Source organism: Dryas octopetala, chromosome 4 (genome assembly GCF_963921425.1).
Source record: "Dryas octopetala chromosome 4, drDryOcto1.1, whole genome shotgun sequence".
Taxonomy (NCBI): Eukaryota; Viridiplantae; Streptophyta; class Magnoliopsida; order Rosales; family Rosaceae; genus Dryas; species Dryas octopetala.
The window spans coordinates 7,195,220-7,339,398 of record NC_141369.1 but is presented as its reverse complement, the minus strand read 5'-3'; the positions used below and the strand labels follow the sequence as shown (position 1 = coordinate 7,339,398).

Here is a 144,179-nt window from a genome sequence, read left to right as displayed (position 1 = left end):
TTGTTCGGTTGACCATAATCCTATCCAATGCTTCTTGAACTACCCTCTCAGATTCTGCATCAAGTGCACTTGTAGCTTCATCTAGAAGTAAAATTCGTGGGTCTTTTAAAATTGCTCTTGCTATAGCAATTCTCTGCTTCTGCCCACCAGACAGCTGAGTTCCATGCTCACCAACCATGGTGTCAACCCCCTGAACACAAAAAATGAACTTCCAAAGTGAACTAATATTCTTATGGTTGCCCAGATAATTACAAAAGTGCAATCAAAATGAGCTAGAAATTAATTAAAACCTGAGGCAATTTATCAATAAATTTAGATGCATTTGCACGTTCAGCTGCTGCTTTTATCTCTTCAATGGTAGCACCATCCTTTCCGTAGCCAATATTGTCCTTAATGCTGGATGCAAACAGTACAGGTTCCTGGCTGACAAGACCAATTTTACTCCGAATCCATTTTAGCTGAAATTCCTTTAGGTTTATGCCATCTATCAAAACTTCACCAGCTCGTGGATCGTAAAATCTCTCTATCAGACTGATGACTGTTGATTTCCCACTTCCACTTTGTCCTACCAATGCTGCAGTTGTGCCACTAGGGATATAAAGAGAGAACCCATCAAATATTTGCTCTTCTGGTCTGGCTGGATAACTGAAATAAACATCTCTCAACTCTATATCTCCACGAATGTCATCCAATATCTTTCCTTTTTCATCATAAGCATCAATCTCGGGCTTTCTACTGATAGTCTCAAACATCTTAAAAGCTGCAGCTTGACCAGCAGCAAATGCACTCATGCATGGTGATGCCTGCCCTAGAGACCTAATTCATCCATATAGTTCCAAAAAGCAAGAAATAAGTTAAAAATAACCAAAAAGAGGCACGTTCATCTATATGTATTTACATATGTTCATGGGTACTTAAATTCAAACATAGGTACTATAATAACTTAAGAGTGCAGCTTACATGGATCCAGTCAACACAGCGACAATCACATTCAGAACTTCACCTCCAGTATATCCTTTTTCCCTTATCATCCTTGAACCAAACCATACAGCCAAGGCATAAGTGCCGAACACAACTAACATAACCAGGCCAAGACCTATTCCGGCAGCTGAACCTTCATGAACACCTGATTTGTAAGCATCTACAAGATATTTGTTGTAACTTTTTATAGCTTGCTTCTCGCCAGTAAACGATGCAACCTAAATAGGAACCAAATGATGGACATCATACTCTTGGTCAAATAAACAGCAATTATTCCAATAATTCCAAGGAAAATGTGCACATACAGTTCTAATGGAGCCAATCGACTGTTCAACTACATTTGCTGCTTTTGCATAAGCAGATTGTCCACGGGTCGCCATCTTGGCTATGATGATGGACATAGCTGCACCAGATGCCACAAGCAGAGGAATAGAGGATAACATGACAAGAGTAAGAAGCCACCCTTTGATGAATGCTATTATAAACCCTCCAATGAATGTTGAAATCAGCTGTGTAAACTTTCCAACCTGCACGAACAAGCATACGAATATAACTCCATGATCAGATTAAAATAAAAAATTTCAAGGTGAATATTCTTCCTGGTGTGATTTTGATGTAATTGTGGTGCCAGCATAGTACCTTCTCACCCATGGCATCTTGTATGAGAACAGTGTCGCCAGACATTCTCCCAACAACCTCTCCAGTGTTTGTTTCCATATCAAAGAAAGAAACATCTTGTCTCAAAATTGTTTTCAAATACAAACCTCTTATCCTTGCAGCTTGTCTTTCCCCTGTGACCATCCAGCAAGAGACCTCTGATGAACAAGAAACACTGGTTATCAGTTCAAATGCCTGAAATATAGAATAATTCCTCTGCGCATTAAAGTTTTTTGTAATTATGGATATGAGATGTACTTACGGAGAAATGCTGCCACAGCTGCCCCCACAGCCAAATAGACAAATTTTAGACAAACCTAAAATTTTGCAAAGTTAAGTGATTACCAACATCTCCACATAAACAATTTAGCAAATCAATAGAAGAAGAACATGTTATCAATTATCTAATGAATTCCCTAAAATAATAAAACGTTAAAATGGAAAAAAAAAAAAAAAAAAAAAAAAACACTTGAGCTCCTGCAATCAATGGGATTTTCTAGGATTTAAAGGAGCTGAATGTTCAACTAGACTTTTTCCAAGTGATAAAAATTAAAAGTCAGCTTGTGCAGAGTAACTATACCTTGGAGACAACAGCAACTACGTCTCTGTTGTTTTGATTACGTCCAAAAGAATCGACCAGCTCCCCAAAGAATATTGTCATAAGGGGCATACATGCACCATTCCCAATGGCACCAATTGTTCCGATGAGCATCAAAACAAGATCAGTCTTATCTGCAAATGAGAATAGCTTGAAAAATGGAACTTTTTCATTTGCCTCGTCTGGATTGCTCTTCTCTGCGCCTTGTTGATCCCCATTTGTGCCAGAGCTTTTCTCTTCTTCTACTTGGTTTTTTGATGTGGAAGCCTCATGCTCCTCCATATGACCATTCACACCATTCTCCTCTGCCATTTTACCAACTCCAAGAATTTGCCTCAATATTTAGCTGCTCTATTTTGGAGTAATTGTATCTTAGTTTGCACCTGCAGAAGCACAAGTCAGTTAATGGGAAAAATCAGCTGCTTATATGCAAAGCCGGCTAAGTTGCTTGAGGAGTATAAATGAACTAGCTAAACATCAGAGACCAACAAAAAGATTATTTTAAAAGAGAGTTTAATCAGGATATGACTAATTCCACATCTACAAGCAGAACATTGACCCGGCATCTCCATCTTGAAATGGATTGACAGAATTATTCATTAGACAACAAAACAAACAAAAACTATAACTACAAAGATTCAACTTATATATTTATCTTTATCCACAGCTCTCCAAAAACAGAGAAGTTATAAAATATGTAAATTTCCTGGGAAGTCGGACACAAGCAGACAAGACAAGTATAAGAAGAGCAGATCACCCAAGGCTAGAATGTCCATAAAGGCCCTTGTTTAGATCCCACAGAGAGAATTACAGAAAGTCCATAGCAATCACAGTAAGCTCAATCTACAAATACAATCAGAAAAATCTAGCCATTGAATTACACATTTTTTCCTTTTAAAAAAATAGAAACCTTACAACTACAACCAAACAAACGAATGAAACGATCCTACAAAAAAAAGGGGTATTTATTGTTTTCCTTGTAAAGTTAAAACTAGAAGAAGATTCATAAAGGGTGTTTATGAGTCATTCTAAAAGGACTGAAACTTTGTTCTGCTACTGACAGAATTAATCAAATCTCTGCCAGCCCAAATCACCGTGGCCATCATTAACAACTCAGTAACCATCACGAAACCCAAATTTTTTATTTTTGTTTTTCCAAAAAACAATGAACATTTATAGCAGCAGCAGCAGGAATAGAAAGTAGCACCACCCATGACCCATATACCAAAAACAGAAAACAGAAGAAGGAAACGAAAAAGGGGTACTTTAGAAAGCACGAATAATTTACCAAAGGCAGGCCAAAATGGTATCTTGAAGCCAACAACAGTTTCTGGGATTGTGATGAGAGGTGCTTGACTAATTGCAGCTTAGTGGGACGCACCGTGTGTTGAGCTGTTTGGGGAGACCAGCACTTTTATAATTAAGCGTTTGGTTTTTGCTTCATGCGCAAGCATCATTATTCGTGATGCCAAAGGCTCCCAAGTGTTCTTATAGTAGAAATGAAGCCAAAACTCAAAAGCTGTACGTTTGGTCAAAGCCGCCCCCACCCAACTTTAATTAATTTTGTCAACCAAATCCAAGTTGTTGTTTTTTAGTGTGTGATGAATGTAAATTATGTAACCGTCGCCTTTTCTTTTCTTTTTATTTTTCTTTTGTTAATGTTTATTTATTTATTTATTTATTTTTTTGTGTTTACACATCTTAACTTTGCTTTCGAAGTTTCCATGAAGCTAAATTTATACATTTCTTATCGGAAGAAGCAATGAAGCATTTTCCTCTCTTGATATAAAATGTTTACTTGTTTGGAAATTGGAATATATTTTCGACACTCCACGACAAGTCTCCAACAACCCCCACTTACCAAAAAGTGAAAATAAACGTTCAAGAAGATAAAATTTTAACATTTACAGTTACAGTCTCAGCTGTAGTGGATTTGTTACCATTATGTAAAGGTCAAATTTTACTTTTGGTATTTCTAGTTTGAGTTAAATTTTACTTTAGTACTTTTAATTTTAATTACTTTGATTTTTATCATATACTTAATAAATTGTTGCAATTCAATAACAATTTGCATTTCATTCATTAAATCGTAAATTTATTGTACCTTTGATCATATTTTTACAAACCATTGAAATTTTAGTCGTGTACCAAATTATTAGCAATTTAATAACAAATTTAACAAATTAATTGACGAAAATGCTAACGCGTTCTTAAATTGCAATGACTTATAAAGTATAAGATTAAAAACAATTAAAACTATATGAGTCAAGTTCTACTTGGCCCAAACTATAAGGACTTAAAATAAAATTAAGCCTAATTTCAATTTTCTTTAAAAAATAAGAGAAAAAATTTAGTATAAAGGTAAAAGGGTTTACGACTATACCGCACTAAGAAAACCTTAAAAAGCTACTGTTAATGTTATCCCTAATTAGCCAAAAAAAATTATCAATACTTAAAAAAACCAACATTATTAGCCAGGTTACTTTGTTTCTAGATTATCTGAAATGGGTAATGCTAGGAATACCATGTCATTATATCACATTTGTATCACATGATGTGGCTTCCTAGCCACCCTTGAGAGAGAGAGAGAGAGAGAGAGAGAGAGAGAGAGAGAGAGAGAGAGAGAGAGAGAGAGCAAAAGTACATGGCTAGGAAGCCACATCATGTGGTACAATGACATGGTCCGCTAGCATTACCCATCTGAAATCGATTATGGCTGGTTTACCAACTTCAAGACAAAGAAGGTTGAGATGAGATGCGAGATATTTAATTAAAAGATTAAATACAAAAAATGGTCTACCAACTTTACACTGATTCTCAATTTGGTCCACTAACTATAAAAAATGTCAATTTTGTCCATGAATTTTCTAAGTTGTACCAAAACAGTATAAACGTTAACTTTCATCCGAAAATTAACGGAATTGGTCACATGAAAATGTGATGATCGAACTGAAATGTCTTTGAAAATGTGATCACTTGATGTGTACATGACCAGTTTCCATTAAATTTTTTGATGAAAATTAACGTTTGTACTGCTTTAGTACAACTTGAAAAATTCGTGGACCAAATTGACACTTTTTATAATTAGTGGACTAAATTGAGAATTAGTATAAAGTTTATGGACCATTTTTGTATTTAACCCTTAATTAAAATATAAATGTGCAGGCTAAGGTTGGATTTTACATAGAGTATATATATGTAGGCTTTGCATAAAGCGTTTAATAATATATCAAGCAAGTGTGAATATTATAAGAGTATTACACGTTCAAACTTCCTCATTATCACCAACTTTGCCTCTCCGAAATGACCAATCAAAAGCTCACTTTGACTTTACAATGTTGGTTGGTAGATTGTAGAACCTGGCAAACATATGCTAGGTGCTTATCTCTTTGTTAATAAATTTTATAATATAAGAGAAGCTAAGAAATAAAGAGGGCTAACTCTCGGAATAGTTATATTTCATTTAATGCTCATTTAAAAAAAATAATTCAATTGAAAATCATTTAATTATATAAATTTTTTTTAGTAAATTGAATAACGCTAAATATTCTAAATTTATATTTCAAATTTAAATTCTAAATGATGTGATGATATATGTGTCAGTATTTTATGTTAAATAAATAAACCTAGAATGAGCCTCAATATAAATTTATGAGATCGATACTGCCACATATATTTGGATACAATATTGAAATATTTAGTTATTATTTATCTATTTGTTTTTGTAATCAACATTATCTACTTAATTATACCAGCAACTATCCATATATTTCACAAATGAAAAAAAAATTGCAAAAAAAAAAAAAAAACTCTTAACTAGCATGCACGTGCCAAAAGTCTTTACTCAATATTCTTAAAAACAAAAGAAGAAAAGTCTAGTACTCAATCATGTATGGAATTTCAACGATGCATCATGCATGTATTATGCAGTAGTTGCTAGAATCTTTTCTCATGACCATTGGTGGCGAGAACATTTTCTAAAGTTTGAACCAAAGAAAGAGAAGTTAAAAGAGAAGTTGAAAAACTTTATTGTTCGATTGCGTCACAATGCGTTGGGAACTTATGAGTTGTACGTGTTGATCAAAACATGCACAAGACAACGATTTATGCATTTAAAATGTGATAACGTTCCAACTTCAAATTCACTAGAACGACGTGAAATGTGATTGATATTTGATAAAGTAGTTTTTAGGATAGCAATTGCATCGAGAGATAATTAGGCTTATTGTAACGATTTGACTCAAACTTTAGTAGAAATTTAAATTTTTTTATTTATTCGTAATGGTCATTTAGAAGCGTAATAGGAGATTAAATTGTGAGACTTCGTATTTTTTTTTAATGAATTATTTTAAATATTTTGAGAATTTATTTGAGAAATAAAAGGTTTTGGATTTAATTTTTAATTTTTGTTTTAATTTGGGCTTGACCCAAAAGTTGACTTTTAAAATTAGTGGGTTTCGTCTTTGACTTTGGGCATATTGAATAGGTCTCAAGTCCACGAGTTCGTAGACAAGTAGCACGCGTCGATTCGAGTTACAGTTTGAGAGATACGGGCATTTGAGGTGAGGGGCAATTTTATAAATTTACAGAAATGGATTTTAAAAACCCAAAATCAGCCTCTCTCTCTCTCTCCTCATTTTCTCTTCCCCCCGACTTCACTCTCTCTCTCTCTCTAGAATCTTCCTCCCCGCGCACATACCCCCCTCCCAGCCACCATCGCCGGCCAGCCACCGCCGACCTCGACCTCCGGCGAGCACCCCCTGACGCCGACCACCCTCCCCCGAGTTCTCTCTCTCTCTCTCTCGCACCTTCCTTTGTACACACACACTCGACTGCGACCACCGCCACCTTCGGCCGTTCTCCGACCAAACCAGCCACCCACGCGACCCCCCTTGCCGGCGCCAACACCCACTGAGTTCACTGGCAACTCAGCCCCGCGCGCACAGAGAAACCCAGAAAACCCCAACTACCACTCTCCTCTGTCTCGCCAAAAATTCCAGCCAATCTTCACCACGTTTTCTTCAATGTTTTAGTGGGTTTTTCCCTTTGAGGTATGGGCTTCCATTTCCTTTGAATTTAGTTTGTTTATTTTGAGGTTTGTGAAAATGGAAAATTTGGGGATTTAGCACCCATTTCGAGTTCCTCTTGTAATTGGGAAAATTGATGATGTTGTATGAAATTTGTACAAATTCCACCCCTTGGAACCTTTAATTATTGAGTAGAATTGGAAATGTAGAGAAACTTGAGAATTTATGATTTTTGGTGTTGAAACTGCCACCTTAAGCGACGACAGCGGTGGTTCGGACCACCCAACCGTTAATTCCTTTGAATAACATGAATTTGAGATTCAAATTTGGTTGAATTTGGTTAGTCGGAAGTTATTTGAGTTGACGAAATTTCAATTTAGACGTAAATTGGACACTTTTTCGGAACCAAAACGATACTTGGACGAACCCCGTTCGAGATATACTATACATAAGGTTTATTTGAGTTGAATTGTCGAATTAAAAAGTGTTGTTGAATTTTGAGTCGGGAAGGATTTATTTTGGATTTGAGTTTATGTGATCTATGAAAATTTAGAAATTTACCTTTGGGAATAGAAAGGTTGAACGAATTGTCTAGATTCACACACGCACGTTGAATTTATGGCGGAGCGATCCTAATTTCATGTGTTATCATTTCTCCTCTAGCCGATAAACCCAAGAACAGTGACGGTCCAGCGGAGGATCAAAGCTAGGCATCCTCAATTGTGGGTGGACTTTTATTTTAGAAATGTTTATACGTTTTATAATTTAATTCTTTTCTGACTATCTTGAGTTTTGTTTGAGAGATAAAAAGTTTTGAGTTGGATGTTTGATTTGGACTAAGTTTGTGAAAAGACACCTTTTTGATGAGTTGGATTGTTAAGGAAAATTTTGAAAAGAGTATTTAAAAACTGCTGTGTAAATGCATGTATTGATCGGACGAGCCTGCTCGTGCGGAGTGACCTCTCCGTAATAGATTGTGGCCGGGATACGAGCCTGCTCGTGCGGAGTGACCTCTCCGTACGAGATTGTGGCCGGGATACGAGCCTGCTCGTGCGGAGTGACCTCTCCATACGAGATTGTGACTAGGATATGAGCCTACTCGTACAAAGTAACTTCTATGTACGAGATTGTAGCCAAGATTTGAGCCTGCCCGAGCGCGGGAGTGTGGCCAGGACATTATCTATAGTACGGGTTCTAGTATGACGTGACTTTATAAAATTTCTCGAGATTTTCCTTTGTTTGGGTTTTAAGTTGTGAAATCTGATTATTTGACCCATCAGTGTTTTTATATGATATTTCAATTAATATTTTTATCTAACATATCTTGTGGAAGAAATTCTGAAATCTCTTGTATACTCGGGTTATTCAAATCTTTACGTTTGATGGCTTTGTGACGTTTTTCGAAAGGTATTAGCGATTGTTGAGGTCGGGTTGTACCACGTCGAGGCAGCAAGTTCCCCAATTGCAGTTTATCAGTATCCTTGAGCTTAATGGTTTCTTCCTTTAGTTAGTGTACTTGAGCTGTAAAGTTAATTTAGTATGTTCTGATAATCCCGAGTTGGGTGAATAACATTATTGGATGTGGATCGGTTATTGGGTCGGAGATCCTTTTGGTTGTGGTAGAGGTGGCTGATGTTTTTAGAAGTGTTTTTACAGGTTCATAAATCTTGGGTTAGTCCATTGTCAGAGAAGGTTCTGCGTAATTTTCGGTAGGATTTTCCTTGATTTTGGATCCCACAGGACTTCTTCGAGTTTCAGGGTGGAATCCGGAGGCGGTCCTGTCACTTAGGTTCTTTAGAAAAACAGTTTTTAGATAGAGACCGGGGGTGTTTTAAAATTTATAAGAAAAATCCTTTTAATTCATAATAAAGTCCTTCCTCGATTTGAAGGGTATTTCCTCCTATTTGAAGGGTATTTCCCTTCTTAGAGTGTAAAATGGCCTTTGTAGAGGCTGCATGTTAGGTTTTAACTCCGAGATTTTGGGCGGAGCCTAAAATTTTGGAGTTAAAACCTAATATAAAGCCGTTAAAGAAGAAAAATAAAAGAACTTAATTAAAAACCCTAAATCACTACTGGTCTTAGTCTAAGAAATATGCATAAAATGGACTGGACTCTAAGTCTCCCTTGCATTAATGACTCTCTTTGGGGATTTTTATTTTGTCATCTCCATTCATTATGCATATGTGACCCCACGAGACCAAATCTTCCATGGGGATTAATTTTGGATTGAGGTTTGGGTTGGTTGATGAATTAGAAGTGATCTTTAGATGTCTTACATGTGCGGATTGTTCAAATTACAAGGGAGATGCTGCCGACACCCCTTTAGTGTTGGACCCCACATAAGTGAGTTTTCTTTCCATGTCTTATTCGTTTTCTTTTTCTTTTTTTTAAAAACCCTTGCAATTTATAGACAATAGCTTCAAAAATACTGCAAAAAATTAATCATGTAGTCCAAGATGAGCTGTTTTTCAATAATAAGAGGGTCCATACCTCTACATTAAGGAGGGTGTTTTCATATGAATTCCAAGGTCAAGTAGGCTGTTGTGCGCATTCAAAAGTTTGGTATCTTAGCAAGGACCATATATTATAGCATCTCTGTCTTAAGCTAACAATAACCCTCAAAAGCAAAGTTTTGCACAGGCCCAGAGGGTGACCTCGGATGAAAAAGAGGAGCCTAATGTTTTTTAGATTTTTGAGTGTGTAATCACAAAAATGTGTATGTAAATCATGGTGATGACCATTTTGAGGAATAAAAAGGGAAAAAATAGGGGGGGGGGGGGGGGGGGGGTCACATAATCTAGCAAAACTTAGCCTTTGTATTGACAATGTTTCTTCTTAGTTTTGTTTGAATGCAAGTGATTTCCAATTAGAAAAATATGTGATTTTCCAAGTCTAGCAGCAATCTTGAACAATAAGGTTGCATCCTACCATTATATTTGAATTTAGCGGTTGGTAAGAAAATAGTGTCAATGCCACTAATTTTAACAACAATGGTAGGTTTAGCAACGGGAAATTAGTGGGTTGGCACACCCTAGCCTAGCTCCAACACACTAGTACTGTTTTGGGTTGCGCATTGTTCTTTGATCTTGTTAACTTTATTTATATGTATTAAATATTTGCAGTATTATTTTCAAACCTAACTAGAGATCTCCTGAGCTGGAAAGCAGAGACAGAGCCATTGGTTAGCTAGCCTGGGCTGTAGCCCGGGCAAGCCCAACTGATTTTCCACTTTGACTATATAATTTTGGGCCTGAATTTTTTTTAGCCCACCCACATATATATTATACAGCCCATCCATCTTCAACCCATTATTTTATTTTTCTCCTTTCTATTACACACATGTCAGATTAGACCCAGGATAGAGGATGACTTTCTTGCAGATTGTATGATATTCACATTGAGAAAGAATTTATTTATAGTATTGATTTAGAAACAATTATTGATGAGTTATACGCTTTGAAAAAGCGTAAAAGCGTAGGTCACAATTTAAATATGTTGTGTTCTGTATTTGCATTGCATCTTTATTTATTGTTTTGTTGTTGTTATTGTTGTTTTATATATATATATATATTTTTTTTATGTATGGATTTGCACTTTGAGGAGTAGGATCATTACGTCCCCCCTATTAGGTGTATCTTTTCTTTTTAATTAATGAAATTCACTTGTACCATCGAGTTTTTATTTATGAATAAATGAGATAGGAAAGTTCAACCCACCTAAATTTTAAATCCTGCCTCCATCCCTGTGGGAAAGCTATGAATATATGTGATGTTTACCCCCTACTGTACTATTTATGTGAGTGTAGATAATCCGATGGTTGACGATCTGGACAGAGATCGAGAGGGCTCAACACTTGCATCTTGTCAGCTACAACACTTGGCTATTTGGTTTAGATCATTTTTTTAGCTAGTGGTGGTGTTTCTTATGTCTTCCCGTAGGTGATCTTGTTTAGTAGTTGCCCATGTATTCATTTTGTTGCACTACTTTGTTAATGGCTGAATCACTATGGCATAGGTACATTGGTTATCTCTGTTTTGTATTAATAACCATCATCTTTTGTATGTTCGTTTCTCCGCTTGTGTAGATTCTTCCCCCAACAAAAGAAGAGATCTTGGTGAATTGCCACATATGAAATTGACCACAATTTTGCATAGCCCACTTGTTTCTCGAGAAGATATATATGGGTTATATGTATTGAACTTATAACCCTAACGGATTGGTTTATTTTATTGTATAAAATATTTGATGTTTATCCAAATTGAAAAGTGCAAGAAAAGTAAAATACAATAAATTAAAGTGTAGGAAAATTAAATTGCAAGAAATTAAATGGTGATAAATTAAAGTGAAGAAAATTAAAGGTGCAAAAAAACTAAATCTATGACTGTGCATAGCCTGTAAGCCACTTTTTTTTTTTTTTTGAGAATAAAGCATATCATTGTATTAAAACAGCCAAAAAGGCAGAGAGAATACAAAATATGAGCCCAAAGGCTTACAAGAAAACAAAAACCCACAAAAGTGGAGCAGAAAATCCCACAGAAATTCGAAGATCTCATAACATCGGCATCGAGCAGATACTATAGTCATCAAACAGAGCCAGAGAGGCACCGTAGGAATTAGCGAACTAGTCGCGTTTGGATTCACGATCCTACCAACATCTCTAAGTCGAGGCTGACAATAGCGCAAAGTGGTGGATGTGGCAATAGTAACTGGTGGAAATATGACCGGTACCGGCGAAAATAATGACTCCCTAACACCTTGTGATGAGCGCCAGAGAAAACCTGAAAGCATCAAAACACAAAACAAACCAAAACAAACAAAATCTGAAAAACTCTCACAAAGAGAGGTGGAGAACTCTCACAACGAGAGATGAAAACGCTCTCACTTATTGGGATGAGAGTATCCCAAAGGACAAAAATAAAAACACAGAAAAAGGAAAAGAAAAACAAAGGAGAGAAGGGCGAGGGGAGGAGCAGTCTGTGAGAACACAAGGGCCGCCCCTCCCCCATGGAGAGGTTGAGGGGAGGAGAGAGTTTTTTCTTTTGGGATGAGCCTGTAAGCCACTTGAAACACCTATTAAACAGAATCACAAACTATTTGAAGGTTATGCTTCTGCTGCTACCAATAAAGGATGATATCAGAGACTGGTAGGGAGACTAATCTATATATATCATACTCGTCCTGATATTGCCTATGCTATCAATGTGGCAAGCCAATTTATGCATGATCCAAAGAAGTTACATATAGATGGAGTAGAGCGCATTTTGAGATATTTGAAGTATGCTTCTAGTAAAGGATATTATTTGCAAAACATGCTCACCAGAATGTTAGTGGTTATACAAACGCCGATTGGGCTGATTCATTAGATAATAGAAGATCTACTGCTGGGTACTTTATTTTTGTTGGTGGTAATCTTGTCACTTGGAGAAGTAAGAAACAGAAAGTGGTGTCAAGATCCAGTGCAGAGGCCGAATACAAAGGTATGACTAATGGAATATGTGAACTCTTGTGGTTGAGAAACTTGTTGTCTGACTTGGGATATAAACCTAAGGTTGCTATGAATTTATTATGTGATAACAAGTCAACAATTGAAATTGCCCACAATCCAGTTCAACATGATAGAATAAAACATGTTGAAATTGATCGACATTTCATCACAGAGAAATTAGAAGCTGGAATTGTTGATTTTCCATTCGTGAAGTCTGAAGACCAGTTAGTTAATATTCTTACTAAAACAGTGTTTGGAAGACTCTTTACTAGTGCTCTTAGCAAGTTGGGCATGTGTGGTGTCTATGCACCAACTTGAGGAGGAGTGTTATGATTCCTAGTGATTATGGGTTTAATTGTAATATTAGCAAATATACATGACTCTGTAATTACCCCTTATGTAACTAGGAGATTGTGTAAATGGCCAAAAAAAAATAGGAGATTGTGTATACTTGTATAAATATCCCATTAAGGGATAAATAAAATTAATTTAGAATTTTCACCCTAACACGTTTCTTAGCAAGTTCAACTTCTTAAGAAGGTTTGGAATTTGAATTTGCCCCCTAAGGTAAAAATGTTTGAGTAATTCTGTTATGGGGGTGGGTGGGGTGAAGCTGGGTTGTTTTTTTTTTTTTTTTTTTTTTTTAACTATTTAGTTTAAGGGTATAATTGGAAGTTTTGGAAAAAAATTTTAAAGGGTGGTCAAGAATGTAGTTTAAGGTGGTCAAAATAGAAGCAATCAAAATGTTTTTTTGACTCCTCGTATGTGGCAGGTTACGTAGAAGGCTGAGGATCCAAAGATTTATTCCTTGTGTGGATCATGTGTAATCTGCCAATGTGATGAGGAATCTAAAGACCATTTATTCTTTCATTGTCCTTTTGCTAGGCTTTGTGAAATTTCCTAACAGATTCTCCTTCTCCAATTGGTTTTAATGGCCAATTATAAGATTGGTTAATGTCCTATTGAAAATGGATTTCTAATGAAGCAGCTTTGAACATGGCCCTTAGTCAAGTTTTTTGGGAAATATTATGGCAAATATGGGATTCAAAAAATAATTTAATTTTTCGTCAAGTTATTGGCAAGCTAACTCTACTTCTCATCATTATAGCTTTGAGAACTGTGGAGAATAGTAAATGAAAGCCACATGATTTTCATTTGATGGCTCGGTGAGCAATGGCTTAGATGCAGCTTCTTGTTTTGTTTTTGGACCTCTGATGGTGCTCCTCTTATGGCAAGTGCTCAAAGGTTGGTTTTTGTTAATGTCTTAATTGTTGAAGGACAAACACTAAAGGATGGTCTTCGCAATGCCATTATTGCAAGCTATTCTATAGTTTCAGGACTCCAAATTACTGATTGACTGCATTCCTTGGAATATTCGTACTATCATCAAAGACATCCATCATTTGGCCTCTCATTTTGACAATATTCAATTTCACCACAACCTTGGTGAACCGAATTTTGTTGCTCATATCTTGCTACTCTAGGCCATTCACAAACTTCTAATAGAATTTGGACTCACTCTCTGCCTTAGGGCTGTTATCTCGATTTAGGCCGTTTTAATACATAATAGAAGAAACTAAACAAAAATAACCATTACGCATGCATTTCTTTACTATTTGTAAGCAAAATAGAAAATTACAAGAAGCTCATGCAGTTGAAGCACTCATGTGAAGAGAAACTAAGGATGCATAAAATCCATCTGTGATATTAATCAAAGTCTCATGCCTGCCTTTCTCTACGATAACTCCATTCTTAACCACTGCGATAACATCAGCATTCTTGATTGTGGATAGTCGATGAGCCACTACCACTGTGGTCCGGTTTACCATCACTCTGTCTAATGCATCTTGAACCACTCTCTCTGATTCAGCATCAAGTGCACTCGTCGCTTCATCCAACAGAAGTATCTTGGGGCTCTTGATTATAGCACGCGCAATGGCTACACGTTGTTTCTGCCCCCCGGACAATTGGATTCCTCGTTCTCCTACTATGGTATCATACCCCTGCATTTGGATTCATGTTGCAACAATATGTTATGTTTCACCAAATAAATAAGATGAGCTCAGTAGACTTATACGAAAATGTTCTGTTGCCCGACAGCGTGACATGTTATGTTACTAGACTTAATATGAACTGTTGATACATTAGTTGGATTCTCAGTTTGACAACGTAGCAAGCTAAATATCTGATAAGAGAACATTACCCTTTACTTGTATTATTTACAAAATTATATGGAATTGTTCTAACCTGATGTAAGCTACTAATGAACTTGTGGGCATTGGCCAACTCTGACGCAGCTATGATCTCTGCCTCAGTTGCATTCCCGTCCTTTCCGTATGCAATGTTTGCACGAATGGTGTCATTAAATAAAACAGGTTCTTGGCTAACAAGGCCCATCTGCAACCTCAACCATTTCAATTGGTACTTGTCAAGTTCTACTCCATCAAGTGTGATATGACCTGAATCCGGATCATAAAATCTCTGCAACAATGCAACCACAGTGGATTTTCCACTGCCACTTTCTCCAACCAGGGCAACCGTCTGCGAAAAGATATTCACAACACAACCAAGATATTAAACTGATTTAAACTCTATCATCATGCCATCAAACTGAAAAAAAAAAATGAAGCAAAACCCCATTTAATCAATGATACGATATTTACCTTTCCAGAATGAATAGTTAAATTGAGGTCTCGGAAAATCTGTGTATCTGGCCTAGATGGATACTTAAAGCTTACATGGCGAAGCTCAATCTCTCCCTTCACACTATCCAGTTTCACACCAGACTCGTCACTTGGGTCTATCTTTGACTTCCGGTCTATTATTGCAAATATGGAAGCAGCAGCAGACTTGGCTTTACTAGAATCAGGACCAAAGGAGCTTGATTGAGAAATCCCCGTAGCTGCCATGCTCAAAGCAAAGAAAACCTGCAAGCCAAATACACATATGAAAATCAGCTACTCATATACTTTTGTGTGAATATATATATATATATATATATATATTACTTAGATTTCTTCTGTATGCTTTCAAAACTTGTTTGATTAACAATGATAGATATGGAGGGAATAATTACTTGGAAAACGTCTGCAAATGTTGTTTGGCCATCCTCAACGAGTTTAGCTCCTGCATAGAAACTGGTTGCGTAGACACAAAACAGAAAGAAGAAAGATATCCCAAATCCTATTCCACTGATCAAGCCTTGTCTTATCCCTGTCTCCATAGGGCCTTCACATTTCTTTCTGTATAGTTCCATTACCTTATCTTCAGCACAGAAAGAAGCAACTGTTCTTATGCTCCCAACTGCATCATTAGCTACTTGGCTTGCTTCCTCATACATCATCTGCAGTCATTTAATTAGATATATAGATGAAAAATTAGAAGAAATAAAGAAAGAATTTGAATTTACAAGTTATGAAATGTTCTACTAATTCTCAATCGCCACTTGAAAAATAAATATAGATAAATCTCTGGCTGTTTTTAAATGGGAAAGCTCAATTTCAAGGAGCGATAGATCATACCTTTGCATCTGCGCTGAATCCCTTCATGAACTTTATTTGAACATATCCATTAACTCCAATCAGAGGAATCAATGCGAGGATAATAAACGCCAGCTGCCAACATGCAACAAAAGCAATGACCAAACCTGCAACTGCAGCCGCAATGTTTTGAACCATCTGAGCTAGTGCGTCTCCAACTAGAGCCCGAACTGATGCTGCATCTGCTGAGAGCCTCGCGCCAATTGCACCACTCGAGTTCTCAGGCTCATCAAACCACCCAACTTCCATATGAACCGCTTTCTCAAAACACATCAATCTGATACGTTGAATTAACTTACTCCCAGCAACAGAAAAGAAGTAGCTTCGTGCTGGGATCACCAAAAATGATACCAGACCAAGGACCGTAAAAATTATTGCCCAAAACTCTGAATCTTTCTTTTGTTCAGGAGGTGGCTCAGAGAAAGTCTTTATCACCCTGGAAATCAGCACACCAAAAATTGGAAGTATAACACCATTGATAGCTGCAGCTATAGTTCCAATAATAAGCACTGGAATCTCGGGCTTGTTGAGGGCAGCAAGGCGGCGGAGTGAGACCTTTGGAGGTGGCTGTGGTGCTATTGCAGAGCCTTCTGCTTCTGCCAACGTAGTATCATGGACACCAAGTCCTGTGGGTAAACCAAATGAGATGGAAATTGAGTGGCGACTGCTATTTCCTCCAGAAGAATTCCGACTTAAGGATTTTACTAAAGACAATCTTTGACTCGACTGTCTAAAAGAGTCCGTAGATATGTCAGATTTGTTTTTATCTACTGCTGTTTGTTGTGATTCATTGTTTACTTCTTGCAAGCGTATAAGCTGAGAGTAAGCTCCTTCAGGATCCTTGAGTAAATCCAAGTGTGAACCTGATCAATTGACAACATATTGTTAGCTAATATGCCTATCTATATCTGTGACAACATGGCAGGGACCTGGGGTCTAACAATCAGTTGCACCCAAGAGTACTCCAAATTTCTGGACTTAAGCAAGAAGTACAATAATTAAGGCTGGAAATTTTTTTAAGTAGATTTCAAAGGCAAAACAATGCATGATAGTAGAAGAAAGCAATCCATATGTGTCTGTTCGGCAGAACTAATCAGAGTTTATGTGCAGAAATTATGAGAAAATGTGCACTAAATGTCAGTAATTAGGCTGCAACATCTCTAACCAATGGGTGGGCACACACATGCTTTCTATAGCTCCATGTGCAAGAATAAAAAGCATGTGCTATGGCTTTATTAAGTAGAATACCTTTTTCAATCATCTTTCCTTTATGAATGACAGCAATCATGTCTGCATTCCTCACTGTGCTCAAACGATGAGCAACAATAACAGTTGTTCGGTTGACCATAATCCTATCCAATGCTTCTTGAACTACCCTCTCAGATTCTGCATCAAGTGCACTTGTAGCTTCATCTAGAAGTAAAATTCGTGGGTCTTTTAAAATTGCTCTTGCTATAGCAATTCTCTGCTTCTGCCCACCAGACAGCTGAGTTCCATGCTCACCAACCATGGTGTCAACCCCCTGAACACAAAAAATGAACTTCCAAAGTGAACTAATATTCTTATGGTTGCCCAGATAATTAAAAAAGTGCAATCAAAATGAGCTAGAAATTAATTAAAACCTGAGGCAATTTATCAATAAATTTAGATGCATTTGCACGTTCAGCTGCTGCTTTTATCTCTTCAATGGTAGCACCATCCTTTCCGTAGCCAATATTGTCCTTAATGCTGGATGCAAACAGTACAGGTTCCTGGCTGACAAGACCAATTTTACTCCGAATCCATTTTAGCTGAAATTCCTTTAGGTTTATGCCATCTATCAAAACTTCACCAGCTCGTGGATCGTAAAATCTCTCTATCAGACTGATGACTGTTGATTTCCCACTTCCACTTTGTCCTACCAATGCTGCAGTTGTGCCACTAGGGATATAAAGAGAGAACCCATCAAATATTTGCTCTTCTGGTCTGGCTGGATAACTGAAATAAACATCTCTCAACTCTATATCTCCTCGAATGTCATCCAATATCTTTCCTTTTTCATCATAAGCATCAATCTCGGGCTTTCTACTGATAGTCTCAAACATCTTAAAAGCTGCAGCTTGACCAGCAGCAAATGCACTCATGCATGGTGATGCCTGCCCTAGAGACCTAATTCATCCATATAGTTCCAAAAAGCAAGAAATAAGTTAAAAATAACCAAAAAGAGGCACGTTCATCTATATGTTTTTACATATGTTCATGGGTACTTAAATTCAAACATAGGTACTATAATAACTTAAGAGTGCAGCTTACATGGATCCAGTCAACACAGCGACAATCACATTCAGAACTTCACCTCCAGTATATCCTTTTTCCCTTATCATCCTTGAACCAAACCATACAGCCAAGGCATAAGTGCCGAACACAACTAACATAACCAGGCCAAGACCTATTCCGGCAGCTGAACCTTCATGAACACCTGATTTGTAAGCATCTACAAGATATTTGTTGTAACTTTTTATAGCTTGCTTCTCGCCAGTAAACGATGCAACCTAAATAGGAACCAAATGATGGACATCATACTCTTGGTCAAATAAACAGCAATTATTCCAATAATTCCAAGGAAAATGTGCACATACAGTTCTAATGGAGCCAATCGACTGTTCAACTACATTTGCTGCTTTTGCATAAGCAGATTGTCCACGGGTCGCCATCTTGGCTATGATGATGGACATAGCTGCACCAGATGCCACAAGCAGAGGAATAGAGGATAACATGACAAGAGTAAGAAGCCACCCTTCGATGAATGCTATTATAAACCCTCCAATGAATGTTGAAATCAGCTGTGTAAACTTTCCAACCTGCACGAACAAGCATACGAATATAACTCCATGATCAGATTAAAATAAAAAATTTCAAGGTGAATATTCTTCCTGGTGTGATTTTGATGTAATTGTGGTGCCAGCATAGTACCTTCTCACCCATGGCATCTTGTATGAGAACAGTGTCGCCAGACATTCTCCCAACAACCTCTCCAGTGTTTGTTTCCATATCAAAGAAAGAAACATCTTGTCTCAAAATTGTTTTCAAATACAAACCTCTTATCCTTGCAGCTTGTCTTTCCCCTGTGACCATCCAGCAAGAGACCTCTGATGAACAAGAAACACTGGTTATCAGTTCAAATGCCTGAAATATAGAATAATTCCTCTGCGCATTAAAGTTTTTTGTAATTATGGATATGAGATGTACTTACGGAGAAATGCTGCCACAGCTGCCCCCACAGCCAAATAGACAAATTTTAGACAAACCTAAAATTTTGCAAAGTTAAGTGATTACCAACATCTCCACATAAACAATTTAGCAAATCAATAGAAGAAGAACATGTTATCAATTATCTAATGAATTCCCTAAAATAATAAAACGTTAAAAAGGAAAAAAAAAAAAAAAAACACATGAGCTCCTGCAATCAATGGGATTTTCTAGGATTTAAAGGAGCTGAATGTTCAACTAGACTTTTTCCAAGTGATAAAAATTAAAAGTCAGCTTGTGCAGAGTAACTATACCTTGGAGACAACAGCAACTACGTCTCTGTTGTTTTGATTACCTCCAAAAGAATCGACCACCTCCCCAAAGAATATTGTCATAAGGGGCATACATGCGCCATTCCCAATGGCACCAATTGTTCCGATGAGCATCAAAACAAGATCAGTCTTATCTGCAAATGAGAATAGCTTGAAAAATGGAACTTTTTCATTTGCCTCGTCTGGATTGCTCTTCTCTGCGCCTTGTTGATCCCCATTTGTGCCAGAGCTTTTCTCTTCTTCTACTTGGTTTTTTGATGTGGAAGCCTCATGCTCCTCCATATGACCATTCACACCATTCTCCTCTACCATTTTACCAACTCCAAGAATTTGCCTCAATATTTAGCTGCTCTATTTTGGAGTAATTGTATCTTAGTTTGCACCTGCAGAAGCACAAGTCAGTTAATGGGAAAAATCAGCTGCTTATATGCAAAGCCGGCTAAGTTGCTTGAGGAGTATAAATGAACTAGCTAAACATCAGAGACCAACAAAAAGATTATTTTAAAAGAGAGTTTAATCAGGATATGACTAATTCCACATCTACAAGCAGAACATTGACCCGGCATCTCCATCTTGAAATGGATTGACTGAATTATTCATTAGACAACAAAACAAACAAAAACTATAACTACAAAGATTCAACTTATATATTTTTCTTTATCCACAGCTCTCCAAAAACAGAGAAGTTACAAAATATGTAAATTTCCTGGGAAGTCGGACACAAGCAGACAAGACAAGTATAAGAAGAGCAGATCGCCCAAGGCTAGAATGTCCATAAAGGCCCTTGTTTAGATCCCACAGAGAGAATTACAGAACGTCCATAGCAATCACAGTAAGCTCAATCTACAAATACAATCAGAAAAATCTAGCCATTGAATTACACATTTTTTCCTTATAAAAAAAAAATAGAAACCTTACAACTACAACCAAACAAACGAATGAAACGATCCTACAAAAAAAAGGGGTATTTATTGTTTTCCTTGTAAAGTTAAAACTAGAAGAAGATTCATAAAGGGTGTTTATGAGCCATTCTAAAAGGACTGAAACTTTGTTCTGCTACTGACAGAATTAATCAAATCTCTGCCAGCCCAAATCACCGTGGCCATCATTAACAACTCAGTAACCATCACGAAACCCAAATTTTTTTTTTTTTTTCCAAAAAACAATGAACATTTATAGCAGCAGCAGCAGCAGGAATAGAAAGTAGCACCACCCATGACCCATATACCAAAAACAGAAAACAGAAGAAGGAAACGAAAAAGGGGTACTTTAGAAAGCACGAATAATTTACCAAAGGCAGGCCAAAATGGTATCTTGAAGCAAACAACAGCTTCTGGGATTGTGATGAGAGGTGCTTGACTAATTGCAGCTTAGTGGGACGCACCGTGTGTTGAGCTGTTTGGGGAGACCAGCACTTTTATAATTATGCGTTTGGTTTTTGCTTCATGCGCAAGCATCATTATTCGTGATACCATAGGCTCCCAGGTGTTTTTATAGTAGAAATGAAGCCAAAACTCAAAAGCTGTACTTTGGTCAAAAGCCCCCGCCACCCAACTTTAATTAATTTTGTCAACCAAATCCAAGTTGGTGTTTTTTAGTGTGTGATGCGTTTAACCGTCGCCTTTTCTTTTCTTTTTATTTTTCTTTTGTTAATGTTTATTTATGGGCAAATTACACAAAAGTACCTCAACTAACCACCCTATATTACTTGAGTACCCCAATTACAAAAAGTTGCTCGTAGGTACCTCAATTACTGATTTTGCACATCCAAGTACCTCCGTCAACTTTTCCGTCAGACCTGCCGTTATTTGTCCACGTGGCACACTAGAAACATGCCACGTGGATAACAAAAAAAAAATAATAAAAAAATTTTAAAAAAATGAACTAATTATTTAAAAAAAATTAAAAAATTAAAAACTCAAAAAAATAAAAAATAAAAACAATAGAAATGGAGCAGCACCCCTCCCTCCGCCCTCCGCCTCCCACCCCTCCCCCGAGACCCACCCAACCCCAGCCACCCACCCCTCCGACCCCAGCCACCTTGCCGGCGACCCCAGCCACCACGCCGGCGACCCACCAGACGACCCACCCGACCCCTCTCATCTCTCTCTAACTCTCTCTCTCTCTCCCCGAAACCCCAGCCCCGAGCCCTCCTCCTTCCTCCTCCCCCGCGTCGGCCACCCAACTCAATGACCCACCCACCTCCCTCCCTTCTCCGGCCACGAGCTCCTCTCTGTTCTGAGAAAGCAAGTTCAGTCATACTAACCACGCCCAGCAACCCAAAATAAAATGGAAAAACCCCATGATCTAGATCTTGAATAAAATGAAGAACACTGCATCGGTAACCAAGATCAACCCCAAAACCATTCTCTTATCATTTTTGCCCATTTATGTCTTTTTCTTCATTTTTTGTGGGGTTTCTTCAATTTAATGTAATTTTTTTATCTTTTATCAAAAATTGTTATTTTTGTTGGATGAATTTTGATGGGTTTGAATTGTTTGGGTGTACTGCCAATTTGGAAGCTTGGAAGCACGGAGGGGGAGGGGCTGGGTTGTGGGTAGGGGATGGGTTGCAGGGGAGGGGTTGGGTTGCTGATGAGTGTTCATTTTACATTATTTTATGATACTAACTCCCTAACCTAGAGTGTTAGAACTCGATACTTTTGTGTCTGTTGTCTTGTTTTTGTGTTTTTAGGTTAAATGAAGCAATGATGGAGAAAGAAGCTAAATGAGGCTATTTTGAGCTAAAAATGAAAGAAATGGGAAAAAGAATCTTGAGAGAATCTGCTAGAAGGATCTGGAATCTTTGGAGAATCTCAGACAAAATCTTTTGGGGAATCTTTTTTGTCAAGGTTGACTTTTGGTCAAAGTCAAAAGTCAAAGGTCAAAGTCAATGGTCAACCGTGCCACATCATCACATGACATGGACCACACATGCAGCCCATGCACTATGGGCCATGCGCCTAAACCTAGCAGCCCAAGTCCATCACACCATGCAAGGTGGTAGCCCATGCACTAAAACCCTAGGGCCTATGTGCATCCCATTCAGCCCAAGTCATGCAGTCATGCGCAAGCTAGAAGGGAGGAAGCCCATCACGTCACTTGCAGCAGCCCATCCCATACAGCCATGCGCAAGCCATGCAGCCCAAGTCCATCACGCCATGCAAAGAGAAAGCCCAAGGAATCCTAGCTGAAAAAGAAGTCAAAACCCTGAAATCTGAACATCAAATTTCGACAGCAATTCTGTACTTCTCCAGAACGAATCAGGTAGCATGCCATATATGGTTGGAAAGATACGGATGTTAGCTTCGCAGGGAATTTTACGGATTTCAATTCCGAGTTTTCTAGCTCAAGATATGGCCATTTTAGTGGAGGTAGCGCAGCAGTTCCGCGAGCTGAAAATAAGTTACGCCCAAAAAGAGCCCAAATCAGCCCAAGGCCCACTTTTGGCCGAAAATTAGAAGTCTTAAGGAGCAAGAAATTCACTTAAGCCCATGTTCTTTTAATGAAACCCTAGCCACACCTTGTCTTCTCCTTGCCTCCAAAGGAATCCTCACCTCACCTCTATAAATATATCATATTCTCTCATTGTTTAGGGTTCCCATATTTTTATATTTTCAGAATTCAAAGAGAGAGGGGGAGGCCGAATTTCAGAGGGAGAGAGTGAGAGGGTGGCGCCACTTGAGGGAGAATGAGAGACCATGTGCCGCAGCCCTAGCTCACCTTTGCCGTGAGCCTCCTTGCTGCTATGTCTCTCCTCTTCTTCTCTCTTGTGCCGCTGCCACCCTCTTGTGATGTTCTTTGTTTTTCTTTTGATTCTCTTCTTTTTCTTTAGTTAATTAGTTTGTTCTTGCTTTCATTGTGGATTTAATTATTATAATGGAAGTTAGATATTTTATTTTCTTTATTATTATGTTTTGAGTTTTTTATTGCTTTGCTAAGTTGGATGATGAAACTTTAATTGTGAGTTATGCAATGGTGACACTTGTGATTTAATTTCATGCATGTAGTAAATCCTTGATCTCTATTTAAATTGACTCTATTTGTTTTGCATCTTTGACTGATCACCTTAGGTTGCATGCATCTAGATTTATGTTGTGAAACTAAACAAGCTCGAAAGGATGATAGTTTCAGTAGGCAACAAGTGGGTATCCTAAGATAATATTCATGAGAAAAGGGATCATAGATGACATACAGTACATTAATTTGGAGCCATGCGCTATGTGTTTGTCACTCTCACAGATTGTAACGACTCTTGCATGGGTAACAGCTGCCTTAGCTTAGAACTAGGGAATATGCAAGTTAACTGGCTAAGGAAGGCCCAAGAAGCTCTTAGTTTATGCACAGTAAGGGGAGTAATTGTTAAAAGTGACTAGCCAAACCTTTTAGTAGACGAACTTTATTATATGCATTATCTTGAATTGCTTGGTTGTATTTCCATCAATTGGTGTGGATTCTGAATTCTTAGCATTGCAATTGTGTGTGTGTGTGTGTGTGTATGTGGTGTGTGTGAGTTTAACAATCTACAAACCCCCCCTGCCGTGTGTGTGTGTTTGGTGATTCTAATTGGTAAGTTGAATTGGTTTGATGTGTATTTACCTATTCCTCGTGGGATCGACCTCGTACTTATACGCTATGCTTACATGAGCGATTCGTATACTTGCGAGCTACAACTTGGTATTCGTTTCTAAATTCCAAGTAAAACAAGTTGTACAAAAAGGAGCAAAAAGTTTTTGGCGCCGTTGCCGGGGAATGGTGCTAAATATCATATAATTGGTTTTACTTATCATTAGAATTAGTTTAGGTTATTTATTTTCTTTCTTGTTTTTTTTCTTAGGTTTTAATAATGCTATTTTCTACTTTAATTCTTATTCTAACCAATTATTGTTTTTGAGAGTTTTTGGAAGGTTCAAAGAGTCCATGAAGGATGGCGAGCTTTCCAAGGCCGAGAGCAAGAAAGGGAAGAAGAGAACATTTGAGTAGACGATTGGCAACGTCTGGCTGAAGACGTACAAACTTAGCGCTGTTTGGGAGGCAACCCAAAGCTTTTGAAGAAATCAAGGGAGTGAGTCGAGAAGACCAAGGAGGCCGCGCCTACGCTTTGAGGATCATGGTGGCTGTGCATTCATTGGGCCATGCTTGCAATCCAAGTACACAATTTCTTTCATCCTTGCTTCATTGAACCAATTTTTTGTTTTGTTGGATAATTGTTTTGATTCCTTTACTTTAACTGATCATGCATGTTTGTTATTTCTTCCACATTGAGGACAATGTGTCATTTAAGTTTGGGGGGAAAGACAATTTCTTTGTTTTTAGGTTTCTAGGTTTTTCTACAAAAAAAAAAAAAAAAAAAAAAAAAAATTTATTTCTGTTTGTTTTCAATTAGGGTGTTAAAACCCACAACAAAATGCAATTCTCTAAGATTCATTCCACTCTAATGATGGAGTTGAATCCTTAGAACCGTGTTGCGACATTGTTTTAAATAAAAACAAAGTTTTGAGTTTTTTTGTTTTTAATTGTGTTTTTAGAGTCCCCAACAAGTTGATTGATTGTTTATGGTCTTTGAGAAGCATGTTTAGCATTGTTGTATATGATATGTGTTCTTCTTTTTCTAATATTGTTCCATAACCTATATTATGATTCTATGTGATTAGATCTTGTTTTCATAAGCTTGAGTTATGATTTGCATGATTTAGTGATTCATATACATTTTAGAGTAGACTTATATGACCTAAGTGAGCTTTTGAGCCTTGTCCTTCATTTTTCGAGTGTTAGACACCACTCTATTCCTTTCTTGTCATTTAAGTCGTTGTGTGATCTCATTATTCATTCTTTTGATCAAATGCTTGAAATACACATGATTCGAATCAATGAGCTAGAACTTCTCTCTTATTCTATGCAAAGCATGTTTATAACTACATGGAACCTAGGAAATGATTTTAGGCCCTGTTTGTTGTATTTTTAACCTTTAGTTAACCCTTTACTTTCTAACCCTAGTTTAACCTTAAGTTTGGGGGAGTTGCATCCCTTGACCTAATTTTTCTTTTATCTATGGTGTTGCATTGATTTGTGACTTTTGGAGGTTGAAGAAAAGTGTTCATGCATAGCTTGAAACAAAAAAAAAAAAAAAAAAAAAGTGCTACAAAAGTGTGTATGCCGTACCCAAAAAAAAAAAAAAGTGAAGTGTATGGGACGGTTCCAAAAGAAAAAAAAAAAAAAAATTTGAAATAGTCAAGCTATGTAGTGCAATTGTGGAAGGTATGCCTCTAAGAGTTGTGTTGGTTGCAATTCCATAGATTTAGCCCTTTGTTGTATACCCTTTTCATTGTTTTTATCACACCTAACCCAAGCTAACCCTTTTGAAAGTCCTAATTGATCTTAGGAGAAATGTGGTTCTTGATGTGGAGTGTAGATGAGAGAGGAGCATATGGTTTTTGATTTTATTTCAAGTATTTTGATATTCCTTTCATGAGATCATGCTTCCTTTCAAATGTGCCCTTGTTTCATGCTAATATGTGAGCTATTTGTCTTTGATTACATAACCTCTCTCACATATACTTATGAGTGCACGAATCAACCTAATTCTTGAGTGCTTTATTGTTGAGAGTATACCTTGGTGAGGATTGGAATTGAATCTATTTTGTATATGTGATCTATTCGTGGCGTGTCTAACTCTTGGGTTATGAAGAGAATGACCTATATGCACAATGGAGGAGTAAGGTATATTATTTGAAGCATTATTAGAATTTGAAGAATGAATATTATATATGCTTTGCTCTACTATGTTATTGTTGGTCATACTCATGATATCATTTGTTGGGAAAGTAAGTAGTTTGTTTTTGAGTCTTTGAGTCTTTTCTTTATTTTCTTTGCTCGAGGACTAGCAAAGTCTAAGTTTGGGGGTGTGATGAGTGTTCATTTTACATTATTTTATGATACTAACTCCCTAACCTAGAGTGTTAGAACTCGATACTTTTGTGTCTGTTGTCTTGTTTTTGTGTTTTTAGGTTAAATGAAGCAATGATGGAGAAAGAAGCTAAATGAGGCTATTTTGAGCTAAAAATGAAAGAAATGGGAAAAAGAATCTTGAGAGAATCTGCTAGAAGGATCTGAAATCTGAAAGGAATCTTTGGAGAATCTTAGACAAAATCTTTTGGGGAATCTTTTTTGTCAAGGTTGACTTTTGGTCAAAGTCAAAAGTCAAAAGTCAAAGGTCAAAGTCAATGGTCAACCGTGCCACATCATCACATGACATGGACCACACATGCAGCCCATGCACTATGGGCCATGCGCCTAAACCTAGCAGCCCAAGTCCATCACACCATGCAAGGTGGTAGCCCATGCACTAAAACCCTAGGGCCTATGTGCATCCCATTCAGCCCAAGTCATGCAGTCATGCGCAAGCTAGAAGGGAGGAAGCCCATCACGTCACTTGCAGCAGCCCATCCCATACAGCCATGCGCAAGCCATGCAGCCCAAGTCCATCACGCCATGCAAAGAGAAAGCCCAAGGAATCCTAGCTGAAAAAGAAGTCAAAACCCTGAAATCTGAACATCAAATTTCGACAGCAATTCTGTACTTCTCCAGAACGAATCAGGTAGCATGCCATATATGGTTGGAAAGATACGGATGTTAGCTTCGCAGGGAATTTTACGGATTTCAATTCCGAGTTTTCTAGCTCAAGATATGGCCATTTTAGTGGAGGTAGCGCAGCAGTTCCGCGAGCTGAAAATAAGTTACGCCCAAAAAGAGCCCAAATCAGCCCAAGGCCCACTTTTGGCCGAAAATTAGAAGTCTTAAGGAGCAAGAAATTCACTTAAGCCCATGTTCTTTTAATGAAACCCTAGCCACACCTTGTCTTCTCCTTGCCTCCAAAGGAATCCTCACCTCACCTCTATAAATATATCCTATTCTCTCATTGTTTAGGGTTCCCATATTTTTATATTTTCAGAATTCAAAGAGAGAGGGGGAGGCCGAATTTCAGAGGGAGAGAGTGAGAGGGTGGCGCCACTTGAGGGAGAATGAGAGACCATGTGCCGCAGCCCTAGCTCACCTTTGCCGTGAGCCTCCTTGCTGCTATGTCTCTTCTCTTCTTCTCTCTTGTGCCGCTGCCACCCTCTTGTGATGTTCTTTGTTTTTCTTTTGATTCTCTTCTTTTTCTTTAGTTAATTAGTTTGTTCTTGCTTTCATTGTGGATTTAATTATTATAATGGAAGTTAGATATTTTATTTTCTTTATTATTATGTTTTGAGTTTTTTATTGCTTTGCTAAGTTGGATGATGAAACTTTAATTGTGAGTTATGCAATGGTGACACTTGTGATTTAATTTCATGCATGTAGTAAATCCTTGATCTCTATTTAAATTGACTCTATTTGTTTTGCATCTTTGACTGATCACCTTAGGTTGCATGCATCTAGATTTATGTTGTGAAACTAAACAAGCTCGAAAGGATGATAGTTTCAGTAGGCAACAAGTGGGTATCCTAAGATAATATTCATGAGAAAAGGGATCATAGATGACATACAGTACATTAATTTGGAGCCATGCGCTATGTGTTTGTCACTCTCACAGATCGTAACGACTCTTGCATGGGTAACAGCTGCCTTAGCTTAGAACTAGGGAACATGCAAGTTAACTGGCTAAGGAAGGCCCAAGAAGCTCTTAGTTTATGCACAGTAAGGGGAGTAATTGCTAAAAGTGACTAGCCAAACCTTTTAGTAGACGAACTTTATTATATGCATTATCTTGAATTGCTTGGTTGTATTTCCATCAATTGGTGTGGATTCTGAATTCTTAGCATTGCAATTGTGTGTGTGTGTGTGTGTGTGTATGTGGTGTGTGTGAGTTTAACAATCTACAAACCCCCCCTGCCGTGTGTGTGTGTTTGGTGATTCTAATTGGTAAGTTGAATTGGTTTGATGTGTATTTACCTATTCCTCGTGGGATCGACCTCGTACTTATACGCTATGCTTACATGAGCGATTCGTATACTTGCGAGCTACAACTTGGTATTCGTTTCTAAATTCCAAGTAAAACAAGTTGTACAAAAAGGAGCAACAGTTGCGGGGAGGGGAGGGGATGGGTTGCAAGGAGGGGGAGGGCCCGTGTTGCATGGAAGGGCTGGGTTGCATGGAAGGGCCGGAGAAGGGAGGGAGGTGGGTGGGTCATTGAGTTGGGTGGCCGACGCGGGGGAGGAGGAAGGAGGAGGGCTCGGGGCTGGGGTTTCGGGGAGAGAGAGAGAGAGTTAGAGAGAGATGAAAGGGGTCGGGTGGGTCGTCTGGTGGGTCGCCGGCGTGGTGGCTGGGGTCGCCGGCAAGGTGGCTGGGGTCGGAGGGGTGGGTGGCTGGGGTTGGGTGGGTCTCGGGGGAGGGGTGGGAGGCGGAGGGCGGAGGGAGGGGTGCTGCTCCATTTTTATTGTTTTTATTTTTTATTTTTTTTTAGTTTTTAATTTTTTATTTTTTTTAAATAATTAGTTCATTTTTTAAAATTTTTTTATTATTTGTTTTTTGTTATCCACGTGGCATGTTTCTAGTGTGCCACGTGGACAAATAACGGTAGGCCTGACGGAAAAGTTGACGGAGGTACCTGGATGTGCAAAATCAGTAATTGAGGTACCTACGAGCAACTTTTTGTAATTGGGGTACTCAAGTGATATAGGGTGGTTAGTTGAGGTACTTTTGTGTAATTTGCCCTTTATTTATTTATTTATTTATTTTTTTTGTGTTTACACATCTTAACTTTGCCTTCGAAGTTTCCATGAAGCTAAATTTATACATTTCTTATCGGAAGAAGCAATGACGCATTCTCCTCTCTTGATATAAAATGTTTACTTGTTTGGAAATTGGAATATATTTTCGACACTCCAAACAAATCTCCAACAACCCCCACTTACCAAAAAGTGAAAATAAACGTTCAGTAGATAAAATTTTAATATTTACAGTTACAGTCTCAGCTGTAGTGGATTTCATACTATTATGTAAAGGTTAAATTTTACTTTTGGTCCTTCTAGTTTTGGGTTAAATTTCACTTTAATCCTTTTAATTTTAATTACTTTGATTTTTATCATGTACTTAATAAATTGTTGCAATTCAATATATAACAATTTGCATATCGTTCATTAAATCGTAAATTTATTGTACATTTGATCATATTTTTTACAAACCATTGAAATTTTAGTCGTGTACCAAATTATTATCAATTTAATAACAAATTTAACAAATTAATTGACGAAAATGCTAACGCGTTATTAAATTGCAATGACTTATAAAGTATAAGATTAAGAACAATTCAAACTATATGAGTCAAGTTCAACTTGGCCCAAACTATAAAGACTTAAAATAAAATTAAGCCTAATTTCAATTTTCTTTAAAAAATAAGAGAAAAAATTTAGTATAAAGGTAAAAGGGTATACGACTATACGAGGGGTGTGCTAAGCACTAAGAAAACCTTAAAAAGCTACTGTTAATCTTATCCCTAATTAGCCAAAGAAAATTATCAATACTCAAAAAAACCAACATTATTAGCCAGGCTACTTTGTTTCTAGATTATCTGAAATGGGTAATACTAGAGGGACCATGTCATTATATCACATTTGTGGTACCACATGATGTGGCTTCCTAGCCACCCTTGAGAGAGAGAGAGAGAGAGAGAGAGAGAGAGAGAGAGAGAGAGAGAGAGAGAGAGAGAGAGAGAGAGAGAGATATCAAGGGTGGCTAGCAAGCCACATTATGTGATACCACAAATGTGGTACAATGACATGGTCCGCTAGCATTACCCATCTGAAATTGATCATGGCTGGTCTACCAACTTCAAGACAAAGAAGGTTGAGATGAGATGCGAGATATTTAATTAAAATATAAATGTGCAGGCTAAGGTTGGATTTTACATAGGGGTCGGCAATGGGCCGGGCCGGGCTAGGCCGGCCCAAATTTTTTGGGTTCGGGCCGGGCTCGGGCTTGAATTATAGAAGCCCAATAGGATTTTCGGGCCGGGCCGGGCCGGGCTTGGGCTTTAATACACAAGCCCAAGGCCCGCCCATCGGGCTTTGGCTTGCGGGCTTGGAGGGCCGGGCCGGGCTAGGCCCGAACGGGCGGCCCAAAATGGGCCCAAAGCCTATTTAGACACATATATATCTTCAAAAAAAAAAAAAAAAAAGGATTTTGGCTATATTGTGATTTGAACATGAGACCTCACATAACAAGCTTCAACTCTCAACCAACTGAGCTGACTAGTTTATTTGTCAAGTTTGTGAATCATAACATATTTAATAGCTCTTTCGTTTATTTACTTCAATAAATTATTAATATGCTTATTAAGTTATTATATAATACTATTATGTTAGTAATAGTGTAATACCATAAATAATAAACTTTTAAAATTATATACAACATTACAACTATAATAAAACATAAATGTACATATGTATTATTATATATTTTATTACATATTTTTATAAACAAACGATGCAATTGTGTTGTCAACGATCCAAACCGTTCAAATTTTAGTTCCTCACTCAAAGATAATTTGTGCAAAAAATTAGCTCAATCGGAGATGTAAAAGTGACATAATAGTGATCAAATTAATGAACGATCGTGGTTTTTCTAATGATCATCGAATGGGTAGATGAATTTCGATTTAGCCGATTTTTTGTACGGATGATCTTTGACTATGAACATAGAAAATGAACAGGTCAGATTGTTGAAATCACGTTGTGGTCTTCATAATTATGGAAACAATAAGGTTTCAATGGGAAAGTTATTAGAATTATACTCTTCAAGTGTATTTATATGTAGAAGCTCACATATCGATCTTGTTTTCAACGATCCGAACCGTTCAAGTTTTAGTTCTCCACTCAAAGAGAATTCTTGCAAAAAATTAGCTTAATCGAAGATGTAAAAGTGATTTTTCTAAATGTAACGGTGGTCGAATTAATGAACGATCGTGGTTTTTCTAATGATAATCGAATGGGTAGATGAATTCCGATTTAGCCGATTTTTTGTAAGGATGATCTTTGACTATGAAAATAGAAAATGAACGGTTCAGATCGTTGAATTAATGAAATGACGATTGTGGTTTAATAACTTTAATTATACTTGTATTATAAAAATTGTATATACACATATACATTTATATTTTATTATACTTGTAATGTTGTATATAATTTTAAAAGTTTATTACTTTATTATTTATGGTATTATATAGTTTACACTATTACTATTTACTAACATTATAATATTATATAATAACTTAATAAGTATATTAATAATTTATTATAGTAAACAAACAAAAAACCTATTAAATATGTTATGATTTCCAAATTGGGCTTTGGGTCGGGCTTTGGGCGGGCCTAAACGGGCCGGGCTTCGGGCGGCCCATGGGCTTCAAGGGGATGGCCCAAGCCCAACCCAAGAGACTTTCGGGCCGGGCCGGGCCGGCCCAATTTTCGGGCCAAATCGGGCTTCGGACCTAATGGGCCGGGCGGGCTTCGGGCCTTGGGCTTTTTGGTGAGGCCTAATTTTACATATAGAGTATATATATGTAGGCTATGCGTGGAATTTGCATAAAGAGTTTAATAATATATCAAGCTCAAGTGTCAATATTATAAGAGCATTACACGTTCAAACTTCCTCATTTTATGACCAACCAACTTTGCCTCTCCGAAATGACCAATCAAAAGCTCACTTTGACTTTACAATTTTTTTTTTCTTTTCTTTTCCTTTGAAAATAAAATTGACTTTACAATGTTTGTTGGTAGATTGTAGAACCTGGCTAACATATGCTAGGTGCTTATCTCTTTGCTAATAACTTTTATAATATAAGAGAAGCTAAGAAATAAAGAGGGCCAACTATCAGAATAGTTATATTTCATTTAATGATCATTTAAAAAAAATAATTCAATTAAAAATTGTTTGGTTATATAAATTTTTTTTAGTAAATTGAAAAATGCTAGGTATTCTAAATTTATATTTCAAATTTAAATTCTAAATGATATGATGATATATGTGTCAGTTGTTTTATGTTAAATAAATAAACCTAAAATGAGCCTTAATATAAATTTATGAGATCGATACTGCCACATATATTTGGATACAATATTGAAATATTTAGTTATTATTTATCTATTTGTTTTGTAATCAAAATTATCTAGTTAATTATACCAGCAACTATCCATGTATTTCACAATGAAAAAAAAAAAAAATTGCAAAAAAAAAAAAAAAAAGACTCTTAATTAGCATGCACGTGCCAAAATTCTTGACTCAATATTCTAAAAAACAAAAGAAGAAAAGTCTAGTACTCAATCATATATGGAATTTCAACGATGCATCATGCATGTATTATGCCGTAGTTGCTATAATCTTTGCTCATGACGATTGGTGAGAACATTTTCTAAAGTTTGAACCAAAAAAAAAGAAAAGTTAAAAGAGAAGTTGAAAAACTTTGAGTTAATTACATTTACACCCCCAAGATTTATCGTTTTTTCACATATACCCCCTGAAGTTTCAATAATTACACATACACCCCCTGAGGTTTCAAAACTGTTACATATAACCCCCTATATGAGATGAAAAATTATGAGAAATTATGCAAAAAAACATGCTAAGGCGTGAAATGACCTAATAAAATTACTCAAGGTGTAAGGTCTAACCTCAAAACAAATATTTTCTTTTTTGTTTATTTATTTTTTTTCTCTTGTAGGGGGTTATATGCAACAGTTTTAAAACCTCAGGGGGTGTATGTGTAATTTTTGAAACTCCAGGAAGTATATGTGAAAAAACGATAAACCTCAGGTGATGTAAGTGTAATTAACTCGAAAAACTTTGTTGTTCGATTGCGTCACAATGCGTTGGGAACTTATGAGTTGTACATGTTGACCAAAACATGCACAAGACAACGATTTATGCATTTAAAATGTGATAACGTTCCAACTTCCAACTCACTAGAAGTACGTGAAATGTCGTTGGTATTTGATAAGTAAGCTTTTAGGATAGCAATTGCATTAATGACTCTCTTTGGGGATTTTTATTTTGTCATCTCCATTCATTATACATATGTGACCCCACGAGACTAAATCTTCCATGAGGCATCTCTCTCACATGAGGTGGGTCCCACAATCATGTAGATCGCACCTTATGTGAGAGATGCCCTATGAAAGAGTCTCTTGACCCTACGACGAATGTTTAACTATTTTAATCTTTACTCAGTATTGGTATGTGTGACTAAAAAAAAAGGATTTAAGACATTAATTGAATTGACCTATCAAGCATTTCTCAATTCAATATTTCAATTGTGACAAATAATTTCTTTTAATTTTTAGTTTCAATTTTCAATCTTCTCAAATGATTTTAACACTTTTAAAATAACTTTTTAGTAATACTTAATGCGGGTCTGAGATTAATTTTGGATTGAGGTTTGGGTTGGTTGATGAATTAGAAGTGATCTTTAGATGTCTTACATGTGCGGATTGTTCAAATTACAAGGGAGATGCTGCCGACACCCCTTTAGTGTTGGACCCCACATAAGTGAGTTTTCTTTCCATGTCTTATTCGTTTTCTTTTTCTTTTTTTTTTAAAAACCCTTGCAATTTATAGACAATAGCTTCAAAAATACTGCAAAAAATTAATCATGTAGTCCAAGATGAGCTGTTTTTCAATAATAAGAGGGTCCATACCTCTACATTAAGGAGGGTGTTTTCATATGAATTCCAAGGTCAAGTAGGCTGTTGTGCGCATTCAAAAGTTTGGTATCTTAGCAAGGACCATATATTATAGCATCTCTGTCTTAAGCTAACAATAACCCTCAAAAGCGAAGTTTTGCACAGGCCCAGAGGGTGACCTCGGATGAAAAAGAGGAGCCTAATGTTTTTTAGATTTTTGAGTGTGTAATCACAAAAATGTGTATGTAAATCATGGTGATGACCATTTTGAGGAATAAAAAGGGAAAAAATAGGGGGGGGGGGGGGGGAGGGGGTCACATAATCTAGCAAAACTTAGCCTTTGTATTGACAATGTTTCTTCTTAGTTTTGTTTGAATGCAAGTGATTTTCCAATTAGAAAAATATGTGATTTTCCAAGTCTAGCAGCAATCTTGAACAATAAGGTTGCATCCTACCATTATATTTGAATTTAGCGGTTGGTAAGAAAATAGTGTCAATGCCACTAATTTTAACAACAATGGTAGGTTTAGCAACGGGAAATTAGTGGGTTGGCACACCCTAGCCTAGCTCCAACACACTAGTACTGTTTTGGGTTGCGCATTGTTCTTTGATCTTGTTAACTTTATTTATATGTATTAAATATTTGCAGTATTATTTTCAAACCTAACTAGAGATCTCCTGAGCTGGAAAGCAGAGACAGAGCCATTGGTTAGCTAGCCTGGGCTGTAGCCCGGGCAAGCCCAACTGATTTTCCACTTTGACTATATAATTTTGGACCTGAATTTTTTTTAGCCCACCCACATATATATTATACAGCCCATCCATCTTCAACCCATTATTTTATTTTTCTCCTTTCTATTACACACATGTCAGATTAGACCCAGGATAGAGGATGACTTTCTTGCAGATTGTATGATATTCACATTGAGAAAGAATTTATTTATCAGTAGTGCTAGATATACCACATTTTTATACCATAATTTCATACCACCTTATGTGGCAACTTACATGGCATTCATACATTGGATACTAAAAAATAAAAAGAAAAACCCAAAAAGAAAAAGAAAAATTATGTCCAATAAAGTAATGACACGTGAGATGGTATAAGAATGTGGTATAAGAAATGTGGTAAGTATAGCATTATTCTTTATTTATAGTATTGATTTAGAGACAATTATTGATGAGTTATACGCTTTGAAAAAGCGTAAAAGCGTAGGTCACAATTTAAATATGTTGTGTTCTGTATTTGCATTGCATCTTTATTTATTGTTTTGTTGTTGTTATTGTTGTTTTTTATATATATATATATTTTATTTTTTTTTATGTATGGATTTGCACTTTGAGGAGTAGGATCATTACGTCCCCCCTATTAAGTGTATCTTTTCTTTTTAATTAATGAAATTCACTTGTACCATCGAGTTTTTATTTATGAATAAATGAGATAGGAAAGTTCAACCCACCTAAATTTTAAATCCTGCCTTCATCCCTATGGGAAAGCTATGAACATATGTGATGTTTACCCCCTACTGTACTATTTATGTGAGTGTAGATAATTCGATGGTTGACGATCTGGACAGAGATCGAGAGGGCTCAACACTTGCATCTTGTCAGCTACAACACTTGGCTATTTGGTTTAGATCATTTTTTTAGCTAGTGGTGGTGTTTCTTATGTCTTCCCGTAGGTGATCTTGTTTAGTAGTTGCCCATGTATTCATTTTGTTGCACTACTTTGTTAATGGCTGAATCACTATGGCATAGGTACATTGGTTATCTTTGTTTTGTATTAATAACCATCATCTTTTGTATGTTCGTTTCTCCGCTTGTGTAGATTCTTCCCCCAACAAAAGAAGAGATCTTGGTGAATTGCCACATATGAAATTGACCACAATTTTGCATAGCCCACTTGTTTCTCGAGAAGATATATATGGGTTATATGTATTGAACTTATAACCCTAACGGATTGGTTTATTTTATTGTATAAAATATTTGATGTTTATCCAAATTGAAAAGTGCAAGAAAAGTAAAAGACAATAAATTAAAGTGCAGGAAAATTAAATTGCAAGAAATTAAATGGTGATAAATTAAAGTGAAGAAAATTAAAGGTGCAAAAAAACTAAATCTATGACTGTGCGTAGCCTGTAAGCCACTTGAAACACCTATTAAACAGAATCACAAACTATTTGAAGGTTATGCTTCTGCTGCTACCAATAAAGGATGATATCAGAGACTGGTAGGGAGACTAATCTATATATATCATACTCGTCCTGATATTGCCTATGCTATCAATGTGGCAAGCCAATTTATGCATGATCCAAAGAAGTTACATATAGATGGAGTAGAGCGCATTTTGAGATATTTGAAGTATGCTTCTAGTAAAGGATATTATTTGCAAAACATGCTCACCAGAATGTTAGTGGTTATACAAACGCCGATTGGGCTGATTCATTAGATAATAGAAGATCTACTGCTGGGTACTTTATTTTTGTTGGTGGTAATCTTGTCACTTGGAGAAGTAAGAAACAGAAAGTGGTGTCAAGATCCAGTGCAGAGGCCGAATACAAAGGTATGACTAATGGAATATGTGAACTCTTGTGGTTGAGAAACTTGTTGTCTGACTTGGGATATAAACCTAAGGTTGCTATGAATTTATTATGTGATAACAAGTCAACAATTGAAATTGCCCACAATCCAGTTCAACATGATAGAATAAAACATGTTGAAATTGATCGACATTTCATCACAGAGAAATTAGAAGCTGGAATTGTTGATTTTCCATTCGTGAAGTCTGAAGACCAGTTAGTTAATATTCTTACTAAAACAGTGTTTGGAAGACTCTTTACTAGTGCTCTTAGCAAGTTGGGCATGTGTGGTGTCTATGCACCAACTTGAGGAGGAGTGTTATGATTCCTAGTGATTATGGGTTTAATTGTAATATTAGCAAATATACATGACTCTGTAATTACCCCTTATGTAACTAGGAGATTGTGTAAATGGCCAAAAAAAAATAGGAGATTGTGTATACTTGTATAAATATCCCATTAAGGGATAAATAAAATTAATTTAGAATTTTCACCCTAACACGTTTCTTAGCAAGTTCAACTTCTTAAGAAGGTTTGGAATTTGAATTTGCCCCCTAAGGTAAAAATGTTTGAGTAATTCTGTTATGGGGGTGGGTGGGGTGAAGCTGGGTTGTTTTTTTTTTTTTTTTTTTTTTTTAACTATTTAGTTTAAGGGTATAATTGGAAGTTTTGGAAAAAAATTTTAAAGGGTGGTCAAGAATGTAGTTTAAGGTGGTCAAAATAGAAGCAATCAAAATGTTTTTTTGACTCCTCGTATGTGGCAGGTTACGTAGAAGGCTGAGGATCCAAAGATTTATTCCTTGTGTGGATCATGTGTAATCTGCCAATGTGATGAGGAATCTAAAGACCATTTATTCTTTCATTGTCCTTTTGCTAGGCTTTGTGAAATTTCCTAACAGATTCTCCTTCTCCAATTGGTTTTAATGGCCAATTATAAGATTGGTTAATGTCCTATTGAAAATGGATTTCTAATGAAGCAGCTTTGAACATGGCCCTTAGTCAAGTTTTTTGGGAAATATTATGGCAAATATGGGATTCAAAAAATAATTTAATTTTTCGTCAAGTTATTGGCAAGCTAACTCTACTTCTCATCATTATAGCTTTGAGAACTGTGGAGAATAGTAAATGAAAGCCACATGATTTTCATTTGATGGCTCGGTGAGCAATGGCTTAGATGCAGCTTCTTGTTTTGTTTTTGGACCTCTGATGGTGCTCCTCTTATGGCAAGTGCTCAAAGGTTGGTTTTTGTTAATGTCTTAATTGTTGAAGGACAAACACTAAAGGATGGTCTTCGCAATGCCATTATTGCAAGCTATTCTATAGTTTCAGGACTCCAAATTACTGATTGACTGCATTCCTTGGAATATTCGTACTATCATCAAAGACATCCATCATTTGGCCTCTCATTTTGACAATATTCAATTTCACCACAACCTTGGTGAACCGAATTTTGTTGCTCATATCTTGCTACTCTAGGCCATTCACAAACTTCTAATAGAATTTGGACTCACTCTCTGCCTTAGGGCTGTTATCTCGATTTAGGCCGTTTTGATTTGGATTGTCGGGGCTTTGTTTTGTAATTTTCATTTTATATCATAAATTGATATAGTTATATATATCTCGCATCAAATGAAAATAATAATTATTTAATGACTATTTTGGAAAATAATTCAAAATTTTACTTAATAAGTGGGTTTGTAGAATATTTTAGTGTGTGGAAATAGTACCACTGCAAAAATTTAGAAATAGTGGGACTGAAGTTGGTATTTTATTGAAATAGTAAAGAATAGTGTACATAAGCCATAGTTCGTTGGCCAACAGGGGAAAATAACAGGAGAATAAACCAAGCAAAAAAAAAAAAAAAAAAAGGAATCAGAAAAAAGAAATGTAAATTAGCCAGTGCTACCGGATAGATCTCCAGAAATTGCACTTCCATATGAAGCTGATCCTGTTTGAGAAGCAGTACCACGAGCCTTCTGGATCTGTCGTATCCTGAAAGCATCTCTTGGCAGTGGCTGGCTCTGGACTGTAGTTTCATCATCCTCTTGCCCTAGCAATGATAAGACAAGATTTAATTATTACCAAAAACTTGCCAATAGTCCCCATATAAGATTCAGGAAGGCACGCGTGAACTCGACCGAAAGCAGTAGTCAGAAAATAATGGTTTCAATTAGAGGTGTATCTGGCTCATGCCAACGAATATTTCATGCCAGGCTATGGGATTTAAGAACCATAAATCTATGGAAACCAGAAAATGACAACGTAAATCCGTCCATCAGATACTGACTACCATGGTAACTTGACAATATGATTAGCTACAATATAGGCATCATCAACGGCCAATATTAATAAAATTTCTAGTGATTCAAAAAGCACAAATACGAACATCCCTACTTATGATGCATTTAATCCATTTTAAATAGAAATTTAGTCATGTCAATCCCTGAAGAGCTTCAAGTCGTATTTTTCTTTGTTGATATGTCTCTTAACGGACACAACAAATTCATCTTTAGAAGCACCTGCCTTAGACACATACAATATCTTTCCTGAACTGTATATATATATCACCACAGGAGAACGAAACACATACTATCCATATCTTTCCTTTTCCCCCTGGTTTGCTTGAAAGATGACCCGCTTGGGATGGGATGAGACTTGCTTGAAACAGAGAGGTCACTTGTACTAGGCGCGGGGACAGATGGAAATTGCATTGGGACAATCCCCGACTTCCCAGGCTGTGGTGTTGGTATGTCACTTTGCAAACAAATTGATAACACAACATCCACATCTGGTGTTGGACCTGAAAATTTCAAACAAATTTCCAATCAACAACAGCATAAATGATTAGGGGACATGAAATATCAATAAACCTTCATTACCATTGACAAACACCATGCATAGTTAATATTATAAGACAAAATATTCTCAATTTAATAAATATACCATAGAATCATGCAAATTCTAAACAATTTTCACAGGTCAAATCATGCAGGCATTTGTTAGCCCATGTCTTCATGGAGTATACACATGCATTTGTAAACTGATCACAAGTAATGACATTTCACTCCAAACTTTTAATGGTCTGTTCCGACTGAGAATTTAAAGTAAGAATGGATCTAGGTAAGTATACAGATCACAAAATACAAACTTTGTAAACTGGAAATGAAATCATGTTAATGTTAACTGAATGAAAACTTCAAAAAATTACCCTCGATAACTGGCAAATTTGATAAGAAGGCTAACAAAGCAGGTGGTGTTGCTTTTAATATTTCATCAAACGCACTCATTGTTTGACCGCCTACTGTTGCAATGATGGGATTTGACACGGTGCTAGAAGCAGTGGGAACTCCGGCTGCTGTTACAGTTTGAAAATTTCCAGCCCCTACAGTATTAAAAAAAAAAAAAAAAGGACAAGAACAAAAAGACACAGAAAGTTCAGCCATTGAGCATAAGCTGCTAAACAAAACCACAAAAAGACATCAAAGCCATCTTACAGTTACATATATTACAATATAGCTTTTGATGTTCTTGAAACATTAATTGTTTAGAAGAGGTTAAGAAAATGAATAACTTAAACTATCAAAACTGTCCACAGTATATTTGAAATAAACAGACTACTTTGGTCATTGCCCTTCCTCATATTGATTGATTGAAACCAGTAGCTTGGTTTATTTTGTTGCCGGATGGGTCAAAACAAAAATATCTTTCAAGATTCAAATTGAAAAAAGTGAACAAAATGATGTGTCTTGAGCACAACTAAGTTTAAGATTGTCTATAGAACAGGAGTTCATGAATAGACACAAACATGTAAATTAAAGAGGAGGTTAGCCACAAATGATACAAATAAAAATTTCATTACCCATAGAAAATGCCAAGAAATGCACTAGACAGACGTTGAAGATAAAGAAAGAAAATGGTATCATCAATGAATTGCAAATGAGAAATCTCCACTGTCCCTTCAACTGACAACTCCCGCCCAATCAAGTTGAATTAAACTAAAAGAAATATCCCGAAAATGCTTTGTCGTCAATGCCCATAAAGACGACGAAAGTCTGCCCCTTTCCAGTAACATATTGCTTTCACCCTCTTATCCCAAATATTATGCTACTTCTCTCCATCCAACTATCTAGTCACAGGGTTCCACTACTTGGTGTGTGAAAGATTTGTAACAGAAAGATAAAGCAGCATGAAATGAATCAGAATGATAGGTCTAGACTTTAGAGATTAAAAAATGTCCCCCCACTTTTGATTTATCTCTATTATACATGTTTCAGTTATTGAAATACAAAGCTCAAGTCAAGACCAATTCTTTCACCAATTTTTCGTGAAGTTTGCTTTATTGTTCTTTGACCCATTTGATTGCATGAAATTGATTGGCAAATAGGCTCACTAATTAAAAATTGAAAATTATAGCATAGTGATGGACAATTCATATCAAACAATACTGCTCAAACACATAATAGAGGTAAACTGTTAGATAAGAAATAAACAAGCCAGATAAAACGGATTTCCTACCAGGTTTTTGCCTTGGATCATAGATAACCATTTGATTAGTATCTGGATACACTACTTTTGTAGACACCGATGAATTGCTTATCAGGTCTATGGAACCCTTATCTACACCAAAAGGCCAGAAATTGCTTATCAGGTCTGTAGAACCCCTATCTACACCAAATTGCAAAGAGATCAGTTATATGAATAAACACAACAATGATACCTACAAACCCAGCTCCATTCAGCATAGTTGACTTCTCCACTTTCTTATCGATATTTTTAGCAAGCCACTGAAAGCGGAAATTTGGAAACAGAGTGAGGTACTATAATCAATACAGAAACAAAGAGAAGCATAAATTAGAAGCTACTAAGATTAAGCCACACTTAAAAAGAGCTTTTGGTCCTGAGTATGTCCTTGGTAGATTTGAAGTGTTTGTTATTTTATTTTAACATTAACTGTAGGGAAATTATGGTGTTCCTGTAGCAAGGTCACTACTGACATGGCACTGTTCAAGCCACTATAGCAGTCGACTATGCAAGCTTTATATACATTGTTGGCTCATTCCCTAACAACTTACGCTGTTTAGGCTAATGGTTGTCTAACATGGTATCAGAGCCTTGTTTGCATTAGGTCCTGGGTTTGAAACCTCCAATCTCAATTCCTCACTTCTGTGTTTGTTTGCAAGGTGTAGGGTGGGCTGCAACTATATGTTTGTCTCTCTCCCTCAATCTGTCTACATCCCCACATGCAAGATAGAACTTCATGTGAGGGAGAGTGTAAGCGACATACATTGTTGGTTCATTTCCTAATTGCTTAAATTATTGGGGCTAGTGCTTGTCTAGCACATTAGCAGGGGAATTCTTGGTACATTTTTGTTTTATAAGGCATTTAGTTTAAGGTAATTATTAGTTTGATTCTAAGGGCTAGGATTTATTAGTATCTAGGGGTTTCATCTATGTATAAGTTAGTAATCTTTCATTTTGGATTTAATAAAAAAAGCAAAAAGAAAGAATGCGTGTTTAGGTGTAGCAGTAGTGAAGTGAGTGAAGGGTGATGTATACAAGTATGAGGCGTCGCATCTGTCAATGTATGCATCTTCTGTGAGAGTGCACGTGTGAGCCCAGCTTGTACTTTTAACAAGTGTAGCCTTCATCAGCTATAATAAGTACAAGCTTTGTTTCCACATGTTGTGCAACAGTTCCTTTCTCTTTTCTTTTATTCTTCATATCTTGCTTATTTTGCTCTCTTATTCCTTCCGCTACTTTCTTTGCCAGCTAACTAAAACCTGAGCATATTTCAATCGAGGTTCTCCAATACCAATAAAATTTGAGCCAGCCCACTTGTATGGTTTGATTTGACTGTAATGTGCGTTTGTGCTTAAGGGTGTTGATATGGTTTTGATGGACATCTCTTTCATCCCACTTCTATCATTTTATTTATTGAAAAAATATTCCATATAAATAAAAAATAAAAAAGGCCAATGAAAACCCTAATTTATTCCAAAAACTTCCACAAACAACCAATCTTTACTCTCTATCATCCCTCTCATTATCACATCTCAATCCTAAATCTTCCAATTTAGGGCAGGAGGTTGCAGGATTTTGCTGCTGTTCTGCATCACTACTTCAGCAATTACAGATAGAACCAAAATGATTTTGTATATGAGTTTGCTTGATATTGAAAGCATGACTCCAAACAGTAACATCAATATATATATATATATATATATATTATTTTATAGGAAACTAAAACTTGTATAAATAAAGAGGAAACGGACAAAAGAGAAGATGGACATGAAGTCCATCTGAGCATAGACTACTCCAAACGCTTACAAGCATAAGAATACAATCAATACAAGCTGCCTAATGAGGAAGAATAACACTGAACCGTTCAAAGTAAGAATATATAAGAAAGATGAATAAAAAGTAATACATAATATATATGCAACAAACTAAAATTTAAAAGGTTTAAAAACTTTCAATTTTCAGTATAATCATAGGTTTTAGAAACCTATAAGGCTATAATGCATCAACTGAATTCAATTCTTCCGGTGCAAAGAGCAAGGCTGTATTATACAAGGCCCCACTTGTACAGACAATGGTAGGTCCAAATTGCATAATTAAATTCATTTAAGGAAATTCTATACATACCCAAAAATCTTCTTATTTTACCCAACTTCTCAATTTACCCAACCATCACTTTTTTGAAATTAATATTTTCTCATTTTACCCAATCTAAATTACTATCATACCCTTATTAATAATACCCAACTTCTCTCCCTCCCAAACTTACCTTCAACCTCACTCTCATAACTAAACTTCAAACCCTAAACTAATTTTTGTCCTCATATCATCCAATCAAGGTTGTTTTGACAAATGGAGAGTCAAATCGTTATTTGGGAGCCTTCAAACAAGGGTTGTGTGCAAAAAAATTTGTGTTCTGAACGCCATGAACAAATCTGAGTTCGTGCAGTGTTTGGTGGACTAGTGCTGAACATTTGCATTATGTTAGGCAGGTGTCTGCTAAACATTTGCATTTTATTCGGCAGGCACCTGCCGAACATTTGCATTATATTCGGCAGGTGCCCACCGAATAATGATAGGATGTTCGACAGGTGCCCACCCAACGATGGTTGTGTGATAATTTGACATTTTGCACTATTCGGTGGGTACCTGCCGAACCATCCTATCATTATTCGGTAGGCACCTGCCGAATATAATGCAAATGTTCAGCAGGCACCTGCCGAACATAATGCAAATGTTCGGCACTGGTCCACCGAATGAAGCGTGAACCCAGATTTGCTCAAGCTTTTAATACCCACGAAAAAATCAAGAATATTGGCACACATACCTCATTTGGAGCCTAAAAAATAATAATTTGACCCTTTATTCGAGTAAAACACTTGATTGTATGATATGAGGTCAAAACTTTGGTTAGGATTGGAATTTGGTTATGGAAGAGGTTGAAGATGAAGATGAAGATGAATATGAAGATATGATGTTGGGTATAGAAAGAAACAAAGTTTTTTTTTTTTTTAAGTTGCATTTGTCCTCAATGGTCATTTCATCATGGAACATAATTGTCCATTCATGATTAAAAATTTTGTTGGGTAAAATAAGAAGAATGTTGGGTATGTAATGAATTTCCCATTCATTTATTTTCCTTAACATAAAATACATGTGCATACAATACCAAAGACAAGGAAGCTGCATCTTGAACATGAACCATCAGAACATCAAATACTTCAAATAAAACCCAAAGAGGCAAAACCCTATGTAGTTCAAGTTATGGACTGTCATGTTGACTGGAGTTGTACCCAAAACCAAACCTTTTACCAGAGAATGCTCAAAAGTTTATGACAGCATGAACACAAATGTAATAGTGCTTTCTGACATAAACCTCAACTTTCGCATAAATGGTAAGCATGGAGTGTATACTAGGAAAAAAATAACAAAAGGAGTTAATAGTGGCAATGAGCATATTAACATAACATTTTCATTAAAGGTACCTCTTGTCGGGACAAATGATCCAAATCCTTTGTAGAGCAGGGCCAAAGATCCATAAAACTATATCGTGATACAACATCTTGCAATGAACTTTCCAATGATGAAGGTCCCTCTTCACCTGTTCCAGAAAGTGCTTCTTTTTTTCTTTGCTCAACCTAATAAATTATGAATACAACAGCTTAATGCTTCTTGTGTAAGACAAGGATCAAAATTTGCAAACAATTAACTTCTTTGTAAAATTTCAATTTAGGGCTTATTAACCCATGTAATGTTCATTCCAGGACACTATATAACTGATGAAAATCTCAGCTCTTCTAGCAAAACAAACCGCACAGCTACTTCAAATTGACCAATGGACCTGGTTTCTTCAACCATTGTTTGTTATATTTATGCATTAAGATCACGCATACAGAACCAACATACCACAAAATATAATTAACACAGGCAAAATTCCTTACAGGATATTATACTTTACACCAGAATGTACCATAAATATTGTAATACCTGATTCAAGTAGTCTAATTTTGTTGACTAAAGTCTAGTATGCTATGTTTGACTTAATTATTTATATTGTTTTGTGTTTTACTAAAAAGAAACAAATAAAAATAAGGTTTGAGTTTGTTACTTGAGTTGGCTGTCCATGATTCTAGGAAGTGGGGTCAGTGCTATTTCAAGGTTCTATTGATCAGTAGAAGTTAATTCAAATGATAGAGAAAGTAGGGCTAAGGCAGGATAGTTTGAATTTGAAAACAAGTGGAATCAGGTTATAAGTTTAGAAGGCTGGAGAAAACCCAAAACACGTTAGAATTCTTTTAACGTTAGATCACCTGAAGGCTAGCCAGAGAACTGTCGTGTTCTCCAAAGAGCTTTCAACAATAGAGAAGGGTTTTGACAAGGAATTGAGGCAAACTTAAGGTAAGCTCTCACTCCAATATGGTTTGTTGATGAAAATTGGGTTGAGTTCAAGTAAGAAATGTAAGTTAAGCAAAGTCACATCTTCTTAGGCACGTGTTTGGGGGAGTGACAGATATGAAAGAATTATGAACTTATAAAAATGTCCTTTCTTTACATGAATGCATAACACCTCTATAACCATACACTCTTTTCTAAGTAATAGGAGATTTCTTCATAAAAATCCAAGAAAATTTCAGGTACGACACAAATGTTCTGTAGTTGAGTGTATAACATGGGGAATTTTTTATTTTTTTTATTTTTTTTTATTTTTTATAAAGGAACTGTCCTACAGATCATAGCATAGATCGGAATCTAAGGTTTGTTCTTCCAAACACAAAACAAAATTTCTTTATTATTACAAAGCAGAGAAACTCAATGCTTTCACCGGTTTACAGGAGTGTTCACATAAATAAGAAAAATTAACTTAAGGGCTAAGAACCAATAATTAACCCATGCAAAATAGTTACATTAAAGGAAAGAAACTTAAGATTGAAATGGAAAAAATATCATGCAAAATGTAAAGGAAAGGTACCTTCAACATGCTAGTCAAATCTCCATAAGTTTGCTCAAAATTGATGAATTGCTTCCATACCTGAGAAGGAAGATCCACGAGAATCTTGTATTCATTATTATTAAGAACCCAATAAAACCAGAAATGACATGTTGAATACATTGATAAATACCTATATTATGTAGTGAAGCATGTAGGCATGTAGCATAACATAGTTTATATAAAAACAACCCAGCTTTGTACTATATAAGGCTTAAGCCTCAAAGCTAGTAACGAGGTCCAAATAAGTAAAATTCCTGTCGTATGACTTTTACCACAAGAAAATGAGAAGCTCTGAAAACTCCAATTCACTCAATCCTCTTTCTTTCTTTTCTTTTTTTGTCTATTTATTGATGAGTAAAATAAGGTTATGAGATAACACCAAGGGAAGCGTTACCCAAGTAAACATGAAGTACATGGAAAAGATAAAGAACGTAAAAAAAAAAAAAAAAGAGGATTTTGCTTGGACCACTAGAACAAGCTTCTGAACAACCTATCTTCAACTCCATCACCGAATGCTCCTAACCTTCAACATCTCTACAATTTCTCCCCAGTCAAATATAACAAAAACCAGAAGCAGCACTACGTCCCATACTTCTTAACATAAATTGGAGAAGTAACTTAATACCTTGTCTAGGAGAAGTTTGCAAAAATTAGTAAAGTATAAATTTATAACAGTGTATTGTAACAAAACCTGAGTTCAGAAACAAGTCACCGCATAGTAGAAATAGGAGCTTATTACATGCAAGTGCACAAACACAAACACAAACACACATGTATACTCATGTACAAGTACAATGTCTACCTCAACAGATTCCTCCGATGGTAGTGAGCTTAATGCCCTCTCAAACAAGGCCCGAATATTTCTATCATCGTTCAAACGAGTTAAAAAATCAGCATATCTGCAACATTAAGGACATGATAATCGATAAGAACTTAATGATAGATATTTCAACAAGCTAAATTACTACCAAGACAATAAGAATACATGAATAAGAGCATATATATTATATCCTTCAAATCCTTTTTTTCTTTTACTAAATATAACTCATAATATGTACGCTATCAGTTACAGAACACATGGAACCCACTTTATGTGGTGGGCCAGACAAATAGAAATCTCTCCACACAGGTTCATATATTGTGCAGCATTACTTGGGATAAAATACCACAAGGCTACATCACAGCACTGCCACACCCTGGACCCAGAGGTAGAAGAATTTCCCGAATCCAGGGTGTGATAATAATAAATTAATAAATAATGTCTACAAGCACATGAAATTCATCCTATCAATCTCAAATTAACTCTTTTCATGCCCAACAAAAGTCTAGTTTTTTGTTTTTTAAGAAACAAATTATCATTAATTAAAGATGAAAGTTGCAAACAGAGGAGAAGGAGTCCACTGACATTAACTAAAACTGAAAACAGAAAAACATCAAGAGTTACAATGTAATACTAAAAACCAAAGGCTACAACACAGCAGTACTCCAATCGTAAAAAATAGCCTGAAACGAATAATCCTTAAACTCAGAAGTTATCGACGCCCAAAGAGATGACCAGAACCTAACCCTCTCCCATAATGGATCCACCTCCTCCTATTCCTTTCCATCCACACTACCCAAAAGACTGCCAACAGAGCGCATCTCCCCAGCACTATTCCCCCTTTCTCCCTCCAAAAAACTTATACTTCTCAGGTAATAAACCCTCACATGAAGCTGGACTGTCCATCTCACTTCAATCACCCTGAAAAATCTGTGCCACAAAGAAAGTGCAATGGGACAACAAAGCAGCAAATGATTTGAACTTTCAGCATCCTTCTTACACATCATGCGCACCAATGAAGGAAGAGACACGAAGAAGGCCGTCTCCTTTGAACCATATTACAAGTGTTCCAAATTGCATGGACTATGATCCAAGCTAAAACCTGTACCTTAGGAAGTACTTTTGCCTTCCAAATTGCATGAGAGGGGCCAAAAAGAGGAAGGATATAATAATATATAAATATATAAAAATAATGCATATATTTAAAAATAATGTAAATTATAAATTAAAGAATATTATATACATACAATATAGACTATACACGCTATCTAATAATGCACTAGGTCCAGCAGTGCTAGACTCCCACCTCATGTAATAGTTTCCACGTTGCATGCTTAGTAGTTAGTACCTAAGACTGTTGTACTTATGAGTCAGCTGCATATATATATCAGACATGCACATAGATGACTCATGCATGCAATACGAGGATAAATGCATGTAGTATAGGTATAGTGTGGGTGCGTGAGAATCACTATACAAATGGATAAGAAAAGGTGGCAAGGTGCATAACTGTGATTCCTTGGCAATATAGCCATGTCAAGATGTTATTATATAAGACACAATATATAACTTTTCAACAACTATGCTGACACACTACGTTGATAGTGTGTGTGTGTGTATATATATATATTAAAATATATAATAGGTTAAAACCATAAAATTTGAGTAGTATAAATGGCCTGTATATTTAATATACATATAATGCTAATATAAAATAATAATAAAAATAACATATTATCATATACACACACACACACACACACACACATATATATACACACAAAATATGAGTCTTCACAAGCACAAAGAGCGGAGCCAAATCCCACAAACATGATAGGACCCACATGTGGGACATAGACCTACAGGAAATTCATGAATCAAAATATAAAAATGATTCGGTTGGACACTTTTTGAACCTTGGAAGGCAAGCGGTCAAAGGAGAACAAATAATCTCTCCAAAGTAGGATGTTTCTTATAATAAAAAAAAAAAATGTGATTATACTATGTCAAATCTGAGCCAAATATTATCATATGCAACCACAGGTGGAACCCATTATTCCAATGGGATGAAGCCACAACAGTTTGTTCTACTTCGAACAAATAATGAGTTCTTCAATTCCCCAAATGGAAGCCTCTACAGAATTCCTACTATTGCATATTCCTAGAGAATCATCTTAATATGTGTATTTGACATGCATATAACATTTCACTTCCATAGAAATCCTAAAATAAACATCACCAAAGCAATTTAGTATGCATAACTTCTGAACAAGGACAAGAACTCACTCAAGAATGTACACAGGCTCATGCATGAATCGCTTCAACCCAGCTTCAAAAACATTGTGTGCCATCTGCATGAATGTAAGGAAATGGTAAAAATGGTTTTTATTATTTCCTTAACAAAATATAAGATTATGGATATAAGCCAAACATCGACGCATCAGATGAAAGATTGAAAGGCTAGAGGAAAGCCAGAATGGCAATTAGCATCCTAAATTATTGTTCTCTATCTACACACACTGCAACTAGGTTTACTCAACATCAATTACAATTTATATCTTATGATGAACACCATAATGGTTTTCTTTTACGATTACGAGGAAGAAAATAAGTGAGGAAATTGGAGATTATAAATTCCCAACTCCAATAAATACTATCCTACATTTTCAGCACTGAGCATTGAGCTGATCCTGAAAATTTAATTTTAATTTAAAACCTTTGGATCCTTGTCAAGACAGAAGGCCATTGTTGCATAAGCAACATAAACATGGTATGTGCAGTTTGGGGATTTGCGAGCGTCTAAAAAATACTTTCGTGCTGCTTCAACTCCTTCAGTTCTCCTTAAAAAACGAATAAACTGCAACGAAAAAACTAACATGAGATTCTTTCCAAAGAATGGCAAAAATTTAATTGTAAGCTACATACTACATGTAAGAAAATCTCTATTTTCAATCAAACAAATGTTTGGCATAAATATTCTAATATTGGATGTGCCTGCAGCATTACTTATATAAGTTGATCAACAAAATGTGAGAACTGCTAGCAGAAAGGAAGGCCTATAATCAGGAAAAAGCTTCTAGTGTCTCTTCTAAACTTAAGTTTGAGTTATAAAGTCCCCTGTATGTTGTTAGCATAGTCCCAGATCACATGGGTACCTTTGAAAGTATATAAGCACAAGGGCATCCTTTCTTTGTAATCCGGTTTTGCAAGGATAACTTCTAGGTGTACTGCAAGGACAAGTAGGGTTTGTATCTCTAGCCCTGCATGGAGGGGAGTGCTGAGTGACTCCAACCCTGACAGTGAGGGGGAGTGTTAGCATAGTCCCACATCACCTAGTATCTTTAGAATTTGTAGTATATGAGCACAAAGGCACCCTTTCATCGTAAGTCAGTTTTGACAAGGATTTTTTTATTTTTAATAGAGGAAATAGACTTTTATTAAACCAAACTCAAGCTATACAAGCAATGGACAAGAAGTCCATTTTCTAGAGTATACATCAAACCATAAACAAAACTGAAACAAAATCACCCTTAAAAACTCAAACAGACAAAAACTAACCATTAGCTGCCTTCCAATCTAATAGAATGGCAGACAAGGACACATCCCTAAGGGCGCTAGAAACAGAAGAAGCCCAAAGAGATGACCAAAAAGATACTCTATCCCACAATTCTTCCACATCTGTCCCTTTGTAGTCTTCAAAAATTCTTCTGTTTCTATCCATCCAGAGGACCCAAATAATGGCCAACATCCTGCAATTCCAAAGCACCTTGGCCCTTTTCCCCCACCAAAACCCCTCACCCTTTCACTCAGAAAAGAACAGCTCCCCTCTGGGTTTAACATATGTAACTTCATGAATCTAACTTACATCACCTTTTATGTTATAGTGTTATGTCATCTCTTTTACTGACGAGGACTCCTCCGTCTGGTTTTTTTCAATTTTTCACATATTCTTGTTTTCTTATTAAATCAAACGAAAATGTTAGGAAATAAACTGTAACCTTACACAGATCAACCAAGAACTAGATAAAATCCTTATAAAGGCAAACACAGCCAATCTCTTAGCTTTTATATTACAGAGATTGCAATGTAATAACTCCATGATTTGCCACATAGGCAATATTGAATCAAAAAAGAGATGAAAATGAAATAGTTCAGTGTGGACACAAGAAAAAAGCCGAAGGACGCAGGCAGGTTAAAGGAAATTGAGTAAGAGATATAAGTCAGGCAGGAAGGTTACTAGAAAAAACCATAAACCCTTGAGTCAAGCAAACCACATACATTAGAAAACCATGTCCAGGGGAAAGATCCAAAAGAAAATGCTTACCTGTATATGAGCAAGAGCTGTTGTGTTAACACCATCTCCCAAAAGGCTCTCATATATTTTCTTTGTAGGCTGCAAGAAAGCAGAAGCACATTTAAAAACCAACAACCAATAGATGCAGCTCCACTGCAACTCAACCAAGCCTTAACCAGTAAACATTTCAATGTAGAAAAAAAAAAAACGTAATCTTAAATTCTTAATACCTGAATTGCCCCACGGGATTCTTCCAGCTCTGCATAAGCATACCTAAGCATCTCTGAATCTGTAGAAGAGAGAGAGAGATTCTTAAGCTACTTCAAGCCATGCCATAGACAAATGGTGAAAACCACCCCCAAAAAAATTTCATAGGACCACTACTGGACAGAAGTACTTAAGAATCTCAATGAGCAAGAGACAAGAAAATGATAACCAAATTACCAGGAAGAGCCTTTAAAGCTCTCTGAAATACTTTAATTGCAGCGTCTATTGAACCACTTTTTGCATGCCACATGGCATAGTCATACCATGTATCAGGATAATGGTATAGATACATTAGACACTGGAAACCAACAGAATTCATTAGGAAGTCAAAAATCAAATTTAGACAAGGAATAGTGAAAACTTGTGTAAATACAATAAAATAAGATAAATGTACACAGTTTTATGTACATGCACTCAGTTATTTGTACGCATAATATAGTATATGTTATTAATAAAATACACTCCAGATATATGTTTTGTTTCATGGTCCTTGAGTGAATTTACAAGAATCAAGAAGCACAACATCAGATCCTTTATAGGAATCAATTAACGTGCAGATACAGATTTTTTTTATAGGAACAGAAACATTATATTAAAAATAATAATAATAGAAAAATAAAAAAAGATGAAAGATACAAAGTGAACAAGCTGTCCACAATCGATAATACCCACAACCTACTGAAGCAAAACCCAATAGCTGTACTAGAAGGAAAAACAACACTTAAACATGACAGAAACAGAAAAAACCAAATCTACACTCAAGAGCTAAGACACAGCAGTTTCCCGATCCACAATTAAGAGAAAAAGAAGGGCCACCACAGAACTCAGAAGAAACTGAAACCCAAAGAGAAACCCGAAATCTTGCTAAGCAGGCATATAGGTATAACACCCTAACTTAATGCAAATAAATAATAAACGGAACAAAAACATAAGGGTAATTGCTATCTTTCATAACAGCATTGTACATGATTACATTTTGGCGCTACTGCATTACTTGGAATGGATGAATAACAATATATTAGATGATACTATTTATTAAAGAGGGAAGAAAACAATATATTAGATGATACAATTTATTAAAGAGGGTAATTGCTATTTATTAACATCTCCAGGTACAATAGTTCTACATCTATTATACAACTTGCATGTGATAGGTTACACATAACTTAGATGATAATATTTATTAAACAAAATTTTATCTACACCATACAATCAAGGATTACAAAGACACAAGGTGACCAAAAGAAAATAACAACAGACAGAAAATAAAACCGAAAAAAGAAATGGATATATCGACAGAAAGACAAACAGAGAAATTAACAAAATTCAAAGTTGAGATGTGTTCAGATTATTAACTTGTACACAAATCTCAATCATCAGCAAACATATCGCAGTAAATATAGTGAGCAACACAAAGTTGCATTTGTTTAGGATGCATCAAGGAACATATCCAAACATCTACAAAGGAATTTCATAAACAATTGAGAAATTCATTAGGTTCAGAAAAGCTCTTTTTAGGTTACTATCCAAAAAACTCAGAGGCAGTCTAGAATATACTTACTAAATAAATGAATTATATTGAGAAATAGTAAATCCTTTCTCTACCTGCTCATATGTGAATATAATTCGCTTGTTAGATGATCCATTGTCTATCCTTTGTGGGTTTCCTCTGAAATGAAATAGTGAATTTCAGAACAAAGTATGACAATGAAAAGTAAAATAATAATAATTAGAATATGGCTGAATGATTTAATTTCATATATCAAGGTATATTTATACAAGAGTACAAAGACCAAATAGGGCAAGTCAACTATACAGCTATGACATTAACTCCTAGCTAAAAAGGGAAAACCTATATACGCGTTAACTCTCCCCCTAGCGATGTATGGAAAGAACCACTAGGAACAGCAGAGTCATCACATCAGCCAACTGATCCACACTCCTAATATAAGGAACCTCTATCACACCAGAATCTAGATTATCCTTGATGTAGTTCATGTCAAGTTCAACATGTTTGGTTCGATCGTGCTGTACTGGATTATTAGCAATCTCAATAGCCGCCGTGTTATCACAAAAGAGCACTATCGGTTTCTGAGGACCATGTCCAAGTTCACCTAAGAGGATTTTGAGCCAAGTAACTTCCGTAGTTGCATGGTGAAGAGCACGGTATTCGGCTTCTGCACTAGACAAAGATACTACATTATGTTTCTTACTCCTCCAAGTCACCAAATTGCCTCCAACAAATGACACATACCCTGAAGTAGCCTTTCTATCCAATCTGGATCCAGCAAAGTCAGAGTCAATGTATCCTACAATATCTAAGTGTCCATGCTTGGAGAACATAATACCTTTGCCTGGAGAAGACTTCAGATAAGCTGAAATACAATTCACTGCATCCATGTGTCGATTGCTCGGATTATGCATGAATTGACTCACCACGCTGACTGCATATGATATGTCAGGCCTAGTATGAGCTAGATAGATCAGCTTCCCCACTAGCCTCTGATACCTTTCATTGTTTGTTGGAACCTGATCAGGATAGATAGTCAGACCATGCTTCACCTCGATAGGAGTATCCATAGGTTCACAGGCAGAGTTACCAGTTTCAGCCAAAAGATCTAATATATACTTCCGTTGGGAGAGGAAAACTCCTTGCTTAGACCGAGACACTTCAATGCCCAATAAGTATTTTAAAACTCCAAAATCCTTCATTTCAAATTCCTTGGCAAATAGCTCTGATACCAAATTAGAATATGGCTGAATGATTTAATTTCATATATCAAGGTATATTTATATAAGAGTACAAAGATCAAATAGGGTAAGTCAACTATACAGCTATGACATTAACTCCTAGCTAAATAAGGAAAACCTATATACACGCTAACTATAATAATAAATAAATAAGACTTTTTGCACAAAGACCACCCAACAAAAATAATTTTACTATTTGCCACCCAATTTTATCTATATGTGACAATGCACCACCTACCGCCTAATTTTTCGTTAAATCATAATTTTTTTCCAAACTTCCCATTTTTTCCCATGAGTAAAAATAAGAAAAATATCTTTTCTAAAAACTGTTATAAAAAACTTTTTTAAGTAAAAATTTGTGTTACACTTAAATCTAATTAAAAGAACTTAAAACTTAAAATTAAAAAGGAAATATTCAAAAAAAAAACCCTACCCGCACCCACCTAGCCACCGGCCCCGCCATCGGCGGCTCATGTTTCTAGCGCAAGCAACCCACCCCACCAACCCAGCTGCCGGCCCCTCCTCCCCTCCATCTCGCTGTCCCTCTCCTTCCCTCTTGGGGGGTGGGGGGGGGGGGGGTGGTTATCTTTCCTTCTCAAATTCTTTGTTTGGCTTTTTTTCTTTTTGGCTCTGCTTTGTGTATGGATGATGATGATGATGATGAAGATGATAGAACCAAAATCACCAAACAATTGAATGCATTATTGTCTGGACGTGGGCAGAGACGAGAGAGAGAGAGAGAAAGAGGAGAGAAAGGGAAGGAAAAAGAGGAGAGAGAGAGAGAGGGTGGAAAGGACGGGGCTGGCGGCTGGGTTGGTGGGGTGGGTGGTAGGCTGGGAAGAGGAGCTGCTGGGTGGGTGGGTGGGTAGAGGGATCTGTAATTTTTTCATTTAGAATGTTTTTTATTTTTATTTTATTTGATTAAATATTAAATTAATATATTTATTAAATAAGTGTTAGTGTTGATAAAAAAAAATTAAGTGGGGTCCCACGAATGGGTGGCTATTTTTAGAATCACTTTGCGTTTCAGATTTTTTAATGATCTGACATGAATTGACAAAAACAAACCGTTGAAGTTAATAGAAAATTTGACGGAAATGGATGGTATGTGGCACATTGTCACATATAAGTAACATTGGGTGGCATATAGTAAATTTGTTGTTTGGTGGTATTTCTCCACACCCCCTATAGTCTGGGTGGTATTTGTGCAAAAAAGCCTAATAATATAATAATAATTAGTAGAAAAAACCGTAAATGATTTATTAGTCCACTCTGAAGCTTGCCTTGATAAAAAAATCCACCTAGTGTTGTGTTAAAAAGGTCCACCTATTTTTGGTTAAGAAGTTAAATCGGCTCACGTTATAAAATCAATGGGCCTATTTTACAAGGTCGAGTGCTCAGTGTGTAAATTTTTTTTTTTACTAGGCCGATTGGAACTGTCAAACAATTTCAAGCACAAACAATAACTAACAAAATTAGGGTGAATGTGATTCCAAATGATTGTACTTTTGTGTTTTGTGTTGGTATGTTCATTTATCACAAGTATATATACAAAAAAAGACAAAAGTCACTTGTTTAACTATCATTTTCATACGATTTTAGGATTGAAGTTGTCCACCAGTTTCTAGGGTGACAGTTTCAATGTTGTTGTAAAACCACGCGCTCAGCACCCATGCCAACCGCTTGGCTCATTAAAAAGTGGGCCGGGTTTTATTAGCAGCCTCCATGTGGGTCGTTTTGTGCTAGGGACATTCATTTGACCTTTAAAAAAAAAAAAAAAAAACCCTATAAAAAATAACTCACCTTATTCATTTGTACTTGTAAATGTCAATGCTGCTTCAAAATCATTATATAAAATACGCGAGGAAACAAGTTTTGATTTAGAGACTTAAAATCAGAGGTGCAACATCCAACAGACTGTCAGTAGAGATATTAACCTGTATGGCTGAATATACAAAGATAGCTATTTAAAACTTTGCTTTCATGGTTATCTAATCTTTGAACTTTCTAATTCATGGAAACTTTCCAATTCACATATTCATGGGTACATTTCTCAGAAGTATAAAATCCCTTAAAATGTGTAAAATTTTCACAAAGGCAAACAATTTAATATTATTTTATGCATATGTTCCTAAAAACCATCCCACTCGTGAAGTGCAAAAAAGCAAAAAAACAAAAAAACAGGTTGCATATAAATAAAATAAAGCAGAAAGGAACTGTATGATACTCCAATAAATTCATAATCTATGATGTCTGAGACAATATAAATGCATAACCATTAAGAGGGAGCAAAAGTATGGTAGTAATTCTTACTTTTCAAAAGCTAACAACTTTTTCCACGCCATCCATTGCAATTCTTCCTGTGAGAAAACAGCACATTATTACAATTTTCTCTAGCAAATACATAGAGGAAGGACTTCCAATCTGCAAACAAAGACATGTCTCTCATATGGGCCACCTTACTGCAGGACAAACAAGTGTGGCCAGGCAAACTGCTAAAAAATCAAGACAAATCCATTTAGAACTTTTTCAAACATGGGTTGACAGTCATCCAAAACCAGACACTAGGAATCTTTTTTTTTTTTTTTTTTTTTTTGTCATGCACTGGGAATCTAGGCAGGAAGAAAAGAATATTTAGGTTGCAATTAAATTTTGTGTTGCCAAAGAAAGGGCACACATAATTAGACATGCACCTTGGTTGCATGTTTGGATAAAAGAAACCAGCTAAGATATTAAACACCAATATCTGCAAAGCTGACAAAGCACAAATTACAGCACAATAAGAAGCAGAAAATTGCCTTGTATGAGCCAGTTGGAGGTACGGCAAGCATATTCCAGTCAATCACATCAACGTACTTTTTCCGCTCCCTGTAAACGGCCCTGGCACTGTTAAATTTGGGTTGATATTCAGATATCAGTCCTTTTGCCTGCTTAATGCAAAATTATTAGTGCCAATCTTTTAAAATATTTTTCCTACCTAAGATATAACACCCACACACACATAAAGATAGTTCATACATGTATGTTTTAAACTAGTTCAGATTACATTTGCAATACAAAACCAAGAGTTACCAGTTGACGGCTGACAGAATTTTCAAAGTTTTCATAATCCTTCCACAGATGTTCAATGTGATGGGTAGGAGTAACAATGGCTTTCTGGTATGCTTTGCGCACAGCAGTCATTCGTTGTGTCTCTTCCTGTGTGTTTAAAGCCTGCAAGATGACGTTTTGAAAATGAGAACTGGCATAAAAATTAATGAACACCGGCTACAGATGATTAACATTGTTTGAAGCATATAATACAAATAGGAGCAGCGCTATTGCCACCCCCATATTGTTCTCCCCACCCACCTTTTAATAAACTTTTCAATAAAAAATTTATTCCTGTAGAGAATAAATTTTAAGGACAATGAAAAACGAAAAATTGAACAATAGAATATCAGGACCTTTTCAAGATTCAGATGTTAAATCAAATTTAAAGTGCATTGTCCTGACATAACAGGATCATAGCCTACTGTTTAAGTTGAGTTTGGCGAAGGATACTATAGATCAAACGGAGTGTCATATAACTCAAGCCTACAAGTAACATGACATATATAGCCTGTTTATTAAACAGGTTTGGTTGAGTAATTTATTTTTTTCTAAGAAATATACCTTTATTAATAGAAACCAGAGAGTACAACATAGCAAATAAGATATCCAGTAACACTAAAGATAAAAGAAAGTTACAGTACAAACAACTAAACAGATCATTAACAGAACGTATACCATCAACCTTTAAAAAACAAACTAAAATACAACAGCCTTCCAATCCAGCATAATGACTGCAACCTGTTAACACGCATAATTGGATAGCTCTCTTAACACGCGTAACCTATTTATATCCCAATTGACCTATTTAACAATCTTTTCTAGAGTGCTGTAAATTTGTGGTGGGTAATGGGGGGAAAGTTAGATTTTGGGAGCACAAGTGGTTAGAGGAGGAGTTGTTCCAAATGATGTTTCCCGGGTTATTCTTGATGTCTTTAAAAAATGATGAGTGCATTTCAAGGTTTGTAGATGTGATGTGACTCTATTTCCTTATAATTGGGATTTTGGATTCAGGAGGAATCTTAATGATTTGGAGGTTGAAGAACTTGTTCTTCTGTTAGAAAAACTGTAAAGGATTCGTTTTTTCCCCTTCAAGGGTTTGGAAGTTAGAAGGACTCATTTTTTTAGGGAGTCTAAAGTGTGCTGGGACATTCCAGTTTCATGTGAGGACTTATCGTGTGCTAGATATAAGTTTATTTTTTTTTAGGGAGAAAGAGAGGTGTGGTGATGGGGAGGTGTGCTGTGTGGCTGTTTTGTGAGTAATTTGGATGGAGAGAAATAAAAGGGTCTTTGATGATGCTAAGGGGGGAGAGGTGGATAATTTGTGGGAGAGAGTTTGGTTTTGGGCTTCATTATGGGCATTAGTGACTCCAACTTTCAAGGACTATTCATTTTCTGCAATAATGTCTAATTGGGAGGCTGTGTTGTGTTTGGCTCATCAAAAATCTGGAAAGTAGCAGTTTGGGTTATTCCTAGTGGGGTACAGTTTTTTAGGAATGCTGAGAGGACTTGCGCAAGGTCTTCCTAGTTAAGGAAGGAGTTCTGAGTATTTCTAATTGTACAAGGAATTAGAATTAGCTAATTAGGCCAATTACCTAGTTCTTCTAGGATTAGGAATCCCAGCTGAAACATAAGTGTTAGCTGCAACCTATGAGTTATTAATAGGTTGCAGCAGCCCTAGGTTTTAAGTTAATGTCTTCGACACAAGCACCAGAAAAGAGAGAGCCGAGTGATTGAGAGTTTTTCAGGGTATTCTGCAGAGGGGATTTAGATTCTAGGGTTCCAAAAAGTCCTTGTAATCTCTGAATTTATTCCATAGTGCAGTGAATCTCTCAGGAGATATCACAACTGGACGTAGGCACAAGTTTATTGCCGAACCAGTATAAATCTCTTGTGTTTGTGTGTGCTGCGTGTGATTGTTTTTTTTCTGTTTTCAATTGTCGGAAGTCATCTCTAGTTCTAGGTCTAATTTACATCAAAGAACAAAGATCTCAAGGGCTTAAAATCAACTGGCTGTTGTGTGTTAGGGTTTGGTTATTGTTGTTTTTCTTAGCAATTGTACTCTGTTTGGCTTTTATAATATCCTAGAGCTTCCTACCTAGGATCTTGTGCGATAGTAGACATCTTGTCCACTGTATTGTTCTATGTAATACTTGATTTTCTTTTAATGAAAATCTGTTTCTCATTAAAAAAAAAAAAAAAAGAAGAGTAAGTTAGAAGGATCAGATGTGTTTTCTTGTAATTCTTACAGTACGTTTTTGTGTAATCGATTTGAGCCACCTTGTTTTCCTCCCTCTGTTCGGATCTGGAAGTCAAAAGTTAAAGTTTTGATTTGGTTAGTGGCTCATGGGAGGGTCAACACATGCAAACAGCTTCAGAAAAGAAGGCCCTAAGTCAGGCTGGGGCAGAGAGTGTGGACCCTGTTTTTCTCCACTGTCCATATTCTTTACATCTGTGGTGGAAGTTGTTTAAGGAGACTAATGCAAGCTGGGTCATTCCAAAAGGATGTTTTGGGCTGTTGAGCACTCAGTTCAAGGCTTTGGGCAAGGGAAAGAAAGCTAAGACTCTATGGGGGTGTTTGTGACGGCAGTTTTCTGGGTTATTTGGATGGAACGTGATAGAAGATTTTTTTAGAATTACAATAGTGTTGGGGTGGATGAACTTTAGGATCGAGTCAAATTCTAGTCAGCCTTGCAGGTTTCGGTCACTGCAGAATTTAGAGAAATCTTTCGTATTCAAATATCGCGTTAGATTGGCTTTCTGTGGTGCAATTATGTTTGTCGCTTTGTTTTCTGTGAATCTGGTTGTTTTTGGTGTCTTGTTGTCTTTGTATCAATCTACAGTTTTTTTTTTTTATGCTGTCTACTGATTTTTTGTAACTAGGCAGTGGATACCTTATCCACGTGTTTGTACTTTTCTTTTGAGTTGATAAGTATCTGTTTCTTTCCAAAATTTAAAAATAAATACAAAAAAGAGGTCATTCCAAGTACATGTTAACACATTACTTATATATATTTTATGACAAACACAATTTTTCTTTTTCAAAAAAGAAACATATACTTTTATTATAGAAAAACATCCAAATACATATTGTGGACAAGGAGTCCACAACAGCAGAACCTCTTACACCAAGGAATGCCACCCCCTACACCAAAACACTACAAACCTCTAAACTAGCACATTAACATACCGCTTTCAAATCTATCATGATAGAAGAAAACTAATATCAATGCAAACGCATTACTAAATATTCAAAATTAACCAATAGAAATTTACTTAGCTATCTTTATTAAACTTTAAAATTATATATATATAACATTAAAATTTACAATATAGTTTTATTCCAAACTCCTAAATAGGTTATAACACGAATATTAAATGTGTCAATTTATGTCAATTTCGAGTCAGGTGGGTTCACCTAAAACATGAGGTTTTTATTAATCTTGTTAATCGGGTCGATAAGATTTCAACACAAGCACTATATGCCCAACATAACCCGCTAATGTCATGTCAGTTTCAAAACATGTTATCATGCCATGTCAAATAGGTCATCCCTAAGTCAAAATTCAGTCTTGTTTCTGTTTTACAGTAGTAAATATAGTCTTGAGAATGTAAGGGTTATTAAATAAGTCCTTGAAACCATAAGTCATTGTTAAGAAGTTAGTTGAAGATTTATATTATAAAGATAATCAGCTCTCATAAGTAAAAATTGAAGTATTCTCCTTCCCAGATTGCAACTTTGAAAATCTTGATCCAACAATGTTTGGAGTACAAGTCCCTGTTCTACTGCGACCAATATTAGACTATATCCTTCTTCTATTACATCAAGTTGTACTACAGCCGCTCCATCAAACCAGTGACTGTTCCACATCTAAGTACTAGTCTTTCCAACCAGTGACTGTTCCACATCTAAGTACTAGTCTTTCCAGATCACTTCGCATCAATTAAAACTTCAGTATTCTCTCAAATTTGAAGCAACTTCCTGAATTATTTCTTTTCCCAGATTTCACATTAAAAGTCTTGGTCCAACAGCATTCAATAAAATCAATCCCTGGTCTATTACGGGGCAGCAAACTATATCCTTTTCTATTTAAATCATTGTTCACCCCTTAAAAAACCATAAGTAAAAGAAGAGGAAATAGAAGAAGAAAATAACGCACCGGAAAAGACTTTAAAAAAGTGATGTACTCCACCCACACAGGCCCAGATGCTATATCTGCTCCTGGTAGAACATGCAAAAGGATAAAACACCATCAAATCACACTGAGTCAGGAGCATGTTTCCATCCACAATACGCTATATAATGAAAGTACAAGCAGTAAATGGTTCAGTTAATAAATACATCACTTAGATTTAAAAACTTTATTTATATAAACATAATCATTTATATGTTGGAAATAAAATTAAGACTCAGAGGTGAAAAACTGGAACTTAAAAGAATTGGTAAGAGAACAAGTTTAAAAAATGAGAAAACTGAAGGAAAAAATAAAAAAAGACAACTGTGTAATTTCAAACTTCTAAAACCATTAAGATAATTAACATGTCATATGAAAAGTTATTTTGACATATGAAAAGTTCATATTGATTAGAATATTTTGAAAACTTGCCACATGCAAAAGCTTACCACCCATCTCCTTAGGTTTCTATTAATTATAAATATGTACACATGCTCACACAAGGAGCTTCATAGATGGGATCCTTCAGTTTGAATGGCAAGCCTTGCTGTTCAAGCGACGCTTGATTTTTTTTATTTTTATACATTTTTAATCGCCAATTACGATAGGGTTTATTTCCTTAGGGTGTAGAGTACCTTTAGGGCTTGGGTTTGAAGGTTTATAAGCCCTAAACCATAAAGCCTAAACCTTAAAACCTAAGCCCTAACTTCAAGTTATTTTATTTCTCATCCTATTTGAAGATCCAAAAGAACTAATAACCTCTAACAACAATCAAAGGCAAATGAAGTTGAAACACTTCAGTACTTATTTTTCTTTACCTACAGACGGTTTAGATTGATGAGATAACCTAGCAAAAATAGAAGTTGTTTAAAAAACATTAACAAGCATTCTAAAAGGCTCAAGTCAAAAGGCATACCAACATAACTTAGCATAAAATCGTAAGCTTTTCTAGTCTCTTCTTGACCCTCTAACCCCTTCTTGTCATTGACCTTTCTGATGAAACGAATGTAGCATCGCCTACAAAGACAATATAAGCAATACAACAAAGCATTTCAAATCAGTAATAGAAGAGAGACATGTTCAAATAAAGAAAAAATGGGTAGTTGTGAGGAAAGTGGAGTAATTGTTTAAAAGAATGAAGTTTCAGTGGAAATTTTCACTGATGATAAGATAAATGGTATTAATGTATTAGAGGGGTATTTTTCTGCTCTTCTTCTGGTTGAAAACTGTCATCTGTTAATATTAGATAGACAGGGGAATCCTTTTGTAAAAGTATCAATATTCCGGATTTACGGAAATATCAATGAAAATCATGTAAATGACCATTTTTTTTTAACATGGAAATTTTAAGTGAAACTTTAGGAAATGTTAAACCAATTGATAATGCATCTATTAAATATTTAAACTTGATAAAATAGTAAATACACGATAAATTTATTGCAAGACATAAACATGTACACTGCTAAGGAACTTAAGTACCAGATAGAGCTCTTATGGGTTCAAATGCACAAGATGGGATTCCATCTTGGTCCAAACAATATTCACCAAGTACCACAACTTGCTGACACAGCCCAATAAATTTTTCCTTCCTCACATAACTTCATCCAATACCCTCAAGCCACCAGACAATGAATAAAGAGGTGATCTACAGACTCAAAATCTGCCTTACACAAAATACACCTTTGAGGAGATAGACAAATAAAAGACCTTTTCCTTTGTTTTTACGTGGTGAAAAACATTATTTCTTTGGGGCAGGAAAGAAAGCCAAGGTGCTGAGGAGCTGTTGTATGCTTGTTATCTTGAGGGTCATTTGGGGGAAAAAACATAAAAGAATCTTTGCAGATGCAAGAGTTGTAGGAGGAGAGGAGCTTTGAGAGGCGATCAGATTTTGGGCTTCACTATGGGCATCATTTTCAGCAGCGTTTAGGGATGCTTCTTTCTCGGGGTTAGGTTTCTACTTGGAATGCAGCACTTATTGGGAATGCTTCTTTCTCAGGGCTTCACTATGGGCATCAGTATCAGTAGTTTAGTTACTAGGAATTGATTGTAGCTAGGCTGAGTAGATATTGTATTGTATGGTTTGTTTTGTTTGTGGATAAGGAACAGTATTGTATAATAAAATTTGTTTGATCTGATAATATTTGTTTCAAAAAAAAATTATTGGTCCAAACAATATTGGCAATTTGGCACCATAGGTCTTCCTTATTACAAAAAAGGCATATTCTACTAATTTAAGATATATGATACACGTTTATAATGAAGTTAATGGCTAGTGCATTTGAACCCATAATGAAGTAAATGGCGTTTAGTGTGCACTAAGGACATAAAGTCAATTTATTTTTGACATTGGAAGTGTGGCACAACACTAGTCAGTGACAGTAGATAGTTGTCATCACCAATGATTGTACTTCAATGATTGAAGACAAGTCCGATATGGTTTTAAAGATTACAATAAATCACTAATTATCAGATTATACCAAGATCAATATCAAAGCAAGCAGGTGTTTGGAACAAAAAATGAAAGTGTGGAGCAAGGAGGTGTTTGGGGATGTGGGACTTGAGAAAAGAGAAGCAGAGGAGAAACTAAAGGAGCGGCATGGCATCGAGGAAAGAGAAGGTTTAAACTCTGTACAAAGAGAAGAAAGGGTATCTCTCAGAAACAAGCTGGGGCAGCTAATTTTTAGAGAGGAGATTCGCTGGAGGCAAAGGGCAAAAGTGCAATGGGCAAGGGAAGGAGATAGTAATACTAAATTTTTTCATGCAATTGCAAATGGAAGGAGGAAGAGGAACTACATTGAAAAATTAGAAGTAGGAGAAGGAGTGATAGTGGAAGACAGGAAGTTGATTGAGCAAGAAATTATTGGATTTTTTACAAATCTGTATAATAATTCTAAAAGGCGAACTAGTAGAATTCATGGGCTGAATTGGAGTCCAATAGAAGATCAGCAAGCAAGGTGGCTCGAAAGACCTTTTGAGGAAGAGGAGATAAGAAGAGCTATCATGGATTGCTGTCAGGACAAGTCACCAGGACCAGACGGTTTTACGATGTTACTATTTCAAAGATGTTGGGATGTGGTGAAAGAGGAGCTGCTCAAGGTGTTGGAAGAATTCTACAGAACCGGAGTGGTCAATGCTACTACAAATGAGACATCTATTTGCCTCATTCCGAAAAAGGTGGAATCTTTAAGAATTGGGGATTATAGACCAATCAGTTTGGTATCGAGTCTCTACAAGATTTTAGCAAAAGTATTGGCAGCCAGATTACGGGAGGTTTTAAGTGCAACAATATCATCTGCACAAAGTGCTTTTGTGAAGAATAGACAGATTTTGGATGCTGTTTTGGTGGCCAATGAGTTAGTTGAGGAGGTGAGAACGAAGAAAATTGAAGGTCTGGTATTTAAAATTGACTTTGAAAAGGCATATGATCATGTAGATTGGGATTTTTTGGACTTTATGATGGAAAGGAAGGGCTTTGGGGCAAGATGGAGAAGGTGGATAGCGGGTTGTTTGAGGTCTGCAAATTTTTTAATAATGATAAATGGAAGACCAAGTGGAAAATTTGGGGCTTCTAGAGGTTTGAGACAGGGTGATCCTCTAACGCCATTCCTGTTCACGATTGTGGTAGACGGGCTTAGTCGATTGATTGAAAAAGCAAGGGAGAGACAGTTGATCGATGGGTTGAAAGTGGGACGGGAAAGAGTGCAAGTGTCTCATCTCCAATTTGCTGATGATACCATTTTTTTTTGTCACTGGAGATGAGCAAATGTGGCAAAATTTATTAGATTCAAAGTGTAGTCTCAGGATTAAAAAAAAATCGTTCAAAGTGTGCTATAGCGGGTATTAATTCAGAAGAGAGTAAAGTGCAGAGGTTAGCGGCTGATTGGGGTTGTGAGGTGGGCGCCTGGCCTATGAAGTATTTGGGCTTGCCCCTTGGGGGTAATCCGAGAGCAACAAATTTTTGGAATCCGGTAATTGAAAAGATAGAGAGAAGACTGGAAGATTGGAAGAAGGCGTTCTTATCAAGGGGAGGAAGACTTACTTTGATTCAGGCTGTTTTGGGGAGTATCCCAACTTACTACTTATCACTTTTTAAAATACCAAAGGGGGTAGCTAAAAGGGTGGAGAAACTAATGAGAAACTTCATGTGGAAAGGAGTTGGGGAAGGGAGAAAGTTTAATCTGGTTAGATGGGATATTGTCTCTTAGTCAAAGCAATTAGGGGGATTGGGCATAGGGAAACTGGGGGCAAAAAATATGGCTTTATTGGGGAAATGGCTTTGGAGATATCCTTTGGAGAGAGAATCCTTATGGCATGAAGTGATTAGAAGTAAATATGGAAACCAAGAGAGTGGTTGGGATTCAAAAGAGGTAAGGAAAGGGTCAAGTCAAAGCCCTTGGAGAGATATATCAAGAGGCTATAATAATTTTATAGTGTGCTGTAAGCTGGCTGTAGGGAACGGTGAAAGGGTTAGATTTTGGGAGGATGTTTGGGGAGGAGAGGAGGCTTTTAAAACTTGTTTCCCAAGGCTGTATAATTTGTCAGATCATCATGGTTTATTAGTGGCAGAAATGGCAGGGGGAGTTAATTTTCAACCAAATTGGAACCTGGGTTTTCGAAGGAATTTAAACGACTTAGAAGTGGAGGAGTTGTCATCCTTACTCTTAGTGCTTGAGAAAGTTCATTTGTCGTCCACTAGAGATTCAAGAGTTTGGAAATTGGACTCCAAAGGGTTTTTCTCTTCAAAGTCTTTTTTTACTTTTCTATGTGGGCATGGCGATGGTAGTCTTTTTCTACCGGCAGGCTTGATTTGGAAAGCAAAAGTTCCTCCAAAAGTCAGAGTTTTGGCTTGGTTAGTAGCTCTTGGAAAGATAAATACTTGTGATATTCTACAAAAAAGGATGCTAAATGTTTGTTTATCTTCAAGCAGATGTGTTATGTGTAAGATTCAAGGGGAGAGTGTTGATCATATTTTCCTTCAGTGTTCTGTAGCAGCAAAGCTGTGGTCAAATTTATTCAAAGATGCAGGGGTAATGTGGGTAATGTGGGTAATGCGAGAAGGGTGCTATTCTTTGCTGAATGAAAAGTTCTTTGGTTTTGGTGGGATTAAGAAGGCCAAGGTGTTTTGGAATTGCAGATTGATGGCCATTTTTTGGGTTATTTGGATGGAGAGGAATTGAAGAATTTTTGATGATTATAGAGGAGCAGATGTTGAAGAATTGTGGGATCGAGTAGTTTTTTGGTCCTCCCTTTGGGCATCTGTTACTAGTGACTTCAGGGGTGTATATTTATTCGATATAATTTTAGATTGGAGGGCAGCACTTAGATAAATGGATTCTGCTTTATGAGGCCTAATTCTATGTTTTTCGTTTTGATCTTTTCTCTTAATAATGGACATCTTGTCCATTGCGTGTATTGCTTTGAGTTTTGACCAATAAAAAGTTTCTTTCTTCTCAAAAAAAAAAAAAAAAAAAAAAAAAAAAAAAAAAAAAAAAAGCAAGCAAGTTTTTCTGAAAGCATTTTGGCTGTAGAATATAATATACCAAAGTGGAATTTGCAGGCAATTCAACAAACACCGGCTAAATATCTGTTTTGTGGCATCATCATTATTTACAGCCATCTGTGCCTCCACATATTGCTTCCAATATTTTGCCTGGAGAGAAGGGAAATAAATATAATCAACATAATACAAAGAACTATTTTTCCAAACATAGGAAAGACAATCAGAAAAGTACATGGATTTTACACTTCTCCAAAATAAAATTTGGCACACTTATGTGCATCTGTGCCCAGTACTCCTTTAAACACATAAGATAAGTTTCACCATAATTTAACTAAAAAAGAAAAAAAACAATTAAAAGGGGTTGTAGTCCATTTAGATTTCTAAGATTTTGCAGAGTTTTTTAACTGATAAACTTTTGGAGAACTCATAAATTTTCTATGAGTGTTGCAGACTCCATATAATTAAGGGATTGAGAAATGTAGAATTCTAAATTAAGTCTCAAAGAGTTTGACAAACTTCTTCCATAGATTTGTAAAGATTCATAGACACAATTTTTCTCATTTTTTGGGATAGTTTGCAACAAATAGATTGTATAAACTATTTTTTTGTAGGAACTTAACAGTAATTCACAAGTTAGGATCATCAGATGCCCACAAACCCCGTGGGTTGTAGACGGACCTAGTCCCTCCGAGCCTGCAAAGTATGGGTCTCAGCCCGACCACAGTGCAGTTCTCATACAACTACCCCTATTTTTTTTTTCTTTATTTTTTTAGACATCTTCCTCTTATGTGATTTTGTTTCTCTTATCATTTTATTTTCATTGATATATAATTTTTTTTTTCCATTATTCTTATTGATATTTAAGAAGCATATTATTTGTATAAATATTTCTTCTTTTTTTTCGGTGAACAGCATACTATTTGTATTTCTTCAATTTTAACATAATATGTGTGTCCTCATCTCTTTCAGGATCTGTCAGGTCCAACACTGCATGTGTTAAACACAAAACTTGCATCCATATCCATAAAACTCAGATTTAATCACTTCAGAGAGAAGTTTTCCAAACGACTTTTTACTTCAAAGAGAAGTCCTCTAAGCAGCTAGAAGTAAAGACACAAGGCATTCCTCTTCAAAATTCAAAGGCCAGTGCCAAAAAAAAAAAATTCATAGTACCAACTTTCTTAGAAAAAATATCATAGTTTTCAATCTAATTCATATCAACGATGACCCTTCCCACAAGTCACAACCATTCTTCCCAATAGATCCACATAGACTTTTGTACTCAAAATCTTCATGATAAAACAATTTCCACATTCAATATTTTCCTACATCCTGGAATTAGCATCATTATTGAAACTCCAAAAATTACAAAGCTCCCAAGATCCTCATAAGCCAGATTTTGGTATTAACCCATTCCTTGAACATAATGAATAAAAAACCGAACGCTAACCAGGAATCAAAAATATTAAAGATAAGCAAAAATGTTTGTAACATACACAAAATTCTTTGTGCCCCTAAGTACTATTCACTCTGTAAGAGAGAATAAAATAAAAATAGCCGTTAAAACAATAACATAACCATGATATAAGAAAGAGCAAAGAGGTTCCATACTATGGGATGGCTAATGATTAGAAAAACGTCAAGAAAATAGTTTTAACTCTACTACCAACACCCCATTTTAAGGCCCTGGACACCCATCTATTCTCTACTTGCAAATGGGCCACAAAAGTGCAACTTGGCACATTGTCCTTAACCTAAACAACTTCAACCAACTGAAGGCTGAAGCCCTGCTTCAATTCCAGGTTCTCCACGAGAACTTAATTCAAAAATTCTGGTCAACAGATAACCCCCCTCATGTATAAATAACTATCTTTGTTAAGAGGGAAAAAAAAAGGTTAGATAACCATCACCTCATTCTAGATATTAGAAACTCTGGTATCTAACTCGCCAGTGATATGATTGGGCATGCTATCTATGATGTAAAAAAAAAAACCCAAAGTTTGAAAAGAATTACATTGAGCAATAGAGTGATCTAATACAAGAGAACCAAAAGAAAGAAAGTACATTTCTTATAACCAAAAAACAAAGATGAAAAGTATATTATATAATATATAGAAGTTTTCACACTCTTAACATTAACTATTTTAATAACAGTCAAACAATCACACATACCAGCACCCAACAGCTTAAAGCATGGTATTTTTCCTAGTTAATAACATCAGGAACCAAAACAATCCTCATATATAGTTCAATTTGAAACAGAATTTCACTGAACAATAGAATGATTTAATAAAATAAAAAAAGCCAAAAGATAGAATTATATTATTTGTTTATATATATAGCAGTTATAAAGAACTCATATATATATAGCAGTTAAAGGAACTCACTGCAGTGGGAAACACCGTTAAAATCTGCTCATAAATTGGCACCGCCTCTGTAATAGGCAAACGCTAAAGAGAAATATATATCAAAAAAGAATTAGTTTAGATTCAATACCTCCAAATAATCCAGAATAAAAAAAATAAAATAAAAAGTTGAAATAAGGAAGAATTGCAGTATCATACCAGCGCCTCGTTGGCTTGATTTTCGGTAACTTCAACATTGTATTTATCATCCATGGCTTTGTTATCTGAAAATTTATATAACATGAAAAAAAAATTATATGAAAAGGCAAAACAAAAAGGAGAATATAAGAAAACAGACATTTGGTTCAGATCCAAATGATGCCACTTTTTATGTGATCATAAAGCGTTCAAAATATCGGCCGACATTCCAAAATATCGGCCGACATTCCAAAATGTCGACCGAAATTTCGGTTTCTGGACTAGGCAATATCGACAGGGGGGTGAAGCAAAATCTTCACCCGTATCCCCGATATTTTCTTCAAATTTCGGATACCCCCGACATTCTACCGATATTCAGAGAATTAAAAAGAAGGGAAAAAAGGGGGGGATGAGAATTAAGCCAAATAAACCCTAATTTTCCATATCTATCTACTAATTCAGAAACCTAATCAATGAATTAACATAAAATTATCAAAACCCAATAATTGAAAAAGAAGAATCTGACATACCCTTAGCCTTTACATCCCATCGACATACATTTCTTCAATTTATGAGAGTTTCGGCACCCAAACTTTGAGCAGGAACCTTCAATCAGCAGCTGTGAGCTTGTGACTGAGTTCTCTCTCTCGCTCGCGCGCGCGCGGTCTCTGGGCGGCAAAACGTCTTATTTGGGAGGCAGGGCATTGGGTTTGGACGTTTGTTGGGCATTAATTGGTTATTGGGTGTTGGGCTAGGTTTCTCATTAGTGGGTTTGAGGCTTTGAGCTCATATCATAGGAATTACTAGAAATGGTGCCCACGCGATGGCGCATGTGCTAAAACTTTATAGAAGGTTGATTGAAAGGCCTAATAAAATTTGAGTGCCGTCATTTGCATACTTTTTTTTTTTTTGCACACCCTTTTTTCTTACACACCCTTTATCTTCTTTTAAAATTTGAAATTTTTCTTTAACACACACCTCTCATTACTAAAATATCTCTATCTCACCAAATTTCTCATTGCACACCCCGCACACTCATCAAACACCACACACCCCACCCAACAATCAAACAATACACACATCTCACCAAAAACCAACAAACACACCCACCACCGTGTGCAGCGCCCCAACCCCACTTCTCTCTCCTACCTCACTTTCTCTCTCTGGCTTATCAACCCAGCCACCTTCTCTCTTTCCTCACTCTCTTTCTCTCTCCCGAACCCACACTCTCTCTCGTGACTCCACCTCCCAGCAACACCACCTCTCCTGCAAGCTCGGCGAAGCCCAACTACCTGCTCCAACTCCTTCCAGCCATCGCGTGCAACACTGAGCTCAAACACTCGTCCGCCCAACTACATGGTTGCACCATCAAAGCTACCTGCGTCGTTCGGCACTGGTATGTCGAAACTAACAGTTTCGTTCGGTCGGCAGTCATCTGCTGAAGAATGTGAGTTTCGTTCGGCAGGTACCCACCAAACATTCACGACCCGTTCGGTAGATGCCCACCGAACTAGATGCAATTTTTTCAAGGTGGAAGCTCCACGGTGCGCGCTGATGGAGGAGCTGTCGCGGATGTTGGCGGCTCGAGGGAAGCTGGGCACTTCTCCGGTGTGGAAGAACAGCTGGAGGCACTTCTGATGTTAATGGAGCAGCTAGGCACTTCTCCAGGGTGGAAGCTCGAACGGTGCGACGCGGGAGTGGCGTTGGTGGCAGCTTGGCTCTGTTAGAGACAAGACAGAGAAAATGAGGAGGTGACCGGTGGTGGTCTCACCACCTGGTTCACCGGTATTTGCCGCCGGGCAGAGGAAATCCGAGAGAGAGAGAGAGAGAGAGAGAGAGAGAGAGAGAGAGAGAGAGAGAGGTGATCAGTGGGTTGTCGAACATTGGGAGGTAGATGAGGTAGGGTGGTCTTGGTGTTGTTGACGGGAGAGTTGCAGACAAAAGAAAATAAAAAGGAGGAAAAAGTTGCAGACTGCCAAATGAAGAAGGAGAAGAAAGAAGGAAAAAAACAAAAGTTGCAGTCTACAAACACGAAGGAGAGGAAATAAGGGAAAAAAAATAAAAAGGAAGAAGAAAGGGGTGTGTTGGGAAGGGCTTTAGGGTATTTTTATAATAGGATAAATTTGTAAATTCATTAATTAAGTGATAGGGGTGTGCAAAAAAAAAAAAAGGTGTGTAAATAGCAGCACTCTAAAATTTAATGGAAAGATAATATTTTACATATATATGGAAATCTAAATTTGTCTGAAAATATTGACATGAATGTTTGTTCATCAAATTTAATTTACAAAATATACATTCATATATGGCATTGTCTTAATAAACCAAACATCATTCAAAAAAACATTATAATAGTTGGTAAAACAATTGTTTGTCATAATAATCAAAAGATTTGCAATGTTCAACTGCTCATTGTTTAAAAAAGTTGTGGATGGGTGGTCAGAGGTGGCTTAATCGGTTTTGGGGCTTTCTTCTTTAGTGTTGCTGAGATGCTCATCTGTTGTCATATTTTGGGCAGAGGGATTCTTCTCTTCTTCGCTTTGTGGGACATGGGGCTTCTGTTCTTACTTGTTGCCTTCTATAGGGCGCTTTTCCCGTGCTTGGCTGCAAATTTGAGAAATGTGATTTGTTAGTGTAAATAAATGATTACATTTAACATCATGTAATGTAAAAGTAATGTGCACTAAAAAGACACTTGATATAGAATAGCTAAAGCATTAATGTAGGTGATCATGATAATCCATGTATGAGTACTACTTGATTTTCTAGATTTAGCAATTAATGCAAAGCCACCATCTTCTACTTAAGGCTTTGTGTTCACGGTTTTTTATATTTCATGCCTACATTTGCATGTACACAAGCAAACACATTGCACTTGTTTTCTCTCAACCCCCTCACTCACTCTCTCTCTCTTATGGCAGCCCCAAACAATTCCATTTGTCATTCAAACTTTGGTGTTGTGACTATTATTTTCATTTATCTTATTGTGTGTTGTCATTCATCAGCTATAGCAAGAGGCAATGATGAGTTCAGTGCCAAACTTATACACCGAAACTCCCCAAACTCACCCTTCTATAATCATAACAAAACTCATTCCATGAGGAGGCCAATATTCTGTGCAAATACTCCACAATCGAAAGCAATCCCTGAGAATGGGGAATATCTTTTGAAGCTTTCAATTGGGAATCCATCATTTGATATTTATGGCATTGCTGATACAAGCAGTGACTTATTGTTGAGTACACTTTGATACATGCATATATAGCTATTGAGGGGCAAGAAAAAAAAAATGCTAGCACCCAGCAAAGAACAAAATAGAGAAAAATGAAAAGCATAAAGTGAAAAGAACATACCCAATCATGAACAAAATCTAATATCTCGGAGTGAAGCGTGACTTACGTCCTAATCGCAGATTAATAAAATTATTAATTTCTACAATTAAGACGTGAAAAATATATATATATATAAAATAATTGAAGAAACTAAGTAAAGTGAAAATGAAAAATAGACTTTATTTAGCAAACTATTGTTCCAAGAGTACCATACTAGATGTTCATCTTCTTATATATTACAATTTATTGATAAACAAATAAAATATAGTATTCCAGCAAATTCTCTAAATTTTCCTTGGGTATTCCATATCATCTGTCATATTTCCGTCACCTGCACAACTATTAGGGTGTGAGCTTTTAATTAAGGCTCAATAGGGTATAGAGATCTCTCATGACTAGTTATCAAATTTAATCAATGTCTCAGTAAAAGAAAAGAAAAAAAAAATAGATAATGATTACAGTTATATGCAATAAAAATGTGTGTACTCACTCCTTAACCATTTCCGTTGACACATACCCAAGACAAACAGGCCTACACGTCTCATATCGTGCATCTTTCCACTGTGACCCCAAATGTCCCAAGTATGAGCCAACACCCGTCCGTCCCTTAAGCACAAATATTTTGAATATTATTAATTTCACTTTTCCTTCAATAATTATTCAACAAATCATGAGATCACCATGTACATCTCCCTTTCTCCATGGTGTCTCTAATAAAGCATGAGACCACCAAGTTCATCTCCCTATCTTGTTGGTGTCTCAATAATCATTTTCTTAACATTGTTCACAATCACACTTTCCTTATGCACTTATGATTATACATGTAAAGATAAACATTAATGCATGTATAGAGAAATTAAATTGTTCATGCATAATAATCAACCTTACGCAATTTGAATGTATCACAGACTTGGTCCTCCACTTGCATTCTTATGAATCCAATTTTTCCTTACCTTTGGAGTACTTCTTTCAGCTATAAGTGCTCGATCTATGATATCTGAATAACGAGTTAATTTGAAGATATCCACTTTTTCTTTGATTGCAGGTCGAAGACCTTCCTCAAACCTTTTTGCTTTTATAGCGTCATCAGGTATCATGTAAAACGCAAAACGTGATAGTTCTTCAAATTTAGCTTGATACTATACTACAATCATTTCCCTTTGGAAAAGGTACATGAATTCACGTGCTTTTGCTTCTCGTATAACTCCAGGAAAATATTTTTTAAGGAAGATCCTTTCAAACTCTTGCCAAGTCATATTTTCTGTGTCTTACATCCCTTGAACTGATTCCCACTAATAATATGCATGTCCCTTAAGATAAGAACTGGCAATAGTCACTCGTAGTCCTTCTGGTACCCTCTGATTAATCATACTTCTCTTGATTTGACGTAACCATTCTTCTACTACTATTGGATCTGGCATACCCTTAAAGACAGAGGGTCGAGATTTTTGAAATTCTGCTTGAATTCGCATGACTCGTTCCACTTCATCTTCTTCATGGCGTCCTCGGTTGCTTTCACGAATCGCATTTGCCATGTTTTGAATAGTGGCGATTACTCCATCATTTCCATTCAACACGTGATTCGCATCCTCTGCCGTTCCGGCCATCTTAATAGAATAAGAGTAAATGCTAGTTAGCATTTCTACAAAGATAAAATAATTTTCAAACTTATTTACTCTACTACAAATATATATATTATCTATAACCACACAACAAAAAGATCAAACAAACATTTAATATCATAGTTAGACATCCAGGTATATTGTTTTTTTTTTTTTTAGACTTTGTCATCTTTTACAACTCCTACCATCCATTTTCATTATCCTAGTGTCTAAGTCAAAATATTTCCAAAACATTCCCCAAAATATTTCTAGTTGCCAAAATCAACCCCCTTAAATACGGTCATCTTTAAGTTAATTTTTAGTGCTCTCCATCCTACTCGTCGTCAGAACTATCATCTGTGACTGGTGGTGGGGGTGTGTGGGGCTCGCCACAAGCTAACTCTGTAGAAATCTCTGACACAGGTGTCACTGCTGCTATAGGTATTGCTTCCATAACCTGTTGTTCTACATGTAAATTTTGTGCTACTGCTATCTCACGGAAAATCTCATAAATCTCATAAATCTCATCATTCAACTAAAGCCCGAGCATGTCCTCTTACACTATGTCGAACCATTTCGATCCCTTTGAGATTCCGGTGCAAGGTGAGGAAACAAAATCAAGATATCTCTAATCTTATTAATCAGAAAGTTACGAGCATCCTGATTGACCGTTTCATCGTATACCGCTTGGTTAAGAAGAGCTATCCCCTCAGAACAGATGCGATAACCCCTACATCTATCCATTCCTTCAATTACTTTCATACTGTCAACATAATTAATTTGTCCACAGGATTAGTAGAACATAAACAAATAATTAAATGCAAACAGCAAACAAAAATCAATCATATACATACATATATTATTTCTTCTACCTTTACCTTTTAAATCGTAGATGAAATATAATCCTACCAAATTAGTCTCATTTCTCAAACCTATAAGCTCTGATACCAACTTGTCACGCCCAAATCTTGAATAAAATCTAATATCTCGGACTAAAGCGTGACTTACATCCTAATTGCAGATTAATAAAATTATTTCTACAATTAAGACGTGAAAAGAAAAGAAAAGAAAATAAAATAAAATAAAATAATATAAAATAATTGAAGAAACTAAGTAAAGTGAAAATGAAAAATATACTTTATTTAGCAAACTATTGTTCCAAGAGTACCATATTAGATGTTCATCTTCTTATATATTACAATTTATTGATAAACAAACAAAACAGTACTCCAGCAAATTCTCTAAATTTCCCTTGGGTATTCCATATCATTGGTCATATTTCCGTCACCTGCATGATCTATTAAGGTGTGAGCTTTTAAGGCTCAGTAGGGTATAGAGATCTCTCATGGCCAGTTATCACATTTAATCAATGTCTCAGTAAAAGAAAGAAAAAACTGATAATGATTACAGTTATATGCAATGAAAATGTGTGTACTCACTCTTTAACCATTCCCGTGACACATACCCAAGACAAACAGGCCTACATGTCTCATACCATGCATCCTTCCACTGTAGCCCCGAATGTCCTAAGTATGAGCCAACACTCGTCCGTTTAAGCCCAAATATTTTGAATATTATTAATTCCACTTTTACTTCAATAATTCTTCCACAAATCATGAGATCACCAGGTACATCTCCCTTGCTCCATGGTGTCTCTAATAAATCACGAAACCACCAAGTTCATCTCCCTCTCTTTTTGGTGTCTCAATTAATCATTTTCTTAACATGATTCACAATCACACTTTCCTTATGCACTTATGATTATGCATGTAAAGATAAACATTAATGCATGTATAGAGACATTAAATTGTACATGCATAATAATTTAACCTTATGCAATTTGAGTGTATCACAGACTTAGGTAATTTCACAGTGCACATACAAGATTAATAATAAAAACTTATTCACAAATATAATGCACTTGATACATTTAATGAAGAAATAGCATCACAAGTAATAAAAATAAATTAACACAAGAAAATAAATCACACAACATGATACAAGGATTAATTGTAATATAGTCCAATCATTGGGGAAATAAAGACCCTACCTTAATTTCTTGAACACGGGTTCCTTCTTGGTCCGTTCCTATGTGTTCGGATCTAAAAATTTTTTTAAAAATATAGTTTAGATATAAATTAATTAAATTTAAATTCATTTCACTCTCCTTTTAAAGAGAGTGTAACTCACACTGTAACTTAGAAGTGTCGGATTAACGCGAAATTTGCACCAATGGACTCGTATTGAAAAATAGAGTTGGAAAGGTGAAAATTGGGCGAAAACGGTCGCTGAAAACAGCCGCACGCGCCACCACACGCCGGCTATGCGAGTGCGGGTGGCTGGGCGGTCATTGTTCATCATCTCTTCAAAACAGCCCATGTTTTCCAGTTTTTCCTGTTTTTTTATCTCATTTTTTACTCGACTTTTGACCTATCAAACCTTTACCAAATTGAGCAAACTTATACTTGTTTTAAAGTTCTGCATCATCTCTTTATAATCATATAAAGAACATGAAAAACGAATGGTTAAAACTCAAGTTCTAAGGCCCGAAAGGAGGCCATACGAACATGTGAATTTTCTGGAAAAATTTCCATATTTTTCATTTTTCTTTGTTTTTCATTTTCTTTTGTTTTCAACCCTCAAAATCTATTTTTATGGCTATAATAAGGTTATAAATGACCTATTTTTAGTTTAACAACATTAAACAAAGAGGTATAAACAAAATTTCAAAATAAAAGTTTCAAAAAAAAATTGCTAAGAACACCCATGGTTCCTTGAGCTCACATTCCTTTCTATCCTTTGGAGTTAAAAAGAGGCTAAAACTTGTAATTCCTACAATAAAATGAAAAAGCACAGAGACTAAAAGATATTAGTTCAATTGTTTAAGCAAAGTGTAAACAACTAAGAAGGATGAAGTTTAACTTTGAACTCTAACCTTCTCAAATTTCTTCTCTCTCCTTTCTGTCCTTTTCCAGTTCACTCTCTCTTCTCTCTCTCTCTCTATTTTTTTTTCGTTGCTGAGTTCACCACCCTTTATTTTGAGTTTTTAGACTTTTGCTGAGTTCACCATCCCATAATAACCCAAATACCCCTAATTTCTAACTTTACTTTCTAAACCCATTAAACCACCCAAATACCCCCACACTACAATAAACTTCGGTCAGCTAGTTCTCCCTCCCTCTGTGTTGCCGTTTCCGTCACTCACCGTCGTCGTCATCATGAAGCGCCGTCATCTCCATCTCTCTTCATATCTCCAACTCCATCTCTCTGTCACCATCACTAACTTCCTTCAGCGCCGCTGTCACCATCAGTAGCCACCTCCATCACCCACAACAATCTTTGTTTCAATATCGGTTGAAAATAAGGTAATTTCATTTAGGATTTGATTTTTTAGATGATTTAGAAAGATATTTGAAAGTGGGTCTAGGGTTTTTCATTTTGGGTTTTTATTCTTCTATTGGGTTCTGGATTTTTGTTCTTCAATTCGGTTATAGTGTTAGAAATTCGATGCAATTATTCAGTAGCTTTTTCTTGAACTCTCTTTAATTTGAAAACCCTAATGTAAATGTTACGTAGAATTGATTGAAACTCATTTGACTGTATAATCCTGAATTGTTAATCATTATTCAGTAGCTCGCTTCTGAATGAGTATAAGGTCTCTGGTGCTAGTTGTTGAATGTTATAGTAGTCAGTATTCATTAGTTGTGTGTCGAATCATTTCAACATATTCGGTGGGTGACTACCGAATGGTTAACCATTATTTGGTGGGTGACTATCGAATAGTTAACCATTATTCGGTGGCTCGCTTCCGAATGAGTATAAGGTCTGCTGGTTTTACTTGTAGGTTATGATGGTTAGTATTTGATGGGTGACTACCGAAATATTGAAATTGATTCAGTAGGTGACTGCTGAAAGGTTAAACGTTATTCGATGGTCATCTACCGAATGTTGTACTTTTATTCAATGGACATCAACCCAATGCAACAAATATTTTATTGCATACAATTCTCACTTATTCTATATTCCATGATAACTTATATTTCATGTATTCTAAACTACTTCAATTTCTGAATGTGGGTATGAAAAAGAGAAGAATATCTTTTCGAGGTGGATCTTCTAGAGGTGGGGCCCTGGATTGGATAGTAGTGATGAAGGACGAACATGTCCCACAACTTTAGAGAGGCAAAAGAAAGTAGCTAAAAGAGTTAACCTATAAGTGGTGGATGATGTCTAGCCAGAGCAGAATGTGAATGTTACGGTTCAGCCAAATGAGAATATTACAGTCTAGTCAAATGAGGATGTCACAGTCCAGCCAATTGAGAATACTATAGGCCAGCCGAGTGTCTATGTTATAAAAGATAGTAGCACTGATTTAGATGCCCCTTTCCTTGAAGATCCCAGTGATATATCATTGCTTAAGACTTTTAAAAGTCACATTGTTGCTTCCATATGGAATAATGAGGTATTTTAATTTAGATACCATATTTTAAGATAAAAAATTAAAACTATATATAGATTAATATTGTTGTTAACTGTGTGTTGTTTTTGTGAACAAGAATGTGATCGAGCCTCTGAGATGCATGTCGAAAACTACAACACTTCGTTCATGGGACTTGTGGGGTAGGAATGATAATAACATTTTGAAGGGGTATGTTAGACAATCTGGTCTTGAATCTTTGGTCTCATGCTCTTATCGTACGGTTAATAAGGTAGTGGTCTTTACTTTTGTTAAGAGGTGGCAGCCCGAGACCAATACTTTCCATATGTCATTTGATGAGATGACCATCACACTAGATGATGTGTCAAATATTTTGGGGATTCCAGTTGAAGGTCTACCAATTTCTACACCCCCAGATGTGTTTTAATTTTAACTGCCCAATACAGGTGGAGTAGTCCATGGCAATTGATACTAACTCATATTTTTTTTAGATTATATAAGAACCCTACAAAACCCATAGAGAAGAGCATCAATTTCTAGAGATAGCCTTTTACACAGGATTGCTCAAGTGTTTCGATGTTGTCGAGCCATATTATCTTGAGAGAGTTTTGAGGCAATTTGGAAGGGTACAAGCGATTCCCTCAAAACCATGTGCTCCTCTGTATGGTGGACGGGGTTCTCAAGCGGAATCTTACAATCCTTATTACCCCTACTTTGATAGGACATAAAGGAGTTGGAGGGATTACTTATTGTCTGATAGTAGTCGTAGTGTTCATGCGAGGACTCCAACAGACACTGTAGATGGGTACATTCAGTGGTTTAATGTGGTATCTTATTCGTATATCCAAAACTCATAACATAGGGCAGCATTTGACCCCCAAGCATCATTGCAACCCGGATTTGGCATGATATTTATATTTATTTTAAGTTTGGCATTGTTTTTCTTATTGCGGTAACTTATATTGGTTTATTTTGCAATATGGTAGAATCGTATTGATCGAATGTTGAACATCACTCGTTCGATTGTGGAATTGGGCCAGAATAAGGCCACAAAACGTCCTTCTCAACTTTATTGGGCAATTGACAGTCTGCACCACATCTTGGAGGGTATTACACGCTTGAAGTGGAGGCATTACATGCTTGAAGTACTATTTGGTCAATTATAATTCATCAAAGAGTGTAAAAAGATGCATTGATATACCACCAGTCACTAAGAACAAGGTTATCACATAGATAAAGAGTAAAGATGCTACCAAACAAAAGAATGCAGCTACCGCCAAGAACAAACGGTCTAAACTGAGAAATGATTACATGACTAGCTAAAGAAGCATCACAATTGATGACGATGATGATGAAGATGATGGATACATTCTTTCTAATGCTTTGCACCCCTTTTAGCGAGATGATTATCGTGTTGTCATACTATCATCAACACAACCTAGGTTTAATCAAATGGGCGACCAACTAAGTGGTTGAGATGGTAGTAGTCAAACACCACAACAATATCGTCGCACACAAAGCTTAAGGGAATTACTACTGTTAAAGAAAATATTCAAAATATCGTTATAGAAAATAATAACAAAATAAATAGAGCCTTTGAAACCTCAATCTTCTTATCTTCCTACATTTACTCAAAAAAGCAAACAGCCTATAAAGCATAAACCAATATTATAACTCACATTGATCTCCCACGTACTCATCTGAACTCAGCTTCCATATGCCACTATAGTTATAAAGTTGCACGACAAACCTTGACTTTTTACAATATTGAATTGTTCAAAGCTTAAACATCTACTTCATTTGATTTACTAAGTCCCCGTTTGGTAAACGATATTAGATCGATCAACTTTATAGAAAAGCAATTGTTCCCTCGCAGCGAATTTGTGAAGCGGCTGGAGGGCAGAATTTAAAATCCACTTATACAGGAAGTAGATGAGGAATCATGATTCAATTAGTGAATTTATCCATAATGCCTATTAATTGTTTGTGGATAAATCCACCAACTGTGGCCAATGGATTGTAAGTCGTTACGTCAACTGACTTAAATTCCTATTTGGCACTCTGATTTGTCAGAATGTTATAGATCTCAAAAGACTCTTAAGTCAGTTTGCAACCATATCTTCGTCACATTATTTTTAGAGTAAATTACACATATGTACCTCAGGTTTATACCATTTTTAACTTGGGTACCTCAATAAAAAAAAGTTGCATAGACGTACCTCAACTACCATTTCTTGACACTTAGATACCTCCGTCAATTTTTCCGTCCGCCAGACCGTTAACAACTTACGTGGATTTGACTTGGGCGACGCAGACTGCAAACATAACGTCGATGTGGCAACACGTCACTAACAATAATAATAAAAAATAAAATGTTTAAAACAAAACAGTTAAAATATAACAATTAAAACCAATTTTTTTAAAAAAAATTCTAGGACCCAAAGTGCCCTGACCTTTGATCTCCCCACCACCATTCACGATTCATCTCCTTCCATTCATCTCTTTTTTCGAAAACCCAGAAAAGCCTAAATCGCGACACCAAAGTGTTATAGATTGAACAAGACATTGACGAAGAGCGATGGGTTGGAAGTTTCACAAGACAAATGTATACGACATGCCCAACTACGATAAGCTGCTCCTTCGAATCTCTAGAAATCTCAAGTCTTTTTGTGTTTAGGGCTTTATATTTTTGTGTTGAGGGCTTTATATAGGCTTTAAGGTTTCGTCTCTTACTTTGTGTAGATTTGGGTATGGTGGGTTTGAACTTTGTGTAGATTCTTGTCTAGGTATCTGGGATTTGTTGCGTGCCTTGTTTGGTAGTGTGTTATTTTAGTGTAAAGTGTTTTGTCGTTGTTTGTGGTGAGTCATAAAGGTTTGGTTGGTTGGGCATGTGGTCCAAATGAATAACTGGTGTGTTGACTGGTAGTGGTCCAAATGAATAACAGTTGCATTCTACACAAAAGTCTTGTCCCCTTGTTGCTTCAGTTTATGCATTAAAATAACGAGACAGTAGTGAAAGTACGTAGTTTCACTTTAATATTACACAATGGGTTGATTAAATTTTGGTTTTCTTTTGTAAAGACAATTCTAAAAAATTCTCCATTCAACTGCACCATGGTGGGGAACTAACACCATCAGAGTATAAGGGAGGGAAAATACAATGGGTTGATAACTGCAAAAGACAATATATATGTTTCAAGTATATTGATGATATGACAGAAAAGTTGGGGTATGGAAAAAGTTTTGTTTTTTATCACTAGAAGTACCCTTATCAAAGCATTGCTCTGATACCACTTTAACTGTCACACCCCGAACCCCGAGTATGCAACAGATACACCCACTTTGAATATCCCAAGAGATTAAACACCACTAATCAAGCATTAATCCCCTAAGAAACCCAAGGCGGGTTGAGCATTTTGAATTAAATAGACCGGGTTGGATCAAAGATAATATAATAGCAGAAAACATGTTAAGTAAAAATAAAGTCTTCTTTATAAAACCAACCCCCAAGGTTACGGTAGTTCATTGCAACCTTGAAGAATTACATAAATTTGAAACACATAACAATCATCGAATAAATGTTTCAAAACTACGCAAATGTAAAATCAAAGTAAACAACTCAAAACCATCACCAATCAATAGAGGAAAAATCAACAAAATACACTCAACACGAGATATCAATTAAATAACAACACCAATTGAATCCAGGAAGTTGACAAGTCTTAAGATGTTGTTCTGCTCGACCCTCGTCTCAGTTCGTCTCTTATCATACGTGTACCTATAAAAACATCTAATAAATAAGGAACACAAAAACAACATAGGGGGTAAGCATCTCATATGATCAGAGCTTCCCTCATGAGACCTTGCTAGGTTTGAAAACCACAAAACCATTCCCAGTGAAAAACATAGTGAAAATTTTTTTCCATCGGATTCTTAAATCATCCAAAACAAATTCTTCAAAACCTTTCCTTTAAAATCCATTCAAAAAAATTTATGACTCGACTGTACAATAATATAGTAAATATGTATAAAAATCCATAAATAACAATAATTCAGATAGTCGATACACATTAGGTACGACTATGGTTAGTTATAATCAAAGAAAATAACATCCATAGCGAGAGTATCCTGGTAAACAAAAATAAGAACTCGTAATTGAGATATCGTACCACTGCCACCTGATTAATCATCGGTTCTCGTTTTGCACAAGCACACGTAGCCACTTGTTAGCATGGCTAAACTCCCCATAATGTACAGATCAATTTTTCTAAAAGGTTTAAGGATTTGAACTCAAGGTCATGTACTACGCTACCCAAACTCTTGGACCAAACACAATAATAGCAAGTTATAATAATTTAAAAACACAAACACGTCAGCGCCAAGTCCACGTCAGCGCTACGTCATTTTTCCTATTTTCTAATTTCTTCAAACTTCGGAAATTCACCAAAAATAGCTCGAGACTCCAAATTATTCCCTGAAAAATCCTACGGACTTGTATTGATGAGTACTAATTTTCTATAGTCTCGAAATAGTTAACTCACTTCCAAAAAAATTATGAAAAATCATCTCTCATAATTTAATTATGAAAAATGAAAATAAATAAAATAATCATTTAACTCTTGAATTTCCTTTTCCAAAATTCACTTCCAAGCAACTAAACTCTAGAACCACATCAAAGGTCTTGGTTAGTCAAAACAAAGTTAAGGAAAATTTCAATTCCTTTAAACAAACATTAAGAACAAGGTTAAAAAGCTTAAGTAACAAAATTAACATAAGCCGAAAATTAAAGGTGTTACACAAGATGGTGAGATGGACCAAACTTATTTGTCCTAAAGTTGTGAAGAAGGTGGAGGCCAACAAGGAAGCATGTAGAGGGTGTGTGATAACTTGGAATGAGGGCATGAGCTACCAAGTGGATGCTGGAAGAGGCCATATATTTGTTGTAGATTTGGAATTGAGGACGTGTGCATGTAAAAAATACCAACTCACTGGGATCCCATGCTTGCATGTTGTGGCAGTCATGAACCACATGCATTTTAATCATAATGATTATGTGGCTCCATGTTACACCAAGGAGAAATACTTAGAGACTTACACATGTCTTATCAACCTAGTTAATGTCATGAATTTGTGGGAGCAAACAAAGGATGCTCAACCCCAACCCCCTAAGTACAATAGACAGCCTGGAAGACCTAGGATGAAGAGGAAGATGGGTGATAATGAGCCATTGCAACCCCTGGCTGACATGACTTCCCTAGGGAGAGAAGAACATACTACAATTATGTGTTCTAATTGTAAGAAAACTGGCCACAATGCCATAACTTGCCACAAGCATCTGCCAAGGAGAACACGTGTAGTAGCTAGGGCCAATAGGGGAGGGTACTCTCAAGCAACATCTACATTAGGCCAGAGGAGAGGAGGGAGAGCACGTGTAACATTTCATCATTGTCTCTTATTGAGAATTGACATAGCTTGTTATGCATAGATAATGATGGTGATTTTGTATTTTGCAGACCAACAGAAGAGCTAGAGGAAGAAGAGGTTCTCAAGCCAGTCAACTAGCTAGGTTATCCCAGGAGAACAGTCAAAGTGCATCACCAGCCACCCAAAACACTCAATGAAGCAGGGTTTAGGCAGGACATATTTTGTTGTTTTGTGTCATTGGAATTGAAAAGACCCTAAACCTTATGCATATATTTTGTTTTTCAGAATTAGGCTTGAGAAGATGTTTGTGTTAAAGTTAAGGAAATGGTTTTTGAATTTAGGGATGTCCAAGGCTATTCCAAACATATCCAAAGTATGTCCAAGGCTATTCTCACCGCTGCCTTGGACATATTTTGGCCATATTAGAGACAACGTTGGGAATAGCCTTGGACATATTTTGGATACGTTTGGAATAGCCTTGTACATATTTTGAATATAATTTTGAATTAAGGGTTCAACAAGTTGATGTATTGTGAGTTGATTGACACATGTATTTTGAATAGGTTTATTATATTCACTGAATGAGAATTTCTGTGTAATTGACATGATCCAAGTGAATGAAATTTTAGATCACATTGGGTTACTTTTATGTTATCCACATTCAAATTGCATATCAAATTTACATTTTCAATTTTATGTCCCCTGCCAAGATATATCAACATTATCCAATTCAAATTTACATGTTTATTATCTAAAACGCATAGCAATCCCAACAATGAAGCCATAGAAGGAACCTTAAAATCCACATTTTAATTACCATTGCATAAAGGCATAAAGGCATAAAGTACCCATCAACAGACCTCAAAACCAAATTACCAAAGGCATATTTTCAAAACACCACAAACTCAAAAAATAGCACCCTAGATCTTGCGAGTGTAAAGCCTAAATTCTAAACACCCAACATCAACCCTTAACTACTGGCATATACCCACACCATTATCACCCATGAAGCTACCACCAAAGCAACAAGCAGCTTGTTCTTCCTTCGAAGCCCCCTAACTTCGTCCTTAGGGAAGAGTAATGCTCTTCGCCCGCACATGCAAGATACTGAATCCATTGGAGAGAAAGGAGAACTGAAACAGAGGAAACTCAAACAAGAGAAAATCTAGATCTTGAGGATAAGATAACGCTAGATCCTGCTCTTTTGATCTCTTTTGATTTTTTGTCATCAATGGTCGCATTTTTTCAAGGAATAGAGTGATGGGGATGAAAGCGAAGGCGCCTGCAACGACATGCTTTTTAGTTTTGTGTTTAAACATTTTATTTTTTTATTATTATTTTTAGTGACGTAGCAGCCTATTATTTGGAAGGAAATTAAATGTCAGTGCTGATTGGGCATCTTTGAGCAGTAGTCTATCTGGAGTTTCCACATCAACGCCATGTTTGCAGTCCACATGGCCCAAGTCAGATCCACATAAGCGGTTAACGGCCTGGCGGATTGAAAAGTTGACAGAGGTATCTAAGTGTCAAGAAATGGTAGTTGAGGTACGTCTATGCAACTTTTTTTTATTAGGGTACCCAAGTGAAAAATGATGTAAACCTGAGGTACCTACGTGTAATTTGCTCTTATTTTTATTCCAAGTATTGGTAGGTCGTGTTCATTTGTGTGCACCTTGAGTCGGCAACCATAATGCGTTATCCTTAGAAGTTGATGCCTACGTTCCGAAAACTACTAAACCCGACCTCTATCATCTGTGTTCGCAGGACCATCCAGAAGACTCCCCCTCCCCAATTGTCACCTTGTGTTGGCGCTTAAAGATTTTGGAGGATATATGTCATAAATGGAGTCACCGCCCGCAAGTAAGTTTAGATATTATTCTTAACAATTATTCAAATGCTTAGGGATTACACATTCATGAACTAATTTGATATTGGATGAGACTTTATCCCTTCTGCTAAGGTATCTCCATTAAATGCTTGGTGCATTCTTTGGGTTAAGACTTGACCTAAAGCATGCATAAAGCATTTTTCATTTAATGCTTCCATCATACGTAGGTGTACCTATCACTGTTCACATTAAAGGACATGGGTCCATCTCCAACCTACATTCCCATTCAAGTAAAAGATCTTATAAATTGGTTAAAACTTATAAATATGGAACCAAGTGGCCATGAACAAGGATCGAAGAATTTTATGCACAAAACCTCTGTCAAAATATTGCAGAAACAACTGATTTCATCATCTGAGATTTATAGGCTGGTACTACACCATTACTTTTTTTCGGTAATCATCTTTTAGTGTCTTACTCAGGGCCGGCCCCTAAGGCAGGCGAGCTGGGCAACCGCCTAGGGCCCACCCACCCAAAGGGCCTTCTACTTCTAAGTTGGGCTAAAAAAAAAAAAAAACCTTTTTGACTATTCTTACTTTTAGTCCATGCCTCCTTCATCCATTCGACTATTCCTCTCAGCCATGTGCCTCTGTTTGTGACTGTGTGTATCTATGTATGGTTAATAGGGTTTGTTTAGTTTGGGCATTATTGGATGACTGTTAGTTTTCAATTTTTCATATTTTGTGTTTGTTTTTATATTATTTTTTTTAATATCATGGTGAACTACTTTAATGTGTCTGATTGCTCTACAATGACTTACATGTGTGAGAATCCTAATGCATATTATTAATAAGCTTGTTATGCAGACAATAGTATGAAAATCCTAATGCATGAATAAATAGTTAAATCTAGAATATAAACAGAGATCGACTTAGTTGCTTTACACTTTGCCTCCTTTAATTAATATCGAGGAGTAAGGAAGCTCTCTAATTTGCTAACAAAGGTTTGCTAGCAGAGAATTTGGAATATAGATTGCCAAGAAGCTTGCTACTTGCAGCCTAAAGCTTGATACATGTATTAGTTATCTTTAAAACTGACTCCAACTTTTGTGTACTTAAAGATTCTCAATTAATTCAAATCAATTCTATTTTTTAATTTCTCTTACTAAATTGATGGTTATCAAGTTAGAAATTGCTTATTGATTTTTTGGTCAATTAATTTTAGTTATTGAATGGGCAAAGGGCCTCAAATTTTTTTCTCACCCAGAGCCACCAAAATCGTCGGACTGACCCTAATGAAGAAGTCCAAGGTCCTTGATATCAAATTCCCTGCCAAGAGACTAAATGAAGTTGTGCAGAACCTGTGAATTAGACCCTGTAATAATGATGTCGTTAACATAAAACAATAACACAATAATGGCTATTGAAGACTTGAAAATAAATAAGAATCTGCATGACTCTGAAGAAAGCCATATCGAATAAGGAAGAAGCTTAACCGAGTGAACCAAGCACATGGTGCTTACTTGAGGCCATAAAGAGCCTTGTGTAACCGATAAACATAGTGGGAATAAGAAGAGTCTATGAAGCCAGAAGGTTGCACCATAAACACATGTTCATTCAAAACCCCATGTAAAAAGACATTTTTAACGTCAAGTTGACGGATTGACCAACTTGTTGCACAGCCAAAGCAAGAATAGTCTGAATGCTTGTAGGCTTAACAACAGAACTAAATGTCTCAGCAAAGTCGATACCCGGCTGCTGATGGAAGCCTTTGGCGACTAAGCGTGCTTTGTACCTCTCGACCGTGCCATCAGACTTGCGTTTAATCCGGAACGCCCACTTACAACCAACCGGGTTCTGAGAAGGACATGGACAAATGAAATACCACGTGCTATTTTTAAGTAAAGCATTAAATTCATTAGACATGTCATGCCGCCAATGAGGGAACAGAACAGCTTCTGAATAACAAGTGGTCTCATGGTCAACATTGTGCAAGAGAGCGGACAAGGTAGCATCAATGAGGTAGCGCACGGTGACATATATGCGTACCAGGGGCTTGGTGATGCCGAACTGTAGCCGGGTGGTCATTTGATGCTGTGGTGGAGTAGAAGCAAGAGGTGAAAGCGGCTTAGAGAGAGGATCATAGCACCCTGTATCCTTTATGCTGCATGTTGTAACCAAGAAAAACACACTCTATAGAATGTGAAATTAGCTTATTCTTAACATATATAAAAACCAAGATACGAATAGCAAGCACACCCAGAATTATGCCTAGAATTATGCCTCCTAAGGCGAGATGGTGTGCCCAAACCCTGGATTCTATAAAATAAATGTTGATGAGGCTAGTTGTTTACAACAAAGTAACCATGGGGTAGGTGTAGTTGTACACAACTCTGATGAAAATTTTATGGTAGGCGCTTCTGGCCTCCTCCTTTCCAAGCAGTCTCGACTCTATGTCGATGTAGCTCCAAGCTCTCTCTCATGGGTTTATGCTAATTGTGTATGGTGGGTATTATCAAGTTCAATTGGAAAGTGACACCCTTAAAGTAGTGCGAGTGACAACTTTAGCAAGTATGGTGTTTATTTACCTAAGATTCGGAGCTTGATTATCATGTTGTGCTCTTTCTCAATTGTTTATGTACCTTGTACTTGTAATAATGTGGCTCATAGTTTTGCCCGTTACGGTTTAAAATGTATTGATCAAGTGGTGTGGCTTAAAGATAGCCCTTCTTGGCTTCTTCCAACTCTCACCCGTGATGTAATAGTTCATTAATATATTTGGTCAATTCCTTTCTTCTAAAAAAAAAAAAAAAACTCAACAAATCCTAAATAAAAAAGAAAGTTTAGGCCCCTTTTGGTATCCTTCTCATAAACCATTTTTCATTTTGAAAAACAAGAAATCATTTTTAAAATTGAAATTTGTGTTTGGTAGTCCATTTTCATAATGAGAATTCAAAATCAAACTCAAAAAGGGCTGTATTTAGAAAATGATAAAAGATCGTTTTCCTAGTTTTTTTTTTTTTCCAGACTTTTCTCTTTTTTAAGCATAATAAGAAAATTAAGGGAGAAAACTCAGGGAAATAAAAAAAAGATTATCAGTACATCAAAAAATGCCAAATGGGATGGCGGAGAGAGTCGAATAAGATGTCGGCGACAATTGAATCAAACTTTGATGAATGCCAAATCAAAGATTAGCAAGATTCGAATCTTTCTCTGTTGTTGGCATTATCGTCATCGTCGTTGAAGCTTTTTACATTTGCAATTGATCTTTATTTTGTGGCAAAGCCAAATGAGAGATAGAAAGAGGATAACCCAACTAAGAGGCCCAAGACTCAACCACCACTCTACCAGCCAAGACTCAACGATGGCTATTATCTTTTAATTTTTTTTTAATTTTTTTAAAATTAATTTAAATTTCATACCAAACATGATTTCATATTTTAATTTTCTTTTTTAAAACTCAAATTTCAAATTAAATCCTCATTTTTTTAAATAATTTTGGAATGGGGGGGGCTATGCACACCACCATTTTGTGCTGAGTTGACCACTCTTGCTGAGTTCACCACCTCCTTGTATAATTTTTTTAATTTCTACTGAGTTAACCACCCTAAAATGACAGAAATACCCCTTATTTCACAAAATCACACAAAATACCCCTTTTTACTATCTAAACCCACCTACCCCACCCATGCCAAACACCCCACCAGTTAACCACCCGCAGACCCCACCCCCTGGCCTACCCGCAGACCCCACCCCCGCCTACACGCCACCAGTCGCCGGTCCTCCCCGCTGTCGCCGGTCCTCCCCGCTGTCGCCGGTCCTCCCCGCCGTCACCGTTCCTCCCCGCCGTCGCCGGTCCTCCCCTCCACCGCCGAGGCCTCCTCTGCAATTTCAGGTGTTGCTATCTCTCCCTTACTCACTCTCTGTCACTCTCTCCCTCCTACATTCCTACATTAGGGTTGTATAATGCATTAATATATATATTTGGCCTTCCAATTACACAGATATGTGATATTTTAGAGAAATTAGAATGAGATTTTGAAAGTGGGTGTCTGCAAAATTCAGTCTGATTTCGAATTTCATTCGGTACTGGTGTACCGAAATTTCTTCACTTGTTCGGCAGTATACTGTCGAATTATTTCAAAATATTCGACAGTATACTTCCGAACAGAATTGGCTGGAAATGTGTTACAAATTCATTCGGTAGTTCAGTTCCGAATGATTTATATTTATTCGGTAGATATCCTCCGAAATATCAAATGTCATTCGGTGGGTCTCTGTCGAATGAATATATTGATTTAACTGTGCTGGTTCCATTCGACGGGCATCTGTCGAAACATTGATATATGTTCGGTGGGTGTCTGCCGAATAAATCTTAATATTTCTGTGGACATCTACCGAATAGATCTGAAATTTTTGGTAGACATCTGCCGAATGACATGAATATAAAATAATTTTACATACACTTTTCTCTTATTCTATATTTCATGATAACTTATATTCTCTGTATTCTAAACATAATTTCAATTTTTGAATATAGGTATGGATAGGAGAGGAGCATCTAGAGGTAAATCTGCTCGAGGCGAAACTTCTAGAGGTAGATCTTCTAGAGGCGGTGATGCAAATGAAGATCGAACACGTCCTACAGCTTCAGAGAGGCGTAGGAGGACGAGCAAAACTATTTACGAAGAGAGGGGGGATGATGTCCAGCCGGAAGAGAATGTAATGGAAGATGACAACAATGATTCAGATGGGCCTTTCCCTAGAGGTCCCACTGATATGTCATTGCTTAGGAGCTTCAACAGTCACATTGCTGCCTCCATTTGGAAAAATGAGGTATTAGAGATTATACATAATGACTTATATAATTTAAAATTTTATAACTATATAATTTGCAATATTGTAATTGACTTGTGGCTTGTTTTTGAAAATAGGAACGTGAGCCCCTAAGATGCATATCCAAAACAACAAAGCTGCGCACATGGGACTTGTGGAGTAGAAATGATAATAACAATGTGAAGGGGTATGTGATGAGATCTGGGCTCGGACCACTGGTGTCATGCTCGTACCGTACTGTTGATAAGGTAGTGGTCTCAGCCTTTGTTGAGAGGTGGCAGCCTGAGACTAATACTTTCCATATGCCATTCGGTGAGATGACCATCACTCTCCGATCCAACCAAACAATTCCAGGCAGCATTAAACTTCTCCCAATGGTCAACCGTACCAAACAACTTCCTGCAATTTTTCAACACATTTTTGCTAATGTGCCATCTACACAATAAATGTCTTGCACTAGGAAACACTTTAGGGATTGCAGACATGAGTGCTAGTTCCCGATCCGTGACAATCACGTTAGGAAGACAGTCATTATTCAATAAAGACCGTACTCTACCCAAAGCCCATGTATAATTATCCTCCTTCTAAGAACATATATAAGCGAATGCAACAGAGAATGTCATGCTAGTGGAAGTCACACCCACAATCTCAAAAAGTGGCCAACGGTACCTATTAGTCTTATAAGTGCAATCCATTATCAGTACATGCGGAAATGCACGTAATATATCAACACTCTCAGGATGAGTCCAAAACAGGTCAGTCACAACATCACCAGAACTTCTATGCCACTCAACATAATTATGTTCTCTCAGCTTAGTTAGCAATACTTGCATCTCTGATTTACCGGCCCTCTCGATGACCCTATGTTTTTGCCTGGCATTGTATACTGTCTTGATGATTGATGTATTCTGTGGATTCTGACTTTTTATGGTCTTCAATATATCTTTCGATTTCACCAAAGTTTTGGACAAAGCCACTAACAATGAATTCTCTTCTTCAGTTAATCTGCCTGCGAATGAATGCCCTTCAATATACTCTGAAACTACATGGTTATGCACTCCACATGCAATCTCCAACTCCCATTGATCACCACATCCAGTGTTCACCGCCTTCAACGAGAATGGACATCCACATTTCTTCGAACGGGTGTCCTTAGAGTCATCAGAAACCGGTTGCTTACGGCTAGCAGCATCGGATGTTTGGTCGCCTGAATCTGACTTTGATGACTTCCTTGATCTATTTGGCTCATATTGACCATTTCTCTCACAAGCAAATTTGATCCAAGCTCTCTTACCACGAACCCCGCCTGCATCAGACCTTCTAATGACAATTACCATGTTGTTCCTTTTTCCTTGTGCACGAATCCAACTAACCATTGAATCCTTACTTTGAAACACCTACACATGATAATTATATATATTATTTACAATTCATATTTAGGTATGCATAAATCATAATTCCCGGCCATACAAACAATGTTTACCTCCGCTGTTGTGAATTCATTGGTGTAGTCAAAATTGCACCTTCCTTCAACTATACTGAGTTCGGTGGAAGCATCCACTTGCTGCTCCTATTCAGCAAAAAAAAAAAAAAATATTAATTTTTGTCCCAGTATTCGACGGGAAGCCACCGAAAATATCACATATATTCGGTGGCTAAGTACCGAATATTCAAACAAAGTTCGACAATTGACTACCGAATGAAACAATTATACGTTGGTCATTCGGGAAAAAAAGTAGTTCTGTCCTAGTATTCGACGGGAATCCACCGAATAAACCATGTATATTCGGTGGCTAAGTACCGAATATACCAATATAATTCGACAACTACCTACCGAATAAAACTATTTTAAAAACTATACGTTATTCATTCGGTGGATATCTGCCGAACAGTGGTATAAACTTCGGTGAAAAACCACCGAATGTATTGCCATTTTTCGACGGGCATCGACCGAACAAATGTGTAAAAATTTGACATTACATTTATAAACGGTGGATACCTACCGAAATATATACATTTATTCGGTGACCATCCACCGAAATATAATGTATATTTCGGTACTGGTTTACCGAATAAAAACACGAACTCACAGTTTTTCAGCCGCGAAAAAATTCAAAAAAACTCAAAAAAAACTCAAACTTACTTCATTTGATGACTCCAAGTTGTCGTTCTGATTGTCCATTTGTCAAAAGTAGGTGATTTGGATACAATGCATTTGTTTACAAAAACAATCTATGTCTAGGGTTGGTTGAAGATGGTGGTGGTGGTAGAAGAGAGTGGAGTGGGTGGAGCCAGCGGGTGGGATTGTGGGTGGAGCACGTGGGTGGGATTGTTTAAAACAACAATCTATATCTATGGTGGAAGGTTGATGATGGTGGTGGTGGAAGGTGGAAGATGAAGGTTGAAGATGGTGGTGGTGGAAGGTTGAAGATGGTGGTGAAGATGATGGTGCTCCTCTCAGCTGGTGGGTGAAGATGGTAGGGGGTGTTGGGAGAAAACCAAATATTAGATGTCCTTTATGGTCATTTTGCTATAGGGTATATATGTCTTTTACTAAATACAATTTAGGGTGGTCAACTAAGTAGAAGAGGGTGGTCGGAATAGCCGCCCCCTTTTGGAATAGAATACCAATGGGCCCTTAGGGTTTAAGACTTTTTTTTTTTTTTTTTTAAGGTCTGAAGGGTTTAAGACTTTTGATGTTTTAAAGTTTGGCAGTATTGGCTCGGAACAGTTTCCGTATCGTCTTCTTCAATTGAAGCTTTTGGTTATAGAATCTGATGAGTCATCCATACGTGAGCTCGAAAGCGGAGCTGAAACGCAGGAAAATTCGAAAGAAGAAAGCCAAGTCCGGAGGGTTCGAGTCTCTGAACCTCAGCCCCAATGTCTTCAGAGGAATCAAGCGCAAGGGCTACAGAGTCCCCACTCCCATCCAGCGCAAGGCCATGCCGCTTATTCTTGCTGGAAACGACGTCGTTGCCAGGGCTCGGACTGGTTCCGGCAAGACGGCGGCGTTTCTGGTCCCCATGCTTGAGCGCTTGAAGGAGCACGTGCCTCAGGGTGGGGTTAGGGCTCTCATTCTGTCTCCCACTAGAGACTTGGCGCTTCAGACGCTCAAGTTCGCCAAAGAGCTCAGCCACTTCATGGGTACGTACCCATATTGTTTTAAATTAGTATTTTTGTTTTTCCTGAAAGAAAATTGAGAACACTGGAAAAATTTGAAGTATCCAGTTGATGAAAACTGTTGGTTTTACTTTTACAAAATAGTGAATTTTAAGTTCTACATAAAATCATAGACTCATGGTAAGTATGAACCGAAATTGAGGTAAATGGAAGAATTTGAATTACCCAGTTCATGAAAACTGTTGGTTTTACAACATAGTGAATTTTAAGGTATGCATAAAGGTCATAGACTCATCGTAACTTGGTAGGTATGAACCAAAATTGTTGTCTTTGTTGCAGATATTCGTATTTGTTTACTAGTTGGTGGTGATAGCATGGAAACCCAGTTTGAGGAATTAGCCCAAAACCCTGATATTATAATTGCAACTCCCGGTAGGCTGGTGCACCATTTATCAGAAGTTGATGACATGTCACTGCGCACTGTGGAATATGTTGTTTTTGATGAAGCTGATTGTCTCTTTGGAATGGGTTTTGCCGAGCAGTTGCATATGATCCTTGCGCAGCTCAGTGAGAATCGCCAGACCTTGCTTTTTAGTGCAACATTACCCAGTGCTCTTTATGAGTTTGCCAAGGCTGGTCTGCAAAACCCTCGGTCTGTGCAGCTTAAGTTGGGCATTAGCCCTGATTTGAAGCTTATGTTTTTCACTTTGCGAAAGGAAGAAAAGCATGCGGCAATACTTTATTTGATAAGGGATCATATTAGGTCTGATGAGCAGACTTTGATATTTGTATCCACAAAACATCATGTGGAGTTCCTCAATATCTTGTTTAGAGAAGAGGGCATCGAGCCTTCTGTATGTTATGGTGACATGGATCATGATGCTCGTAAGATTCATATATCAAGGTTTATGTCGAGAAAGACTATGTTGTTAATTGTCACTGATATTGCAGCTAGGGGAATTGACATTCCCTATCTTGAGAATGTTATCAATTGGGACTTCCCCCCACAGCCTAAACTTTTTCTCCATCGAGTAGGCCGAGCTGCAAGGGTTGGTCGGACTGGTACTGCATTCTCTCTTGTGACATCTGAAGATTTGCCTAACCTTTTAGATCTTCATCTGTTTCTTTCAAAGCCGATTAAGGCTGCACCTACCGAGGAGGAGGTTTTGCAGGATATGGATGGTATAATGGCCAAGATCGATCAAGCAGTTGCAAATGGTGAAACCGTCTATGGGCGTTTCCCCCAGACAGTTATTGATCTTGTTTCTGATAGGGTTAGAGAGATAATTGACTCTTCTTCAGAACTCAGTCTTTTGCTGAAAACCTGTGCAAATGCATTCCGTTTGTATTCAAAGACAAAACCGTCACCTTCAAAGGAGTCTGTTAGAAGAGCAAAAGATTTACCTTGCGAAGGGTTGCATCCAATTTTTAAAAATGTACTGGATGGTGGAGAGTTAAAGGCATTGGCATTTTCTGAGCAGTTGAAGACATTTAGGTTCGACACTAAAAGCATTGGCCTTTTTTTCTGTGTATTTCAAATAATATTTCCAGATATCCTTTATTCTGTTTCTTCTTGTGAGGATTTGAAGTTTCAAAGTTTAACCATTCAATGGCTGATTTATTCTAGACCCAAGCAGACCATTCTAGAAGCTGAAGGTGAAGCTGCTAAGTCAAAGAATCTGCAGGTCACTCTCCAGTTCTGCAGCTGATTTCATTTAATTGGAAACCTCTTCTACTTTCAGAAAATTTTCTTAATATTTTTAAACCAAATTTATCCTCTTTAGGTTTCTGTTAAGAATTCTCATTCGTTCTTTTTTAGCTATTTCTTGATTGAATTGGAAGTTTCATGTTGGCATACGATTTAGAGGATCTAAAGGAAACATTTCCATAGTAACATGGTAATTGTTTGTAAGAAAATGCTGATTTTTCGTCGTTTTTAGGAGGATTCCTTTGATTGAGAGTAATTCAACAGGTAAGCTGAGCAGTGAGAAAGTACCAAATGGTTAAACCTAATGAACCCTAAGAGTTGTACCTGAAATACTTGGATGGCCAAATAGTTGAAGAAGCATATTCTTAGTAATTCTTTGTTTGCCTCTGTCATCTGTTTTGACAGCCCTTTTTTTGTCTTCCAATTACTGGGAACTTGATTTATGGAAATTTTCTCAGCTTGCCTGAATTCATTGTTTAAATTTAATATTTTGCCTTTATATTTTGCATTCACATTTGGAATCATTCCCCTCCCCCTGCCCCATGTATATTTTTTGTTTGAACAGAATATGTTGCTTGAAATAACTTATGTTCAGTGCAATCTGATATCAACTATTTTCTCCCTAAATGTGTATGCCTTACCTGAATATGTGCTATTACTTGTTTCTTCTTGTCTTGATGTTCAGACCTGGTCTTATATGGTTCTATATTAAGCATTTGGCTTATTTGCAGGGTTCTTCTCATCATTGGATCAATGTAATGAAGAAAAAAAGGGCTATTCACGAAAAGACCATTTTAGTTCATCAGCAACGCTCTAATAATCCTGTGGAGAAGGTATATCAGTAATTTATTGTTTTTCTGTTTTTGAATTGCTACCTTGAGTACAGCATTTTTTATTTTTATATATATATATATATTTTATTATTTTTTTATATGATCACTAAACATTTTGTTGTAAATAACTTTGTTGATGCCATCGTGAAATGCTTTAGCTCATGTAGGATTGACTTTCTATTGCCTGCTGCTTAATTATTAACATGAAGCAGCTTTGGGTAACAAATTCTATGATCTGGGTCACTTTTAAGACTGCTGCAAGAAGTGGTATTATCCTTTGGGAATTAATCTGGAAACCAAATATTGGCCTTGTATTACAGTTTTCTTTAAAAATTAAGGGTGGAATGGATAGGAGGTTCTACTAATATGGATTATCTTTTATGTTGAGGTCAATTTGGAAACGATTACTTGTCCCTCATATATTTAGAGGGATTATGTTTGAGCAAAGGTTATTTACATGTTAGGGTGATTTCACTATAAATTGAGAGTTATATTACTGGGAGTGAGATTTCACTTGGAATACTCCTTGATTTTAGCAAATGTGAAAAAATTATAGAGAGAGGGAGGGAGGGAGGGAGGGAGGGAGGCTGGTGGGGATGAAGTGTAATATCATTTAATGTGGAAAATAAGAGTTAGTTTTCTATGAATTATGTTAGATTTCACTTGGTCAAATTTTGTGGGTGATTGAATCAGTGATCAATCATGTTAACACCATGGCTAAGGTTGAATGTTCACTGTCCAGGCTTGGCCTTGAAGCTAAGTAGGACAGCGAAGCACCTCTGCCATGCAGCCTGCTGTCTATACTTGCTTCATACAATTGATGATGGTAATTACCAAATAGTAGGTTTGCTCTCAATAATCAATTCCCAGGATTATTTTATTTGAATTATTTTGTATTGGGCTAAAATGAATTTTGGGTACTCGCAGGAAGACGAATACGAGATTATTACTTTAAAGGAAAAGGAGAAAAAAGGTATTCCTTAGTCCAGTTTTACCATTGAATTTGATCTCTCTCTCTCTCTCTGTGTATCATATATATTATGCTCACTTTTAATCTTAGAACTGAGAAACCGTGTGAAATATCTTTTCCACGTAGTTATTTTATTATTTGAACTAATTGCTAGGAACTTTTCATCCTGATTGTTGAACTAGTCCAACTTATGTTAATGAGTAAATTGTAAAATAATCTTCTAAAATAACTTGGTCAAAGGTGTGCCAACGGTTGTATAATTCTTCAGTTTTTGTTTTTGTAACTTGGTTCCCATTGTGATCCTTTGTTATATAAGTACTTTTAATTGATAATGTTACTGAAACCTGGTATTTGGGAGGTGCATCTTGTGACAAAAAGTGGATTGTTTTCTTCTTAATAGTTTATTGTTATGAGTTTATTATGTGCAACTTTTTGCTCCTTTTTTCCCCCCGCCAGGGGGTGGGTGGGGGTGGAACTTTTTTGCTTATTCATAAATATTAATGCCGAAATTTGTTTTCATAATCATAGTGCATTTCAGATATGAAATGTATTAAAATCTATTGTTTTAGACTTCTAGTAATTGAACTGTTTTGGTGGAAAGTTTTATTACCTTCTAATTTCAAATGAAAAAGGAACTTACTTCAAAGGAAAATAAGTTTAGACCATTGTGAATAGTGTATTATTTTCCTTGTCACCCCAATTCTTTTAAGATTATTAGGATTTTTCTGTTCTTTCTAATTTTTATTTTTGGTAGGGAAACAATTGAACTTATCTACAAAAAAAAAAAAAAACAGGACAAAGAGGCAAGATAGGATCATAGGAAAATGGACAGGGTCGGGAATCTATCTTAAGTTAAAGCAGAAAGGGGAAGAAAAAAACCCACGGCCTTCGAAAAATAAGACGTAGTCATTTAATTTTCTTTTTAACATACTCCTTAATTGTCTTTTAACCCTCACTTTTTAAACTTGTTGGGGAATCATTTAGCTTTTTTTTTTTTTTTTTTTTTTCTTTGCGGAGTGGTTTTGTGGATTATTAATACTATTTTGGGTGTTAGAATCTTCAGGCTCTAAACGAAAGGCAAAAAGCTTCAAGGATGAGGAATACTTTATAAGTTCAGTACCAACAAATCATGTAGGTCATATAAATTTTATAATGTCTCAAGTTATGCTGCTATGTTGCAATATAAAATCTTTCACCTTGATTTTAAATTGCCAATGATTGTTACATCACATAGTTGTGTTAAGTTGTGCTGTGGATTTTTGGATCTCAAAATTGGAACCCGGTTGACCTTTTAGACTTATATCTTGGTATTGTTGTCCAGCATACAGAAGCAGGACTCTCAGTAAGAGTGAAGGACGACTTCAACTCAAATAGGTAATATTTATGTACTGTAGCTTAATTGAAATTGATTTAACTATTTTTTAACTCGGCTTATGGTATTGGTCTTTAAGTAATGCTGTAAATAATGAAATCTTATTGTGGGTCGGGGGGGGGGGGGGGGTATCATGCAATTACCAATCTCTCTCTCTCTCTCTCGTACCTGAGTGTGCTTGTATGGAGGTTGGGGTGGGAGGACAGTAATATCTTCCAGCTGTAGCCCCAAGTCTGTGTGGAAGAGTCCTCACTGTCAACCCAAGTTTTATTAGCTGAGGTGGCTTAATTATCTGATTATTTTTGTCAATATTAGATATATGCAGTATTATATTCTCTTTTGGTCTGGGAACCAGTTGATGCCATTTGTCTTTATAGGTTGGAAGCTGCTATTCTAGATTTAGTTGCAGATGATAATGTGGGCATGAAGAGAGAGAAATCTGTATATCATTGGGATAAGGTAATTTGAACTTTAATATTGTTTTCTTGTTGTTATTTTGTTTTAATTATTTTTCTCTTAACCTTGTGAAACTGATGGATGGCAGAGGGGGAAAAAGTACATCAAGTTAAATAATGGTGAACGTGTGACTGCTAGTGGCAAGGTATTTTTTTATTCCTTATTTTGACATCCATAATTATTTTACTTCTGTTTTCTTTTGAAACTTATTGTATAGTTCCTTGTATTAGTTGGCATTTGGTTTCTGAAAATTATTTGCATCTATATTTATATGGTAGAACATTGTCTTTTCCAAGTTTTTGTTAAACTGAAGGGGAACTTCTTAATTTTTAAGAAAAAATCCTACATCATGGTCCTGAGATTTAATTGACTTCTTCTAAGTCTTTTATATGCTATCAAATAATTTTTTTGTTGTAATAGTAGCTTTTGGGTTTATGTTAGGTTATATTTCTTGAGTAAAAACTAAAAATAAATAATAAATTATTAGTGTTGGTTGTATGGTGGATCCATATTCATCAGAATTTATGGTAAATGCTACAAGGACTAATCAATGACCCAAGCTTAGGTGGGCTATCTAGAAAACAATTGATGGTTATTATATTATATCTTTATCACATGCATAATATTATTGTAAGAATTATAATTTATTATTTTCACTACCTTTATTATTATTATTTTTAACCTCATCATTAACAATTATTAACTAAACAAACAAACATCGTTATGGTTGTCAATACTAAGAAAAGTTGAAGCAATAAGTTGTATAAGTAAATTTTGGGTTTTGTTGGGTTTGGGGCTATTGAGTTTAAATTGCTAGGTTGCTGGAAATGTTATGGCAGAACTTAGATTCAAAGGAGGAGAGTTGTGAAAGAGTGTTTAACTCAACACTCATTTTGAGTTGTAAATCCATTGTCCTATGCCAGATTAAATGTTGGGCTGTTAAACAAAAGTTTCATGTCAAGCATGGAAATATTATAAAATGACATACTGGGGTAGAGATTGAGTAGTGAAAACAAAGTAGAGTTAAAAAAAAAAAAAAAAAGGAGAGAATGCATATTTGTAAAAATGTGTTGAAGGCAAAGGAAACAGGGGAAAAAGAAATAAAAGGGGATGTGCTTTGCTATAGAAACATGGAATATTTGTTCTTGCTATAGAAAAATGGAATATTTGTTATTTGATATAGAAACATGGAATTTTCCAAGAATTGAGACCATATGCTATATACCTATATGCTTATTTATGGTGATATTATTTTTGAGTTAATACACTAAAATCTCCTATGTTTAGCGCCTTATTTACTCTAGAGACTACTTGAGGTTTGGTTTTGGTTTCGCAACACTCCATCGGTTCACTGCTAGTAAAAGGTTGACATCAGTTTTAAAACATTTGTAAGTACTGAAATTGACCTTACAACCTAGCACCCATTTAAAAAATTGGATAAGAAAAAACCTTCCCCCTTTTACCTATTCCTATATCCCCCCTACCTGCAAGTACTCTATGGAATTCCTCATAGAAAATTTTAGAATCAGCCGAAAACCGCAACAACAATCTTTTTCTCCTTGTTATTTAACCCTATAGTTTTCTTAGGTAGATTATTTCATTGTATTTTCTACATGCTAGCCTGCAAAAACTATTGTTTGCTTCTTGGATAGATCAGAATTTTTTATGCTATGGTGTATAGATAAAGACAGAGAGTGGTGCAAAAGCAAAACTTGAGAAAACTGGGTTATACAAGAAGTGGAAAGAATGTTCACACAATAAAGTATCGCTCAAAGGATCAACTAGTGAAGGGAATGCCGAGGAAGCCACAGGTAATACTCTCTTTCGGAATTTTATTTTCTTTGACCTTCTTTCTCTTAAATTTATTTGATTTTGATTTTTTTATCTTTACATAATTTTTTTGTTGTATTACACTATCCAAAATTGGGTGGTGCCCCCAGATGTAGGGATTCATGCTGCTCAAAGAGTTTCTTCCAGTAGTTCATGTGGAAGTTATCAAATGCATTATTCTATTCATAATCCTCCTCCCCTAAGTTTTTTTTTTGTTTATTACTGTTTAAAAGAATCTCTTAGTCTCTTAATTATAATAGCCTTAACACTTCATCTGAGTAAAAGTTGGAGAATAAGGTCATCATGCAAATACTTATTTAATATATATTTCTCAATCATTTCTTAAAAAGAATAAAAAAAATTATGAGTCATTAGCTACATATAATGATTGGGTAAATGCCATTAGTGGCCTAGGCCACAGTAGCTGATTATATTGTGTAGTTTAAAATAGAATGATGCTTCAGTTAAGATTTTCTTACTGAGGAAGGGTCATTGATTGTTTTCACCATGTTTTACTTGGTAAGTGTTTGATAAATCATTGTTGATATCAGCATTGCAATTTTCCACCAATGCACTGCTGATTTTATACTGGGTAAAAGAATCCATTCTTCACCATATTGTATATCATAGTCCTGTTATTTGTTTTCTAATAGCTGTACACCCATCTTCTTCAGTTCCCATTTTCTTTTAATATCTTTTTCTTTTTTCATGTTTGTTTGATGCAATCAGAACTTTTGCTCAGTTCATCTGAGCGAGCTTGTTTTTTTATTTCCTTGCTTTAAGTTTTGGTGCCTTCCAAGTTATGTATGCTTGCTGCTAAACTGGAATAGGCCTCCTGGCATGCAGCTATACACAAAAGATATAGCAAGTATGAAAGTCAATGTTAATTGTGCACTTGCTAATTTGCTGGTGATGTTGAAATATAAAATTTGTACGCATCATTCTAGTTGTTGCACTGGTGAAGGTCTATTGTCGCAATTCCATTTGTAGTAATATTTTTGTTTGGTTGTGATGAAGGTTACTGCAATAAAAGCTGATTGTGTCTTTGCATAAGCTAAGAAGTCTGATTAGAGGGATCTATTATATTATGGGGCATGCATGTCTCTTTTGCAGGTAACCATCGATGGCAGGGACAAAAGGGCAAGTTTAGGGGAGGCAAGAGGCAGCAATCTGTGCCCAATGCTCATGTGCGTTTGGAAATCAAAGACTTGGAACAAGTTAGGAAGGAGAGGCAGAAAAAGGCGGACAGAATCTCTTATATAAAGAGCAAATCTACGAAGGGTAAAAAATTCGGTAAAAAAGGAAATGGAAAGGCAAGGAGGTAAAGAATTGCCTAATATTAGTGTCGTGAGTTTTTACTTTGCTCCTTAAGTATAAAAATTATTTGTAGAGCACCAAATGAGGGAGGGAATGAAAGTTTATGTCTAATCACGAAGAAAGAAAAAAAAAATTATATATATATAGAAGGATAAGTGTACTGTTAGCAAGTCACTGTACTTGCAAATTCAGCCAATTTTGTACCTTGCTATCAAAGGACAGATGGTGTAGTGAATTAATTCGTTCTGTAGAAAAATTCATTTATTTGCTTTTCATTATCATTCTTATCAAAATCTCAATACTACTTGCAGTTCCTACCTATAGTCCCAACTCCCAACATGTGTTGTTTTGGATGGTACCCAACTTTACGCCCCTCACTATCATGGTCTGATATGCCAAGGCCATATCTAACTGAAAGTGGTTTTATCTGTCAAGACAAAAGCAAACAATAAGTTATTGACTAGCAGATTAACAAGAAAAACCAATATAAAAGCAAAATGCAAATGGTTTTTATTCAAATAATGAGGTTATAGATAGTTATGAATGGACAGAATGAATCAAACTCATTTTATTCTTAAATCCCACTAAGAAAAGTCATTACTTGAAGCAATTGCAAATCCCACAGTTCTACATTTTGTTAAAGCATTTCATAGGAGTGACCAGAACTAAGCATTTAATTGAAGTGTCCAGCATATTAAAGAGCCACAACGCTATGCAAGATAGGTATAAATGAAGAGTGAAGAAATAATTAAATAATTAAATGTTTGGTAGACAGTATAAGGGACATGATAGGATAATCTAGTACTTAAATATGTGTTTGGTGTCACTATTTAAAAATTAGCCACATGATTAAATTATCCACTCAACCCCTCTTATACAGTTAAATACATGTTTTATTTTATACCGGCTTAACTTGGATTAAGCCCGACAGTTGCTACGAGTCTGCGACCCTCCCGACGACAAGCGACCTCCCAAATCGAACTCTTGCTGCGACCCTCCCCAATTGGACGATCGACCATAGGTATCTCTCTTTCTCTCGCTTTCTCTCTCTTTCGTTCGCTTTCTCTCTCTTTTTCTCGATTTCTCTCGCGACCTGGGGTTGTTTGGGTCTGTGCATTTGGGAAAAATTTTGAGCTTGATATGTAGTTGTTTAATCTATGTGTAATTTTTGTGCTCAATCCCATGATCTGGGTATTGCTTTTTTGAGCTTGATATGTGGATTGTTATGTTTGGTGATGTATGAAAAGCTGCTGACATATTACATATATGTTCGGGTCATCATCATCATCTTCTTCTTCTCTTTTCAATGATGGATTGATGGGCTTTAATTTCTAGTACTAAATAGTGTGTTAGAAACTTGTCATGTTTAGATTGTTGCTCACCTCAGGAAGTGGGCATTTTGATATGAAGAAAAAATTGTTTATTATATTCATGTCTTTGTTTTCTTTTGTGTCATGAAATTCTGTTTATTGCCCATGATGGTGTAGGAGAAAGTTATTTGTATCCTTTGTGGATACTGAGAAATAAGTTTAGAGAGTGAGAGGAAGATCACTGTATTTAGCTTATGAATAGAAGCAGAGTAAAAATAAGTTTAGAGTAACACTCTTTGTAACTGTAGTTCGAGTAATGAACTGTTGATTGATTAACAGTAATAGCATGTAGTTGAGTACAATATATATTGTTTTTAGACACCAGGTTTAGAGAAGACAAACTTACTACCTGCTTTCTTTGTTCCTTTTAATTGACAGACTTCAAAAAGAGGAGGCACTAAAAGTTTGTGTATCCAAAGCAAGTGAAGTGATTGAAAGAGAGAAGGTAATGTACTTCAACATTACTACCTGAAAAAATGTGCTGAATATTCTTGTGCTGAATAGGCTGTATGTTGAGAAAGTATGTTTGCGTTCCTGAATATAAAAAGGCCAACATGAACATGGCCCGCTGCTTAGCCTGAAGGAAATCTCACTTATGAGAAGAACATGGCCATGGTTTTCTCTTTGTCTACCTCTTTAATCAATTGATAGAGACCATTAGACCAGCATTCTGATTTAGAATTCTGACCTTGGAATTCATGTTTCTATTGTTCATTTTAATTGCTTCACAATGCATATATACATATATACGTTGTTAGTCTAAGAAAGAGAAACAAAGACCTAGGATCTGGTGTAGAAAGAAAAGATGAAAAATGGTATGCAATGTGATGATCTTTGTTTGTCCTCTTCTTTATTAAAGAAGAGTATAATTTTGTCTAGCTCTTAGTCAGGTTCAATACCAAACACTTGATAGTGTTAAAGGTAATACTGTATAGTACAATACTATACAATGCTATACAATCCTATGCCATATTATACTATCCTATCGGCATACCAAACATGGGCTAAAGGCTTATTTATAAGCTCCTAGAAAAAGTTATATTAGGAAACGCCTCATAAACCTAAAATTATAAGGAATGGGAGAAAATAAATGACCTCCTCTCAAGTACTCACCTTCACAACTCTTTTGTATTTATATATTTTTATATGCAAAAGAGGGAATTAAACTTTGGAACTTCTTAAATATTGTGAATAGAAATATCACTAGACCACAAGTTAGTTAATTTTTAAGAAAATTGAATTTATTTTAAGTTAACAAATATGAAATAGTTAATCTTCAAAGGGTATGTAGAGTAAAAGGCTAATTTTAAAATTTATGATGATGTAGAGAATTATATATATATATATATATATATTTTTTTTTTTTTTGGTTGGTAATAGAACTAACCCTAATATTGGGCATGATTGGGCTTAAACTCATAAACCCAATAGCCCAGCCCAGCTAAGCCCACTTCTTCACACTTCCCATTAGTTCATTACCCCACCTCACTACCTCAACTAGAGGTGTACAATGGGCCGGGCCGGGCCAGGCCAGCCGGTACTTATGGGCTGGGCTGACCCAAGGTTTTCTATCCTGTTAGGCCGGCCCGTTTACATTAATTTTTCAATTTTTTTTCAAATTTTAATCACTAATTTTTGTCTCCATAAATAAAAATATATATTTAAATTCAAAGATTTCTCAAAAATTAAATAAAACAATATTTATTCTATTCCAAAGTTATTTATTATTAATTGCCAATATTTTTAAAAAACATATTATTATAATGTTTGTTAATAAAATTGTTTTTTTTTTTTTTGTGGCAATATTTAATTGTACAACTAATCGTTAAAAGTGAAGTATTAGTTTCCTTCTAATTCTTTTGAAAAGATGTAACAACCTAAAAAAATTGATTAATAATTTTTATTAAATAATCATTAAAATTTTTAAATAAATAATTGGGCTGGGCCGGTCCGAGCCCGGCATGATCCATTATAGATTGGTCCATGGATCGGTTTGGGCTTAAGGTTTAAGATAATTGGGTTGGGCCGGCTCGAGTCTGGCACAACCCATTATAGACTGGACCATAGACCGGGATGGGCTTAAGGTTTAAGATAATTGGATCAGACTGGCTCGGCCCGATTATTAAATGGGCTGGCCCAAGCACAGCACGAATGGGCCCATTTTAAATGGCCCGGGCCGAGCCAGCCCATTGTACACCTCTAACCTCAGCCTGCAGCTCACTTGTGCTCTTCCTTTGCTGAATTTATTCTTCTATAATTTTCATCAAGTTCTAAATTCTAATCTTCTTCTTCTTCAACTGTGAAACCCTAAACTCCAATTCGCCACTTTTCTTCTTCAATCGGCTCTCTCTCTCTCTGGAACCAAGTAAATTTTATTCTTCCAATTTCATAGTTTAGGGTTAACTTCTCTGCTTAATTCTCTTTTTCTTCGAATTCCTTACTGTCATCCGTATGCTATTATTGTACATTATGATTGTGTTATATGCCTACCGATTTATAATTTTTACTTTATTCAATTTTAATACTTTGCATGAGTTTGAAATCTTATTAAATGAAATTAGGGGTTTAAATGGAGCCAACAAACACCCTACAGTTTACTGCAAATCAGTTATATATAAAAGCCTTTGCTGATTTTTTTTTCTTTTATTTCTTAATTTGCATATTAACTCGTTCCTATTATGCAGCTGTTTATTTTATTTTTTGGGTGTGTACTTTTAACTCAATTGGGTAATCTTTTATTTTGTGGAAAATTGCATATATGTTATATATAGTGAGGTTTACCATTTCATCTTGTAGAATGTTTTCCTTTTGGCTCTAATTTCTGTATCTAGTGGACTTTGATATTCAAATGTATGTAATGTATACCCAAGTTTAAAGTAACATAGACTTCTGATTTTATATGAATTTCTTGTTCCATTTTTCTTTTTTAATTAAGATTAAAGCTATTTTTTGTGCGCATTGTGTTGTTTGTTCAACTTGCCGAATATAAAGTATGTGAGAGTATTTGCAGTTCTAGATTCCAACTGTTGAACTTTTTAATTTAGCTTCCTTTTGCTGAAGCAGACCAAAGATCATGGCAAGGAAGAGGCCAAACATATTGGTGACGGGCACGCCAGGAACAGGGAAGACAACGACGTCGTATGCCTTAGCAGAAGCAACACAGCTCCACCACATCAACGTGGGTGATTTGGTGAAGGCAAAGAACCTCCACGATGGCTGGGACAATGAGCTCGACTGTTATGTCATCAACGAAGACCTGGTGTGTGATGAGCTTGAGGATACAATGGAAGAAGGAGGCAACATAGTGGACTACCACGGCTGCGATTTCTTTCCTGAGAGATGGTTTGATCTCGTGGTTGTGCTTCAGACTGACAACACTGTCTTGTATGATCGACTGACTCGAAGGTAGTCCTCTATTTCATACTGCTTCTCTTCCATTTTACTTCCTTGAAAGTAGAAAATCACATGTTTATGGCTTTTGGGTTTTTGGATGTGACAGAGGGTATTCAGGATCGAAGCTTTCCAACAATATTGAATGTGAAATATTTCAAACTCTGCTTGAGGAGGCAAAAGAGAGCTACCCGGAGGATATTGTGCTGCCTTTAAAGAGTGATAGCATTCAAGACATTTCCACAAATCTTGATACTTTGACAAATTGGGTCAGGAGGTGGCAACCACAAGCTTAGTTTTCCATGGCATGGTTTTGCTTGAACCAGCCTCTTGGGTCAAGCATTTGAGATGGTTTTTACATGTACTATTATTGTGGCATATTTGAATTTTTTGTTGTCATTTTCAACATTCATGTGATGTGAGGATTTGGTAAAATGAATTTTGTAATGAGGACTATTCATAGTGACTAAAATGTTTATAATAGCGGCTATGCTGACCACCCTAAAGTATTGAGTTGACCACCGTTACTTAGTTAACCACCTATAAATTTGAATTTTTTAAATTCTGCTGAGTTAACAACCCTAATATGACAGAAATACCTCTAATTTCACAAAAAACATTATTTTTACCATCTAAACCCACCGATCCCACTCAAACAAACACACTCACACATACCCCACCCCTGGCCTACCCGTAGACCCCCACCCCTAGCCTACTTGTAGATCTTGGCTAAAACACATCTACGCCGCCGCTTCCTCCACTCTCCTCCGTCGCTTCCTCCATCGACGGTGCTCCCCTCCACCGCTGATTCCTCATTTGCTCCTTCTCTCTGCAATTTTAGGTTCATTGCTTTCTCCCTATCACTCTCCCTCACTCACTCTCAATGTCATCTATGTTTAGGGTTTTATGGATCTGAAATTTTCGATGTCATCATTGTGTAATGCATTAATATATATATATATATATATATTTGACCTACCAATTACACATATATTTGATATTTTAGAGAAATTAGAATGAGATTTTGAAAGTGGGTGTCTACAAATTAGAATGAGATTTCGAATTTCATTCGGTACTAGTGTGTCGAAATTTCATAATTTGTTTGGCATCTACCTGTCGAATTATGTCCAAATATTCGACAATATACTTCTGAATAGAATTTGGTCGAAATGTGTTTACAAATTCATTTGACAGTTCAGTTCCAAATTATTTACATTCCTTCGGTAGTTATCCTCCGAAATATCAAATGTTATTTGGTGGGTCTCTGTCGAATAAAGATATTGGTTTAACTGTTGTTGGTTCCATTCGACGGGCATCTGTCGAAACTTTGATATATGTTCGGTGGGTGTTTGTCGAATGAATCTTAATATTTCGGTGGACATCTACCGAATGGATTTGAAATTTTCAATAGACATCTGCTGAATGGCATGAATATAAGATATTTTTACATACACTTTTCTCTTATTCTATATTTCATGATAACTTATATGCTCTGTATTCTAAACATGATTTCAATTTTTGAATATAGGTATGGATAAGAGAGGGACATCTAGAGGTAAATCTTCTCGAGGCGAAACTTGTAGAGGTAGATCTTCTAGAGGTGGTGCTGCAAATAAAGATCGAACACGTCCTACAGCTTCAGAGAGGCGTAGGAAAGCGGCCAAAACTATTTTCCTAGAGATGAGGGATGATGTTTTGCCGGAAGAGACTCCGAAAGAGAATGTAATAGAAGATAACAACAATGATTCAGATGGGCCTTTCCCTGGAGGTCCCACTAATATGTCATTGCTTAAGAGCTTCAAAAGTCACATTACTGCTTCCATTTGGAAAAATGAGGTATTAGGGATTATACATAATCACTTATTTAATTTAAATTTTTAAACTATATAGTTTGCAATATTGTAATTGACTTGTGGCTTGTTTTTGAAAATAGGAACGTGAGCCCCTAAGATGCATGTCCAAAACTACAAAGCTGCTTACATGGGACTTGTGGGGTATAAATGATAATAACAAAGTGAAGGGGTATGTTAGAGGATCTGGGCTCGAACCACTGGTGTCATGCTCTTACCGTACTGTTGATAAGGTAGTGGTCTCAGCCTTTGTTGAAAGGTGGCATGCTCGAACCACTGGTGTCATCCTCTCATGATCATATTGCATCAAATTTGTTATTGAGAACATAATTAGGGGTGAGTGAGGCAAATGCCACATCGGAGTTGGATGACTATTCTGGTGAGTATATGCGTCTCGAGTGGTTACGGTCGAGGTTTAGCCATGTGTGTGATACATATGATGATGAGCTAGTAAGGTGTGCTGCTAGAGCCTATTTATTCTTTTTATTGGGATGTACTCTTTTTGCCGATAAGACTGGCACAAGGGTACAAGTCCAGTATTTAAGATTACTTACTAATCTTGACACTGCTAGCCATTATGCATGGGATGCAGGGGCCTTATCTTTCCTGTATAGGTAGTTAGGTGTTGCTTCTAGGTCTAAGGTTAAGCAAATGTGTGGATATATGACCTTATTGGAAGCATAGGTGTACGAGCATATGCACCATATTGTTAGTCCGGGTTATGACATAAATTACTTAGAGAGTAGCCCTCGTGCGCTCCGATGGACTCCAAGGAGGGATAATGGGACAACTTGTGAAGATGTGCAGAAATTGAGACAACGACTTGACGATTTAAAGGCGGATGAGGTATATATTTATAGTCATAATGAAAAATTAGACTTAATTTTGCATTTGTTGCTCTTGGATGAATTATTTGATACTAACTCCTTTTTTTTTTTTTTTTCTTCTTCAGCTTATATGGGAACCCTATAAATCCAGTAGACAACAACATCCATTACTAGATGTGGCATTCTACACAGGATTGATCAAGTGTTTCGATATTGTGGAGCCGTATTATCCCGAGAGAGTCTTGAGGCAATTTGGATGGGTACAAACGATCCCCCTGCACCACGTGCTCTTCAACGTGGTGGACAAGGTGTTTATGCGCAATCGTACAATCCCTTTTACGAGTACTTTGATAGTACGTGGGAGGGGTGTTCGGACCACTTATTGTCTCAAGATAGTCGTAGTGTAGCAGTGAAGGCTTCATCCGACACCGTTGAAGGCTACCTCCAGTGGTTCCATTATATATCTCATCCGTACATCAAAAATCCGGCACTTAGGACTGCATTTGACCCCTATAGGACCGTGACACTAGTTCAAGTGACCCCTATATTGGCTTAAATTTTGAAATTGCTATCAAAATTGGTTTATTTAGGCTCAAATTGACTTATATTTTGGCATGGTATATAACTTGTTGCTTATATATGATATTTTGACGTATAGGATTGTGTTGACCGTCTGTTTCATATCACTCGCCTTATTGTGGCATTGGGCGAGGATGAGGCCACAAGGCGTCCCTCTCACCTTTATAGGGCGATTGACAGTCTACAACATATCTTGGAGGGCACACACTTGAGCAACACTTTGGCATACCAGAGCTGCTCTTGGCAATGATCACCCGCTTCCATCTTAATTATTTTTGATATGGCTGCCATTTTATGGACATGAATAATAACTAGTTGGCATACATGGATTATGGACAGACTAAGTATAGTATTTTGGCCTATTTGATGAATTATAACTAGTGTGACTTTTCACCCATGTACTAGGCCACGTCAGCTTTTGGGTTTGGGTTTTAGGGTATCCTAAATTTGGGTTTCTCATTTGGGTATTGGGTGTATTTGGGTTCCTTTTTCCAGCCCATTAGTGTTCTATAAAACCATAAAATACTCAAAATGAGTTTTGGCTTACCTTTCCGGCTATTATTGTAAAAGGCCTTAGTCCCATATTTATAGGTTTCAGCCAATTTTTAAGATCTTTTAACTGCATGGGGATACAAGGTGGAGATGAACCCACATCCTCTACTGTGAACAACTGTGAACAGTGATAGCTAGGTACACATACCTGTGATGGAAGTATTAAATGCAAGATGCTTAATTTATACATGCTTTAGGTCAAGTCTTAACCCAAAGAATGCACCAAACATTTAATGGAGATGCCTTAACATAAGGGAGAAAGTCCCATCTGCCGCCAGGATATCACATTAGTTCATGGATGTGTAATCCCCAAGTATTTTAATAATTATTAAGAATAATATCTAAACTTACTTGAGGGCGCGCGGTTGTCACAACCCAAAATTAGGTCTGTCACTTTGGGTATATGGCAGTATCACATTGGTTATTATCCTTGAATTAAACTTACTAAAACCTAATGAGAATACTCCGAAGCTAATAATCAATGTAAGACTAAATTAAAAGAAACAAACACCTTATAAAAGAGTAGTAGTATTTTTTTTTGAAGTACAAAGAGTTTGCATCAAAGAAACTTTATCAAAGTGATGAACTTCTTAGGTTTAGTTGTTAAAAATATGAATTTATAAAATAGTAAGCATACCATTTCTTTAAACACACTAAGCAAAAACTTTTATAAATAAGAATCATACTGGAGTCATAAACGATAATCTTTCAAAGTATTGAAGATTTAAAACAATTAAAAACAGACAATGAGCCATTCTAATCCTCTATATCTGTTTGGGCTTAAATTCTGGATCTGGGCCAGGACAGGTTTTTAGGTTTACAAGTAGAAAAATCAAGAATGACAAGAGGGCCTAAATAGGCCCAGAGTCGAAGAAACCTTCGGTTGATCATCAAGCGAAGGAGAATAAGTATGGATGGCTTCGGTTGATCATCAACCGAAGGAATATGATACAAATTTGCTTTCAAAAAGATTTTCATGATGAGGAAAAAAAAGGTGGCTGGCAACAACTGGCAATAGTGACGTAATAGGGTTGACGTCATGACAGACATAGGATCAGAACAGTAAAGTCACGCATTACCTGTTGGCCTATATAAAGCAAACTTCTAGCAAAAAGAAGGTCTCCAGACTTTTACCAGGCAAAATATACACTTAAATCACAAATCATAGTCCTTTTTGTAGCTGCCATTGCAGGATTCATACCCAATTTATTCGAAATATTACTTTTTTTTTCCTTGTTTTTGGCTCTGCCATAAGGTCAAAATTATACTCTTGGTATCGATTTGGGGATTTGTGTATCTCTTTTTGCTTATTTTGAGTCACAATATTTATGAGATGAATTATTACTGAAGTTATTCATAATTATATCCCTAAATGATTGTTCAAGCTGAGATATGTGTTCATTTACATGATAAAACTTTTATTGTCATGCTTTGTATGATTGTTAATTGCCTTTATACCCATTTTAGCCAACATAAGTCCTACTAAAATCTAGGCAGAAAAAGAATTTTGATTGAATTAAGGTTCCTACTCAGTCAACACAATCATTTTAAAGAAGTCATTTCTTTAGGCCACCAAGTATTATTCAGAATTCTAATGTTGGCCCATCTATGGCCCAAACCAGTGGCACGCCCGCAAAAGTCCAAACTAAAAAGGTCCAAAATTATAGCATATGATCAGCTCATAGTGTGCCGAAGGTTTTGTGCTATAACAATATCCTTGATTTAACATATATATATTTCATAACTAAGATGGTAAATAAAGTAAAAGGGTTGTTACACACTCATCCATAGAGGGATCTTCTTTCTCACTTGTGTCCTTCGATGTTAGGGGTGTTAGATGTCAAAGCTAGGGGTCCTCTTCCACCAACTTCCTTTCTCCTCTGAATCCGAAAGTTCAACCATGCTAATCATTGTCCTAAATTGATCCTGCACTCACAAACTGTGTAGGGGTGAATATCACCAAAACAATTGATCCTTTGCTCAACCAGTCCAAAAGCATTTGCATACATTTCAAAATAGGTTCAAATAATAACATAGATTTTATCATAAACATAAGTCTTTGCCAAAGTGGCTCAAAACAACATACACAAAGATGACAGCCAGGTGTTCTCTTTATTTCTAGAATAAAGACTCACCATGTACCAATTCGATTTACAAATGAATTCAAACATTATATCATATACATATTATAACATCATATCATCTTGGATTAAACATGGCATTATATTATTAATTAATCCATAAGTATCAAGGGTTTTAACCATGAAATGCATATGCATGCTAAATTTAAAGCAATGCAATGCATACCTTTTCTCCATGACAAAGCATACCTGTCAAAGTTTGTAAACAATGGACTTATCCCCTAATTTGTAAATTTAATTACCTCTATCCTCATATCCTACTAATGAGTAGGTCTAGATAGTGAGATGTCATTTCATTTAAGTAGATAAGTCTATCTACTTCCTATCTAGCATATTCTTAACTCTTGTACCCCTTCATCTTTAATTAGGAAATTCAAACACTCAAAGCACATTAATGTAAAGATTCTTGATTCAACAACTGTGAATGCTAATGTAATGCATTGGCAGTGAAGGGAAGTTCTGCCCTCAATGAACCATATATATAAAATGCATAATAAATCATGTAATGATAACCTCATATATGCATATTAAATTCATTGTATCATTTATTTAAATCATGCTTCAAAATCAACTAGTGTAGACAAAAAAGTACACTAAGAGCAATTTTAATAAAGCAAGCAGATTCACATTCATTCAATTTAAGGAAAAGAAATAACTAATGGTTCCCTTATTAGTTCAATCCTTTTATTTTCCTTAAAACAGTTTCCTCAAGATTGTGTGAGATTATTGAGTGAAGAAATCAGTTCATGTTCTCCTAGGATTACTACCAATTATGCAAATCCTATAAAATCATTCTAGGTGTAATCCAACTTCATTTTAAGTAAAGAAATGATTTTCAAGTTGATTAAGTAAGTTGAAGTCATCAACATGTTTTACCATGAGTTTCTTTTTCAAATAATCAGTAAAGCAATAAAACGAGGTTCCAAATATATTATTCTATTTTGTTTCAAGCACAAACTTCATTATGCAAGATATCCATTATTTATCAAAAGCCATGTAACTAGGTAATTAGTATTGGGTTCATGCATGTAGAGGGCTGCAAGTTACACTTAATTCAACCTAAGTGTATACTAATCGTGAGCCACACTAGTTCAAGTTACATTTCCTTTTTAAAGCAAGTTGAAGTTATCAACATGCCTATACATGTTGAATTTCTTATACACAAAACCAAGTTTATTAAACCAATTATTCATTCCAACAATAAACCAATAACCTAGGCAGTGTTGAGTTTCCTTTGTAATTAACTTGGTTATTCTAGTGTAAAACAATTAATAATATAAACAAAGAATATATAAAGTTCACATCATTAAATCAAACACAAGCACATATACATATATTTATATAAGTATAAGGAAAAGACATAGGGTTTTAAGTGGACTAGCTCCCCTTGCCTGAAATGAAGTCTTCTCTTTGCTGCACTTTCAAGTGGTTTGTAATTCTAAGCCAAAGCACAATAATTTTGAAATCAGTCCAAGTATAACAAGCTCAAGGTTTCCTAAAAGTTTAATGGCTTAATGGCTAAATCAAGTGACATCCAAATTCCCAAATCCATAAATAATCAAAATTTGACCTTGGACAAGTCATAAATCATGTAACAAGATAATTTCCAATGATTAAGACCAAAACAAAAGTCACAAAGATAAAAGAGGTACTACACAGAGGCAAAATTCCAAATTTTTGTTTTGAAAAGTGAGGTTTCACAACCCAAATCTTGTTTTAAATGGAGATAGATTCCCTTCTGCCTCTAGGGCATCCTTAAGGGTGTATTTTGACTTATAAAAACAGGTTTTACAAGCCACAAAGCTTTAGAATTGAAAAATCATCTTTTACATCAAGACAGCAAATTCAAAACCTCAACAGAGCAGCACCTACTCTCCTATTTTTATAAAATTCTAAAAAAATAATTTGCATAAGGTTTTTCACAGATAGTTAGCTAACATGTTAATACACATGCATAAACATTTTCAAGACATTTGGAGTTGTGAAAATAGGGTTTTCGAAGAGACAAACTCACACCAGAAACTGAAAAATGTGCAGAACACTGTTCATGTGGTAAAAAAATGTGATTTTCGTGTATACTGAACCAAATCGAGTGAAACTAATTAGAAAAGCTTTGAAATCACCATTGCAAACTACTGTAAAAATTTCAAATTTAAACTCTAAGTATAACAGAATTCGTGCATCAAAACCTAAGACTTTTCAAATTTAAAATAGGGAAAAAGTTTCAAACAAGATACCTATTTTGGGGTCAATCTTAGTTTAGGACACCAGTTTGGGTTTGTGTTAGTTTAGGACACATATTTAGAATTTTATTAATGTGGGACAATCCGTCAACTCTGTAAAAATTTCCGTTAAAATGAAGGATAATTTGGTCATTTTCCGTCACTAATCATCTGGACATAACGACAAGTCACATAAGACTTAGCATCATGTCGTTTGGGCCTAAGCAAAAGTCTTTCTAGGCCTAATGGCTAAGCCCTTCGTAGGTTCCTGGGCTCCTAGGCACCGACCTCCTAGGCCCAAAGACTAAGCCCTTCATAGGCTCTTAGGCTCTTAGGCTCCTAACCCCCGGCCTCCTAGGCCCTGACCTCTTAAGCTTCGGCCTCCCAAGCTCCAGCCTCCTAGGCCTCGACCCGTGTCAACTCATTCGGATCCTCGAAACAGGTGACACGTGGCACTCCTACAATGTGAGTCGTCACGAGGGACACGTGTCATCTCCGGATTGGTTGACACTCTTCCAAAAGTACTATAAAAGAGGTACTTTCTTGTCAGAAAAGGGAATTCAATCATTATTATATTATTCACTCACTCTGCTCAAAAATTCTCTTGACAGTGACTTGAGCGTAGAAAGAGGTTCGGCCGGTACCACACCGGTGCCCTTCCCGCTTACTTTTGTGTGTTTGCGCAGGGTGCTTCGGATATTACGTTTTCTCCACTATCCACTAGTCAGGCCCAGCTACCCGTTCCTACCCCACTTCGACGTGGCATCCTCTCAGCAGGAGGTCAACGAGCCCACGTGGTTTGACTCGATGTTGAGTGCTCTACCATTTTTGAGCATCAACAGTTTGACGCTGTCTGTGGGAAAGTAGCAACTTTTCCCCATTTGATTTTCTACCCTCGGATAAGGTGCAAAGCCCGACCTTCCGACCTTCTGACCCCCGCAATGTTTGACAGAGGTTCTATTCTCGAACAAGTCGACAACACCCCACTGGGTGACAAACGAGGCAAGATGGTTGCCGAACCTGATCAAGAGGCATACATCCAACGGTTGGAAGCTCAACTCCAACGAACCCAAAAGTAGCTCGACCTCTAAAAGGACACAACACAGTTGTACGAGCGACTTTTCCACAAAAGGGAAGAGCATACCACTCTCCAGGGTGGTGAGGGGAGGAACCCTCGAAGGGACCGAAATGTTCCGCGTCAATTGGATGCAGGGCAAGCTAGCCGCCCACCCCCTAGGTTTCCCAAAGAGGCTTGTCCACCCAGTCGGCAGGGCCCAATCTGGCGAGCATTCTACCCGCTCTGAAGAGTTCCACATTTATGGGGACTTCCGTCATCTGCTCTATGATAATCGGTCTAGACGAAAAGAGCAGCGGACGACCCGGGGTGAATCCAACCCACGTCCCCAAGACTTTGAGGAGGAGGAGGCTATTCGTCCCAAGCGACGACAGGAAGAAGAGCAGGTTTTTTCGGCTGGACGCCTTGTAGGAGATGATGCTTTTACGGACAAGTAAATCTCTGATTCTGATAACAACGGATCTCTTTCGCCTACACCACCAGCCGACCAGCTCACACGACTCCTCATGGACATCAGTGAGCGCTTGAGGAGAGTGGAGGGGGGAAGTCGTGGTGGACACCCATCCTTGGAAACAAGGGAGCTACCTAGACCTTTCACAGCTCGTATCATGTCCATCCCCCCGGTTGGCGACGTTCGACCTCCCAAAATAGCTCCGTACATAGGGAAGGAAGACCCATATGACCACCTCATGAGTTTCCAGTCAGCTCTAGAGTCCAAGGGTGTCGATGACATTATAAAGTGTCGGACTTTCCCTTCTACCCTCTCTGGCACTACAAGGGATTGGTTCTATCAACTTCTTCTCGGCTCGGTTGATTGCTTCAACGAGCTCCAATAGCTCTTTTTAGGTTAGTATATTATCCAGACCGAGAGGATTTACACCACGGATGACCTGATGCGGGTCCGTTAGGGCAGCAAGGAATCCCTTCGAGAATATATCACCCGATTTCAGCTAGAGCGATCTAGGTGTCGCAACTGTGATGAGAAGGTAACCTTTGCGGCTTTCAAGGGTGGTCTCCTAGAGGGGGACTTTTTGTTTGAAATCAACCGCCGCAATCTGCACACCTACAAGAAACTCATGCAAGAGGTCATTGCCTATGCTACTGCTGAATTCAAAACGTATGGGAAGAAGCCGTATACCATGGACCGTCCAAATACCAACCAGGCCATCGTAGTACCACCCCAGCCCGAGCCCTACTCGGGTAACCAGTATGAGGGGCTCGGGAAAAAGTTCAAGAAACACTTTAGTGATGGTAGAGGTGGAGGACAACGAAGGGAGGAAAATTATCACACATCATATGCCTCAAGGTTCAAGGTATATACCATCATCACTGTCACTTATATAGAATTATATTCCCAAATCAAGGACGTACTTCCTAAGCTCCCACCCCGCCCACCACAAACACGGTACCGAGCTAACAAGAACGTTTTTTGCCTTTACCATGGCCATGGCCATACTCTAGTACAGGCAGGAAAATTGGATGGTTTTGTGGACAAGGAGGCCACTGAGAAGGCCAAGGTTGAAGGACAACGACGGGGGCGAGTTAACACCATCTGTGGTGGCCCGACTCTCACTGGCAACTCCAACAGGGCTAGGAAGGAATACGCCCGAAGTGCTCAACAATGCTCCGGCGTTATGGCTGTAGACTTCCACCGTGGCAAAAAGACTCCAAAGCTCTGGTGGTTGCCCATTTCCTTTGCTGAGGAAGAAGAACGTGATTTAATCTTTCCACACGATAACCCTTCGGTTATTGAGGCCACCATAGCTAATTTCGATGTGGCTCGGATCCTTGTCGATTGTGGTAGCTACGTCAACATCCTCTTTACCTCAGCCTTCATAGCCCTTGGAATTGACCAGGAGAGGCTTGACCGGTCGGTCGCTTCTTTACTCAATTTTTCGGGTGACATGGTTACCCCTCTTGGTGGAATCTACCTCCCACTCACCCTCGGGAGGTATCCTTCGTCCGCTACCACAACCATTCAATTTTTGGTGGTCGATTGCCCCACGGCTTACAACGTCATCCTAGGACGACCGGCCTTTAACCAACCCAAGGTTATAATCTCCACCCACTTGCTTTTGATTAAGTTCCCAACCCCATGCGGAACAGGGGTAGTCAAAGGCAATCAAGTATCAGCCAGGTCATGCTATATGACTTCAGTCAAGAAGAAAAAAGAAGCCAAGCCCTCTATGGCTATTTTTGACTCCCCCACCTGCCCTACCCCGGACCTTCCCATGATGCGTCTTTCAAAACTATTGCCCAACTAGATGACAATTGTGTGGCTGAAGTTCTCATCTCACCTACCTACCTGGATTGAAAGGTTCGGGTCGGAACCCAGCTAAATGTTGGTCTCCGAGAAGAACTCATCCACTTCCTTCATGCCAATGCTGAAGTCTTTGCATGGTCCTATGATGATATGGTCTTTCCACAATACTATGTATTAAAAGGAAGGGCATTCTACCCAATAACGGGTCGGACAACCTCCAAATCATCCACATACAATCAAGTACAAACTTAATAATAAAAAGAGTTTGCAATTCGGTACGGGCCACATCCGACCCGACCATATAATTCAAACAAAAATAAGGCAATGGTCCGCTCACCCTTGCCCCCGGGCCATGTTTTCTCCAAACATTTATTTGGGATCCTCTCCCAGATCACCATCTTCCACACCCATGTCATGCTCCCCACCTGTGGATACTCCATCCTCGGGCTGTACTTCCTGAGTACCTTCATCCGGGACGTCTGCATGCCCATCATTACTGTCCGCCCCTAGCAGATCACGCACGCGGTCCCAATCAAAATCATGGCACATCTCCTCAAGCTCTAATTTGCAATCGCCAAAGCCAATTGCATAGCCGCTGTTATACTCGTTGTCCAACTCTTACCTGGCTTGGCTCAGCTCCTGCCTGCACTGCTCCAACTCTTGCCTAGCATGGTCTGCCTCCTTCCTGACCTGCAGTAGCTCGGCCTGCAACTCATTGTTATGGCCGGCTAGGGTACTGACTTTCTCCTCAGCTGAGAGCGCTATGTCCTTCCACACCACGAAGCTCAACATCTCGTCCTTCATCTTCTTCACCGTGGCAAGGACACTCACATGTGCCTGATAAGTAAAAAACAGTGTCTTCCAGGTCGAATGTCACAATAAGTGTTATCACATGCTATAAAATATAACTTTTGACATTTCATAATGATGCTCCGAAAAGGCCCGCTACAAAACAGCCAGAGGCTCCACATCATTGCCGATCACCTGGTCGTCCCTCCCCTTCTTCAAGGACCCTCCAAAGTCTGTCATCGCCTGATGTATCAGACGATCCTCCTTTGGGGCCGGATCAGGCACATTAGCTGCCTTCTTGCCCTCTCTCTATGCTCGGCTGCATCTACTCCAATCTTCCTTTTCTTCCCATGAAAAGTAACCTTTTGATCAAGGACGCTGGTAGACCCCCTATGCCTCATACCCCCAGGCACCGGCATGCCTCTACTTGTATTCACTTGGAACAAGCCACCCCCGGCCAACAGCGCCCCCATCATCAACCTCCTCTGGGCAGGCGGGGCAGGACCAACCGATCTACTTGTCTTCTTCACTGTAAGACCAACACAACCAATGAGCACAAGTTATTTTCTCATCAACGAACACTTCAAGAGGGGAAGTACAGAGACTCACCTGGGGCTCCAAAGCCGTACTTGGCCAAATTCTCAAGAGACAGGAGGTATGCGGCGCTCAACTTTCGTGCAGGTCGACTAAGCACTTTCCGCACCTCTTCCACACTCTTTTCCGACAATGGAAGCCTCTCCTAATCACCCCTTGCAAAAACAAATAATCAAAGACTACTATTAGTACAAGCACAACCTTGTGAGGATAAGTTGTACAACCAAAAATTGAGTGGCTCAGCTAATAATCAAAGTGTACAAAGACCAACGCTTTGGGTCAACCGGACAACCTATTATGTGGAAATTTGTCGACACTCTATTCATGGTCACCCTCTCACTCCAGCCGAATTCCCAGGCTCCACTTGCGAAAAACCATTTTTTCTTCCAGTCCTTGTGCACATCTGGGTGGCCCACCTGTATTTGGCGAGTCGTGTCATCGGTGAACTGCCCGTTTGGCAATTGAGAGCAGTACACCCACCCTCGCATATTGGGACTTGACTTAATTTCAAACAAGTGTGTGAATTGAGCCATATTCGGGGCACCATACCCTTCATCTCTGAACAATACATACAACCCAATTAATGTCCTCCAACTATTGGGTGCTAGTTGAGCCGGCGCCACTCCTAACTTCCTTAGGATATATTGAAAGTATGGATGGAGAGAAAGTCTAAACTCATGGTGAAAACTTTTGGCAAAACACAAAATATGCCCTTCCGGCAGGTCGCTCAAGACATCACCTTCTCCTGGGAGGCTCAGATGGATGTAATCGGGAATTTGGAACTCCACCCTCAATTTTCAAGCTCTTCCTCTTTCATCATGTTCTCACACAGCCCATCAACAGACCAGTACGTCTTAGGCGCCATATGCCTATCCACATCACCACCACTTGTGAGTGTCTCTCCATCATCACTGTCCTCACTACTAGTGTCCTTCCCTTCACTTTCCATCACCATGGACAAGCTCTCTTGGACAGTTTTGAGCAGTTTGCTCACCTCTTTATTAGGCAGGAACAAGTATGTGGTCACTTGTCGTTCTGCTCGGACTTCTTTGTGTACAAAGTTCCTAACCAAGAAGTACCTTTTGCTCGGAAACTTGAGGGACTTCTGTTCGTATCACTAATCATCTGGACATAACGACAAGTCACATAAGACTTAACATCATGTCGTTTAGGCCTAAGCAAAGGTCTTCCTAGGCGCAAAGGCTAAGCCTTTCCTAGGCTCCTGGGCTCCTAGGCACCGACCTCCTAGGCCCAAAGATTAAGCCCTTCCTAGGCTCCTAGGCTCCTAGCCCCCGGCCTCCTAGGCCCCGGCCTTCTAGGCTCCGGCCTCCTAGGCCCTAACTTCCTAAGCTCCGGCCTCCCAAGCTCTAGCCTCCTAGGCCCCGATACGTGTCAACTCATTCGGATCCTCGAAACAGGTGACACGTGGCACTCCTACAATGCGAGTACCACACCGGTGCCCTTCCCGCTCACTTTTGTGTGTTTGCACAAGGTGTTTCGGATATTACGTTTTCTCCACTATTCACTAGTCAAGCTCAGCTACCCGTTCCTACCCCACTTCGACGTGGCATCCTCTCAGTGGAAGGTCAACGGGTCCACGTGGTTTGACTCGACGTTGAGTGCTCTACCATTTTTGAGCATCAACATACCCAAAGCCAAATCGGGCTGGGCTTGCTGCTGGGAGGGGATCAAAGTGGAGAGGAAGGGGGAAGAGATATGAGATTGCAGGTTTCTATTAGGAATCAATCCCAACTCATTGGGGAGATAATCAACATCTCTAGGTAATCGCCCATTGCAATTTATAAATATTTGAAGATTTTTCATCTTGGAGAAGCTTTTACAATCCATTCAGCTGGGAGGGGATTGGGGTGGGGAGGAAGGGGGAAGAGAGGAGAGTGGGTTTTTGGGTTCTGGGATTCAGGTGGGTTTGTGGGTTCTAGGTTTCGGGGGTTTTGGGAGTTCTGGGTGTCAGGTGGGATTTGTGGGGTCTGGGTTTCGGTGGTGTTGGTGGCAGAGGGTGAATGGAAAGGGGCGGGGAGAGAAAGTGAGGTAGAGAAATAAGTGAGGAGCTGGGTTTCGGTGGGAAGCAGGGGGGAGGGCCAGTGACGGGGAGGAGAGGGGAGGAAGAAGAAAAAGAAAAGAGGAGGAAGTGTGCATGAGATGGGGTTGGGAGAGAGGGAAATGGAGCTGAGAAGGTGAGTTCGGGGCTGGGAGGAGCACTGGGGTTGGGTGGAGATGGGATCGAGAGAGATGAGAGATCGAGAGAGGTGAGATATGAGAGTTTTCACAAATTATAAAATTAGTTTAAAATATTTTAATTTATTTTAAGTAGTAACTTTTTTGTTTTTTTTTTTAATAGTTTTTTTAATTTTTTTTAACAGAGTTGACGAAAATTTAGCAGAGTTTACGGATTGTCCCACATTAATACAAATCCTAAATATGTGTCCTAAACTAATACAAACCCAAACTGGTGTCCTAAACTAAGATTGACCCTAAAATAGGTGTCCTATTTGAAAATTTTTCCCTTAAAAATATGCAGAAAACTGGCAGCTTCTTTGATCATTTTGCAAAAATCACCATAAATCTATAACATGTCGAAATCAAGTGACTCTTAGCTTAAAAGAGCTTGAAATGTCTAGTTTCTAAACTCATAATATCAAAACCAAATTCCTTCTAGAACAGTACAAAAATTCAAGAATAAGACAACAAGGTTGTAATTTAGAAAGTTGCCAAACAGAAATGAAAACAAGAAGTCTTTGGATTTTCTTGGAATGCCAATACCCTTACCCATTCTAATTATACTTATTACTCAGAGATCGAAATCCTAAAGAATTGGAAAAGAGGTTGAGGGTTCTTATCAAGGTCTCCTTGAAGAGCAGCGGAGGCTGCCCCTTCTCTTCTTGAATCTCTCTTAAGTCTCTCTCTCTCACTTTGTTTAATTTTCTAAATTGATGTAATGAACATGGGAAGAGTTTGTCTAAGGGAGATTGTCTTTTAAAGAGATGAATGTGACTGTTGGGAGGGAAAACAAAGAGTCATGGCCAAATTGTTTTCTTTTTGGCGTGGGAAGGGGTTTATGGTAGCTGTCAGATTTTTAAGTTTCCCAAAAAGGGTTCTAATTGGTTGACCAATCCCATTGGTCTCTTTCTTTCTCTCTCCCACTGATCACTAAGTCTAATGGGCTAGGCCTACTAACTCATCCACCATTCACAGCTCTTTACTTAAATAATTGGGTTTAAGTTAAGTGATCATCATTCCTTTTTTTATTTTATTTCTTTTATCTTTTCTTTCAAACCCAAATACATACTCAACCTATGTCATGATCACTGTCACTTATCAAGGTCACCTTCCTTATCTCTTCTCCAAGTAACCTAGGTTTCTAGTCCTAGTCACTATGGTCAGTCAACACTAGGGTTCAAGAGGTCAAACCCTTAACCATCTTGAGTCCCTTTAGCATGCATAAGTAATAAGTACAAAAATATACAAGTGTAGTCATGCATGAATCCGAAAATATTGTTTCAAGTATATAAATAAAACTTTAAACCAAGTTAGTCACAATTAGCATAAGAGCATCCATAGAGTAAAATAATTTTCATGAAATTAAACATGTGGATTAAATGCACATCTTGAGTTTCAAAATGTTAGCACTAAGCTAGTTAATTAATTCAGTAGCACCTTTAAACCAAAATCAATAAAACTGGGGAGCTACAGCCGTGAATCCATTTATGACATATTTCCTCCGAAATCTTTAAGCGCCAACCCGAGGTGACAATTGGGGAAGGGGGAGTCTTTCGAATGGTCCTACAAACACGGATGATAGAGGTTAGGTTTGGTAGTCTTCGGAAAGGCCTCAACTTCTAAGGATAAGGTATTGTGGTTGTCAATTCAAGGTGCACATAAATGAGCATGACCTAACAACGCTTGGAATAAAAATAAGAGATAATTAGGCTCGGGTCTTTTAGAAAAATAATTTTTAGATGGAGACCGGGGTGTTTTAAAATGTATAAGATAATCTTTTTAATTTATAATAGAGTCATTTAATTTATAAGAATTTTTTTTAATTCATAATAAATTAGCATAAGTGCATCAATAGAGTAAAATAATTTTCATAAAATTAAACATGTGGATTAAATGCACATCTTGAGTTTCAAAATGTAAAAATTAGCACTAAGCTAGTTAATTAATTCAGTAGCACCCTTAAACCAAAATCAATAAAAACTAAGGAGCTACAGCCGTGAATCCATTTATGACATATTTCCTCTGAAATCTTTAAGCGCCAACCTGAGGTGACATTTGGGGAAGAGGGAGTCTTGCGAATGGTCCTACAAACACGGATGATAGAGGTCAGGTTTGGTAGTCTTTGGAACGTAGACCTTTGTTAGTTTCTAGGATTTGTTATATTGGCTATTTTCCTTGTCAAAACCATTGTATTTATTTTTATTTAATCACTCACAAGCTCTAGGCTAGATTAAGGACAAGATCAGTTGTATTGAAGAAGTCAAGAATGAACAAAGACTCAAGGTATACTGCACTTCATTCATTTCATGAAAATAACAGTTTTTTGTCTATTTGACTAGTCATTCACTGAACATAAAGAACAATGTTTTTCACGTACAGTGGTTGATACTTAAGTCACAGTCACTACAGTGGGGCCATTTCGGGTTTTACTTTTAAAGCCCATTTCATTGAAAGCCCATGTTATGTTTTTTACTAAACATGCATGTGCATTGCACATGGCTTGGTTCCCCTACTGTATCAATCAGATTTGATTGCTTCTTTGCCATTCACGCCACACACCTACACACATCAGCACTATTCATCATCTTCCCCATTTCTGATTTTTGCAAAATAAAGCAAAATTCCTTTTTACAGCTCCTCATTCCTATCCTTAGTAATACTAGGATACCCCTCTAGGACAAAGAGAATATGCCCCTTATTCGTCTCTTGTGGACAGCCATTGATTGGCTTCCACGTGGCTCGGGCAAACACGGAATTGGCGTGTGTGTGTGTACGGGTATATGTGATACTCTGTTCCGATTTTTTGGCGTGGGTTGATGAGCATTTAGAGTGTGTATTTTCGTGGTTTTATGCCTGGGTATTTTCAGGGGTAAGTGCTCATCTTTATCAATTTAGAAAATGGTCTTTTAATTCAAAAATCAAAAAGATTTTCTGAACTTGTTTGTTTCATCTAAAATTCTAAATGGGTTTGAGTGTTTAAATCTTTTTATATATTCTTCAAACACATTCATTTTAGATTTTAGTTGAAGGATTCAATATCAACCTTTTCATGCCTCTAGCTTGAGAAGGTTGATCTTCTTTTTAAGAATCCAACATTGGCATATCATGTGCATACATTGATGAATCTACTGGGCTTGGTGTGAATTGGTGTCATGGATTGATGAGCTTGGAGTTGGAGCTGCCTTCTTCATGAATGACCGATTGCCTTGCTTATGGAAGTTGCACAAAGGGGTAAGAAAGCTGCCACTTAGTCTAGGACTTAGTGATTGAGCTTGTGTGCTGTGTGCTCCCTTTGTATTGAACTTCTTCTTTAGTGGATTGCTTGGTCAGCCAGAAAGACCCCCCAGTTTTTAACCGTTAGTGGTTTTCTGGGTGAACAATTGTGTGGCTTGTTTGTGATCTGTTTTCTTATGTATTGCTGATTATTGATTCGAAAAATATTTTCACAAGATCACACACTTCACTTTAGCATGTTAACTTAAACCATGAATGCTAAATTAAAGTTTGTTAAATCTGTCCACACACCACTTTAGTTGTTGATAGCACTGGGATGCCTACATTGATGGATCCTTTGAGTGCATAGGGTGTCACTCAATTCCCAGGTGTGTTCTGACTTGTGGTATTTACTGAAGTTGATTTGATTTTACAAGTAAATCTGGAGGTTCAGATTTTAGTTACTGCATCGTCAGAGTTGTGTCTGTTTGACTAGTTCATGAATGATCATATAAAATTAAAATTGGGGTCCGATCACTGAAAGTGAATTTAATCAAGTTAATTAAGTGAATAGATCACCTAAATTAAACTTTCAATTGGTATCAGAGCGCTACTCTAAAAGCAAATAGAGAGGTCCTAGGGTATTGTTTGTTTTCTAGATGTGTCTAGATGGAAAGAGATCGAGTCGCAGGATCTTGCAACTCTCCTCCATTCTTTGATGGCAGCAACTACGCTGCTTGGAGAGAGAAATTTGAAATTTTTCTTGATGCCTATGACGAATTGGCATATGAGTATCTCACTGTTGAGTGGATTCCTCCCACACGAACTGTTGATGGGATTGAAACTCCTAAGTCTAGGTCCGAATGGTCTTTTGCCGAAGTCACGGCCTCTAGCTCCAACAAGAAGGCTAGAAATGCTATTGTCACTGCACTATCTTCCTCACAATTTGCACACATACAACATTGTGTCACGGCTAGGCAAGCTTGGAACAAACTTAGGGTTGTTCATGAAGGGGACAAACAAGTTAGGTCACTTAAGCTTCAAATGGTACATGCCAAATTTGAAGAAATTAGGATGAAAGAGTCCGAGTCATTTTCCGAGTTCTATGAAAGGTTGGAAGCCCTCACAAATGAAGCCATGTCCCTAGGTAAACCTTATGAGGAGTCTACCATTGTCCAAAAGGTTCTTAGATCTCTACCTAAGAGATTTCAATCTAAGAAGCATGCAATACAAGAAGTCCAAAATTTGGATGAACTCAAAATTGGTAAATTGGTAGGAAAGCTTAAAACTTTTGAGATGGAACTTGAAATAGATGAAAGGGACAGCAAGAAGTCAAAGGATATTGCTTTGCAAAGTGTCAAAGAGATGAGTGAAAACTTGAGTGAAAAATCATCCATGTCCGATGATGAGGTTGTCCTTTTTTTCAAAAGATTTAGACGAATTCTTAGAAATAAAGGGAGAAAAGATAGGACTAGTGGTAACAACTTTAAGGAGTCCAAATTCAAACCTCAAGGAGAGAATTCATTTGAGAGAAAACAAGAGAGGAAGTCTAACTTTAAGGAAGGAAGAACAACCAAGAGAGATGTGAAATGTTACACTTGTGGTGGAATAGGTCACATAGCAATTGAATGTGCAAATAATAGAAAGAATTATTCATCAAGTAAGAATAAAGCCATGAAAATCACTTGGAGTGATAGTGAGAGTGAGGACTCAAATGATTGTGAGTCTTCTTCCGATATTGAGGGTGATGAAGTTGCATTTGTTGCATCAATCAAGGAGATTGAACAAGTTGATGGTGGGTCTGACTCAGAATCTACTCCTGATGATGAGTCTTACACTGCACTTTGTGATAAGTATGACTTACTTTTCACCGAAACTCTTAGCATAAAGGAAGAAAATCAGAAACTAAATAATGCTAAATTGAAATTGTGTGAGAAGATTGAGTCATTAGAGAGTGAATTAGAAAGTGTGGCTATCTTGAAACAAAATTTTGAGAGTCAAGTCAAAGTGCTCAAGGAGAGCAACATCTACTTTAAATCTTTGAATGAGAAACTTCAAAAAGAAGTACATGAAGCAAATGAGAGCATTGTTGAGCTCACCATTGAGGCTGAAAAGGTAGATAGGATGCTTAGGATTGGAAAGCATCATGGTGACAAAACCGGTTTGGGTTTTAGTGAAAATAGTCCTAGTGTATCTAACACAAAGACCATTTTTGTCAAGTCAAAATCTGATCATGGTGTCAAAAAGGGTCTAGGTTTCATTGACATTGGTCAAAATGCATCTCATTCTAAGTCAAGTCAAGCTACATCAAGTGTCACACAAATTTATTGTTCTACTTCACTTAGAAAAACAAAGTTTGTCCCGGTTTGTCATTATTGTCATGTCAAGGGTCACATTAGACCAAATTGCAACAAACTTAGAGGAAATAAATCAAGTGAACCAAAGAGAAATATTTCTCTACAAGAGCAAGTGAACAATCTACTCAAAGAGGTAACCAAAATTGCCTTACTTGTCACCCCACTTCCCAAAAATAAGCCAAGTCCACATCAAAGATGGGTTGTGAAGAGCTCCACTAAATGTCTAGTAACCTTGAATGCTTTTTCAGCCACCAAGAGGAACATTTGGTACCTAGATAGTGGGTGTTCCAAACATATGACGGGAGATAAGGAGGTCTTTACCTCACTTGCTCCTTATGATGGTGGTAGTGTGACTTTTGGAGGAAGAGAGAAGTCCTATGTGAGTGGAAAAGGGGTTGTACACATTCCCGGTATACCCGAAGTGAAAAATGTAAGATTTGTTGATGGGCTGAATTCTAATTTGCTTAGTATTAGCCAACTTTGTGATGAATGGGGTGGTGAAGTGTGTATGTCCAAGAGTGGATGTAGAATTGTTGACTCCCAAGGAAGGGAGATCTTGAATGCCCCTAGGTCTAAGGATGATTGCTATGTGTTTGATGGTAATGTTGGAAAAATTAAGAATACTTGCAATAGAGCTATTGATGACACTAGCTCTCTTTGGCATCAAAGACTTGGTCACATTAATGTTCATGATCTTTACAAGTTGTCTAAGCATGAGGTTGTTAGAGGTCTACCAAAGATAGGAAAGCCCGAAACTTTTATTTGTGGTCCATGTCAAATGGGGAAACAAACCAAAGAACCACACAAAAGAGTCAAAGACATAGGCACCTCTAGGACACTTGAACTAATTCACTTGGATTTAGTTGGTCCTGTCCAAACCTTGTCAATAGGTGGAAATAAATACATTCTAGTCATGGTAGATGATTTTTCTAGGTACACTTAGGTGTCATTTCTTAAGGACAAGTCGGAGACATTTCATCATTTTGTCAAGATTGTGAAACTGCTGAAAAGTGAAGGTATGTCGAGTCTGTCAACCCTGTCCAGAATTAGATTAGACCATGGAACTGAGTTTGAAAACTCTCAATTCGATGAGTTTTGTTGTCAAATGGGTATTAAACATGAATTCTCAGCTCCAATAACACCCCAACAAAATGGAATTGTTGAGAGAAAGAATAGGATTTTGATTGAGATGGCAAGAGTGATGTTGAATAGCAAAAATCTTGCTAAACATTTCTGGGCTGAGGCGGTAAACACAGCATGTTACATCATAAATAGAGTCTACCTTAGGCTAGGAACCAAAAAGACTCCCTATGAACTGTGGAAGGGTAGGAAACCTAAGGTTACACACTTTAGAGTGTTTGGGAGTGCATGTTACATCCTTAGGGATAGAGAACATTTGGGGAAATTTGATTCTAAGAGTGATGAGGGTCTGTTTTTAGGCTATTCATCCAACAGTAGAGCTTTCAGAGTTTTCAATTTGCGAACAAATTCTATGATGGAGTCCATAAATGTGAAAATAGATGATCATGATGCATCTATTGAAATGGCTGCAGATAAGGATGGATTGTTCCCTCAATCTGATCCTAAAGAGGATAATTTGGTTAAAGAAGAGTCCAAGTCAGGCAGTGATGAACCTACTGATGACTCAAAAAATGTTGAGTTTGATAAGTCAGAGAGCGAACAAAATGACAAAACCTTGAGTGACAGATCTGAAAAACCAAGATGGGTAAGGTGTAACCATGGTGAAGATGTAATTCTAGGTTCTTTAGACCAGCCAGTTAGGACTAGAAAACAAATGGCAAATGAACTTGCTCATGTGTGCTATGTGTCCATTGTTGAACCTAATAATGTCAAAGAAGCACTCAATCATGAGGAATGGGTGAGTGCAATGCATGAGGAATTGAACCAATTTGAGAGAAACCAAGTGTGGACTCTTGTAGAAAGACCAGCCAACACAAATGTCATTGGAACCAAATGGATCTTCAAAAATAAATCTGATGAATTTGGGAATGTAGTTAGAAACAAGGTTAGGCTTGTTGCTCAAGGGTACTCTCAATTAGAGGGTATTGATTTTGATGAGACCTTTGCACCCGTTGCTAGACTTGAGTCCGTTAGGTTACTTTGTGCCATTGCATGTCATCTTAAGTTCAAATTGTATCAAATGGATGTTAAAACAGCATTTTTAAATGGTTACTTGAATGAGAAAGTTTTTGTGGAACAACCAAAAGGTTTTGAGGATCCTCACATGAGAGATGGTGTTTATAAATTGAGGAAAGCCTTGTATGGGCTGAAGCAAGCTCCAAGAGCTTGGTATGAGAGACTCTCTCATCACTTGTTGTCCAATGGGTATCAAAGAGCGTCGGTTGACAAGACCCTATTTGTAAAAAGGTTAAAAAATGATGTCTTGATTGCTCAAGTTTATGTGGATGATATTGTCTTTGGTTCAACTTCAAATTTTCATGTTAAGAGATTCATTGATGTAATGTCTAGTGAATTTGAAATGAGTCTAGTTGGTGAAATGAATTTCTTTTTAGGGTTGCAAGTTAAGCAAGTAGATAGTGGGATATTTATCTCCCAATCTAAGTATGCTAGAAATTTGGTCAAAAAGTTTGGGCTTGAGTCTTCCAAAGTGGCTACTACTCCAATGAGTAAAAGCTCCAAACTTCATAGGGATCCAAGTGGTAAGCAAGTGGACCAAACCTTGTATAGAAGCATGATAGGAAGTCTCCTCTACCTCACAGCTAGTAGACCGGACATATCGTTTGCGGTAGGAGTGTGTGCTAGGTTCCAAAGTGATCCCAAAGAATCTCATTTGTTTGCAACAAAGAGGATCATCAAATATGTAAGTGGGACTCTTGACGATGGGTTGTGGTATACCCATGATACCAACACTAAATTGGTTGGATTTAGTGACTCTGATTGGGCTGGGTGTAGTGATGATTTGAAGAGCACCTCGGGTGGTGCTTTCTATGTTGGGAATAACTTAGTATCTTGGCATAGCAAGAAGCAGAATTCTGTCTCTTTGTCGACTGCTGAAGCTGAATACATAGCAGCAGGGAGTTGTTGTACACAACTCATTTGGATGAGACAAATGTTAGCCGATTATGGAATTGATGAGAAAACTTTTCTCATCTATTGTGATAACATGAGTGCTATAGATATCTCCAAGAACCCGGTGCAACATACTAGAACCAAGCATATTGACATAAGACATCATTTCATTCGAGATCTTGTGGAGAGTGGAACTCTTACTTTGACTTTTGTTCCTTCCGAACAACAACTTGCAGACATCTTTACAAAAGCTCTAGAGAATCCAAAGCACATTAGTCTCCGGAAGTCAATTGGCATTTGTACACATGCATAATTCCTTGTAGTTAAATGTGCTTCATTGTTTAAGTTTCTTTTATTTTGTTAAGTAGTTTTTCTTTTAAAGAAAATAACCACTTTGAAAGGTCTTAACATTATTTGTCACACTCTTTTTTATATTCAAAAAGGTTCTTGCATAACATGAGTCATGTCAATAAGCATAATCCCTCCTTCTTGTCAAATGTTAGCCTTGAGATTTTTTTTATTTAACACTTTGTCATAATCAATCAAACTTGTTAAATGCTTTTCAAAGACAATTTGTATGAGGATGCAATTTAGCCCTTCAATATAATTCCTCATTTGTGACCCATCTTCAGCTAAACTTTCCTCATTTGAACAAATGTGCACCATACAAAATAACAAAAAAAAAAAGAAAGTGTGACCGAAGAAGTCAAGGCCCTAGGGAGAAATAAGGTGTTTTTATGGTGTTCTAGGGTAAAGAGTCGCAAAATTGGACCAAATCATTGCACTTAACTTGGGATGTGCCTAAACAAAACAAATGAAAATAATTTTCTCATAGCCATTGTCATGAGTTGAAAAACTTTGCTTTCAAGATTTGTTCCCAAATTAGAAATTCTCTTGAGTGGTTAAATTCTAATCTCTTGTTGTGGATGAAACTTATTTAACCTCTTTGGTTGTCTTTGACATTGTTTTTCCATCTTGAACAAGTCTTGAATGCTAGCATTGACCTCCCTATTTCCCAAATATGCTTATTTTCTTGCACAAAATTTGCAATCTTCATTTTCCATATCTATTAGAGTATTGACATTGGTGGTTAATGCATTTCAATTGTTTTTTGTTTTTGTCAAAATAAAATTCCTGAAGCACATCTAACTCGTAGATTTTTCTTGTGTGTCATTGCTTCCAACTCTTCTAGGATTCCTCTATCTTTTCGTCAAATTTCATGACTGCTTTATGTCCCAGTTCTGTTCTGTACGAACTTTGTCAATTTGATTGGTCTGCAGTCGTCACATACAGTCATTTTAACACGACCATTCAGCTCTTTGGGTTCCTGTTCATTAAAGGGCATTTCAATCTTTTTTGCATGCCTATTTTCTTCTCTAGCTGCCTCTCATATTATATGTCTATATTCTGCAAGCCCGGTATTGAGATGCTGCAGCTGCTGCCGTTTATCAGTCCTAGGGGGAGTTCGAATTTAGGGGGAGTCAGACTTTTATGGAATTTACTCTTTCAGCATGTATTTTTCTCTTGAATATCTCTCCAACTTTCTATGCTTTTGAACTGAACTCTTCTTTCTTCTGGTGTATGTCCTTTTGTCTTTCCATGACAAAAAGGGGGAGAATGTATTTGATTGCTTGCTGCTTTAAAACTACATTGGTTGCTGTACTATCATATTCTGTGTTGTGCAAGTATTTCTTCTTGCAGGTACATTATAACATAGTGTTGGGCTGAGTGTTAAGAGTCTTGTGAGGTGAATGGGTTGATGTTTTGTCAAGCAAAGCCAAAGGGGGAGATTGTTAGTTTCTAGGATTTGTTATATTGGCTATTTTCCTTGTCAAAACCATTGTATTTATTTTTATTTAATCACTCACAAGCTCTAGGCTAGATTAAGGACAAGATCAGTTGTATTGAAGAAGTCAAGAATGAACAAAGACTCAAGGTATACTGCACTTCATTCATTTCATGAAAATAACAGTTTTTTGTCTATTTGACTAGTCATTCACTGAACATAAAGAACAATGTTTTTCACGTACAGTGGTTGATACTTAAGTCACAGTCACTACAGTGGGGCCATTTCGGGTTTTACTTTTAAAGCCCATTTCATTGAAAGCCCATGTTCTGTTTTTTACTAAACATGCATGTGCATTGCACATGGCTTGGTTCCCCTACTGTATCAATCAGATTTGATTGCTTCTTTGCCATTCACGCCACACACCTACACACATCAGCACTATTCATCATCTTCCCCATTTCTGATTTTTGCAAAATAAAGCAAAATTACTTTTTACAGCTCCTCATTTCTATCCTTAGTAATACTAGGATACCCCTCTAGGACAAAGAGAATATGCCCCTTATTCGTCTCTTGTGGACAGCCATTGATTGGCTTACACGTGGCTCGGGCAAACACGGAATTGGCGTGTGTGTGTACGGGTATATGTGATACTCTGTTCAGATTTTTTGGCTTGGGTTGATGAGCATTTAGAGTGTGTATTTTCGTGGTTTTATGCCTGGGTATTTTCAGGGGTAAGTGCTCATCTTTATCAATTCAGAAAATGGTCTTTTAATTCAAAAATCAAAAAGATTTTCTGAACTTGTTTGTTTCATCTAAAATTCTAAATGGATTTGAGTGTTTAAATCTTTTTATATATTCTTCAAACACATTCATTTTAGATTTTAGTTGAAGTTTTCAATATCAACCTTTTCATGCCTCTAGCTTGAGAAGGTTGATCTTCTTTTTAAGAATCCAACATTGGCATATCATGTGCATACATTGATGAATCTACTGGGCTTGGTGTGAATTGGTGCCATGGGTTGATGAGCTTGGAGTTGGAGCTGCCTTCTTCATGAATGACCGATTGCCTTGCTTATGGAAGTTGCACAAAGGGGTAAGAAAGCTGCCACTTAGTCTAGGACTTAGTGATTGAGCTTGTGTGCTGTGTGCTCCCTTTGTATTGAACTTCTTCTTTAGTGGATTGCTTGGTCAGCCGGAAAGACCCCCAGTTTTTAACCGTTAGTGGTTTTCTGGGTGAACAATTGTGTGGCTTGTTTGTGATCTGTTTTCTTATGTGTTGCTGATTATTGATTCGAAAAATATCTTCACAAGATCACACACTTCACTTTAGCATGTTAACTTAAACCATGAATGCTAAATGAAAGTTTGTTAAATCTGTCGACACACCACTTTAGTTGTTGATAGCACTGGGATGCCTACATTGATGGATCCTTTGAGTGCATAGGGTGTCACTCAATTCCCAGGTGTGTTCTGACTTGTGGTATTTACTGAAGTTGATTTGATTTTATAAGTAAATCTGGAGGTTCAGATTTTAGTTACTGCATCGTCAGAGTTGTGTCTGTTTGACTATTTCATGAATGATCATATAAAATTAAAATTGGGGTCCGATCACTGAAAGTGAATTTAATCAAGTTAATTAAGTGAATAGATCACCTAAATTAAACTTTCAACCTTAACTTCTAAGGATAAATTATTGTGGTTGTCGATTCAAAGTGCACACAAATGAGCATGACCTAACAACGCTTGGAATAAAAATAAGAGATAATTAGGCTTGGGTCTTTTAAAAAAAACAGTTTTTAGATGGAGACCAGTAGTGTTTTAAAATTTATAAGAAAATCATTTTAATTCATAATAAAATCCTTTAATTTATAAGAATTTTTTTTAATTCATAATAAAGTCCTTTAAATTTATAAGAAAATAATTTTAATTCATAATAAAGTCATCCCTGATTTGAAGGGTATTTCCTCTCCTAAGGGCTTTGTAGAGGCTGCATGTTAGGTTTTAACTCCGGAATTTTGGGAGGAGCCTAAAATTCCGAAGTTAAAACCTAACATAGAGCTGTCAAAGAAGAAAAATAAAAGAACTTTATTAAAACCCTAAATCACTACCGGTCTTAATCTAAGAAAGACTCATAAAATGGACTAGACTCTAAGTCTTCCTTAAAATAATGTGACGAGACATCGGCTTTAGATATGGTTGCGAACCAACCTAAGAGGCTTTTGAGATCTATAACATTCTGACCGGTCAAGTGCTAAATAGGACTTTAAGTCAGTTGACGTAGCGGCTTAATTACTATCCATTGGCCATAGTTCGTGGATTTATATATCCACAAACAATGGGCATTATGGATAAATTCACTAATTGAATCCTGATTTCTCATCTACTTCCCTTAGAAGTGGATTTTAAATTGTGCCCTCCAGTTGCTTCAAAAATTTGTTGCGAGGGAAAAATTACTTTTCTATTAAGTTGATCTAACATCGTTTACTAAACAGAGACTTAGTAAATCAAATGAAGTGAATGTTTGAGTTTTGAACATTGCAATATTATAAAAAGTTAAGGTTTGTCGTGCAGCTCTATAATTATAGTGGCATATATATGGAAGCTGAGTTCAAATGAGTGGGAGATCAATATGAGTTATAATATTGATTTATGCTTTATAGACTGTTTGCTTTTTTGAGTGAATGTAGGAAGATAAGAAGATTGAGGTTTCAAAAGCTCCATTTATGCTGTTATTATTTTCTTAATTAACGATATTTTGGACAATTTGAAAGAAAGAAAAAAAGAGATCAACATTTTGAATCCATTGATGATCTTATTCTTTATTTTCTATTTCTCAGCATTGTATATGATCGAAGGTTCAAAATACTGGTCGTGGAGATATTATCGAGACTCCAAATAAGGTAATATCGATATCGTTATCTATATCGGTGCACCGCCGTCCACATATATAATAGATATTGGCTTCAAAACACATAATTTTTAAATAAAAATTTATGAAGTGTTAAATTAATCATCAATGCATGTCTTTTATTATCATAAATTAGGGTCTATATGATAAGTATATGATATGTAAGGGATGCATCAGTTACAAGTATGAAAAGTAAAATTGAACTATAATGGATAGTTAATGCATAACTTCATTAATTATCGCGCCGTAGAAAGTTTATCTTACCCAAAAAGGCCTACAACTCTTTTTTGTTCTTGGAGGACCATCGATTATCGCCTTGGTTTTAATTTTGTCAACTTCAATCTCTAGCTCTTTAGTGTAAGGCATAGGTTTTGGAGGAAGGGTAGTAGGTCCTTTAAGTTTTGTGTGCGACGATATTATTGTGGTGTTTGACTACTACCATTTCGACCACTTTGTTGGCTGCCTATTTGATTAAACCTAGATTGTGTTGATGTTTGTATGACAACACGATAATCATCTCGCTCAAAAGGGTGTAAATCATTAGAAATCATGTGTCCATCATCTTCATTGTCATCGTCATCAATTGTGATGCTTCTTTCACTAGTCATGTAATCCTCTTTCAATTTAGATCGTATGATCTCGGCAATAACTGCATTCTTTTGTTTGACATCATCTTTACTCTTTATCCATGTGATAACTTCTTTCTTAATGACTGGTGGTACATTAATGCATTTCTTTACACTCTTTGATGAATTATAACCGGCCAAATAGTATTTCAAGCGTGTAATGCCTCCACTCTAAAAAGTAGAATGACAAAATCGATATGCATGTGGTCTCATACTTATTGTCTTATACAACAGTGGCATACTTCTTGCTAGATCAATTCCAGAACTTCCATTGCTACTTGCCATTTGAAATCAGTCACCTAATAGCATATAATTAATTGTATAATAGTTAAATGTATAACTTATACAATAAACCAATTAACAACATTACGGTTTTGTAGTATATAATTAAAAAATACTAATAGAATGAAGACTAGTCCAACATGAAAGTATTAATAAACAATAAAGCTATTGCAGTTTTTACTCAATTAGAAATACCGTAAAATTACTCACAATGTACTCAAGTTCATCTCCCCTCCCCTCAACTAAAAAAAAAAAAAAACAATAAAGCTAAGAAAAAACAGCAAACTATATAAATACAACTATTATCATATAAAAAAAGAGGGCTGCTATTTGCACACTCCTAAATTTCTTTTTGCACACTCTTTCTGAAAAAAAAAAAAATATTCAAGAGAAAAGACCATTTGGCCCTTCCCTCACCCACACACCCCCATCCCCATCTCCCCCTCGGACACACCCCCTTGCTCTGTTTTTTTTCCCTCCGCCCGATCACCACCTTCCTCGCACCAGTAGCACCACATTCCTCGCACCACCACCGCGCGCCACCACCTTCCTCGCAGCACCACCCAAAACAGCCACCATAACCAGCCCGGTAGCCCTTCCTCGGCTCCTCCCTTTCTCCTCTCTCTCTCTCTCTCTCTCTCTCTCTCTCTCTCTCTATCTCTCTATCTCTCCTTCCCTCTCTCCTCTCACCCAAGCAGACATCCAAACAAATTTAAAAAAAATAAAAATTGCAGTGGGTTCGGCGGACCAATGCCGAACCTGGTGGTTTCTTTCGACAGGTACCCGCCGAATAGAATAGGATTGTTCGGTGGGTACCTACCAAACGAAACCATCAGGTTCGGCACTGGTCCACCGAACCTGGTCCAATTTTTTTTTTTTAAGTTTTCTTCTCCGGCGCGCGATGGTGAGCTTGCTGGAGGAAGGGAGGTGGTCGGGGTAGGGGGAAGAAAAAGAAGAGAGGGTGGGGTGGTCGCCGGTGGTGGTAGGCTGCTCGGGGATGGGTGTGTGCCGGAGAGAGGAGAGGTTGGGAGGGGGTGTGTGGGTGAGGGGGTGTGTTAAGGGGGGGGGGGAGATGGGGATGGGGTGTGTGATTTTTGAGTGTGTGTGTTTTTTTTTTTTTCTGTTTAGGAAGGGTGTGCAAAAAGAAAAATGGATGGGGTATAAGGTATTTTCCTTTGAGTTTTTTTTTTTTTTTTTTTTTTTTAAGAAAGGGTGTGCAAAGAGAAGAAAAAGGTGTGCAAATAGCGGCACTTAAAAAAAAAAACAAATCATTTCCATACAAATAAAACGTTTTGCCGCCCAGAGACCGCGCGCGCGAGAGAGAGAACTCAGTCACAAACTCACAGCTGCTGATTGAAGGTTCCTGCTCAAAGTTTGGGTGCCGAAACTCTCATAAATTGAAGAGATTTATGTCGATGGGATGTAAAGGCTAAAGGTATGTCAGATTCTTCCTTTTCACTTATTGGGTTTTGATAATTTTATGTTAATTCATTGATTAGGTTTCTCTGAATATCGGTAGAATGTCAGGGGCATCCGAAATTTGTAGAAAATATCGGGGATACGGGTGAAGACTTTGCTTCACCCCCCCTGTCGATATTGCCTAGTCCAGAAACCGATATTTCGGTCGACATTTTGGTATTTCGGCCGGTATTTTGAACGCTTTATGATCATATAAAAAAGTGGTATCAATTGGATCTGAACCAAATATCTGTTTTCTTATTTTCTCCTTTTTGTTTTGCCTTTTCATATAATTTTTTTTTTTTCATGTTATATAAATTTTCAGATAACAAAGCCATGGATGATAAATACAATGTTGAAGTTACCGAAAATCAAGCCAATGAGGCGCTGGTATGATACTGCAATTCTGCCTTATTTCAACTTTTTTTATTTTATTTTTTTATTCTGGATTATTTGGAGGTATTGAATCTAACCTAATTATTTTTTTGATATATTTCTTATTTTTGATATAACTGCTATATATATAAACAAATAATATAATTCTATCTTTTGGGTTTTTTTTATTTTATTAAATCATTCTATTGTTCAGTGAAATTCTGTTTCAAATTGAACTATATATGAGGATTGTTTAGGTTCCTGATGCTATTAACTAGGAAAAATACCATGCTTTAAGAAGTGTTTGTTAATTTGTGTATGAGAGGAAGAGTACTAGTGGTTAGTGGGAGTGCAAACAATTGCAATGATGCCTTGCTCGACCTTGTAGGCATGATTTGGGGGGGAATTTATTCAGATCACATGTAGTGTTGAGAATCTTTTGGTGAATTGTTTATGGGTTTTGCTTCTCTTTTTGGTTGGAGAATTATTTGTTTTTGAAATCAGTAGGGTGACTTTTGAAATGCTGCAGCAAGCTTTAGGCTGTTTTTTGGTACTACAAGCCAATAAAAATTGCATGAAATGCTACTCATGGAGTTGCTTTAAGTTCAAGTGTTTCTTTGCTTCTCTATGACTATAATAGTGCGAGTGATACAACTATTTAAAGTGAAAAAAAAATACAATATTATTGTAATTTAGGACCTCTCTCAATAAAGAGATAAATATCACTAAATTAATAGCTAGCTATATAGTTAAGCATATTTGATAAGTATCATCCAATTAATGTTGAATGATTTATAAGGATTAAGAAAGCACCATTTTTCTTTTATTGTGTGTTTGTTAAGGCCTATCTGATGCAAATGGCTTGTCATAAGACTCGTAACCCATAAAAAAAGTATAGGCCTATATTAAACGTTTTGTCGTATCCATGGTTATTGTAAGCTATACACATGACATGTTGTTTTTCTCGAATCCTCATGTTGACATTCGATTTTCCACATGCCACCTCACTGAGAAGTGAGAACTAGCGATGGCGGTCATTATCACCGTCCTCGTACCTCTTGCCCACCTGTTCGGTTGCCCAGAAAACAGTACTCTAAAATTACCTTCAGCTGCTATCGTTGTCGAGCCAAAAGAAAAAAATAAAGAACACTTAATTTTCTTGGAAACCAAACGCTACCATTGTTACGAGGTCCTCTTTGGGTGGTTCGTGTGTAGAGCATACTATTTGATAATGGAAGCTCTCGAGGATTCCGAAGAAGCCGTCTCAAATGTAATGGATTATCTCACCTCACTTTACTTACTAAAATACTTGCAAAATGTTAACTTGTTTGCTATTCTTATAAGAAACTTCTCTTATACCGAGTAATATGGGGTTAATTAGGGCCTTCACATAATTGTTTTTGTTCATTTTTGGGTCAAGTTTAGGATTTTAGGGTCACTTGCTTAATTGGGTCCTTAAAATTGTTAATTTTAAGATTTTAAAATTTGGGTTTTGTTTGTTACATGTTTATGAAACTTGCCTATTACATTATGTTCGAATTGACTAACATATGTTTGCTAAAATGCCTGCCGAAGAGAATAACATTGTGTTCTTTGAATTAGCATTCTCCAAAACTAGCAGGAACGGTCAACTGGGGCACAGCAACTGTCGTCGGAGTGTTTGCAGGCATGTTATATGGTGGTAGCAAGGAGGCAGCTGCTTCAGTTGTAAGTTTCTATCTAAATAACAATGCTCCAAGTGCATACTTGATGCTTTTTATAGTATTTCATGACAGTGTTCAATCAATTTAAATGTTCGATTATTATGTGAATCTTTGAAGATTGGATAAACATAACATGCAGAGTGGTTTTGTTTCAGGTTGTTCCTTTATACTTTGATGATAAATTTTTTCAAATTAACTGTTTATTCATCTACATAGCTTTTCTGTTTTGACATTATATTTCAACTATATTATGTTCAAACTTATGAGGACCCTGCCTCTTTTGCCAGAGCAAGGACGCGGAGGTAATGTTGAAGCTTGGAAGCACACCAGACAAGCGCGAGCAATATCGTTTGATGAGAGATGCAATGGAGAAAAGGTTCATTAGAGTCACTCGGGGCTCAATAGTTGGTGGAGTGCGCCTTGGATTGTTTACTGCTACATTTTGTGGTTTGCAAAATCTGCTTGCTGAGACACGGGATGTGCATGATGTTTTCAATGCTGTCGGAGCTGGTTCAGTCACTGCTGCTACATTTGGTCTAATAAGTATGAATTCATATCCAACTCTTTGGGGTTGTATAGTCATTGGGCATGTGTGGAAGCATCAACGTCTGAAGTTTATGTTTAAAGCCCTTTCAGACGTGAAAAATAATTGATGAACTGCAGTCTTCTGTTATCTAACATTTTGTTTCTATGTTTTCTAGTGCCGGGATCATTGCAATGGCGCGCAAGAAATGTGCTGCTGGGTTCAGTCCTAGGAGCAGCATTTTGTTTTCCACTTGGTAATACATTCATCCATGCTATCTTCCCAAGTATGCATTTCCTGTTCCTATGCTGCTAACATGGTTTGATGCATTTTGTGGCAGGATGGGCACATTTGAAGCTGGTAGAGAAAGCAAATGAAGGGAATCTGGTTGCACATCCTGATTCAGATCAAGGAGAAGCAAGGAGTGGTGTTGGAGCTGCAATTGACAGGCTTGAAGAAAATTTGACTAAATAGAACAGCAATTTGCGAGGGCAACCTCTCCATTGTCGACAGGAAGTAATAAATGAGCTCTAGACTGTAGCAGGATTTGTTTTTGCTTTTGTCTTGTATTTACTCATCTTTCATGGTGGCATTATATACTGAGGTATTACAGTTAGTAACAACTAAGGGTGTTTCACAATATTTTCAAGGGTTTTTTCACCTGAACTATTACCCGTGTCCCAAATAAGTACCTGAACTTTTATTTGTCTCAATTGCATACCTGAACTTTTATTTTGTACCAATGTAGTACCTAAGTTGATTTCCGTTAATGAAATGGATGGAAGTGAGTCATGTGCTTTGCAAGTGACCACATACCCAAGGTCAATTTAGTCATTTCATGAATGCTTTAATATCTTCTTAGTTAATGTATGTTCATTTGTAGTCAACTGAGGTCAATGAGAAAGAGGAGACAACTTAGGGTTTGCGCAAGAGAAAGAGGCAGTTAGTGAAGAGGGGAAAATGTGACAAAGTTCTTCGATTAAGTGTAATCGAAGAAGATTAGGGCTCAGAGCAATGAATCCAATCATTAGACGCAGTTCCGAAAACCCACAGTATGGTAAGTATAAGATTCTCACTTTTATCGATTTGGAAGATATTCTCTGTACTGATGTGAGTGATAGATTCTCTATTTTTTATCTTTTGTGGGTTATATGGTCATTTTTTGTTGCTTTTCACGTGATGTTTGGATTTTTTTTGGCATTTTGCACATGAATCTTGTTGGTGGGGGACAATGGGGTTGGTTGATGGTAGTTAAAGTTGCATTTATGCCTGTTTTATATTGATTTCTACTTAGTTTTCAACAAATGTGTTAGAGTTTTGTCTACTCTATATGTGGCATTGAGGTTTGCATAGTGAGTGTTGTATGGTTCTCTATTTTTTTTAATAGCATGTGAACTATGTTTCATTTCTTTGTTGACTGGGTTTCACTTCATGTAAATGGATTTAGCATGGCTTGTTTAATGATTATAATGTATGTTGTTTGATCAACACTTTGGTGGACACAAGGTCCATATTGTAGAGTTTCAATAGTTTCATAAGCATGTGGTTCATTATATGTCTTCATTGGGTAGGTCTTAAAGATGGCTAAAGCACTGCAAAGCTTTGGGATGAAAAGAGCATTAGTTGTTCACTCAGAGGGCTTGGATGAAATGAGTCCCCTTGGTAAAGTCCCCATCTTTTTATATTAGATTATGTTTATTTGGAAGTTGTTGTAAGGCTTTTCATTGCCATCAAAGAATTCTTTCTTAATTTAATTTTTTTAAAACTTTGTACCAGTGTCTCGTTGTATTTCTAATTTAACATAAATCCTAATGCATAATTGATTTGAATATAGGACCCGGGCATATCTTGATGTGACTCCTAATAAGATTGAGGAGTTCGTCTTTGATCCATGTGAGATTTTTGTCTCTAGTTCTCAGCCATTAATTTGTGTTCTTTTGGAATTTTGGATTCTCTATCATTAACTTGATGCTCCAATACAATCATAATTTTTATTATACAGTGGAGTTTGGAATTCCTTGCTGCACCCTAGAGGATTTGCGAGGTGGAGACCCAGAGTACAACTCTGAGGTACTAAAGCGTGTATTGTCAAGGGAGAAAGGTTCTATTGCAGATACATTTGTAAGTTTCCTTGATTCATTTCACAACAACATATCAATGTCATTGCTAACTTCCTATTTTTGACAAATCTATTCATTTCCAAAGGACCAAAACTGTTGGCCAGATCCTAAATGCAGCAACAGCTTTATTGGTCAGCAGCCGGGTGAAAAACCATGGCTGAGGGAATTTCTTTGGCTCGTGAAACCCAAATTTTAGGGAAAGCTATCAAGACTCTTGATCAATGGATATATATCTCCAATGTGAGTGCTCTAACTATAAACTAAACATCTTCAGTTTGTGATTGAAAATATCAATTCCTTTAATTTGTTTCGTTTACTGATTGCAGACAATGAAGAGAGATACAATCATTTATTAAGGATACCTCCTTACACCCAATCAAATATTATCCATTTCTTTTCAACAGTTGTGAATGTGATGTATGCTGCATCTAGAGATTGAATTTGTGTTTGTGGATGTTTCATTGTTGGTTTAGATTTCGGATGGGAGTAGAAACATCAAGCTTTATCCTTTCTGTTAATCATTTTCAAAGGTTGATTTTTTTTTTCTTTGGAATTTCAGCTTACATTTTTCAGTTTACATTTTTCAGTTTAATGCTCAATCTAAGTCTCCCTGTGCTTTAATATCTGTTCACCTTGCATCATTTGATGAATTCATCTTTGTTTTCTTGAATTTTGGCCTTTCCATCCTGTGGTCATGCAAATTTCGCTTGGATTTGCTTGGATCTCAACTGTAGTTCTGATCTCCAATAAAATAAACTGTAGTTCTGATCAGTGTTGAATTGATGCACACTG

General features: G+C 36.9%; 9 protein-coding genes across 12 annotated transcripts in view; 5 read left to right on the top strand and 4 right to left on the bottom strand.

Annotated features, from left to right (window-relative positions):
- Positions 1-3,668, bottom strand: part of LOC147286418 (ABC transporter B family member 11-like) — a 7,152-nt gene extending 3,484 nt beyond the window's left edge. The window contains exons 1-8 of the mRNA XM_086239032.1: positions 3,525-3,668; positions 2,219-2,619; positions 1,901-1,955; positions 1,621-1,796; positions 1,287-1,508; positions 961-1,199; positions 291-816; positions 1-190 (exon numbers count right to left, since the gene is read on the bottom strand). The exon at positions 1-190 is cut by the window's left edge and continues 84 nt beyond it. Coding sequence (XP_086095158.1) covers positions 1-190; positions 291-816; positions 961-1,199; positions 1,287-1,508; positions 1,621-1,796; positions 1,901-1,955; positions 2,219-2,548 — 1,738 coding nt within the window. The 5' untranslated portion in view covers positions 2,549-2,619; positions 3,525-3,668. The remainder of the gene's footprint in view (positions 191-290; positions 817-960; positions 1,200-1,286; positions 1,509-1,620; positions 1,797-1,900; positions 1,956-2,218; positions 2,620-3,524) is intronic.
- Positions 3,669-14,331: 10,663 nt separating this feature from the next.
- LOC147286417 (ABC transporter B family member 11-like) lies at positions 14,332-21,272 on the bottom strand. Its single transcript, XM_086239019.1, has 13 exons — positions 21,139-21,272; positions 19,830-20,230; positions 19,520-19,574; positions 19,240-19,415; positions 18,906-19,127; positions 18,580-18,818; positions 17,910-18,435; positions 17,536-17,809; positions 16,270-17,150; positions 15,825-16,091; positions 15,412-15,675; positions 14,996-15,289; positions 14,332-14,751 (listed from the first exon to the last, which is right to left on the bottom strand). Exons 2-13 carry the CDS (start codon positions 20,157-20,159, stop codon positions 14,395-14,397), a joined length of 3,885 nt encoding a protein of 1,294 aa, XP_086095145.1. The 5' UTR covers positions 20,160-20,230; positions 21,139-21,272; the 3' UTR covers positions 14,332-14,394.
- A 17,562-nt stretch (positions 21,273-38,834) lies between these two features.
- CSTF77 (Tetratricopeptide repeat (TPR)-like superfamily protein) lies at positions 38,835-70,803 on the bottom strand. Of its 2 annotated transcripts, none has more exons than XM_086241079.1 (23): positions 70,559-70,803; positions 70,050-70,114; positions 69,873-69,935; positions 67,526-67,635; positions 62,902-63,002; positions 61,971-62,032; positions 57,793-57,933; positions 57,519-57,647; positions 57,034-57,080; positions 53,575-53,638; positions 52,147-52,267; positions 51,933-51,991; positions 51,733-51,801; positions 50,125-50,265; positions 49,695-49,759; positions 47,391-47,487; positions 46,568-46,627; positions 45,084-45,236; positions 41,798-41,864; positions 41,596-41,697; positions 40,289-40,462; positions 39,671-39,880; positions 38,835-39,130 (listed from the first exon to the last, which is right to left on the bottom strand). In XM_086241079.1, exons 2-23 carry the CDS (start codon positions 70,101-70,103, stop codon positions 38,973-38,975), a joined length of 2,247 nt encoding a protein of 748 aa, XP_086097205.1. In that variant the 5' UTR covers positions 70,104-70,114; positions 70,559-70,803; the 3' UTR covers positions 38,835-38,972. The 2 variants fall into 2 exon arrangements, with proteins under 2 accessions (XP_086097205.1, XP_086097206.1); XM_086241080.1 differs by having other exon boundaries at positions 70,587-70,803.
- Positions 70,804-84,200: 13,397 nt separating this feature from the next.
- LOC147286415 (uncharacterized) lies at positions 84,201-84,961 on the top strand. Its single transcript, XM_086240760.1, has 2 exons — positions 84,201-84,778; positions 84,913-84,961. Exons 1-2 carry the CDS (start codon positions 84,201-84,203, stop codon positions 84,959-84,961), a joined length of 627 nt encoding a protein of 208 aa, XP_086096886.1.
- A 7,109-nt stretch (positions 84,962-92,070) lies between these two features.
- On the bottom strand, positions 92,071-93,820 carry LOC147286414 (uncharacterized). The gene is made up of 3 exons (XM_086240758.1): positions 93,630-93,820; positions 92,970-93,056; positions 92,071-92,883 (listed from the first exon to the last, which is right to left on the bottom strand). The coding sequence occupies exons 1-3, from the start codon at positions 93,666-93,668 to the stop codon at positions 92,071-92,073; spliced, it is 939 nt and encodes a 312-aa protein (XP_086096884.1). The 5' UTR covers positions 93,669-93,820.
- Positions 93,821-94,228: 408 nt separating this feature from the next.
- Positions 94,229-103,356, top strand: LOC147286413 (putative DEAD-box ATP-dependent RNA helicase 29). 2 transcript variants are annotated; one of them, XM_086241101.1, is made up of 11 exons: positions 94,229-94,630; positions 94,946-96,101; positions 96,234-96,291; positions 97,046-97,147; positions 98,075-98,120; positions 99,181-99,248; positions 99,439-99,491; positions 99,867-99,948; positions 100,034-100,090; positions 101,627-101,756; positions 102,889-103,356. In XM_086241101.1, the coding sequence occupies exons 1-11, from the start codon at positions 94,264-94,266 to the stop codon at positions 103,098-103,100; spliced, it is 2,331 nt and encodes a 776-aa protein (XP_086097227.1). In that variant the 5' UTR covers positions 94,229-94,263; the 3' UTR covers positions 103,101-103,356. The 2 variants fall into 2 exon arrangements, with proteins under 2 accessions (XP_086097227.1, XP_086097226.1); XM_086241100.1 differs by having other exon boundaries at positions 99,172-99,248.
- Positions 103,357-103,964: 608 nt separating this feature from the next.
- On the top strand, positions 103,965-108,352 carry LOC147286412 (adenylate kinase isoenzyme 6 homolog). The gene is made up of 4 exons (XM_086241912.1): positions 103,965-104,113; positions 104,841-104,907; positions 107,526-107,867; positions 107,962-108,352. The coding sequence occupies exons 3-4, from the start codon at positions 107,536-107,538 to the stop codon at positions 108,146-108,148; spliced, it is 519 nt and encodes a 172-aa protein (XP_086098038.1). The 5' UTR covers positions 103,965-104,113; positions 104,841-104,907; positions 107,526-107,535; the 3' UTR covers positions 108,149-108,352.
- Positions 108,353-117,604: 9,252 nt separating this feature from the next.
- Positions 117,605-119,362, top strand: LOC147286411 (uncharacterized). Its single transcript, XM_086240757.1, has 2 exons — positions 117,605-117,882; positions 118,012-119,362. Exons 1-2 carry the CDS (start codon positions 117,605-117,607, stop codon positions 119,360-119,362), a joined length of 1,629 nt encoding a protein of 542 aa, XP_086096883.1.
- Positions 119,363-138,502: 19,140 nt separating this feature from the next.
- Positions 138,503-143,843, top strand: LOC147286410 (uncharacterized). Of its 2 annotated transcripts, XR_015121949.1 has the most exons (12): positions 138,503-138,643; positions 138,992-139,056; positions 140,644-140,748; positions 141,032-141,287; positions 141,446-141,523; positions 141,608-141,783; positions 142,151-142,324; positions 142,839-142,929; positions 143,102-143,160; positions 143,270-143,388; positions 143,473-143,627; positions 143,714-143,843. XR_015121949.1 is itself a non-coding variant. In XM_086241927.1 (6 exons), the coding sequence occupies exons 2-6, from the start codon at positions 139,003-139,005 to the stop codon at positions 141,739-141,741; spliced, it is 627 nt and encodes a 208-aa protein (XP_086098053.1). In that variant the 5' UTR covers positions 138,503-138,643; positions 138,992-139,002; the 3' UTR covers positions 141,742-142,122. The 2 variants fall into 2 exon arrangements, 1 of the variants encoding a protein (XP_086098053.1); XM_086241927.1 differs by lacking the exons at positions 142,151-142,324; positions 142,839-142,929; positions 143,102-143,160; ... (1 more) ...; positions 143,473-143,627; positions 143,714-143,843 and having other exon boundaries at positions 141,608-142,122.
- The last annotated feature ends 336 nt before the right edge of the window (positions 143,844-144,179 follow it).

Bases quoted from the DNA above. Each gene is read 5' to 3' on its own strand.
- LOC147286417 (XM_086239019.1), bottom strand. From the start codon at position 20,159: ATGGTAGAGGAGAATGGTGTGAATGGTCATATGGAGGAGCATGAGGCT. The intron at 17,810-17,909 runs GTTTTAATTAAT...TTTTGTGTTCAG, and splicing joins TTATTGATAAATTGCCTCAG to GGGGTTGACACCATGGTTGG. The intron at 16,092-16,269 runs GTATGATCTATC...AAATGACTGCAG, and splicing joins GATTCAGCGCAGATGCAAAG to ATGATGTATGAGGAAGCAAG.
- CSTF77 (XM_086241079.1), bottom strand. From the start codon at position 70,103: ATGGATGATAAATACAATGTTGAAGTTACCGAAAATCAAGCCAACGAG. The intron at 69,936-70,049 runs GTATGATACTGC...ATTTCTCTTTAG, and splicing joins ATCAAGCCAACGAGGCGCTG to CGTTTGCCTATTACAGAGGC. The intron at 57,648-57,792 runs GTAACTCTTGGT...TGCATTAAGCAG, and splicing joins ATTCTGTCAGCCGTCAACTG to GCAAAAGGACTGATATCTGA.
- LOC147286415 (XM_086240760.1), top strand. From the start codon at position 84,201: ATGGTGAGATGGACCAAACTTATTTGTCCTAAAGTTGTGAAGAAGGTG. The intron at 84,779-84,912 runs GTACTCTCAAGC...TGTATTTTGCAG, and splicing joins GCTAGGGCCAATAGGGGAGG to ACCAACAGAAGAGCTAGAGG.
- LOC147286414 (XM_086240758.1), bottom strand. From the start codon at position 93,668: ATGGACAATCAGAACGACAACTTGGAGTCATCAAATGAA. The intron at 93,057-93,629 runs GTAAGTTTGAGT...TTTGCTGAATAG, and splicing joins ACTTGGAGTCATCAAATGAA to GAGCAGCAAGTGGATGCTTC. The intron at 92,884-92,969 runs GTAAACATTGTT...TATCATGTGTAG, and splicing joins ATGAATTCACAACAGCGGAG to GTGTTTCAAAGTAAGGATTC.
- LOC147286413 (XM_086241100.1), top strand. From the start codon at position 94,264: ATGAGTCATCCATACGTGAGCTCGAAAGCGGAGCTGAAACGCAGGAAA. The intron at 99,249-99,438 runs GTAGGTCATATA...ATTGTTGTCCAG, and splicing joins GTTCAGTACCAACAAATCAT to CATACAGAAGCAGGACTCTC. The intron at 101,757-102,888 runs GTAATACTCTCT...TCTCTTTTGCAG, and splicing joins GAATGCCGAGGAAGCCACAG to GTAACCATCGATGGCAGGGA.
- LOC147286412 (XM_086241912.1), top strand. From the start codon at position 107,536: ATGGCAAGGAAGAGGCCAAACATATTGGTGACGGGCACGCCAGGAACA. The intron at 107,868-107,961 runs GTAGTCCTCTAT...TGGATGTGACAG, and splicing joins TATGATCGACTGACTCGAAG to AGGGTATTCAGGATCGAAGC.
- LOC147286411 (XM_086240757.1), top strand. From the start codon at position 117,605: ATGGACATCAGTGAGCGCTTGAGGAGAGTGGAGGGGGGAAGTCGTGGT. The intron at 117,883-118,011 runs GTTCTATCAACT...CCGTTAGGGCAG, and splicing joins TCTGGCACTACAAGGGATTG to CAAGGAATCCCTTCGAGAAT.
- LOC147286410 (XM_086241927.1), top strand. From the start codon at position 139,003: ATGGATGATAAATACAATGTTGAAGTTACCGAAAATCAAGCCAATGAG. The intron at 139,057-140,643 runs GTATGATACTGC...TCTTTGAATTAG, and splicing joins ATCAAGCCAATGAGGCGCTG to CATTCTCCAAAACTAGCAGG. The intron at 141,288-141,445 runs GTATGAATTCAT...TATGTTTTCTAG, and splicing joins TGCTACATTTGGTCTAATAA to TGCCGGGATCATTGCAATGG.